Source organism: Petaurus breviceps, unplaced genomic scaffold (assembly GCF_028583685.1).
Source record: "Petaurus breviceps papuanus isolate PSGF00001 unplaced genomic scaffold, PetGlider_PUasm1.0 84, whole genome shotgun sequence".
In the NCBI taxonomy this organism is placed as follows: Eukaryota; Metazoa; Chordata; class Mammalia; order Diprotodontia; family Petauridae; genus Petaurus; species Petaurus breviceps.
In genome coordinates this window covers 9,429,704-9,532,777 of record NW_027186645.1, presented here as the reverse complement: position 1 = coordinate 9,532,777, position 103,074 = coordinate 9,429,704, and the positions used below count along the sequence as shown (strand labels likewise).

Here is a 103,074-nt window from a genome sequence, read left to right as displayed (position 1 = left end):
CTTCTTCTTCTTCTTCTTCTTCTTCTTCTTCTTCTTCTTCTTCTTCTTCTTCTTCTTCTTCTTCTTCTTCTCTACTCCTCCTCCTCTTCCTCCTTCTTTCTCTTCTTTGACATAGCAGAGTAACTTTTATTCATGAGCTTAAAATTGAGAAACTCTCAAACCAATGTATTATTTAGGTAACAAATTGCCTGGTGTACAAAATCTTAAGGTGTTCCATCTTTTATCTACATGAAATGGTTGTCTCATTGATTGTGAGTAAGACTGAGGACAAAGAGAAGCTTGAGACAAAGAAGGAATATGGGAAGATAATTCTATCCCAAAGGTGTTTTCTCCAAATTTGTTCATTGTTCAAAGCAGGGCAAATACAAAAACTCCACTTCTCCCACGGATTTGCTTTGTGCCTTGGACAAGTCACCTTACCTATATAGGTCAGTTTCCTCAGTTACAAAATGAAGTTGGGTCCCTGAGGTCCCTTCCAGCTCTCAAACTAAATTTACAGTTTGCTTTGACTGGGTACATCCATAAACTCTAAGGAATTAAGCAGATTGTGCCAAGGCCAATTCTGCAACAAACTTACTGACTCAGATTACAGTGAGGCATTATGACACCCTGCCCTGAGTGATCATGGATGACTGTTTTGTATTCATCCAATCCTGATCTAGTCCAGATTTTATTCCTAGGGGGACCAAATTGCTCAATTCTTTCTAGACTGACCTTAGCATCTCAGACTAGCAGCACTAAACATCATTTAACATCAATGAGAATCATACACGCAGGCATGTTATGCATTCTTGAACTATTGTTTGTTAAGTGGTAGAAGAATGGAGTTGGGTGGGAGGGAAGGGGTTGCAGGTTGGAAGAGGAAGCTAGGCTTGGGAAGGTTAATAAACTTTTGATGCCCAAGAGACTAGATCTTCTCCCTTGCCTTTGATGGGCATGTGAAAGGTGAAGGTTTACAAGATCAACTCTTTCATAGTCTCTAGCATTGCTGTAAACATTGTTTCTAGGAGGCCCTAGATTCAATTGTGCAGTAAAAGTAGAGGGGAGTTTTTTTTATGAGTAATTACAATATAATTAGGTGGCTGCTATGGCCCTTTCCAACTCTGCTGTTGCTGGTGTGTGTGTGTGTGTGTGTGTGTGTGTGTGTGTGTGTGTGTGGTTATTTTACAGCTCTTCAGTTGCTGTTCTGGAATTTGCTTTTCATGCTAACTATACAGAAAAACAATCACTTCTTTCTCCCTTACTTTGACCTTTCAACTCATAACCAATTAATGATGGCGTTATTTTGTTTTTTTAAGTAGGGAAAAACATTTCATGAGATGGGAAGAATATATGAGTTAGGAGATGGTGTTGAACCTCACTGTGCCTTCTTTCCTGTAGTCATTAACACTCCTAGGACTGTCTCCCATAAGATTCAATCTGTGCCCTAATATGGATATTTGTATTTCTTTTTTCAAGCTTAACAGAATTAAAGATCTCCTTCTGGACTCTTTTACTGTCTGAGATCATTGTCAGGTTCAAAATTCATCATCCAACTGAGTTTCTTTGCCTGGCATTCTATCAGTCCTTCTCTGGGGATATGTAAAGCATTCCACTGGTTTTTCAATTTGCAATACCCAGAGGCTTATTTAGGTCCTTTGATCATTCTCCAAGAAGCACTGACATAATTTGCTGACTGTATAAAATACTGAGTTGGCAGTTAAAATAGCTTCCCTAATCTAACTTAAATTATCCTATTTGGATACCACCTAGCTATTTTTAGCATAGCAAAGCTACCTGCATCACCTGAGAAATAGTTACACAATAGAGTAATGCACAACAGATAAGATGTACTTACCTCTTCCAGATATGGAATTAGATATGGAATATGAACTCCTGGTTTCTGCTGTGCATTTGAGCTTGGAGAAGTTATTATCAGGGGCCAGGAAACTAAACCTCATTTGTAGAACACAGGCACTGAAGAAGATGACTTCTAAAGTTCCTTCCAGCTCAAATTCTACAGTTCTAAATTTTTAGATGTTTATATGTCTCCTCAAACCTTATCTTTACTAATCTTTTTTTTCTCATATGTGGTACATTTAAATGGGGAGTTAGATGGCTCAGTGGACAGTACCAGGTCTAGAATCAAGAAGACCAGAGTTCAAATCTGTTCTCAGATACTTAGAAGCTGTGTGACCCTAGGCAAGTCACTTAACCCTGTTTGCCTCCGTTTCCTCATCTGTAAAATGAGTCAGAAGGAAATGGCAAAACTACTCCATATCTTTGCTGAGAAAACCCCAAAATGGGGTCACAAAGAGTTGAACATGATCAAACAACCACAACAAACACTTAAACGAATCGGTTTATCACTGTCCTTTGAGATACAGCTGAGGTATCTTTTGAGATAATAGAGATATTTTGAGATATATTGATATATAGTTAATAAAAGGCTGGTCTTAGAGTTAGTAGGACCTCTGTTCAAGTCCTGTCCCTGACATATACTAACTACTTGACCATAGGCAATTCAGTTAACCTCTCTCCAAGCCCCAGGGAACTCTCTAATTAGTTACAGAGAAAGCCATATGAATGGAGTTTCCATAGTAAAAGTTTCCTACACTGAAGAAATCAAAGAAGAAAGGAGGAAGAGAATAAATTCCAATAACTAAATAGAGTATTCCAAAACAGAATAAAGTTGAATAATATTCTGCCCTCATTTTATCATCTTAAATTTACTTAAATGACATTGGCAATTATATACCACCACGATATTAAGACTTTAAGGGGGGGCAGCAAGGTGGCACAATGAATAGAGTACCGACCTGAGTTCAAATCCAACCTCAGACATTTGTCACTTACTAGTTGTGTGGCCTTGGGCAAGTCACTTAAACCCAATTGCCCTGCCCTGCCCTCTCCAAAAAGCAAAAAAAAAAAAAAATAAAAATAAAAAAATTTAAGGGAGATTGAAATTTTTTTAATTCCTATATGATCCTCTGTCTCTGTAAGCACTAAATTAGAGTATTAATTTGCCACATCCTTTAGTTCCCAAATGAATCTCAAATAGGATTTTTCAATCATACCTAAACTTTGGTGAAGGAGAATACGTTGGTGTATCAACAATGCCATATTCACAATGCCTATAGAGATTACAAATATGCTGATATAATTATCCATCACAAAATACATCATGCTTGCCATATGGGGAAATAAACTAGAAAATTTATTAAGATACCAAAAGACTGAGTCCCAAAACCAGAAAGTGAAAGCCATCAAAGTAGTTATGATATTGGCACAGATAGATAAAGTAGAAAGCACCCACATTCTCAAGCCTTTAAAACAGAACAGGCTACCTCAGGCAAAGGTCCTCCTCTCCCCACGCACAGCAACCACCCAGCCTCCGGGAAGCGTGCTCCCAGCAGCTCCGGCCCCTGGCAGTCCTCAGCAGGAGTCCTTAGCAGAAAGTCCTTAGCAGTCCTAACTCAAAAAGGGCTTCACGCTGCCGCTGCCTCTGCTGCTGCCACTGCCGTCACAACCACCGCCAGCCACCGCAGGACCGCTAGCTTGGCTTTCGCTTTCTCTCGCTTTCCGCTTTCTCTTGCTCCGCCCCTGCCTGCTACGTCAGCACGTCCTTGGCTTTCGCTTTCTCTGGCTTTCGCTTTCTCTGGCTTTCACTTTCACTTGCTCTGCCCCTTCCTGCTATGTCAGCATGTCCAATGGGGCATGGAAGATCTTTAAATCCCATAAGCCTTACAGTTGGGGATAATTAAATTCATTTCTCCTCCTTGGAGGGGAGCTTCTCTAGATCTTTCCTAGGACTTAAACTTTGACCTAAGAGTACCTGTCATCTATGTAAATAGAAATGAAGTCAGGTTCCTGACAATACTTTAGAATCCTTAGATTATGTAATACAAATTGGAGGTGTGAAGTCTAACCTCCTCACTTAACAAATGAAGAAAGAAATCCTCACGAGGTGAAAATGTAATATAATAGAATTAGGTTTTAGACTCACTATGTAATAGGGGTGATCTTGGTTCCTTTACAAGACGTTGAGCCAAAAGTCATTTACCAACCAACACTCTGGTACTGGGAAAAGAGGGTCATGGTACACAGCAGAGAAGAGAGGATGAGCTGAATACAACAAAATTTGTGCTCTTGAAAGCCCAAGGCTTTGGTCCAAGACTCCTGAAAGGTTCTGGGTTTATACCAATCAGGTTCAATCCTGGAGAGCTTGACCCAAATTTTAGTACTGTAGTCCCCTCCATTCTGGAACTTTCACTCCAAAGAAATCTCCAAAATTACACTTGTGTCTAGATTTCCCTCAAATATAAAAAGCAAGGCCCACAAATCTCATAAAGGCACTCAGTGTACAATATAAGTATTGGGCACTAATCAGTCTTTATTTCTGATAAAGAAATAAACCCCCACAGGAAATGCATAAGATGCAAAGGGACTCACAGGAGTCTATAAACAGATGTAGAAAATATATCTAAAGCAGTCAAATAACCCATTAGACTTTTCTCCACCCAAAAGACACATATACTTTTGGGGAATGCTCAAAAAACTATCCCTTTCCTAAGGACTTGCACTGACCAAATAACTCATGGAAATAGTCAGTTTAGAAAGCTCCAGACATCTGCCCCCACTGTGCCATGACTTTAGATCTTCAGCTGCAGGGCGAAGTCTCTTAGCAATCCTTTTCCTTCCCAAGTGCATTGTAAATTGTAAATTTTTTAATGTGAGCTAACCAACAAGGAAACTCCCAAAGCCAATGCTTCCCAGGAAATCTTCATTCTCTGTCTAGAGAACTAGATTCTGGGATTGTGCTGTTTTGTTTTAGTTGTTTTCAGATGTGTCCAACTCTCTGTGACCCCATTTGGGGTTTTCTTGTCAGAGATATTGGAGTGGTTTACCATTTCCTTCTCCAACTCATTTGACAGATGAGGAAACTGAGGCAAACAGGGTTAAGTGATTTGCCCAGGGTTATACAGCAAGTAAGTGTCTGAGGCCAGATTTGAACTCAGGAAGATGAGTCTTCCCTACTTCAGGCCCAGTGCTTTACTCACTGTGCTACTTAGCTGCCCTGTCATGTTGCCTAGGGAATTCAAAATCCCTCCACTTCTACACAGGAGGTTGTGGTTTAGGAACATTATCCTTGAACTCCTGTCTCAGGGAGCATGCAAGCACATGCCTACCACTGTTATAGACTCCTGCCATCAATCTCCAACATTTGATCTGTTGAAGCAGGGAAACAGGAAGAAGAAAAATCTCCATGCCAGAACGAAAGTTCCCCTCTTCTGTGCAATCTAGAAGTCCAAGAAAAAGAAATACAGAAAAGTATGACCAGCTTCTTTTTATAGAAAGAAGTTGCAAGGGACACTTTCAACATGAGTCTGAGTTCCTGACTCCCATTTAATAATCCTCTTAAAGTCAGGCCCTGTGACTGAGAACCAGTCAAAGGAGTTGTTTGTCCACTCTGCAAGGTGCCAGGACACACAGCTAGTTCTATGGAAGGTGCCCTTAAGACAAAGGCTTATACCCTGTAAATCATCATGGAATGGGGAACTCACCAAATAAATCAGAAACGAATCCCTATTGCACAAGTATGAAAGGAGTCAGTCATCAACAAGCATGTATTAAATACCTGCTATGTGCTAGGAATACAAAGACAGGCATCCTTGCCCTAAGAAGCTTATATTCTATTAGGGAAGACAAAATTGTACATAAATAAACATATGCTGAAACCATACAGAATAATGTAATCTAGTGCTAATGCACCAATGAAGGAGAGACCAGTGAGCTATTTTCTGGGAAAATCACGATGGAACGTGAGGGAAGTACCTTGAAAAAACTGGAGAGCATATATGTGGACATCCCAAGAATGGTTCTTGTTGGGCATTCAGGTGTTAAAGAAGCTCACTGATTGGATGCAAGAGCATTCAAAGAGGGGCAGTTAGGTGGCGCAGTGAATAGAGCACTGGCCCTGAAGCCAGGAGGATCTGAGTTCAAATCCAGCCTCAGATACTTAACACAAAAACTAGCCATGTGACCTTAGGCAAATCACTTAACCCCAATTGCCCTTCAAAAAGCAAAAAACAACAAAAAAACAGCATTCAAAAAGGCCTGTTCCTCACTTCATTTCATTCAATGAGGCCTAAGGTCTTTCTCTTTTCTGGTGTCATGTGGCCCAAGAAATAGGCCTCAGTCCTTGCTCCTTACCCTTTTAAATAAAAGAAAAGTCCAACCTTGGGAATTTCAAACTGTCAGAAGAGTGAGCCACAGGAATCTGAGAATCAGCATACTGACTCTGATCAGTAATCAAGACAGATTCTTGGTATACAAGAATATATATTTGTTTTAATGCTCTATCTTTGAATTAAATACACCTTTGGAAAAGTAGCCCAATGTCAATTGGTTAAATGGAACTGGAGCATTAGTAGCTGATGCCTAACAATGGAGACATGACCCAATGACTATAGGAAAGAGATACCCCACATTTTCTTAGGGTGCTCTAGCACCCTGAGAGGCAGATATAGCAAGTTTGGCTCTGAGAGAGAGAGCCAGTGCACACTACCTATAATAATATGAACTAATTTTTGGAGAGAAAATAGTAGACGTATCTGGGAGGAGGGAAAGGTAAATGGAAGTGCTTCTTATAGAGAAGGTGGTGTTTGAACTGAGTCTTGTCAGAAACACGGGGTTCTAAGAGGAAGTGCATTCTAGGCATAAGGAAGAACTAGTGAAAGTCACAAAAATGTGAGAGGGAGTGTTGTGTGCAAGGAAAAACCAGAAAGCCACTAATGGTTGGACCATAGAGTATGGGAACTGGCGCAATATCTAAGTAGGCTGGAAAGATAGGTTAAGACCAGGCTGTGAAGGGGTTTATAGGCCAAGCAAAGCACTTTACATTTTATCCTAGAGGCAACAGGAGTTTATTGAGAGTCACTGGAATTTATTGAGTAAGGGAGTGACATGGTCAGACCTGTACCTTAGGAAAATCACTCTGGCAGCTACCATAGACATTGGCCATGCCCAGCTACAACTTCTACTAAGTCCTGGTTGCTGTACATAGAATTATAATAAGGAAATACACCAAGGGTGTGCATAATAAGAACTTAAGTAGGTGGAAGCCGGAAAACAAGATTGAAGAAGGGAGAAAGTCTAGAAAAACAAGCTTGTAAAAATAGAGGGGAAAGAGAAAGTCTAGAGGATACATGGATCCAATTCACATAAGTCCTGTTTTGGAAAATTTCTGAGTAAGTCTTGAGCTCATATGGCATGAAGCATTTTGGGGGATAAAGAAAGTAGGGGTGGGTGAGGTGATTGCTGCTTTTTTGATTTGGCAAAACCCTCACCATTTATTCACATGGGCTGTTCCTATCAGGACCTAAGATAAGACTCTAGGAGGAAGTGAGAGATATAAGGGGAACCAAGTCCAACTGCAACATCTATTGGTTTCATCTTTTCATCCTGTATCTTTAATCACTAAAGTTATTATATCCTGTGATTAAAAATAACAAAAAAAAGTCTAATTAGCACTAATATGAGTACTCACATTTTGCCCAATCAGGAATATGAAGCTGCTTGGGGTATAAAGCTTTGTGAAAGCTAATTAGAAGAGAAGAAGGGTAAGAAGAGAATAGAGACAAGGAAACCAGTTAGGAAGATAGTAAAATGGTTCTGGGAAGAGGTGACGACAGCCTGAACTGGGGTGGTGGCCTTGTAAATAGAGAGAAAGAGGATGTGACGGGATTTCTGTCACCCACACTTCCGCCTTCTCCCACCTGCATGCCTTAGACTAATGGGGATGGGGATTTGGGGGAGGGGGCAGGACTTCCTCCCCAAAAGTTATCAAAGTTGTCCCAGGACTTAACCGGACAGTGTCCCTTCACAAAACTTTCTTTTGGCCTCTGGGTATATTAAAAGCTTCCTTCTCTCCTATGTCCAAAAATAAAAGGCCCACTCAAGTGGAGAATATCCTGACTTGGAGGCTATGTTGAGGGCATGCCAAACAATGTACCTGCCCTGCTGATCAGATGAGTTTCCAAATATAAGGTATCAGGGAGTAGGACTCCTGCTCAGGCTAAGAAATATTCTTTCTATGTCATGGTTAAGAAAGTCTTCTTTGGATAACTGTTGAATGACCTATATGTTTCTCATTGCATTCTATCATCAAACTTAAACTAACAATAAATAAACCTAATTCAGGCCCACCAGTCACAAAGAAGGGATTTAAGAGATATGATAGGATTTGGCAGCTGAATGGATATATGAAATGAGGAACAATGAGAAATGACAGAACTCAAGGAGGTATTAAAAGTCCTTCGTAGAGGGAGAAAGTGAGTTGTGGAGAACACTTGGAAATCAGCATTTCTATGGATGGGTAGGCAAGAAAGGGGTTGAAGTTATTCTAGTGGTCACAGGGAAAAGTTAAAATTGGAAACATTTATAGTGTACAAAGCAGCATGAAAATATATTAGGGTTTAGCATTTATCTGTTCTATAATCTCCTCTTTGGAATAATTTCACACTTTAGGTCCTCATTACTTCCCAGCTGAATTATTCCAAAAGCCTCTTACATATTCTTCTGGTTTCTATTCTTTCTCCTCTCCATCTAACTAAAATCCAATCTTTCTGCCAATTAAAAAAATCATCTTTTTACCAATGAAAAGAGACACCTTCACACGGAAACTTGTCTATGTCAGTCCAAAACTTATCAAGGGCTCCATATTGCCTTCTGAGTAAATTGCAAACTTCTTTGCTTGCATTGAAGAACTGTATGGCCCAGCCTCACAGACCCCTGACATCTCCATGTTTATCTCATTCTATTCTACTCCCAAACCCTATACTCTTGCCAAACTGGATCCCCTTTTGTCCCTCATACACACCCTTGTAAACTACAAACCAAGAATAAAAGACAAGGAATTCTCCCCTTTGTAAACATGTGACTGATCAAAGGAAATGCCTACTTTGGGCAGTTGCTATGGTAGCAGAGAAACAAGGGCACCACAGGCGAACAGGGGAAGCCACACCTCCCCTGGAAGTAAAAGTATGCAAGGCAGGCAGCTATTAGAGAGGAAAACAGCATGTACCAACATGGCAGAAAAGGTAGAATAGCAGTGACATTGGGCCACATCTTCTTCCCACAGAATTATAGAATTTCAGGATTTCTGCTATGGAATGGAGCTAAGAGGCCACCTAGTTTAAACCATATAGGAAGAAGAATTTCTTACCTAGACTTTGCTTGAGGATCACCAGTGATGAACAAACCAGTATCTATAAGGAAGTCCATTCCATTTTTGGACAACTCAAATTGGTAGATAAATTAGAACTCATTAGCAGAGGTGATTGAATGCCAGGAGTCATTTATATTTTATTCAATAGGCAAGGGGTAGTCAGTGCAAACTTTTATATTAAAATTATATGCAAAAATCAGGAAGATTGTATGGGTTATATTAACTAGACCAGGCCCAGGAGAGCCTCCACAATGAGAACTCAGAGGTTATGTACCACTTATATGTTTTATTTATTGATATAAGTGAAGCAACTAGCAAGGATCATGGTGGTTGAAAGAAGCTTCCTGTGTCTTCCTTATTCTTCTGGTGAGGTTATACTTGGGATCCCCAATTGTCTGTGGTCTCTACAGAGCTGGGGTTCCATCAGTTTAAGAAGCCACCACCCTAGGGTTGCATCATGCTATTTTGCTCTAGTATGAGCTCTTCTTTTCCACTAAGGCAATGTGGCCTCACCCCACCATTTGGAGCTTGGCCATTGGTGTGGGGTAATCTCCCATCAGCACCTGCCAGCCTTCCTGGTTATGCTATTCCTTCCATAAACCAGGCTTAACGTGTGCCACAGTGGTGTCCACATAGATGATGGAAGAAAGAAAAGTCTAGAAACAAGGATGACAGGAGGATATTTATTGTTATTTAGAGGTAAGGGATGATGAGCATTTGAACTAGTCTGAATGGAAGGAAGAGGACAGATTCAAAAGACATAGAGGTAGCACTGATGGGACGTGGATGTTGGGACTAGGGCATAGGGAAAGAGAAGGAAAAAGAGATACTTCCAAAGTTTTGAGCCTGGATGAATGGAAGTGCGGCGGTGCTATCCACAGAAACAGGGAGGGAGAGAAGACTAGTTTGGAGGCAACAATAAGTAGTTCAATTTGGATATGTTGTTTGAGGTACCTGCAAGATAAGATAGTCAGATCTTAGAGGCAATTGTAAATATGGAATTCAGTCTTTGATGGAAAGGTTGGGAATACACACACACACATAAATGCATAAACCTGTAACATATTTATACATGTCTACATATACACATATGTAATCATACATATGCAACCACGATTCCATTAGCCCCTACTGCCTGAAGTCTATGTATGCTACATTTTACCCCTTTCCCAAGGTTCTCTAGTATCATTAAAGGGAATTGGGTTGACCATTGACTCCAGCCCCCACCAATTATGTTCCCTCAATTTTATGAGATTCTCTGTACCCAGTTATATTTAACCACTTAACAGTCGGAGTAGCTTTTATGAATATTTATTTCTAAAGTATAGCAAGAACAAATATGCAAACATCTCCATACTTCCTTATATCACTTCAGTCTCTAAGGAAGGAAGGGGAGTAGGGTCACAGTTCAGCTCAGTTCCTATACAGCATAGTTGTACTATGTTCCAAGTGAAAGCCCCCTTGGGCTCAAATGCCAGCACTCTGGCTTCTCAGAGCTTCCCTGCTAGGTTGACAGCAATATTCAGCCTGGAATGCTGGGTTCCAAGGTCACCATGGCTGCAGCTCCAGGGACTCCATCACATACCTAGAACCAAAAAGAACAAATGGAACAAAACAACATCCCAAGCCCATTTCTCAGGGCTATAGGGCTTAAAGGGAAGGAGGAGGGAAGGTAATTCTTTTTCTCTTGCACCCAGATCAGTGTATGTTGTCTAAGCTTCAGGTAAACAGGACTTGCACCTTGCAAGATGTTATAGGAAAGAGAAATATTGCCCCAGTCTGATAGTTTTAAAGATGTAGCCTGTTCTCACCATGTAGCCAATGGGAAGAGGCTGCTTCTATCCACATGTTAAGAGAATACAGAATGTCTTCTCCCAGAAGCAGACAGATCCCTGCTAGTACCCATTCCTCCATTTGAGCATGAGGGCCTCTGTGCACAGCACAGTTACACATACATAAATATAATATGCATGCATACATATGTACATACATTCTTACATGCATCCTTATGTCCAATGTACTTATATATCCTTATATACATAATATATACTTATATAATTTAAGCTATTCAAGCATAGAACTTCACTGAGACTTGAAATATAGATACACATGCATATGAGTATGTGCACATATGTATGTGTTTATGTATATGGGGATTATTAAGGTAATAATAGAAACCATGGGAATGTATAAGGTTGCATAGGTAAATTTATGTAAGAAAAACTCAGTAAGAGAGAGAGGGCAGGAATGAAGGACAGGGAGACATTAGTGGATCACAAGATCAGTAGAAGTCAACAACCAAAATATGGCAGCCAGAAATGGTCATGTATATTAAACTGCCTTAATAAAAGCAGTAAATATAATGGAATATGTGCTTGACTTGGAGTCAGGAGACCTGGATTCAAATATCACCTCTAACACATACTATTAGACCATAAGCAAAGTGTTATAAATGTCCCTAGTAGATTATAAACTTCTTGAAAACAAGAATTGTACCTTTAAAAAAAATTTTTTATTCCCAGTACCCAGCATAATACCTTAAGATACCTAGTTTGGTAAAAGAAAATTGTGGACTTCATTGTGCTGAAGCTCTGAGCCTCAGTTCTTTCATCCACAAAATATAGAGAATGTTTCTTACACTACCTACCTAAATTCATTGAGTGATTTATAAATCTTAGAACTCTCTGAAATTGAGTTATTATGATGAAGGAGGTTACAGGCCATCTGGCTAGAGCATGTCTTGAGTTCAGTTCTTGGTCCGACAATATAGAAAGGATATTTGCAAACTGAAGCGTAACAGAGGGCAACTGGGCATGATAAAGGACCTAAAGACTATGCTATAAAGTCATAGGCAACTTCCAACTTCATCAACTTTGTTGGACCAGCCAGGGCAGTGACACTCTGGCCTACAGAACCACAGGTGAGGAGAGTTAAGCATCCCTAAAACTCCTGACCAAGCAATGGCCTCATGGGGTCTGTCTTTGCATAGGGAAAGGCAGAGTTAGGCCTGCCATTAAAAGTGATCCATCTTAAGATTTGGATGGATTCTAATACATTTTAAAAATAATTGCGGGGGCGGCCAGGTAGCACAGCAAGTAAGAGCACCAGCTCCAGTGTTGAGAAGACCTGGAGATCGAATCCCGGGCTCAGACACTTAGCACCCACCCAGAAACACCTGGCTGTGTAACCTTGAGCAAGTTACTTAACCCCAATTGCTTAGGGGCGGCCAGGTGGCTTAGCGAATAAGAGCACCGGCTCCAGTGTTGGGATGACCTGGAGATCGAATCCCGGGCTCAGACACTCAGCACCACACCCAGAAATAACTGGCCGTGTAACCTTGAGCAAGTTACTTAACCCTGATTGCTTAAAAATAAAAAAAAATAATAATTGTACTGTAGTACATACTCTAGAATTACTCTTCCAACCCCCACTCAGACTAACAAGTCAGATTCCCAAAATTCTGCTGCTACATGTCTCAAGTTTCTAGGGGAAGCCCTGAAGGACTGTGATTTCTAATGCTATACAGCTCATGAGCCCCCATCTGTGTGCCTTCTCTCGGTGATTATGTTGATAGCAAGTAGTCAGCCATATTTAATTAGCTTTTTGTAAGGAGTATTTATTAAGGTAGTATAAGAAGAACAATTGGTTTAAAACCTACCCCCATAAGAATGTGACACAATAAAATATACAGAGTCCAGGGGAAAGTGGGATTAAACTGAGAGTACATGTGACAATGGAATCATTCAAAAATCCTGGTGATTTGCTCTCTTTCTGTGATATTCATGATATTTCTCTTAGGTATGGTATGGCTTCCTTGCTGTGTTCCTTGTAAGGTCTTAAATATGCCTTTACTCGGTAGAACTATCTTGTCTGTAGCTGCATCAATTTTTTCCAGGAATGCTGTTAGAAATAGGACATGAATGGGAAGTTCAGCCCTCTTAAGTTCATAAGGTTCTCTGATGTAAAGAAGCTTCCCTGTTGTAAAGATAAACTCTGCCCCCTAATAGGCTGAATGTAGTCACGTGGAACCTGTGGTGAGAGGAGTTTTGCAGAAGGGAAGCAGAGACTACAGGAAGCTGGTATTGAGAATTAGCCAGAGGGTGGGGGACAGAGGAGATCAGGCAGGGAGACAGAGAGTTTTGTGAGTAAATATTGATCTTGTATTGGTTTGTGGGAAGGCTGAAGGATGCTGTGGTTCTCCGTGTTATTATGGCTTCTGAATATCTTTGGTACTATGATGGAATCAGCTTACTGGTTTTGTGATTCGTTTTTCTGGTGTCTAAATAAATGCTTCAGTTCTGTTCTCTACCTGGAGAATATGGTATATTTTGTGATCAAACATCATGTGATACTTATAGTCATGGTCTATCGTGATTGTGGGCTCTGTAAATATTGCATTGGCACTAGACAAGCCTTCTCAATCATCTGAATATATTTCCAGTTCAATGTCATTCCAATGGATCTCATATAATGACTTTCAAGGATTAAATTAATCAAGTATCTTTCCACTTGGTCTAAAGCCTTTGATTTCATTGATCGATTGATTGAATGAGCAGAGGTATACAGACAGTACCTAGTCAACACCTCTGTATGATTGACTCAATTTAGATGTCTTATGACCTGATAAAGGAATCAGGGTTTAGTGGGATGGGCTGATTGATTGAATGGCTCAGTCAACCTCACGCATACCTTTATATCTCTATGACAAATATTTTTCTCTCTTAAAACTGCATTTCTTTGAAGTAAAGCAAGAAAATGTAAATAGCTACCTAAGTGATTTTTTCAAATCAGTTTTCCAAACTCCTTAATGTTTTCAATATAAAATACCTAAAGATATATTCATAAATCCTAATGCTATATATTATCTTTTTATATACATATGTATGTATATATGCATATATGTATATACAGCAACCTTAAAACATGAATACATTTATAAGCTACACTCTGAATATATTAGTGGCTCATTTAAGCAGGGCTCTCACTAAACAAAAGTACTATATAAATTTTGGCTTGAAGGACTCACAGTCTTCTTCCTAGTGTATGTGTGTATACATATGTATGTACATATGTATATACACATACACATATACATATGTGTGTATATTCCCTACCCCTTTAAAGTGCCCTCCTGCTGACCCTTGGTTGCTCATGGCATCCAAAAGGTAGGTTTTGTACCTTCCCTATGTCTACCACTAGCTCCCAGCTAAATTTTCTTACTTTGTGTCCCATGTACTCTGGTGACCTTCACCTGCTGGATGTTATAGGATAGTAATGTTGATAAGGTAAAATAACCCCCAACTGAATTTGAGTTAATGTTCTACCATACTTCATCTAACGAATTTAAAATGCATTCCTCCAGAAGGTCATTAAATATTGACTGTAATTGAAGGAATTTTAGGTAGGGTAGCAGATTTGCAAAAAAAAAAAAAGCATACTTTGAGGCAGGTCTGTCATAATTAAATCTTCATATCACACCACCTAAGCAGTTGGTTAATCTTCCTACCAGCAGAGTCCTTAGACTTTGAAAGACCCAAATGAGGTGGAAGCATTCTGTAGTTGCCAGGATGGGTAGAGAAAGAACAATCCAGATGTTATCATTCTGAAATTTTTCCTTTGCCATTAAATTGCTTTTTTTTCCCCTTGATATTTGATGGTTTTCTTTATAAGGTCAAGACATTATTAGTATAAAAATGGACATTAACATAATTTTAATATCCTTCTCTGCCTAATAAAGCAGACTAAGATTCATTATGAAATTAAGTCATAATCAATCATAAATATTAAATGAGATAAGGTCTTTGTGATGAATTGTTCATTTTTTAGTTAACAAAACTATCATCAGATTCAGAGTAACTGCTCTGAAAACTAAAGATGTTTACAAAGAAGGTAAACTCCATCACATTCTTCTTCTGCTGCTTTAATATCAGTTGTGCTTATACCCTGAAGTATTGCGCTTAGTTGGCACATATGATTCTATCTGATGTCAAAATAATCTTGACATTACATTTTGAAGTCTGATGAATGATGACACCATGTTCATGATTGAGATACTACATTTCATTGTCAGGAATTGCCTTTTTCAAAGACATATTAAGCACCTATTTGGCATAGAGCCCTGTTTTAGAAGCTGGGAATAGAAGATAGAGACTAGAGACCTGTGATTTCATTGAAACAGGGAACTACCAGGCAAGGAAACTCACTCTACCCAGGCAAGTCCTTCCCTGAAATTTAAAGTCTTAGGAAATTGAGTTGCCTCAAGGGACTTGCCTAGGGTCAGAAAGCCAGTATATGTCAAAGACTGGACTCTAATACATTTTTTTCTGGCTTCAAGGTCAGCTCTCTATGCACAACACCACACTGCTTCAGGTATTGTGGAAGTGTAGTGAAGCAGAAGGAGGCTAAATTTGGAGTTAGAGAATTGGAGTTAATATCCACACTGCTACTTGCTACTTGTGTGACCTTGGGTTAGACTTTCTGGACCTCATTTTCTTCAACTGTGAAATGAGAAGGTTGGACTTAATGTCCTCTAAGATCCCTTCTCATTCTAAATCTTTGATCTTATGGCTTGTTTGATAATTCCTCTAAATCATATTTCATAAATCCACTCAATAACTTAAAGTTATTCTTTCCTTTATGTAGCTTCCTTGTAGTTTCTGATTCTGTGTGGCTTCCTGGTCACCTAAGGGCATATATAACAAAGCCTACCCAAGTAGAGTCTGGGCCATTTAGACTTGGCCAACATCCTGAGGCCACATGAGTCACCATACATCTACTCTGCCCATTAGAACACTAGCTTCCATAAGGAGCTGAGGTGGGGGTTGTGTCTACCTGAGCCCAATGTCAAAGTATCCTTGTTGAATATTCTTTGTACAGTAAGACTAAATAAGCTTCCTTTTGTTGGCTGTTGAACAACTCACAAGTGCCTTGTTTCATCCCAACACTGAAACTGAACTAGCAGGGTAATAGCCTGAGTCAGGCCTATCCCTAACATCTGTCCTCTCCTCAGTGATAAAATAAGAATAAATTATCTTATAAATTCAGAATTTCTAGTTAAAGCCTAAATAGTCATTGGTGGGTGGTAAATTCCACTAACATGAGCTGTAAATGAGTAATGAAGAAGTGGAGAAATGAAAAACTTTAGGTCTTATTGGAATTACCCTGAATCATTCATTTCCCCATTTAAGGGCAAGTTAGAGATTACTGGCATAAACTGCATTGGGCCATTTGTTCAAAGGGGTTCATTTGTAACAGGGTTTATTTCAACATTCAAATGTCACTAAGACTCTACTCCCTGCCCTTTTGAGGGAAGAAAAAAACAAACTATAAGAGGGAGTTTAGCAGAACTCAGCAAATTCATAACAAAGGAAGAACTCAATCTCTGACTTCTCTAAACAAGCCCTGACATCAGTAGGTCTATACTTATCATGGACTGGGATGAATCATACATTAGAAATACAAAAACATGCCTGACAGAGGGCCATTTCTTCCTCTCCATAGACTGCATCTGTGTATATGTGTGTGCTTGAGAGAAATAGAGAAAAACTATGTAATACATATACACACATATACATGTATATATATATGTTATATCTGCATACATACATGTGTGTATATACATACATGTATATACATTTTTAGAATTAAAATGATTCAGCACTAATGGATAAGATTAGCCCATGAATACAACAATTTTGCAAAAAGAAAAATACTGTAAAGACTACAGGATATGATTAAATGCAAATATTAGGCAGAAAAGAGACCAAAAAGGAACTAGAATATTTCCCAATCTTACAAAACAGTGGTTCCTCGGGAATGTGAAATGACAAAGCCTAGACTCTGTTCCCTGTTAATAGCTAATTTGCCTTCAAGGTTCATCTTTGCTTTCTTAATGAGAGAGAACTCAAGTCAGAACTCAAAGATGTGGAATGGATCCTTAGTCCAGGGAAGAAGAACAAAGCATAATAATACTTTGTTTCTATAATTCTTTTCATTATAAAAGATTTAATGCAAGTAGTGACTCATAAAAGCTAACTCATTTGTATTAGCTGGCAACAAGGTGGCTATCCCTATTTTGGGCATTTTTTCATCTTTGAGTTTTTGGTCTGGATGAGTGATTTCATTGATGTAGGGAACTCTCCATGAGTGTATCAAAGCAAATCAGCAATCATTCTGCCTCTTATAGTTTTAGGGACTTTCCTGGGCATTGAAAGATTAAATAATCTTCTCATTAGTACACAATAGGATGAGGACTTGAATTTAGATTTTCCAGACTAGATGTCAGCTTTTTATTGGAGCAGTATTCTGGATTTACTCTCCCAGAATACAGCCAGATACATCTCTTCCAGGGGTCTAGAAATACTCCTGAAGAGAAGTCAGATGGCTTTCATGTACTGAACTCAAACTCCCATTCCAGTGTGCCCCCATTAATCTCCTGTGATTTGTTTCTGGTTCCATCAAATCAATTAATATACTTAGCTTTTACAAAGTGATATTTACTGAGAAGATAAAACAAGAATGGAAGTACAAGCATTTTCCTCAAGACCCGGGGGGACATACTATATGACTTTGGCCCCTGGGAAGAATAGGCTCAGACAATGCAGGCTATACATTGTATTGGCCCTACCAAATTTATCTCCAAATACAGCATGACTGCTGGGTAGATGGCTCTGCATCTTGGCCATTGCTTGACTGGCAGGGGAAAGACTCCTATGACTTTTACTCTTCACTCACTGGTTTCCAGCAGATCCTTACATTGATTCTGGATCAGGAGAGCAAGGTCTTATCTGACTGGGGCCTTTTGTACTCATCCCAGTTCAGCCTATATAACCAATCAACATTCTGTATCATTATCATGTGATTAGTAGACTGAATTACCTACAGCATATTTGTGCAGGCTCCAAATTGAGGCATATGGCATTATCAGCACACACATCTTTCCTTTCCAGAAACTGACATCCCAGCCTCTTTCATGTAGAGGATTGGATCACTCCCTCTGTCCCTCTCCCCTCCGTATTACACTATCCACTAATCCATGCTGCTTATCAGCCCTAGCTTAAAGGTTAAAACATAACAAAAGTAATGAGAACTATTTTATTGGAGCCTTTTCCATACAAGCATTTCGAATTATATTTTATTATTTAGCCCATAGTATTTTAACCAAAAACAATCGAAAGTGGAAAAAAAAAAAGCCTACGTCTTATTCTTCTCCATGTTTTCCAGGGGAAAAAATACCTCAGTGCTTTAATAAGTTCAATAGCTGACTCACAAACTTCTAGATTACTCCAACTCCTCCTTTCATCCTTGTTTATCTGAATATTACTTTCAAACACATCCAAATCTCTCATTTGCTAAGTTCCTACTGTGTCCCAGACCCAGAAGTACAAACACAAAAATGAGACAGTCTCTTTGCCCTCAAAGAGTTTACACTCTACTGGGGGGATACAACATGTTTGTACATATCTTGTAACCAAATATATATACAAAATAAATACATAGTACTGGCAGGGAGATTAACAAATCAGGAAAGGTCTAAAGAGGTAGGGGTTTTAAGAAGCAGAGGTGATGAGGGTGAGCATTTAAAGCATGCAGGACACCCTGTGTAAAGGCATGAAGCCAGAAGATGAAATATTCTGTATAGAGAATACTAAACATCTTCACTTCCTAGTTCACCATCACTCTAAAATCCCAAAATCTTGGGGTGGCTAGGTGGCACAGTGAGTAGAGCACTGGAGTCAGGAGGACCTGAGTTCAAATCCAACCTCAGACACTTAACACAAAATCTAGCCATGTGACCCTCAGCAAGCCACTTAACCCCAATTGCCCTCCAAAAAAGCAAAAATAAAATAAAATCCCACAATCTACATCTCCATGCTACCTCCACCACCATAGGGATGGTCACAGAGAATTTCATCATCCCCGCCAAAATCTTCTACCTCCAAGAGCTTGGATTTTGCAATTATCTGATCCAAACATACAATCCTTCCACTTCTCACATGCCTTAACTCTTCCTGAGTCTAATTTTTGTCCATCCCTCCTTAATCCCTTCTCCCATTTCATCATTCCTGTTATTGCCATTCTTTCCATTACTCAATCTTGATCCTATGGTTAATCAGTTCACCAAGATTCTATTTTCTACCTTTGAATCACTTGACTTCTTCGTTTTCTGTTCGTGTTATATTAATCCTCAACCTTGAATTAGCCCCTACCATCTACCTTTTCCATTTCTAATTCCAAGTCACTGAACAATACTAGAGGAAGTTCCAACCATATTGACAGGGTCCACTAGAAATTTATGTTATCTAATTCCAACTGGACCCTCACTGATTCACAGCAATCCTTTTATTCCTCTTTGATTTAATTTCAGTCACACTCCCCACAGTGGCTATTCCAACCTCTTCTTCTGTCCTTACCTCCCAATGGAACTATCACTTCATCTCTGCCTCTCAAGCGGTTGACTTCATAACATAATATTTTAATTATACAGACTAAGGACATTGAACAAACTGTACTATACAAATGAAATGGAAATATTATTATGCCATAAGAAATGTCAGATATGAAGAATTCAAGGAAGCTTGGAATGCTTTGTTTGAACCAATGAAGAGCAAAGTAAATATTATCAAGAAAATAACGTGCTCGATGACAACAGAAATGTGAAGGAAAACAATACTTAAAGACATCAAAATTCTGATCAATGCCATGGTCTGTCATGTTTTCAGAAGACTGATGATGAAGTATAGTTCCTGCTTCTCAGAAGAGAGGTGGTGGAATATAGCTTCAGAATGAAGCATATATTTTTAGACATAGCCAGTATGTTCATTTTAGGATGCCTAGGTTGCGCAGTGGATAGAAATGTCAGGCCTGATGTCAGGAAGTCACATCTTCTTGAGTTCAAATCTGACCTCAGACACTTACTAGCTGTGTAACCCTGTTTGCCTTAGTTTTCTCATCTGTAAATGAACTGGAGAAGGAAATGGTAAATCACTTCAGTATCTTTGTCAAGAAAACCCCAAATGGGGATGGCCAGGTAGCACAGCGAGTAAGAGCACCGGCTCCAGTGCTGAGAAGACCTGGAGATCGAATCCCGGGCTCAGACACTTAGCACCCACCCAGAAACATCTGGCCGTGTAACATTGAGCAAGTTACTTAATCCCAATTGCTTAGGGGTGGCCAGGTGGCTCAGCAAGTAAGAGCACCGGCTCCAGTGTCGGGATGACCTGGATCGAATCCGGGCTCGGATACTCAGCACCACACCCAGAAATAACTGGCCGTGTAACCTTGCGCAAGTTACTTAACCCCGATTGCTTTAAAAAAAAAATAAGAAAACCCCAAATGGGCTTATGAAGAGTTGGACACGACTGAACAACAACAGTATGTTCACTTGTTTTATGTAAGTCAGAGGTGTGAGACATATGTCCTGTAGGCTGCATGTGGCAGCAACACTACCAAGATTAAACCAGCCTGAATCAGATTAAAATGTAACCGGGAAATATTTAACAAAATAAATAAAAATACAATGAAACATAATGTTAATAAGTGATTTTCTAAGTCAATGTAAACCCTTATATAGGGTTTAGTGGTCTTAATTTCTATTTGAGTTTTACACCACGGATATAAGTATAACTGTTCTTATTTGTTACAAGGGAGTGCTCTTTTGGAGGTGGGGGCAAGTCATTGGGAAGTGATACTGATACTTGGTTTGTTCTGTTGTTTTTTTAAAAGTATCAATAAAACTTTTTTTTTGCTTTTTTTTTTTGGAGGGGGGGGCAGGGCAATTGGGGTTAAGCAACTTGCCCAAAGTCACAGGGCTAGTAAGTGTTAAGTATCTGGGGCCAAATTTGAATTCAGGTCCTCCTGACTCCAGGGCTGGTGCTCTATTCACTGCGCCACCTAGTCGCCCAATAAAACATTTTTTAAAATAGAAAACTGAAGCCATGAGTCATGAGGTTTATTACCTTCCTTATACCCATACCTCAAAAGCTCTTTTGAACTTAACCTTTACTTAAGGGTTTCAAAGGATAAGGTGGTCACTCCTCTTTTGGAGGCTATCTAACTCTATCTGTGCCCTTGATCCTATCCCCTCCAGTCAATCTCCTTTGAAATATCAATCCATATATCATATACCCTCTCTCTGACCCTCAGCTTCAATTTCTCCCTATCTACTGGCTCTTTCTCTACCATCCAAAAGATACTCAGATCTTCCTATCCTTTAAAAACAAAACCTTCCCTTGATCCTGCTATCCCTTCAAGTTTTCATACTATATTTTTCCTCACTTTTAAATTTTCAGAAATTCTATTCACAGCAGTCTTGTAATTTGATTTCTTAATCATTCAATAGAAACTACTCTCTCAGAAATCATTAATATGTTAAATCCAATGGCCTTTTCCTAGGCCTCATATTCTTGGATCTTTCTGAGATTTTTGATACTTGACTACCCTTACTTCTTGGATACTTTCTCTTCCTCTGGTTTTCTGTGATTCGCCTCCCACTCCCACTCCCACTGTGCAAAGCATTTCATCAGATAATTTTTTAAGTGAATATTTAGTGACTTCACTCATAAACAGCCTTATTTTAACTCAGTAAACTAAAAAAAAAAAAGACCTTAATTTTAAATTACATTGTATTTCTATATAACAATTTTTACTTTAAATCAAAATAAATTTGTGTGATTAAATTAAAATGCCACTTTCTGAAACATTAGAGTGAGCCTGAACATATCCTATATATAAAGGAATACGTTCATACTCTTCACATCTGACTATTCCTTCTCAATCTCCTTTGCTGGTTGATTATATAGCTCCATTCCCCTAAGCAAGGATGTCTTTTTAAGGCTTTGTCTAGGGTTCTCTTCTTCTCTCCCTATCTCTCGCTATACTTCTCCTTGATGTTCTTATCCACTGCCATGAGTTCAATTTTCACTCCTACCTAGATGACTCCCAAATCAATAAATCCAACCCTACTATCTCTTCTGAACTCTAGTCTTCATTTCTGCCTGAATGTATTATTTTAAGTTCAACACAATATGTCCAGAACTGAATTCACCATATTCATCCCTAAACCTGCATCTCTCCCAGACTTATTTCTGTTTAGAACACAGTTCCCTCAGTCACCCAGGTTTGAAACCTCAGGGCCACTTTTAAATTCTTATTTCTTTATCATTTGTCGAATCTTATTAATTCTAGGTCCACATTTTTTTAAAGATATTTATTTCCCAATAGTTCTACTCCATCCCTGTAATTTTCCAAACAAAAATACCCCTCTTTTGTCAATCTCCTCACCCTCATAGATATTGCCTCCTACTATTTATGTATAAGTTCTTTGGAGTCTTTTCTTTATATTTGAAGCCCCAAGGTTTGGTATGTAGTAAATACTTTTTTATTCATTCATCATACAAGAGAAATATATTTTCATTCATTCATTCATTATATAAAGAGAAAGTTATCTTCTCTTCAATCACATGACCATCACCCTCATCATCTCTTTTTTTCCCTTTTAAAATGTTTTATTGATATTCATTGCTTTTTAAAATCATTCTTTTCCCCAATAATTTGCTCTCCACCCCAATAGGATACTTTCTTATGATAAATAAGCAGTGTCAAAAACAAATCAACATGTTGGCCATTTTTGAAAATAATTCTTCATTCTGTACCAATAGTCTACCATCTCTCTGCTAAGAGACTTGATAAAACCAAGACATTGACCAGAGTTTCCAAGTCTTTCAGTTTTGTTTTCCTCTAAATTATAGTGAGCATCATATAAATTATTATAGTAGTTCTGTTTACCTCATTGTACACTGGTTAAAAAAATCTTTCCAAGTTTTTCAGCATTCTTCATATTTATCATTTCTTATGGCATAATAATATTCTACTACTTATCCTCTGTCTTTAACATACTACAGCCATTAGTGGCAAATCTGGGTCAAAAGGTATGTTCAGTTTATTTACTTTTTTAGTATAATCCCAAAATGTTTCCCTGAAAGGTTAGACCATTCATAGTTCTAACAACCATGCATTAGTTAATATGCCTTTCTTCCCACAACCCCTCCAACTTTACCACTTTCATTTCTTTCTTTGATAATCTCGTTGATGTGAGGTAAAAATATCAAAGCTGTTTTCATATTTCTCTTATTATTAATGTTTAAGAGCATTTAAAAAATATGGTTGTTGTTTGCTTGTATTTCCTATTTTGAAAACTGTTGATTATTCCTATGGCTTTTCCTAATGCCTAGCACAGTATCTGCCACACAGTAAGCACTTAATAAAAGCTTATTGACTAACTGTTACATACTTTCATCATTTATTTAGGGGTAGGACTCTTGTTCTAATATATTTACATCTATTTCCTATGTAGCTTGGATTTGAGAATTTATCAAGGACCTCAGGTCATAGATCTAGAACTGGAAGGGGTCTTAATAGTCATTGAGTCTAATCCCTTTATTTTGCAGATGAGGAAATGGAGGCCTCAAGAAGCTAAGTGATTTACCCAACTTCACACAGGTCATAAATAGCAGATCTAGAATTCAAACCCAGGTCTTCTAATTCTATATCCATCACTCTATTTTACCTTGCTGCTTCCTGGATGTTACTGGGAAGAATTTTCCTCTAATTAATTGCTACTCTTCTAGTTTTAGCAGCATAAACTCTGCACAAAAGCTTTTCAATGCTGTGATGAAATTTAATTTTGTATCTTTTATGATTACTTCTGTCCCTCCTTTAAGAATTTTCCCTCTAGTTGTAGTTGTGCAAGTTGTGTCCTTCTATTCTGATTATTTTAATGATGTGTCCTTTTATATTCAGGTCATATCCTCATCACTTCTTGCCTGTACTAGCCACTAGTTGGCTATTATAAGGGCTGCCATTTGGTCTTTCTGTCTTTAGTCTATCCTCCACACAGCTGCCAGAATAATCTTCCTGAAGTCCAGGTACAACTTTGTTATTGCTTCTAGAATAAAATATGAACTCCTTATCCTGGCATTTAGGGCCCTCCACAGTCTAACACCCACCTCCCACTCTTATTTCACAACACCCTTTTATCAAGATAAACTTAAAAGTATTTCTTCTTCTGCATGTCTGGGTAATTCTGCCATTACTGTCACTAGGGAAGGTCTGAATTTAGTGTTATAGCAGACTTGAAAACATGGAAAGTCAAACAACTTCACATCTTCTATGTTTCCAGCCAAACTGGATTACTTGCTATTCCCTCATGTTTATACTCTATCTCCAACTTTAGTGCCCTGAGACAAGTCATGTTGGTCCCCCTGTAAAGAACTTGATCATCAGTGACACCTTAAAGAAACCTTATCTTTATTATTTTATTTTGCTTTTTGGAGGGCATTTGGGGTTAAGTGACTTGCTCAAGGTCACATGGCTAGTTTTTGTGTTAAGTGTCTGAGGCCACATTTGAACTCAGGTCCTCCTGACTCCAGGGCTGGTGCTCTATTCACTGTGCCACCTAGTCGCCCCACCTTATTTTTCTTTAAAGCTTAACTCAGGGGCTACTTCCTTTTTGTAGGCTCCTCTGATCCTTCCTCTGAAAGTGTTCTCTCCTTCCTTACATTTTCCTACATCACTTTGTATCTTTCCCTTGTTCCCATGCCTCTCTACCTTTTGTTATATTTGTCTGTTTATAAGTCCTGTCTCTTTCAAATCTGCCCTCCAACCCTCACACAGAGAAATGTCAGTTACTTGAGGGCTAGGATTGCATGGTTTTTGTCATTGTATCCCCAGTACCTCACACTGTGCCTTGCATACAGTAGAACATAATTTTCATGGTAGGAAGGGTCTTAAAGGTCATCTAGTAAAAATCTTTATTTTATAGATGAGAAAACAGATCTAGAGAGATTAAGTAATTTACCCATTTTTGTACCATTAGGATGAAATAGAGCAAGGACCCTAACCCAGGATCCTATGATTTCATGTCTATATTCTTTATCTCATGTCACAGTACTTAATAAAAGTTTGATACACAGGTAGCAAGTAGAAGAAGAGAGAATTAAACTCAGGTCTTCTGTTTCCAATTCTAGACTTTCTGGGTCAAAAAAAAAAACCTGTTTAAATGAAGACAAACAAAAAAAAACCCTTGGGAACCTCTCCTAGAATAGCAAACACATCCATGTTAACCCTTCTATAGTGCCAATGCAATATTTACAGCACCCATGATTACGATAAAGACCATGACTATAAGTATCACATGATGTTCTATAACAAAATATACCAAACTCTCCATATAGAGGACAGAACTGAAGCATTTATTTAGACACCAGAGAACCAAATCCCAAAACCAGTAAGCTGATTCCATCATAGTACCAAAGACATTAAGAAGTCATGATAATGCTGAGTCACAGCATCCTTCAGCCTTGCCACAAACTAATACAAGATCAATATCTACTTAAGAGCCTATCTGACTCCTCGCCTAAGCATCCCCTCTCCCCCATCCTCTGGCTAGCTCTGAACTTCTTCCTGTGGGCTCTGCTTCCCTTCAGCAAAACTCCTCCCACCATAGACTCCATGTGACTGTATTCAGCCTATTCACCCTATATTCAGGGGGCAGAGTTTATCTTCACAGCAGGGAAGCTTCCTGTGGGCTCTGCTCTACCCTTTAGCAAATTCCCCCCATAACAGGCTCCATGTGATTACATTCAGCCTATTAGGAGGCAGAGTTTACTTTCAAAGCAGGGGAGGTCTTCCAGCTTCCCCCTAGGTCTATTAAGGGGCAGGGAAAATCTTCAAATTCCCATTCTTATTACACCTTCCCAAAAATATTAGGTTATACTGATTCAGTGTTGCTATGAGAAACTCTCACTCATAACCACATACACTGGCATATCCTTTTGCCAGAGTAGAAATAGACTACTAAAGCATAGGCTCCCACCTCAGAGACTAGTTTCCATATGTTAATTCTGTAATCTTTTACACTGATAGCTTAAGTGGTATTATACTTCATCTTTGTTTTCACTGATTTTCATAGTATTGTCTTTAATGATTTTTCTTCCAACATTACACCTTATTCTTCTATCCCAGCTTTCAGACACATGACCTTTTTGTCGATCTCATTAAAGCTTGCACTCATTTTCTCAAGTTTCCTATCAATCGGTGTAATTGCTTCCTACACAAAATCCAGTCTCCTATTAACTGGCTCATTACCTTAAGTTAAAAGTTCAGAAACTTCTTCAGACAGTAATCACCGTGGTGTCCTAAAAAGAAACTACTTTTGAAATTGCTGACACATCTGTAAGTTAAAAGCTTGAATGTATTGTTTTACACAGCCATTTTAGTCCTTGGGAGGTTCTCTGCCTTTCTATGTTTTAACCCTGTTACAGGAAAATCTTACCCTCCCTTGACACAGCAATACCAGAATTACACAATGTTAAGAAGAAAACAAAATTTAGTAACAGTTTAAGCTGATTTTTTAAAAAGTAGAACAGTGCCTGAAATATAAAATGCTTATCTACTGATAAAAATAATATGATCCAGAGAAGGAGACATAGTCTTTTTTCTTGAATTTGGAGAATGTTCCAATTTGAGGACATGAACAGGACTAGGGTCAATAAAGTTTTCATTGAATATTTTGTTCCACTTCTTTTGTTCCACTTCTTTGCCATTTGACTTTATCTTCATACTTCCCCACTCCTACTGATCTATTGTCTCCTAAATCTCATGTTCCATTGGCTGTAGTAATCAGAAAAAGGAAGTATAAAGTAAGGAAGGTTAGGGTCTGTACATATTTTTTCATAGACATAGGGAATTCCTAGATGAGAAAATTCCCTCTACCAATGAAGATTGGTATCTTCTAGGTAATTTATAGGCTTAGGAAGTTGCCTAGTGGACTAAAAGGTTAAGTGGATTGCCTAGTTTCACAGTCAATATATGTGAGAGGTAGGATTTGAACATGGGTCTTTGTAGATATGAGGCCAGCTCTCCATCTATTGTGTCATTCTGCCTTTCTAAGTAAGAGAGATGCCCCAAAATAATAAAATATATGGACTAAAGTAAAAATAGCAAATGTGAAATAAAAATTCATGGCCCATTGAAATATAATAATTATGCATACATATATGCAGGTAGGCCATTTTATATATACATGATAATTACAAAGAACTTCACAATTTATAATCTGATTCTCTCACAACAATCCACTAAGGCAGGTAGTATAATAATATTAGCAAACTGAGGTTTAGAGAAGCCAAATATCATGTCCACCATTACAGAGCTGATAGAACAGTGACAGAACCAGGACCCCAAATATAATTTTCAAATTCCAAGTCCATTTGTTTTTCTCCCATATCATTCTGCCTCATCCTTGGGAGAAATATAAAGGTAATTTTTTATCTCTAATAAAGATAAAAGGAGGGAGAGAAAAAAAAGGAAAAAATAAATTTACCTGATAACTACTGTATATTTAAAAGGAATGACAAGTTGTACATAATAGATTTGCAGTTTTGTGTACAGTCATCTTTTTATTACATTATGTTCTAGAAATGCTTGTTATATTCCATAAATTGAAAATACAATATCTTAATATCCAAGATCTCTATCTGTAGCTGTAGTATAATATTTGCTCTCTTCTAGGGAAATACTTCAATGTTCCAAGAGCAGCTGCAATAGCATCTGTATATAAGTGCCTACATGTACTTGACACCAGGGATACAAAGAATTACAAGACATGTTCCCAGCCTTCAAGGGGCCTAAAGTCTAGTTAGGAAGTCAAGACATATACACAAACTGATGTATAACCTTCAAGATACCAGACAGTATATGCTAAATGTTTAAGGAGTAATACAGATAGCAAGTTCACTGGGACTTAGGCATGCAGGTAAAGCTTTGGGGAAAGGCCATTAGACTTGGGTTGGGTCTTGAAGGTCAAGTAGAACTTACATAAGTGGAGAGGAAGAGAAGGCCATTCCATGCAAGGGAACTACATGAAGGAGAAGAATGCATATGATATACAAATGAGCATTACACAACTTGGGGATGGTGAGTAGGCCTGACTGTTTGGAATGTTCATATAAATAAATAGTATAAGATAAAGTTGGGGAGCAGATAGGGTCAGGTTATGAAGGACCTTTAAAAAACAGCCTGAGTTTCCTTTTTTCAGTAGGTAATGGGGAATGACATGTACCAAGCTGTCTTTAGGAAGATTTGGCAGCAACATGTATGGTGTATTGGAGGGATACAAGAGTTGGAGCAAAGAGATCAATTTGGAAGATACTGTAATAGTTACTGTATATGATGAGAAGCAGGATTTGGGTGGAGATAATGGGATTGGAAAGGGATTTCATCAGAACAAATAGATTTCTACAACCATAGCTGTAAGGACACCTTAGCCCAAACTCACCTACCTTAATGAAATGCTTAGGGAGGCCCAGTTCATTTTGAGGAAGACAGTTTGATATGATAACCTTTAACTAAGAGTTAAGAGACCCAGCTTCTGTTCCCGGTTCTGCCACTAAATAGCTTTGTGACCTTGGACAAGTCATAATTTTTCTGTTTCGATTTCTTTATAAAAGAGTGAGGATAAGTAACCACGTTTTATTCTAGCTCTAAGAATCTTTACTGTGCAAATCATAGACTTGATCATAGTCAGAACACTTGCTCTAACTAGAGAACTATTATGATTTGGAACCCAGGCCTTCCTCAAAGACTCAGAATCAAACCAGTACCCACAGGTGCTATCCTGTAAAAGCTTTGAATCTTCAGTGTGGCATCCAAACTATTCTCAGGTAGATACTACAGTAAAGATGTTCCTGAGGTTGCTTGAGCTCCTCTTGTTCTGAAAGTGTGTCCTTCTCTGGGCCAAGTATATCTTTAATTAGGAGCTTTTAAAAATGTAAAATCTGGGGTGGCTAGATGGCACAGTGAAGAGAGCACTGGCTCTGGAGTCAGGAGGACCTGAGTTCAAATCCAGCCTCAGACACTTAACACAAAAACTAGCCGTGTGACCTTGGGCAAGTCACTTAACCCCAATTGCCCTGCCTTGCCCCTTGCAAGAAAAGAAAAAGTAAAATGTTAAATCCTCTGATGTGCAAAGAAACTAATCTGTAAGTGAAATTTCATAGATGTAGAATTGGAAAAAAATTCACACATTATCTATTCTAATGGTCTCATTTTACATAGGAGGAAACGGAGGCCAACAGAGATTAAGTGATCTGTCCAAGGCCACAAAGGTAATAAATGGCAGATCTGGGTTTTCAACACAAGTCGTCTCATACCAGATCCAATGCTCTCCCCATCATGTTATATTATCTTCATAGCACTAGGCAATATATTTTGAAGGAAAGGGATCTAACTCATATCTTTCAATTTGTACCAAATAGGCAAACATCTATTCTACTTACTTCTAAAGCCTGGTATAATTTATTTTGGTCTGTTTTATATGTAGTAGTATTTGCATATATTTACTATGAGAGCTCAATAAGCTTCATATTTATTTAGATAACTATTAAATCTGGGCTTTGGATGGGGAAAGGAAGAAGAAAAAATTCATGGCATTTATGATAATAGAGCATCTCTCACCAATTCACACTTTTATCTCCAACAATTAAAATCAAATACCAGGAATTTCCTTGAATTGACTTGAAATATAAGAAAATTTAAACCTTAACTAATTGTTTTACCAATTTACATACTAATACTAATATCAGAGACTAAAAGCAACCTAGATAAAAGCCTGACAACTTTTAAAATGTTTTCCTAGCTCAATCTCCTTCTCAAAGTAGAGGATATGTATTACTTTGAAAAAAAATTCAAATGGAATTTTAAAATAATCGGTCTTCTATCAGTTATTAACAGGAAGGTCCACATTGTAATACTTCAATTAGGACTATATGCTCATTGGTGGATAAGTAAACACCTACATCACAGCACTAAATAGAAAATATTTAAATTCAAAATACCTGTTTGTGCATTTGGGAGCTATTGAACACTTTAGGGCACTCTCATCAGTTCAGAATTAGACCAAAAACACAATTTGAGAATTTAGTATTTTGCCTGTCATTTTCAACTTTTAAGTCATAGATATAGTAAGAGACTAATCTTCAGCTAATGAGCTTTTTGCTTCTTCCTTTTCTTGCACTTAACAGATGACGTGCTATTTCTGAGTCCTCATAATTCCATTACAACTATTTTAACAACAAAAATTCAATATGTTTTTGTAAAAACAATCTAAAAAAAAACTCAGCCCTAAAACTTTGACAACTTTTTTTTACTAAATTATTTTCTTTTTTTGAAATATGTTTTGCCAGATTTAAGAAATATTAGACAATTAAACATAATGTGATATAAAGGCAGTGGGTCCATGTTCCCATTTTGCTATTTAACTGACTTTAAGAAATTACTTAAACCTTTGTGAGCCTGTTTCATCATCTGCAGAATTAGGAAGTTGGAGTAAGTGATTCCTAGATAATTATAGAAGTTTCATTCAAGTCAGTTTATAAATAGCAAGTAAACGGTTGCTGTCACTGGGGGGGTTTGTTTATTTATTTTTTTAGTTTACCAAAATCAAACTATCTGATGACTTTTGTTTAGAATAAAGGACTTTCAAGGGGTGGCTAGGTGGCTCAGTGAAAAGAGCACCAGCCCTGGAGTCAGGAGGACCTCAGGTCAAATTTGACCTGAGACACTTAACACAAAACTAGTCATGTGAGAGACACTTAACACAAAACTAGCCATGTGACCTTAGGCAAGTCACAACCCCAATTGCTCTGTCTTCTCCCCTCCAAAAGAAAAGCAAAAAGAAAAAAGAATGAAGGACTTTCAGAAGCTTGAGTTTTAAGTTGGAAATAGAATTCCTTTAATTAAAATATTACTCTACTAGACCAAGGTGACTGGTATTTGATTAAGACAACATGAGTAGTTTGGTGACAGAGACTCTAGATCTGACTTTTCCAGATATTCAGCCTCTGGCGTTTCAATGGCTTGACCCAGACAGGAGTATGGTATCTAGTAAAGGAAAAAGTTTTATTATGACTTCATGTGCAATTCACACAATGCCCCTTTTTTTCTTCTTCAAAAGTATCCATTCCAGTACAAAGTATAGTATTCTAGAGTATACTCCAGCTTTAACAAAAGAGAAATTTTCAATAAGAAAAATTTAGAAATTCGGATTATGAGGCTGATACACAATGTTTCAAAAACAAAAGAGATCATTTAAGTTGATGCTCTTTCCTGGTTACATAAAGTTCTCATTCCCAGGCCCTTAAAAAGACATAAAAATAAACTGCATTCAAGCCCAGTAATAATATGCTTCACATTTGTGTAGTAGCTGTAACTTTCCCAAGAACACTAATACCTAATATCTCATTTAATTCTCAAAAAAACCCAAAAGATAGTCAGAGAGAGTCATAGTAGAATAATGTCTAGACAGCTAGCTTCAGAATTAAAAAAGACATGGATTCAAGTTCCACCTTGAGACTGTCTGAGTCACAGTGCACAAATCATTTGACCTCAGTGCCCCAGGCAATTCTACAAAACAACTTCAAAAGTTATTAGTCTGTGCTGGTATAGTGAGTTTCCTCACCGGCGAATCCCCTCCATCAATGACATCTTTGGTCTCAACAACAACAAAAAGGTAGGTAATGGCAGGCATCCATGACTCCTATTGACATATGAGGAGACTGATACATGGTAGAAGTAAATTGCTCAGGGTCATACATGAATTACTGGTTGAGTTGGTATTCAATCTCATCACCCAACTCTCTGCATGGGGTTCTTTTTCCAGGACATTTTGTGGCATGAGATTCTTTCAAAGTCTTTATGAAGTTTTCTAGTTTTACACATATACCAAGGTCTCCACTGCCTAAAGGTCAAGTGTATCTCATTTTACTCTATGCTCAAGGTTCTTCCATACCCTTCAGGGGATTGTGGGATGTCTAGACTCAGCAAATGGTTCTAATCCCCACTGACATTATTCCCTCAGTTGTAGGGGGTAGTCTCCTGCATCCCAATTCCAATTAGCCACTGATAGCTACATTAGCTTTAACACAGAAATGTTTACTTTAGAAGGTATAATCACAAATATACAGGTTTACTTTCCCAAAATGTGGGAGGCATAATCCTTCTCCCTTTACCCCTTTTCGCTCAAACCACCTCAGTTGCCATAGAGCACAATCTTCATTTCAAGTCTAAAACCCTCCACTCTGAGGCAATGTGACTTGTCAGGACTTCTCTGCCAGTGCTGGCTGCTTCATCCTGACTCCAAAAAAGTTGCCAGCTCCCTTAGAAGTAGGGGAAGGAAAGTCCTTTCCTTCCCACTGGTTTCATTCATGATGGCTCTGCTGTAGTGAATTATGATCTTCACCCTCTGGATAGCAGATAAGAGTGGCCAAAAAGAGAGTAGCAGAAAAGAGAGAACAGCTCAATCTCACCAGTTTTAAAGAGGCAAGCAGTCAGTCAAGGATGTTACCTGGTAGGAGATGCAGAGGTGTCCATCTTAGGCAATCTAGACTTGCTCCAAAAGCCCCTCAAAAGTGCCTCTATGTCAGACAAAGTGGGCATGCCAAAACATGCTGTTGTTACACTAGGAAAATATCAATTTCCTCTTTTTCCATCAGGAACTTTGTTCCTTCACCAATCCTATTAAAGATGTTTAACTTATTTCATGAAATACTTCATAGCACAAACACTATTAATTTTGCTTTTTTACTTAGTAGTAGTTTCAAATCATGATCATCACCAGTTGTAATTCACACTGACTCTAACACCTTTCTGAGTTAGTAAGAGCTTTAATTTGATTTGTATTTTGAAGTTTTCTGTGTAAGCAGATGTTGTAGCAAATGCTTCTCAATATAATAATGATAGGGTTTTAAACAACTGCAATTGTTTAGAACAAGGCTCCAATCCAACAAACATTTATTGAGCACCTACTTTTTACAACAACCAAGAGACATTGTGCTGACAAGCTACACAAAAGGAAAATAGTACCAGCCCTCCAGGAATTTACAATCTCTTTCCAACACATACTAAGTATTGTTGGTGAAGACTAAGAGTATGCTCTCGTTAAGCTCTAATCTGCCATTAATATGTGAAAACCTAATCCATGTAAAATTTTCCTCTTCCTATTTCTCAGCTATACTTGTTTCTGTTTATGTATCATTAAGAAACATTCAGTTCACTCCCCCAAAGAAGCTGCAATGGAAAACATTAGAAAGGAAAGCTTTTTGACAGTTTCTACCTAACATATATATATAACATATAACTGATGTTATAATCTAAAGTTCTTTCTATTTGCATGAATGAACTAGACTTATTAAAGTAGGTAGTTGTTTTTTATACAATTCACTCTGGGAAAGGATGCAAATATGAAGTAAATGACTTAAAAATAACTATTGACCTCCTCCTCCAATTTTATTAATTTTCATCTTTACTTCTATTCCTAAAAAAAAATCTAAATAATCATGGGTCAAAAGTCTTGGCCAACTTGGGGATAAAACTTTATCTTCAAGAATTAAAAATCTAATCAGGTCTTTCTTCCTACTGATATACACAAGTGCATACCCAATCAACATTAAATGTAAGTACCTTTATTTTCCCTTTTTCTTTTTGAAGAGCAGAGTGATGGTGAGAGTCTAAAGGGATTAGAAAAGTTATACTGAAAATCGATACATGATACAAATAAATTATTAATACTTTGGCACTTCAAAGGTATCTATAACCCCCCAAAACCTATACTATTTCATCCCCTCTACTCCATAAATATTTTGTGAAAAAAAAGGTAACCCAAGATAAAATATAAAGAATATAAAGTGTTTTAAAACCTTAGATGAAAGGTGGTTTAAAATTATTTTATTACCTGCACATTATAATTTATTATTAGAGAGATATACCAGGCCTTCACTAACAGCATTCAATATAACCATGTCTACTTTCCAACATTGACTAAAACTTCTACTCTCATTGAATGGCCTTTGAATAAAGAGAAATTACAGTACAGTTGTTGTTTGTCCTTGTTCTTGAAGAGCTGCCATCTCATCAGGAAGGAGATGTCAGGACTTGCAAGTGAGTTGGATTTAAGTGAGGCAGAGAGCTGTGCAAAGTCACCAACCTCACTCTCTCTTCTGGAGCCATCTGAGTCCAGTGGCCAGATATAGATCGGGACAACTGGATATGGCCCAGGATGCAGTGGGAGACCTTGGCCTTTTTAAGCTACTGTCTTTCTCAGCTCTCAATTTGTCTGAGGCAACACTTATTCAGTGATAAAGTCTAAGTAACAATGAGGCAAAGAATGGCCTCTTTTACCTAGTCAAAAAATAAAAAATAAAATCAATCTGAGAAGAGAAGACCCTCAGGGTTTCTAGACAAAATAGAAACAGTTGCTATTCAGCTCTTTTTGTTGTGGCAAAGAATTGGAAATTAAGGGGGTGTCCATCAATTGGGGAATGGCTGAACAAGTTGTGGTATATGCATGTTATGGAATATTATTGCGCTATAAGAAACAGGGAGCAGGCGGTCTTCATATTTACCTGGAGAGGCTTAAAAGAACTGATGCTGAGTGAGAAGAGTAGAACCAGGAGGAGTTTGTACACAATTACAGACACAACGTATGTGTGATGACCAACTTTGATAGACTGGACTCTTCTCAACAATGCAGGGATATAAGTCAATCCCAAAAGACGCATGATGGAGAAAAAAACGTGCATCCAGAGAAAGAACTAGAAAGAACTAAATTTATATCCAGGTGGAAGCAAAATACCTGATCTTTTTTGTTCTCTTATTTGATTTTATGTCCTCTTTACCATTTTTCATTCCAGCTGGTACAATCCATCCTTATAACCTGACCATTGTATAATGTGAAAGTATTTGCAGATCCCATACTTGATTATAAGACGCCATGGGGGGGAAGGGAAGGAGGGTGACAAAATGTGAAATTCAAGGAATTGTGGAATTGAATCCTGTAAACTAAAAGGAAACAAACAAATTAATAAATTAAAAATTGAATTTAAAAAAAAAAAGAAACAGTTGCTATTTATACTCACTCAAAGCCATCAGAATCCCCAAAAAATGACCAAGTGAGGTTTGGACTGGGACCTATTGTTGGCCAACCAGTGAGAGCAGTATGGTAGAGCATAAGCTGGAAACCTGTTTGATTCCTAGTTCTAGGTAATAGCTGTATGACCCTGGGCAAGTCACCTAAACTTGATTTCCACACCTAGGACTAATCCTAGCTACTTTACTGAGCTTTTGGGTGTAAAGCATTATATAAACGTGAGATAGTATTCTGACATTAGTTAAATGCTTTTCACTATCTTTAGAACTGATTTTAATGTAAGATGGAGATTTTTTCCCCTTTCACAAAGAAATTCATTTTAAAAAACAAAGATATTTCCTTCCCAAGGATATTTCCTGTATAAAGAATGGTTCTTTGAAATAGGATATGTACTTTGACAAGCTGAATGAACATGGGGGAATGTGCAGAAGCTGGTCAGGCAAGGCAAAGAATGAGGATGAGAAATCCAGTTATCAAGTGTTTGTTGAAGAGATTAGATTTGTTCCCTCTCACCAAACAGGTTTTTCCTGTTTAGTAAATGCAGGTAGGTTTGCATCCTGCCTTCTCCCCCGCCCCCAATTCTACTGACCCCCCAGGAGCAAACGATTTGGAATAAAGAACCAGATATTTACTACAGCCTTATCCACATGCTGTCTCTCTGTCCTTGTTCAAGTCACTTAACTTCTCTGGTAATCAGTTTCTTCATCTGTAAAATGAAGGGTTTGGACTAAACTGTCAAACTCTAAATCAATGATCCTATGATCCCTTTAAACAGCAAAAATAACAATAACTATAAAGATATGGCCATATTAACACCACATAAATAGTTTAACATTTAAAAGATATGCTCATCTTTTCCAGGAGATGGCAGGTACTTGCTGCATAGGGAATGAAATTATCTATATATAGCCATCCATTTGAGCATTAGAGATTCATTCCTCTTAAATGGAAAAGGCTTCTTACCACCCTCATTTCTCTCTTCTCTTGAAACTCTTTTCCAGGAATAATATCACATTGGAAAATGGGTCTAATAAACTACCCCCTTTCATTATGGAATAAGGCATGTTGCCATATTATTAATGTGTTGCAGAATGATTTCTTTAGTATTACTCGGCAGAGACACTGACAATTCCTACATGTTGATTAACTTAATCCATTTTATTTGTCATATATAAAAAATTCATTACAGGGTGGCCAATTTTTTTCGACATGACCATCTCTGAACTCAGCTAGGCTTGTCATCTGAGAAAATGGACCCATAGTCTGTTATTGGGTCCATTCTTGAAACCCTTCCCAGCTCCCTGAGAGCTATTAGAGGTGCAAGTGGTATGGCCTTTGAGAACCTGAAGTCACCTCTATGACAGAATAAGGCATCATAGGATTGTAGAATTCAAACTGAAATATAAAGCTCATCTAGTCCAACCTCCTTGCTTTATAGATAAACCATGACAAAGGGAGGTAAAAGGACTTATCTAGGGCCACATAGGAAATAAGTGGCAAAGCCCATGTCCGGTCATATGTGTGTGGCTATTCACAACAAGATAATGGAGTGATTTCCCATTTCCTTCTCCAGTTCATCTTATAGATGAGTAAATTGAGGCAAACAGAGATAAGTAACTTGCCCAGGTCACACTACTAGTAAGTGTCTAAGGCCACATTTGAATTCAGAAAGACTCATCTTCCTGGCTCTTGGCCCAGCACTCTATCCACTGTGACATATAAGCTTCCCCTGGCCATTTGAGCCCAAATTCATTCCCCTGAACTGTGCTACTTGTCAGAATATAAATTTAAGCGATAATAAATATTATATTGACCACAAAAACATTGAAAATAAGCAACCTCATACAAAATCAAGAAAGTAAACTGAACAAATAAAAAGGTTTTAAATTTTAAAAATTCTAGTCACTAGTAGTCAATGAATGACTTTCAGAACCTTAAGTTAGAAATTTAATTGCTTTAATACTGACTGGGATAAGATGCTTTGATAGTCAGGCTATTAGAGAGCTCAGTTCTATTCCCTTTTGGAGGATCAGTTCAAAGGGCACAGTTTACTTCTACAATTGGCTGGCCTGATCAATTTTTTTACAGAATACTAGAATTCTATCAATCCCTGAGGATAACCATATCTAACAAGTCCCAGACAATGAATGACCTGGGCTTTTAACAAGTCCACTAACTACCCTTTATTGCTGCTACTAAACAGAAACAGGATTCAATTGCTTTCTTTGAAGTCACTTCAATTTTTCACCTCTCTAGTTTTCAGTATCTAAACTGAGAGAAAAAGCTCCATTTATGTTGATAGTTGCCTCTAATAGCACCTGGGGCAACTGCTGGCAGTTTTCTACCATTCCCCACCTCTTCCTTGTCCCTTTCTCACCTTCCATCAACCCCTCTCCTCTCCTTTTCCTCCTTCCTTTTCTGTTCCCCTTATCTACCAGGGATTACATAAGGCATTGCTTAGTGACATTCAGGCCAAGCTAAACCAATTAGATAAAAATTTTATAAGATAAACCATAGAACCTTAGACCTGAAAGAAAACTTCAAGATCTTATATACATAAAATACATAAAAATCACTAAGAAAAATCTATTAAAATATAGAAAATAGCAAATATTTATTTACTCCTTTGCTATGAGCTAAATAAATGCTGGAAGGTAAAGGGGGAAATACTGCATATGGTGTCTGAGGGGCCAGGTTCAAATCCCACTTCTGATGTTTATTTTTTGGGGGGAAAGAGAGGCAGGGCATTTGGGGTTAAGTGACTTACCCAAGGTCATATGGCTAGTTTTTTGTGTTAAGTGTCTGAGACCGGGTTTGAATTCAGGTCCTCCTGAGTCCAGGGCCAGTGCTCTATTCACTGTACCACCTAGCCACCCCTCACTTCTGATGTTTATTAACCTCCATGACTATGCATTAACATGGTATTCCTCCTCATCTCTGCCTCCTGGCTTCCTTTAAGTCCTAGCTAAAATTCCACCTACTACTGGAAACTTTCCCAATCCCCGATTAATTCTAGTAGGGAGCTAGGTGGTGCAATAGATTAGAATGCTGGATCTGAAGTCACTCACACCTGAGTTCAAATATGGACTCAGACAACTTAACTAGCTGTGTGACCCTGGGCAAGTCACTTAATGTCACTTAACATCACTTCACATTTCCTCAATTGTTAAATGTGGATAATAACAGCACTTACCTTTAAGGGTTGTCATAAGGATCAAATGACATAATAGTTATAAAAGCACTTAGCACAGGGAATGGCATATAGGAGGTATATAAAAATACTTATTATCTCCTCTTTCCTCCATTGATTATTTTCAGTTTACCCTGTATATAACCTGATTGTACACAGTTGTTTGTGTGTTATCTCCTCCATTAGACGGTGAGCTCCAAGAAAGCAAGGGCTGTCTTTTACCTTTCTTTGTACACGCATTGTCTTGAATATAGTAGGTGTTTGATGTTTATTGACAACTGACCTTGGGTGAGTCCCTTAATGCCTTAAGGTCTCATTGTCCTTCTCTACAAACTGAGTCTTCCTCCAAATATAACTTTGAGGCCCATAGGCTGGGACACATTGGTATAGTAAGAAGATCTGTGTTCTAGTCTCAGCTTTGCCCTATACTAGCAGAAGTTTTTGATGTAGAAAGGAGACTGAAGTGGGAGTCAGAAGAGGCCCAGATTCAAATCCTGTCTCTGACACTTAATGACTTTGTGACCGTGGACAAGGTGAGTCATTTAATCTAAGACTTTTTTTCTCCCTAAAATAGAGATGATAACTGTATTATTTACCTGAATGAGTTGTGAGTTTGGCTAATCACCTTACCTCAACAGATCTCCATTTCCATCTAAAAAAAAAAATCAAACTAAATTGATGATCTCTAGAGGTTTTTAATCAGGGGTTATGTAAAGGGTTTTTAAAAATATTTTGATAATTATTACAATATAATTGGTTTTCTTTATCATCTCCATTATTCTGAGAAAGTGTCCACGGGCTTCACCAGACTGCCACAGCAGTCCATGGAACAAAAAAAAGTTAAGAACTTCTCTTAATTTCTACCATAGAAGTTAAATTCTAAGTCCTGACTCCATTACTTGCTGGCCTATGATGTTCATTTAGTAGTTTAAAGGAGACACCGTTTCTTCATCAGTCAATCAACAAACACTTTATTAAGTGTCTGCTCTATCTGGGCATGGTGCTGGGGATAAGAAGACAAAAGCGAAAGTCCCTTCCCCCAAGGAGCTTACATTCTACCGGGGAGTGAAACACCTGCTAATATAGTTATCACACCGAACGTGGAGGTGGTCACCGGGCCGGGGAGGCACTGTCAATTTCAGGGATCAGGAAAGATTTTCTACGGTTTCATGGAGGAGGTTTGCACTTGCACTGAGACTCGAAGTAAACCAGGGATCCTTATATGAGATACAAGGGGGGAGGAAGTGGATTTCAGCAGCGGGGTACAGCAAATGCAAAGTCACGAACCTCGGGGATGGAAGGTTCTGAGCCACAGAAGACCACCGCGGAATTAGTGAGATCGAGTAAAGTGTAACAGCGAATAATCGGCTGGAAAGAGACGTAGGAGCCAGATGCATCTATAAAATGGCACTGATAATGTAGAAATAATGTAGGTGAAAGTGCTTCAAGCCACTAGACTAACTACTCGGTCTGCAAAATGGGACTGCCATTTACCTGGAAAAGCTTTATAGGAACAAAGACATTTGCATAACACCGCACAGCTAAAAGAAGCCTGAGTTAATCAAGGCACATTTTGGTTAGAGTTCTGTACTGGTCATTTTGAGCCCAGTACACTGCTTCCTTTGGATGAGGGTAGTTAAAATACGGTAAAAGGACAGGCACTTCAGTGGAAAACAAACTACAAAGCAGAGAAACCCCCCCCCCCCCCCCCCCCGACCGCAGCATATCTAGGGAACCAAGAATGCGCATGCGCCCCAGATCTGGTGGGTAGGAGCGGGGCAAAGTGGGGGAGGATAGGAAAGGAGCTCGGAGCTTGGGCCTAGCGCTCCCAACCCCCAGCCCCGCCCCCTCCAGCTGCTCGCCTTCCCAAATAACCCAAGTCCGCCGCCGGGGCTGCCTGATGATTGGCCTTTGGCCCCTTCCGTTTCCGCCCAGCCCTCCAAATCTCGCCAATCACGTCGTGCGTTTCGTTCGGGTGCCGCGGGGGTGGGGGGACTGTCGTTGCTCTTGCTCCTCCTCCTCCTTCTCCCCCTTCTCCCGCTGCTGCCTCTGCTGCCTCCTCCGCTGCTCCGCTCCGCCGTGCGAGTGTCTGCTGGGGCCCGAGAAGCGGGCGGCGGCGGCGGCGGCGGCGGCGGCGGCAGTGGCAGTGGCAGGGACATGGAGCCCGGGGCCGGGGGCTGGAGCGCCGCTCGCGGGCAGGGGGCCGGGCTCCCGGGCGGCCAGCCGCCTCGAGAGCAGGAGCGGAAGCTGGAGCAGGAGAAGCTCTCCGGGTTGGTGAAGAGCGTCCACCGGCGGCTCCGCAAGAAGTACCGCGAAGGTAAACAGCTGAGGGGGGGCGGGGTTGCCCGTCGTTACCTTCCCCTTTCACCCCACCCCCCCTCAATCACTGCTTGCCTCCCCAGCCACCCCCCACCTCTGCACCCCTCGCGTTCCTGCCCCCCCCCATCTCAGGAGAACTCGGGGAGGGGGGACATTGGCAGTGGGAAAAGGGAGGTGGTTGAAAGAAAAGTGCCATCCCCAGCGCTTCCATCCCCTCCCCAAGTCGGGATCGCTGAGGTCACTGTTGGAAACCCCCCCTCCCGCATCTGGAGGTGGGGGGAGGGGCCATGAATAAAAAAGTACTTGAAAAGGTGGAGCGAAGAACGAGATTGAGGAAAAAGACCAGGTAAAAACCGTTATCGCCAGGAGGACTAAAGTTGCCCCCTCATCTCTTTCCTGTGACTGTCCTCTTTTTCCGCTTGCCCCCCCCCATTTCCCACCTCGCACCCCGAATTTATTGGGTCTCTGGCTTTTTGGGGGCTGCGAACTCGGCAGGCCTTTTTGCTGCGTGGGTGTGGTGTTCTTTAAAAGCGGATTCCAAAATCATCTCCCCCCACCTTTTACCCCAGTTCTTCCTGTATTAAAATGTGTTTGGCTCGAGGAGAGGGAAGCAGTCAGGGAAGGAGAGGGAGATGTTAAAATAATTAGTTTTTGAAACGGAGTGATCCCTTTATCGGTGTCATTAATGTCAGAATCGTTTCCACTGGTTGTGTCTGAGAGGCCACTGTCCCACACAGTGGTGGATAAGTAGCTCCTTTCAGAGTGGTGGGAGCTAGTTGGAATACCTTATTAACTTTTATTTATATTTGAGGTAAATTAGAAAAAAGAAATAAATATCATTGGAGTCTTAAAATGTAGGTGGGCAAACAAGGGAGATAGATGACTTTGTTCTTAAAATCTAGCTTTTCCTTGTAAGCAACTATTAGATATTTTCAATAACTAATAGTGCTATTATTTTTCCTTCCTATGATTAGGAAGCAATTAACTGTAAATTTAATCTCTAGAAGAATGACAGTTCCCTTCCCACTTCTATATGCCTTATTATTTTTAGTTTGTTTACAATGTAAGAAATTAGGGTGTTGGGTAGTGAATAGAGCACCGGTCCTGGAGTCAGGAGGACCTGAGTTCAAATTCGGCCTCAGACATTTAACACACATACACAAACTAGCCGTGTGACCTTGGGCAGGTCACTTAAACCCAAATGTCCTCCAAAAAGCAAAAAAAATAAAGTTAGGGCATTTGTAGTATAATACTGTGGTATAAATCATATTTAGTTGTCATATTATCATAAGTTTAATATATGCATAAACCTAGTAAAATATGGAAACTTAAAATTAAGTATTCTTGTTTGTTCCTTTTTGTGGCTATAACATTTTGTTTCTCTAATCATAAATTCATTCTTACAAATGAAACTCGACAAATTTGAAACTAGTTTCCTTTTCTTAAGAATGCAGGCCTTATAAAATATTCTGTTGTCCCAAAAGATTGTCCCACAGTGTTTTAATAGGTGGCACTGGGAAAGAGTCTTATTGGCATAGTTAAAATGTAGATTTTTTTTTGAAAGGGATGTTTTATCCCGGTCCCACAATTTATTCAATAAAAGGAACAGTTACCATAGCAACTGTTGCATCATTCTTGATCTTTAGAGAATGCACTTACATAATGGCATTTGTTGTAGATTTTTATATTGTTTGGAAAGATGAAGAACTACATGAATATGCTTTCCTTATATTTGTCTTGATAATTTATGCAAAATATTTAAGAAGTTTAAGTGAAGTGTATGTTATAGCTTCTTATGGGAAATAAATGGTAAGCATATGATTTAGAATTTCCATTTGTACCAATATTTTACTTTTCCCCTATTAAGGAATAGGTTCTACTAATTTTACAGGCTACTAATTAAACTTGTGTGATGATTTCTTAAAATATTGCTGCACTTGCTTAGTTCTTACATGTTAAAACATGTCTTTAAACCTGAATGTTAACCATGGGAACACCACTTGTTGATAATTAGAGTTCATAGTCAAAAGTTATATCCATTTGTATGTACTCAGAAAAGATCTGGTTCTGCTTTTGTCCAAATTGTAGCAGGCCTAAAAAGAGTCTAGACTTTCCTAATTATTTCTGTTGGATTCTGGATTCTGCCATTTATTTGGACTTCTGTGTCTCTGTCACTTTGTTCTAGTAATACACAAAACCTTATTAGTTAAACAGTTGTCTCTTGTCTGACAAAATTAATCCTAGTGAGCAGGATGATCTGAAAACTCACAAGTAAAAATGTTAATGACATCTATAGAAAAGTAACTGGATTTTTTTACATAATTACACATTTTAAAATGTTTTCTGTTGTATGTTAGAGCTTTCTACTAATATGGTAATCCACAACTTATGTACAGGTAGTGTGTCCCAAAGTTCATTAGTATGTTGGATTATTTGAAACACTAGGCATTTTCCTATAGAAACAGTTAACAAGTGAATTTCGGTCTCCTAAGCTAGCCCGTCAAATCTTTTTATAACTAGTAGTGTTCCAGAATTATAGTGCTCTTGTATGGGGTGAGGGTGGCAGGAGAATGTTCTGAATTCCAATTTAAGTTGCTGAGGACACATCTTCCACTACTTTTAAGTATCAGTGGCTGTGAGGACTGCCTTAGGCTATTTTCCCTGGCTCAAAGCAGAGACTCTCCATAAAAAAGGATTAGGGGGCTTGGGATAGTGGAGCCTGACCTTGGAGTTAGAGGATTGTGGGGTAAAGATGACCCAGAGTAGAGGCCTTGATGTGGACTAATGGATGACAAGGAGGATGTAGTAAGAAGACTAAAAGTACCTAGGATGGTGTGAAGGGGAGCATTTTTTTCATTGTTTCTTTTTCCTCTTACCTTCCCTGAGGACCAAAGGGAAGGAGCAGCCTTGGGGGCCTTGGGGGTTTCTGGGGTGTTCATTCATTGCTTCTTTTTCTTTCCCTTCTCCACCTCCCCCACCCCAAACCTTTTTTACTCCTTTCCTGCCCAGGATAACCACATTGTCATGGACTCAGATTCCAGATAGTGACAAGGATCTGCAGGGTCTAGAGAGGGAAAAAAGGATATTTCCAGCAGCATTGAGGAAGGTTGTTGAGTTTTTATAAAGGACATTTGTAAGTTGGGTATGTGTAAGTCATGTATATTTAGATAGTTTTTATCTTTGATATATAGAACTTTAAAATCCAGACCACCACATGAATCAGAAATCTTTTAAATGTATCACAGGAGTTATAGACATGCTTATAATAAGAAACAGCATGTTTTGCTTTGCAAACAAAGACTTCATTGTTTAATCAGATCAGCTTGATAAGTACACATCAAGCTGAGAACTGAAGTAGAGCCATGTGTTTTTTCAGGTGCCTTTGTATTATTTTTCCCACAATCCTGTTCTTTTAAAGAAGCCATGAATGATTTCCATTATATTTAACAACTCATTTTCCAAACTTATTGGGTGTCTATATCAACACTTCAAGGCTATATAAATGACAATAGCTATTGGCATTAAAACCACGGTTGCTATTTTCTATAGTTTAATTTTCTTACATGTCTTATGGTCATTTATATTTTAGTCAATATTTTAATGCTCATTCAGTACTGAATATGATGTATAATTTAGAGTGCTAATGGTGGAAAATGTTTTTCACATAAGGTTGTGGGTTAAAACAAGTGTTAAAAAAACTAAAATAGAAAAACTCAGGAGGTATATGTTACATAAACTGAGTTCAGAAAGGAAATGATGTTAACTGGTGGGACTAAGCAAGAGCAAACCACATTTTGAGTGGTAGATTGGCTAACAGTGCTAAACACATAGTAGGGACTTAATGAACACTTCCAGGTCCCCAAATTCTTCATAGCAGATGGCTAAATGAGAGTAAAGCCCTATGTGGTGGGTGTGGTGGAAAGTGCACTGAATTTGGAATTTAAGGGACTTGGGTTCAAATTCTAGATCTTCTACTTTTACTGCCTGTGAGATTGGGCAAGTTCCTTCCCCTTTTAGATCTCAGGTTTTTCATCTGTAAAATAAGGGGGTTGAGGTTGAACTGGATATTCCTAAAAGTCTTCTAAGTCTAATTCTGCAATCCTGTTATTGCATATCACTGTGAGATAAGCATAGCAATTTGTAGGTGAAGTGAAAGTAAAAAATGAAGAGAGTTCAAAGAAAAATGAAAATATTTAAGTTTCTCCAGAATTTGAAATTCCTTAAGGGAATTAAGGTAGCAAATCATCTGTTTTTAATTGAGTTTTCTGGATTTCTTTTCCCCAGGGTGTTTAAAAACCCAAAGGAAGAATATAAAGAGTTAATGTAACACTTCCCTAACCTCCTCCCCCCAACAAAATCTTAAGTAAATTATCTTTGGCTTCACATTTCTTTTAATTTCTGCTATTTTTAAAAATTTAATCATACCCACTCTAATACAAAGTCAAAAAGTACTACCTTTTGTGATAGCATCTTTGCTAAATCAGCAGAATTAAGTGAACAGTGTCCATAAAAGGACTGTGTTAGCTTTGTCCTAGGACATTTTGTTAACTGATAGACATAAAAATTGGTAGACAATTGTGCATAACAGTTCATTTTCTTACTATCTCTTTTCAATAGTAGAGTATCTAAATTTATAATTATAAATTTAAATAAAAATTAAAAACATTTTCAGAACTTAAAAATTGATTTGTCACAGTGGACTTGCCTACACATAATGCCTTTTAGGTAGTTATTTTGTTTTTTAATTTTTTTATGTTACATTTTTTCTTAATTGCCAGGACTATGTATATTTCAATTTTTAGGCAATATGGTTAGCCCTGTGTCATATATTTCTATGGGCCTGTATAAAATCTAGCACAGCTTAGCTATAACTAGGATCTGAAAATGGGTAGACAAGTGGGAACAAAGTGGGAACCAAACCTTTAGTTTGGTATTCAGGAGAGACTGTTCTTGGAACAAGGTGTCATTTCCGGGATCCACTGTGTTCTACTTTTCCAATGTCCCAGTTGATTAGCAATCTAGGTAAGGTATAATGTCAGTCTTCTTTAAAAGCTCAGCTTATCTAAACTTAAATCTTGGCTTGAAACTGGTTTCTTTGATGTTTCCAGTCTCTTCTACCTTGAATTCCTACATTGTTTCTTGAAGTTTACATAAATAAATAGCCTGAAATCTTAGTATCATCCAACAATTGCCCGTGGGTCTCATTAGCACATGATAATGTATAACATTTATTCTGATATTTAAAAACTTCATTGAGCAAGTGACAGTTTTGCTTTAATCTTGTACTTTTAGGAATAAAATCTTGAAATATTTAGATGTAAGTTATAGAATAAAGTGAGAAACCAATTAAATATCTGGAGTAAATGGATTGCAGTAAGCAGAGAGACTAGTCAAGAAGACCAGCTAGGAAGCTATAAGTACCCACATTGAGAAGTGAGAAAAACCTCAAACAGATTGGTGTCAGTGGTAAGAAGAAAATGTAAAACAGATTTGGAAGGGAAGATTAGATATAGAGTAGGAAGGAATCAGAAGGGATTCCAATATTTTTTGGTGTAGAAGATTGAATGATGAGGGTAATAACATTAGAAATAGGATAGTTAAGGAAGCATATTTTTTTTTGAGAAGAGTTTTGTGGGCTTGTTTTGTTTTTTACTTGCTGAATTTGAGATGGTAGCAGTACATCTAAGTGGAAAAGGTGTGTTTGGGGGAGGTTTTAGGTCAAAAATCAAACCTCTGATAAGGGTGACTTGGGAAGGCCCTCCATAAACTTCAAGACCGTGAGAGTAGATGCCTTCTCAGAGGACTGAGAACCAACCACCCTTAATAGATAGATATTCATGAGTGAGTATAAGTAAACCTGAATCATTGAAAGAATGGTCAAAAAACTAATAGGAGAACCAGGAAAATTTAGTATCTTGGAAACTAAGGGGGAGGATGGTGATGCTGGGCCTAGAGTCAGAAAGAATTGAGTTCAAATTTGGCTTCAGACACTTAGTAGTTATAAAACCTTCAGCAAATAGTTATATAACCTTCTCCTCAGTTTCTTCAGATGTTAAATGAAACTAATAATAGCATCTACTACAAAGAGTTGTGAGAATAAAATGAATTAATAATTTGTAAAGACTTGGCACAGTGCCTGGAACACAGTAGGTGCTATGTAAAGGCTTGCTGTCATTACTATTACTATTATGACAGATTGCAAAGAGAAGATTAGACAACCAAGGATTATGAAAAGACTATTGGATTTGGCAAGAATTCAGCACCTACCTTCTTGGTAGATCCAGCTTTGTATTCCTTTTAGCACATTATATTTTATCTGTGGCTGCTAGTTAGGTAGGATTTGGACTATTCATTTCCAGGAAATAGTTTGGAGCCTTTCCTATGTGCACCATATGTCTAATTTACTTCAAGGACTGACTCAAGTGCTAACCCCCTCAGTTTAAGTGCCATCCTGATCTACTTAAATTCTCCCTGCCTCCACTCCCATTTGTATTATTTGTGTACCTCTTCCTCTCGTTGGAATGCAAATTCCTTGAAGGCAAGAACTATTTTATTTTTGTCTTTGTACATCCAGAACCTAGTATAATGCCTGGACCTGTGATTTCATCTGTGGGGGCTCCCTGATGTGCCTCTCTTAAGCCCTAGAGAGTTGCCTGTGCCACGGTGACTTACCTGCACATGGTCATAAAGCTAAGAAGTGCCAGAGACAAGACCTGAACTCAGATTTTCCTGACTACAAGGTTGACCTGTCTGCTAATTACATTATACTGTTCCTATGTGCTAAGCATATAGTAAGAACTTAATAAATATTTGTTAAATGAATAAATGCATTAAAAAAATGAAATCTTACTGCGTAACAATTGGATCTAGGCTTGTTTCTTCCATTAGCTATCACTGTTAATCCTTAGAAAGTCATTTGACCTCTTGAATTTAAGTGTGTTTCCTAACCCAACCTGTCCTTTGTCGTGGGGGGTGGGGGGTGGGGTGGAATGTTGTATCACTTGCTTCAGAAAATTTAAGGCAGCAATTCTCAAAGTGTGGTACTGAAACCTCATTTTCCCTCAAAACTGTTTCCATAAGAAGACTAAGACATTTGCCTATTAAAATATTACTCCCTGTTCTAGCTACATGACTTTGGAAAACTGGATTGTATTCATTTACTTCAATGGAAGTAACATTATAACAGACTGAATGCAGAAGCAGATAAGAGAATCCAGCTGTCTTCTATTATGCCAGATATTAAAGAGAGATTTGCAGAGATATGTAAAACAATGCCACTCTGCTATATTTTTGATTTGCAAAAGTTTTCATAAAAATAAATTATGTTCTTATGTAATGGGCTTATTTTTAAATTAATAAATGTTTAAAACATCAGTTTTTATTTCTAATATGGTAAAAATTGATAGATATAACCTACATAAACAGAAACTCTTTGGGGGCTCTTAATTTCCAAGTGTAGAAAGGATGTTCTCAGTACTTTTTAAGTGTAAAGGGGTTCTGAGACCATAAAGGTTGGGAGCTGCTGTCATAAGGGAATAGCACTCAATCCTTGGTGAACAACTTTCTACACTGTTGTGTTCATGGGCTAGTTGGTTTTAATACAGTATCTAGGGTAAGAAGTGCTGAAAGTGCTATTGTGTGTAAGCATTTCCTATGATACTTTGATCATAATATGTTACCCTTTAACAGATTTCCATTTGCTTAAAAATCATTTTCTAAGGAGAGGAAATAACAGATATATATTGACAAATTTTGCCTTAACTATTTAGTTATAGATCCTGCCTTAACCACTTCCATTTTTAACATATTTTGCTAACTTGGAGAAAACCTAATATTTTGTTTTTACATTACCTTCAGTTCTAAATATCTCCATCTCTTCTACCCACAGAGCCATCCTCTGAACAAATATAAGAAAGGAACATTTCAGCAAACTAATTAACACATTAACCTGGTTCGTGACAATATATTCTTTGCTAATTTTAAATGTACTTAAAAGTACTCATCCCATTACGTATTTCTTCTAAAGAATACAATTTTTCATAGGGCTAGGAGTGGGACCCATCATTTCATTAGTCTAAGGAATTCTCAAGGGAACATTCTTTTCCAAAGTAAGTCAGCACATTTGGCAATTTATATTCTTAGACAGTTGCCAAGAGCACTTAAAGGTTACTTGATTTGCCCAGGGTCCAAAGACTTGAATCAGGTCTTGAATCAGGTCATCTCATTACAAGACTAGCTCTCTATTCACCATGCCATTCAATCTCTTACAGTTTTTATGTATAACTAAAATTAAATGTTAAAATTTCGATTGAGACTATTTTAAATTACATTTAGTAATTTTCAGAAGAGAAATGTTACAAAATCCTCTAAATATATAAGTACCTACTTGTCTTTGGCCTTCCTAATAGAAAAGTTTCCTGCTATGAGAAGATAAGCATAATTAATATAATATAATAATTAATATAAGCATATTAAGCCAAAATTAAGAAAAATTTTATGATTCTGAATAGCTTCTTAAAAGTTAACTTCATTAAACATTAAGTGTCTAATATATGCACAGCACCATGTTATGCATTGGAGGAGATGAAAAATTTAGACAAGACCCATTCCCTGCCATCATGAACTTTGCTTAATGGGGCTCTAAGATATAAATTAATAACTATAATGTATTACAATACAAGTGCATTATAAGAACTATGCCAATTTGGATGGAGTATACCTTGATGGAAAGGAATAATTGAGATAAAGCTCAAAATAGTACAACTCTAGATCAAGATGGTCTTGAATTCCAGGCAAAGAAATTTGAATTCCCTTGACAGTCAAGAACTGCTCAAGATTTTTGAGCAGAAAGATGTTACCAGGTCAGTGCATACAAATTATTCTGGCAGCAGTATAAAAAATGAATTGGAGGTGGCTAGAAGAGCGTAAAGGAGTGGAGAGGTGGGGGAGATAGACTTGACTTTTTAGGAAGCTATTAGAGTAGTCTACTTGGTTGATAGAATGGGAGTAGATAGAAGGAGACAAATGTGAGATGTTGCAGATATAAAGAGTCAATTGGTAGCTGATTATATGTGAAAAGTGAAGGAGAGAGAAAAGTCGTAGAAACAGTGTTCTAAAAATGGAACGTCTGGGACAAAATATACCTGATTTTATTAGGATGAATAATTTCATTTCTCTTTAAAAATTAAAATGAAAAATTTAAGTATCAGCAAAAATAATCAAACATAAGATGAACAAGACTGGCTCTGGGCACTTTCACTGTCTGTCCCCCATTGGTATATTCTTCTTCCTCATCTCTGCCTCCTGACTTCCTTCAAGTCCTGGAGAAAATCCCGCTTTCTAATGGAAGCCTTTCTGAATTTCTCTTAATTCTAGTACTCTCCCTATTTTGATTATTTCCTATTTATTGTTCATAGCTTATTTGTACAATATTTACATATTGTATCCCCCATTAAATTTTGAATTATTGAGGTTAGTCCTTTGCCTTTTTTTTCCCCTCAAATCCCCAGTGTGTAGCACAGTGCCTGGCACATAGTGGGCATTTAGTAAATACTTCTTGACTGACTGACTGACTGACTGACTATAAGACAGAGGGAAAACTTGACCTAAAACTAAAAAACAAATAAAGAAAAGTATTGTCTTGTGTCTCTCCTTCCATTCCTTCCTGAATTTCTACCGTCTTTGGGCCTCTCTCTTCTTCCTCCTTGCCCTCTCTTCTCCTCTCATATAGTCAGTATTTTTTATACACACACACACACACACACACACACACACGCTATGTAGTATATAATGCTCATAATACTATAACAAGAGCAAACATACAGATGTTTTCTCCAGAACTCTTTCCTGTACCACCTTGGTGTCTGGGAGAGTAGACTGACTCAAACTGAGATCAGTTCCTGAATTGCATTGGTCCCACCAAGGTCTGCTGTGTCTGCAACATGGTTGCTGGTCTGGGGTCCAGAAGGTCGCTTTGAAAGTTCTTCTTCCTGCATAGCTCCTGAACTGGCTGTACAACCTACCCTGGATTCCTACCTCCTGATTCCTGTGGCTCGAAGTGGAACTCCACTTCTGCTCCTAGAGCAGAAAGAGTACATAGGCCATGTAGTTTGGGCCTGTTGTCTTTTCTTTTTTTTCCGTCAGCGTGGACAGTTCTGGTTCTGCTTTTACTCTATATTTACTACACACAGGATTTCCATATTTCCTTGTAATTCTTAATATTTTACAGCATCATAATATTCCATTGTCTTATATACCATAATTTATTCAGCTTTTTTCCAACTATTGTTAATAGAAAGTAGGTATCTAGTATTTTACTTTTACAAATACAGGAATGATAAAGATTTTTGTAGGTCATTTTTGTCCATGTATAACATTTTGGAATTGGAACTCTTAATAGTGGAATTTGTGGGCTAAAAAATAATTATAGAAAAATCATACTAAGTTTTGTTAATATTATTGTATATTGGGATGCTGTTCTGCAAAATATTTGCACTAATCACATTAGAATGCCAATTTCTTCACAGCGCTGAAAACTTTGTATTTTATTATTTTAAGATATTTTTACCATTCTTGTGGGCTGTAAGTTAATGTCTTAGAGATCATTTTGGTATGTATTTCTCTAAATGATTCTTATTTCAGGTAGTTGATGTTACTTCATGCCAAAATTATATAAGTTAATGACCCCTAAATTTGAGAATTTTTTTATTTTGAGTTTGTAACTGACTTTTTCACTTGGCTATTTATTGAAAATTACGACCAGCTGAGCTTTAATCTTTAGACTATATGAGTCAGAATTAAATAATATCCTGTATTTGCCACTAATTTTGGCTGTTGGTAGATTGTTTATCTTCTCTATCTCCCCCCCATGTTTTCAAAAGGGATTTTAGAGTTATTGTGAGGGGGGAAAAGGTATGAATTATATTTTATTTATCAAATATTTGACCTTGTAAAATTTTATTAACAAGTGGGCTAAGTGAAGTATTTTATCATCATTCCCAATTTTTATATTTTTAAAAATGATAGCACTTTACAGCTGTTAGGGTTAAACATTATAAATATATATGTATGTGTATGTATATGACATACTGGGGTATATGTGACAGATGGGAAAGGGAAAAAGTAATACAATACAATAGCTGGACCAATTGCATTAATATACTTGTTTTCTCATAGCCCCTCTAATGTTTGCCATTTTCTTTGTCATTTTTTGCTGATGTGATGGGTGTAAAATGGTACTTTAGTTTGCATTTCTCTTCTTGTTAGTGGTTTGGGTCATTTTTCCATATGATTGTTGATAGTTTGCATTTCTTACTTTGAATACTACATATGACTTGTTCTTTGACCTACTAATTTTTCAATCTCCAGATAATTTTTAATTCTTTCTTTAGTTGTTCTTTACCAAATAATTTTTATTGCATTGTGGTTATTAGAGGATTCAGTTAATATTTCTGCATTTCTAAGGACATTTTATTTTAATGTTTTAATAGTCCATAACAATTTTTTAAAGATAAAAGTATCATTTAGAGCTGAGAAATATATGTATACTGTATTCCTTTTTATTCTCCATCAGTAATGATAAGAGAGCTACAGTATCATACTTTGTTAAAATTTTATCCAGGGGCTTAACTTATTTTTGTTTGTTTTTAAAATTTCAGTCTAAAAGGGGTAAGTTGAAGTTTCCCCACTATTATGGTTTTACTATTTCTTTTTAATTTTTTGGCTTTTCCTTTAATTATTTAGATGTTAGGCCATTTAATTAATACATCAACATTACCTCTCAGTAAAATCTAGTTTCTTAATTTTATGTCTTTTAATCAAGTTTTTATTTTTGTTATTGCTAATTATGTAGATTTAAGAAAATGATGGAGAAAATGTTAATAATGCAGATTAAACTTAAAAGTATGTGGTACTTTTAATTTTTTTCCCCAGAGAGCCTAGTTGTACACAAGACAGAAAGGGGAGGAGGGAGCATAAGAGAAAGGATAGATTAAGGAAGTTACTAGTCCCAAGTAAAACAAACTAACAAAGATATACAGAAATATTGATAGCAGCTCTTTATTGTAGGCTCAAAGAATTGAAAACTGAAGGAATGTTTATTCTTTAGGGAATGGCTAAACAAATTGTGATATATAAACATGATTGAATGCTATTATTCAGTAAGAAATGATGAAGAGGATTATTTCAGAGGAACTTAGACTTAAGTGAACTGATGAAGAGTAAGGTGAATAAAACCAGAAGAATGATTTATAAAGTGGTAACAATATTATAAAGAAAAAACTAAGCAGAATTTCAACAAGTTATCAGGTATTTATTATTTGCCCAGGTACTGTACTAAGTACTGTGAATTCAAATATGAACAGAAAGACAGTACCTGCCTTCAAGAAAATTATGTTCTAATGAGGGAAGAAGTTGCAATAAAGGAAGCTGAAGTAGGAGGTTAGGGGAGTGGTATCAGAGGTTGGTGAGAAATAGAAACAGTACTGACCTGGGTATCTTCCTTAAATGGAGCCATCCAGTCCAAGGGAGAGTCTGCATAGGCAAAGGGTACTTTCAGGGTGTGAATTCCAGGGCTCTAGTAAACTTTCAGGGTAAAGATGTTTCTTGGGCATGGTAAGGAACCCAGAGTGCATCTTGATGAGAAATGAAGACATACCACCAAAAAAACAGTATATTATTTGAAAGGACAGTTTTGATGAATTTTACAAACTGATAAAGAGTGAAATGAGCAGAATCATGGGAACCACAATAACAGCATTGTAAAGAAATCCAACTGTGAAAACTCTTAAGAACTCAGTAATCATCCATGGTTTCAGAGGAACAGTGATGAAACTTATTGTCCACTTTCTGACATCCAGGTGATGGACTTAGGGTGCAAAAAGAGGCATATATATTTTTGTATATATGTTATTGGGAAAGATATTGTTATGTAGGGAAAGAGGGAATTGAATGTTTTGCTTAACTATGCATATTTGTTATAAGAGATTTGCTTATCAACATGGCGGAATAGAAGCAGGACCTCCCCATGGCTCAGGCTTCTACCTTTCCCAATCCATGTAAAAAGGGGATTCTAAACAAACTTTGGAGCTGCAGAACCCACAGAATGACACAGAAAAGCTAACCTCCTGCTGAGGACAGCCCGGCACGCTGGCAGCAAGTAGCCAGCTCCCTGCCAAGGCTTAGCCCCAGGGCGGGCCTGACCAGCCTCTGGCCGGAGGGACTCCAGATCAGCAGCAGCTGTGGCCATTTCCAAATTTATCAGCAAATAGATGTGAAGGACAAAGTGAGAGGTCAGTGAAGTCTGGACTTTGGGACCCAGTAAGTGGGAGTGCGTGGCTTTTGCCCCCGAGGTGAGAAGCTGCTGAGCAACTGCACAGCCAGCCAGCTCCATGTGGCAGCCTAAGCTCCTTGCCTGAAAAGTGTAGGGGAACCAAGCACTAGTCTGAGGGTAATCGATCTTGCTTTAACCTGCTTGGATCTGGATTGCAGTCTAGGGTGTGTGTCCAGCTTGCCAGAGCATGTGCAGGCCTCAGAGAGGGCACCCATATAATACCTCCGGCAGCTGAGAAAACCCCAGCATTTGGGACAAAAGCTCCCCCGTCTGGTGGCAGAGTCCTACTGTGGCAAAAAGCCCAGGGATCAAGTGACTGAGGGGCAACATGACCAGGCAAAGGAAACAAAGCAGACAGAAGATTCCAACATTAGACTCCTATTTTGGGGACAAAAAGGAGCAAAGCATGGAACAGGAGGAAGACAGTGAAGTCAGAACTCCTGCACCAAAAGCTTCAAAGGAAAATACAAGTTGGTTACAGGCCACAGAGGACCTTAAGAAAGATTTTGAAAACCAAATAAGAGAAGTGGAGGAAAAATTGGGAAGAGAAATGAGAAAGATGCAAGAAAATTATGAAATGAGAGTCAACAGCCTGACTGAGGAAAATAACACCTTAAAAAATAGACTAACTCAAATGGTAAAAGAGGCTCAAAAAGGCAACGAGGAGAAGAATGCCTTAAAAAGCTGAATTTGCCATATGGAAAAAGAATCTCAAAAGCTCATTGAGGAGAATCATTCAGAATTAGATGGGAGCAAATGGAAGCTAATGACTTTATGAGAAATCAAGATGCTATTAAACAGATCCAAACAAATAAAAGAATAGAAGGCAATGTGAAATATCTCATGGGAAAAACCACTGACCTGGAAAATAGATACAGGAGAGATAATTTTAAAATTATAGGACTACCTGAAAGCCATGATCAAAGTAAGGACCTAGAAATCATCCTCCAGGAAGTTCTCAAAGAAAACTGCCCTGATGTTTTAGAACCAGAGGGCAAAATAGAGGTTGAAAGAATCCACTGATCACCTCATGAAAAAGATCCCAAAAAGGAAACTAGGAATATTATAGCCAGGTTCCAGAATTCCCAGATTAAGGAGAGAATATTATAAGCAGTCAGGAAGAAACAATTTGAATATTGTGGAAACAAAATCAGGATAACACAGGATCTGGCAGCTTCTACACTGAGGGATCATAGGGCTTGGAATATGATATTCTGGAGGGCAGAGGAGCTGGGATTAAAACCAAGAGTCACCTACCCAGCAAAACTGAGTATCATGTTTCAGGGGAAAATATGGTCATTCAGTGGAATAGAGGACTTTCAATCATTCTTGTTGAAAAAACCAGAGTTGAATAGAAAATTTGACATTCAGATACAAGAAGCAAGAGAAGCATGAGAAGGTAAACAGGGAAAAGAAGTCATAAGGAACTTATCATAGTTGAAGTATTAACATTCCTACATGGAAAAACAATTATTGTAACATGAAACCTTTCTCAGTAGTTGAAGGGAATATAAATATATATATATATGTGTGTGTGTATGTATGTATGTATGTCTATATATGAGGGTATATAGGCATATAAATACATGTGAATGTGTGTATATATGTTTACAGGTATACATAGATAGAGGGCACAGGACCAATTTAACAGGAAGGGATGATACTTAAAAAGTGAAATTAAGAGGTAAGAGAGGAATATAATGAGAGGAGATGGGGAGAGACAGAATGGGGTAAACTATCTCATATAGAAGAGGCAAGGGAAAGTGGTTACAATGGAGGGGAAGAATAGGAAGGTAAAAGAGAATGGGTCAACCTTATTCCCATTGAATTTGGCTTGAGGAGGGAATGAAATACACATTAAATAGGGTATCTCACCCTACAGGAGAGTAGGGGGGAAGGGAAGAAGAGGGGGGATGATAGGAGGGCAGGCTGGGAGGGAGGGAAGTTGGAAGCACCCACTTTTGAAAAGGGATGGGATCAAAGTAGAGAATAGAACAAGTGGGAGGTGGGATAGGAGGGAGGGAAATATGGGAGAGAGCAGATTAGAGGAGGGGATGTCCTGTGGGACTGCTAGTTTGGGGCGGTTGGTAGGGGAAAACTGGGGAGAAAATTTGTAACTCAGTCTGGCAGAAATGAGTGATGTAAATCAGAAGTTAATAAAGCATTTGAAAAAAAAGAGAAATTTGCTTATCATTTCTATTTTTTTTCTAGTGGGGTGGGAAATGGGAGAGAGAAAATATATTTCTGTTAAATTTTTTTTTAATTGAGGAGTGAGAGTTGGTCTGTGGAATGTTGTGTATATTTTCAAGTGAAGTCACTATATTGTTAGTTTTACTTAATTGGTTTATTTTGTTATACTAGACCTCTTTTTGAGTAGGGGCAGTCTGTAAACGTTTGCAATGTAAAAACAAAACACATCTAAGAAGACTTTTTGATTTACAATTTTACTTGAAATCCTGGATTTTATAAGTTGCTTTTAAAATGTGTACCCCTCAAGCTATATTTTAAATTAGAATCACTTAAAAATGTCTAGAGTATCACTTAAAATATAATCATTATAAATGTAATATATATTCAGTTCTTTTCTTTTTAGTTGGAGATTTTGATAAGATCTGGCGAGAACACTGTGAGGATGAAGAAACACTCTGTGAATATGCTGTTGCAATGAAAAATCTTGCAGATAATCATTGGGCAAAAACTTGTGAAGGGGAAGGTCGTATTGAATGGTGTTGCAGGTAATTTGTTTAAACTTTTAAGACAGTTTATTTTTTCCTGCTGTGTTATGCCTTTTAAATCCTAAATATTTTATTATATTTAGTACTAAGATTTAAAGTATGGTATTATTTTCCACTTTTCTGGTGTTTTAGCTTTTGCTGCTGACAATTATACTTTCATTCAATTATAATTTTTTATATAGAATTCATTGTACTGAAAAAGGACCCTGGTCTTGTTTTATAGAATTCAGATTTCGACCTCAAACAGATCCTTAAAAGATGGTCCCTCTGAGGTACTTAAGTGCCTAAGTGATAAAGATTCTTGAGACTCAGAAGGGTTAAGTAACTTGGAAGAGGTTGGGTGTTCTCAGGATCATGGGCTGTCATTTTTCTTCTTTCTGTGCCCAAGGCCTAGCATTGGGCTTTGCCTATATACAGTCTTTTAAAATTTTTTTTGGAGGGCATTTGGGGTCAAGTGACTTCCCCAAAGTCACACAGCTAATAAGTGTGTCAAGTGTCTGAGGCCGATTTTGAACTCAGGTCCTCCTGACTCCAGGGCTGGTGATCTATTCACTGTACCACCTAGCTGCCCCATGAAATCCATTACTTTAAATTTTAAACTTATATATGACAAAAATTCTTGGTATCTACTTTATTGTTGTTCATTTATTTCAGTCATGTCCAACTCTTCATGACCCTGTTTGGGGTTTCCTTGGCAAAGATGCTAGGGTGGTTTGCCATTTCTTTCTCCTGCTTATTTTATAGAAGAGGAACTGAAGTAACAGGGTTAAGTGACTTACCTAGGGTCACACAGCTAGTAAGTGTCTGAGGCCACATTTGAACTCAGAAAGATGAGTCTTCCTGACTTTAGGCCCAGTATTCTGTTTCACTGCTCTACCTACCTGTCCTGGTATCTACTTAGGAAGTTCATCTTTGTTATCACTAGTTTCTGGGAAATGCTTTACTGCCTAAAGATATTCTGAAGGAGCAATGTCAGTTATCTTTATTAAAAATTTATGGGATTTTCATTGTTTAGTAAACATCAATGTCTTGCTGTTGTACTACTAAGTGTTGATTTTCTGATTAAAAGAAATAGAGATTGTTTCAATTTTGATTTACTAGTTCAAATACTCTATTGAATTATTGTTAAATTATATTAACCCCATATATGTTAAAATGCATTACATATGTAATTCAATGTAATATATAGTCTTGTATGTATTAGTCCCATTTGAGAACATATTTCAAATGTATAGCTGAAAAAATACCTTTTTTAAAGATGATGACTAGAGAATGCCTTTAATCCCTGCTACTACTGAAGTTGGTATATGGAATAAGTCTAAGGGCCACCAGGCTTCCCAAGTTGGGGTGAGCTGACCCAGGTCTGAAAAACAGAACCAGTTAAAATTTCTGTGTTGATCAGTATTGATAGACTGTGAAGAAATACCTGCTGCACATTTAACTTGGGCAAAATAGGGAGACCTAGTCTTTTTTCTTTCCTCCTCTGCCGCCAGTAAAGAACCAATTCTAGAAGATGAAGTTTATTTTTAAATGTTGAGTACCTGCTATGTTTATGGCATTGTACTAGAATTTGAGGACAACATAAAAGATGAATAAGGTATAGTCTCCTGTGAATAAGGTATATTCTCCTGTCTTCCAAGAGCCTTTTTCAAGAAAGAGATATAACAAGAATGCCCTTTTTCAAGGGGACCAGACTTGATTTCATAAGCATTTGAAGGTCCTATGTGTGCAGATTAACTGTTTTCTTTTTTTTTTTTTTTTTTAAGCAATCAGGGGTAAGTAACTTGCTCAAGGTTACATGGCCAGTTATTTCTGGGTGTGGTGCTAAGTGTCTGAGCCCAGATTTGATCCCCAGGTCATCCCAACACTGGAGCCGGTGCTCTTACTTGCTGTGCTACCTGGCCGCCCCCAGATTAACTATTTTCAATTTTTAGAGAGTTGCCTAGGCTGCTAAGGCTTAAGTGACTTGCCCAAGGCCACACTATCAGTAATTGGCAGAGGTAGGGTTTGAATGTCCCTAAGGTTTTCTTTGTTTATTTCCCTTTGTTTTTATGATCTTGGTAGATGCAATTATGTTTTCAGTATGCTGATTATTGACTAATTTAGTATTCACCCACCTTATAATAATAGGACAGTATATATTTTTGTGATCTACAACATATAGAGTTACCTTGGGAAAGGGATTATTCTGCAACAGCAGTTTGGAAAATAATACGTTTGACTATAAACTAAAATTTTCTGCCCATTCTTTTTTTGAAGTTGTGCTTGTGAACGTTATAAAAGTACATCATAAAATGACTTAGTATAAAAAATTGCTCTGTAGAATTAATGACATAGGCATAGTGATGATCCTTATAAGTATACATATTTATTAAAATTACAAAATAAGATTTTTGGTAGTAATTCCTCTTATTGGCAGGCCTAAGATTTAAGATAAAATTTCCACTTAATGAGATATTTAACATAGTTTATACTAATGTAAATTATTGATATAAAACTATCAATTCAGTGGAGGAATTAGTAACTGAGAGTTGTAATTAAAACAATTAACTTTAAAAAAATTTTTTTCTCTTGTGGAGGGGGAAGGCAAGGCAATTAATTGGGGTTAAGTGACTTGCCCCCAAGGTCACACAGCTATTAAGTGTTGAGTGTCGGAAGCTGGATTTGAACTCAGGTCCTCCTGACTGCAGAGCCGGTGCTCTGTTCACTATGCCACCTAGCTGCCCTGAAGCAATTCATTCTTTATTATGTTTGCCAATTTAAAGGATATTCTGTTAAAGATTTCCACCAGAATGACTTAGTTTAGTTTTTTCTATTATGTGGTATAATACTATTTTATGTTGTATGTTTGACAAATAAGAGTTTGGTTCTCTCCTAGTTAGTTATATAGCTTCCTAAATTAAGGTTGTGATGTTCTACCTCATCAGGTAATTATTTTACACACTAGGATGTGGATGAATCTAGCTGCCAAAAAACAATTTGGAAAGGAACGTTAAATCACACTTGAGCTTTTTTTGGCATTCCTGTTGTCATTGAAATCAGTGTCTTCCTGCTTGAAATCTTAGAAGTTAAATCATTTCAACTCAATTGAAATCACTCAAATTGAATAGAACAGAGATACAGATACCAGGGAAAATATTATGAACAAGAAATTGGCATAATTTAGGTTTAGAATTTTAGTTCACAGAATCCAGGAGTTATAAGAAACCTCAATGGCCATCTAATTCAATCCATAGCTTAATAAGACTCCCTTTGCAGCATCTCCAGTAAGTGATTATCTTCCTTTGAAGACAGGGAAATGACCTCCCAAGACAACACTTGTCACTATTGGTTATCTCTAATTGTTAGGAAGCTGGTGTTTTACATTGAGGCTGTTGTGAGCCAAGATATTGGTGGAAATGAGAAAGGTGAGTTAATCCTCTACATTCCCACTTTTCAAGCTAGGAACATCACAAGCAAGGAAGATAAAGTGTAGACTTATAGTAGTTGGGGTTAACTTTTACCCTGAAGTAGATTGATTTGGGACTCAGTTGTTAACCCTTTGGGCAAAAAAAAGGAAAAGCAGTTTTTAAGATTTTTTTTAAAAATTCAAGTATAGAACTTAACATTTATACCTGTTTAATTTCATCTTTACTACCTATTAGAATCTTTTTGGATGATGACCGTATCATCTAGTTAGTTAACTATTCCTCCTTACTTCATGTCCATCTTCAGATTTTGCAAGATACTGTCTATGATTACATCTGAATCATTAATAAAAATGTTGAAAAGAGTAAGGACAGACTTGAGGCTTCCCTCCAAATTGAAATGGGTCCATTAATGACTTTGTGGGTCCTCTGTTTCAGTCAGTTTGACTTCTATCTAGGAGCTCTGCTTTCATCTAGCCCAGTGGTCTTCAGACTTTCTTGATGCTCTTTTTAAAAAACAGAACACAAAATTGTGGAATTGAATCCTGTAAACCAAAAGGAAACAAACAAATTAATAAATTAAAGAATTAAAAAAAAAAACAGAACACAAATATTTATATAGCTCTTACTATGTGCCAGGCACTGTGCTAAGCACTTTACAGTTGTTATCTCATTTAATTCTCACAAATATCTCTGTTATATATGAGGAAACAGGCATACAGTAGTTAATTGACTTGTCTGGGGTCACACCACCAGTAAGTGTCTGAGGCCAAATTTGAGCTCAAGTCTTCCTGAACACCTAGCTGCCTCTTTCAGTAAACAGATTTTTGACACATATCCCAATATGTATGTATTCACATATTTAAAATTACATAAAATACTTTCGCACTAATGATTATATATATAAATGAATGTCTTCATTACTCCATTCCTCTCTTGGTTCTACTACTGATTCTCTGGACCTTTTCCAACATGCCACAACAGCCTTCTCACTCAGCCCCTGCACATTCTCACCCTGAAAGTTCATTCTGCCCTGTGACTCCTTCTTCTAATTGATTTGTTCCTCCTCAAACCTCATATTCTCAGTGATTAACAGTGTCTGACACATAATAATAAATGCTTGCTGATTTGACTTTTGATACATGTTTTAACACAAAAATAGAAATTAAAGGATAATATTCTAAAGGTGAGAAAGAGCCACCTAAGATTTTTGCATGGAGAGTTACATGATTGTACCTACCCTTTAAGAAATTGACAGCTGTGGAGAGAGGATGGATTAGAGGAGAGAGAGTTGATACAGAGAGACCAATTAGAAGACAGTTGCAATAGTCTCGGTGAGAGATGATAAGATTCTGAACTATGATGATGGCTTTGAGGAGAGTGAAGGGAGCAGATGTGGGAGATATGGAGGTAAAACCACAAGATTGGGTGATAAGGCTGATATGGATTTGGTTGAGGGAAACTGTTGTTAAAATTGACAATGAAGTTATAAGAACCTGGGTGACTAATAGGATTGTGATGATGTTCACAGTAATAGGGAGGTTTGGAAGATGAGTGGAGTTGAGATGAGGTGAGGGGGAAGATAACATGGTTATACTTATGATTCATGCATACCTGCTCTTCCTGTATGGCTCATTCTGGAAAAATCAAAAAGGGGGGGAGGGGAGGGGAGCTTTTCTTCCTCATTGACAGTTGCCACTAAACTCAGCTCACAATCCAAGGGGATGGGAGCAAGGAAGAGAGGTGCTTTGGACAGAAAGAGGGAAGGGGTGGAGTGGAGAAGAACTTATTGATAAGTTGGTAGGATTTGGGGTAAGTACTAATGGATAAAAGAGTAGGTGTAGTTATGTTGGAAACAAACTCCATGATTGGCTGTAGCAAGGTGGGTGGGATACAACCTCTACTCTTGGGAATGGACCTTTGGCCTCTACTTTGGAGGCTGCTATTCTAGCTAATGTCATTCTATTTTATATCCAAGCATAACATTAGAATACTGTTAAATGTTTCACTGAAATCTTGGGATTCGGCATCTAATTATAGCATTCCCTTGGTTTGCTAGTTATAGTTATTGTATCAAAAGAGGGAATTTGGTTGGTCTGTCATGACCAATCATGCTCCATTAATTTAGCTGTTTTCTTAATCTCAAGCACATTGAACCATAATGGGGAAAATACTATTGTGATAACTAATTTGAACCTTCTCTGTGCTTTTGGCTATTTTTAGATAGTAAAGAAGACCAAAGTAATTTAGATCAGTTTATTGCTGCTATGTGTAATACTTTTGAGTTACGGTGAATTGTTCTTGTTCCATTTACTTAGTACCAGCGGGTCTGATATTTGCAGTTTATACTATGAATTATATTTTGCATCTGTATTTATATGCTTATAACTGTTTATTAATATAAGGTACTGTCATTTGAATGTTTTATTATGTTCTTACAAATCATCTGTAATATGAGGTATTCATAAAGTCATGCTGAGTTTTGACCAAAACAATAACCAAATTCTTACTTATGCCCTATACTGCCATTGCCTTTTACGTCTGACCCATCCTCCAAGGATTACTCATCAATACAGCATTCTTTTGTAGCTATTCATGAGCTGAATCATTGCATTTTATGAAATCACTAACTTGGGAATATTTTCAGTGTGGTAGAAAATCAGATTGATGATTATGTTGAAATCTGTAAATTATAGAAATGGTTAAATTCACCTATTTGTCTGTCTTTCCAAAACACTTTATGTTGCCTTACATAGTTGTATCTAGTTATATTGGCAAGAAGGTATTCATATTTGGTTATAATTGGTAGATTGGTAATACATTTCTATTGTAGTTTCCCTTTTGATATATCAAAGGTTATGCCTTTGATATATTTTCATTAAAATTCATATTTCTTAAATTATGCTGTTTTGACAAATAATAGGAATTATTTTATCATTTTACAAAACTATTATTTTATAGATGACAATGAATAATATAACCTATGTCTTCCCACAAGGAATTTAACTTCTGCTTAAGAAAGTCCAAAAAAATATATAAATGACCTTATACATATAGGTATCTTTTTTGGTACCAAGTAATAAAGGCTTTATTTTTGTCATCACTGTTTTTTTTAATACCCTTCATTCTTTCTGGATGCTTAATAAACTTTTGGTTTGATTATAATATCCAACTGATTCTTTAATCTTAAATTCATTAAATTTATACTTTTACCATAATTTTCTCTTTTTTCTATTTATATGCTAATGTATGTAACTTTATTTTACTTTTAGTGTATGCAGAGAATATTTCCAAAATGGTGGAAAAAGGAAAGCCCTTGAAAAAGATGAAAAAAGAGCTGTGCTTGCTGCTAAGAGTGCACCAGCCTTAAGTGTTAACGATTCATCTAAGTTTGAAGATCATTTAACCAACTTCAGCTTTACAAATCCTGAATATATAACTGAGTAAGTTTTCTAATTTTTTTGTTTTATTAAATAGTGTTATAATATGAGAAATGTAAATATATGCATGATAAATCAATGAAATAATTTTTGTTTGCAAATAATTATGAAGTTGTATATTCATTTAATGCTTTGATGAGCAGATTTTTATTCACTTTCAGAATGTAAAATTAAAGCTTGCCAAATCTATCTTAATTCAATTTAATCTGAATGTAATAAGCATCTTTACTTTTAGTAGTATAGTAAATTCCCATTTATTGATAATTCATATTAGCCCAAAAACGGAGTAACAATATTTTAATGTTCTATATTACTCATAGAATCACAGATTTAGAACCCAAAGGAGTTATAGTGGTCATCTAGCCCACCTCTCTCACTTTTGTAGTTGAGAAAACCAAGACCCAGAGAATTTAAGTAACTTGCTCAGAGTCACACAGGTAATAATGACTTGAGGCTGGATTTGAATCTTAGTCATCTAACTCCAAGAGAGCTCACTTTCCTCCTGGGGCTCCTTGTCTGTCTCTATACTTTTGGCTACATTTCAAAGACAATTTCATTTAGTTGCTAATAATGTCTTCACATTTGCTTGTCTCCATTTTAACAAAGGCTTTGTACTTTGGTAGTGGCAGAATGAGAGGTAGAAAATAATGCCCTAACTGCTTGAGGGAATTAGGAGCATTTAATCTGTCCATATCCATGGACAAAAAAGAAATATTTATTAGTGTAAGGCATCCTGTGGAATGTGTATCATTATTACATTCTGAGTGTTTGAAAATTCATATTCCATTACCCATAGTGGCATTACCCATGCTTGGAATGAGTAACATCTATCAGAAACGTTACTTATTTACTATCCATTCTGGATCATATAAAAATCTACTTTATAAAAAAAGCACTTTTAGATTTAAAATTATAAATTAAATGTTATCTTCCCGATTATACAACCTGAATGCTAAGAAAGGATATGAGGAAAGCTGATTATGATTAAATTTATTCTATTGTTTTTAGATCTTAGTTAAGGAAGTAATGTTAAGAGGATTAAATAAACCACATTAAAAATCAGGCAAATCCAGAAGCGTTTTCCCCTCTATCTTTTTGGTGATCAGTGACTTAAAATACCTAGATTTTTAGTGGCTTTGGATTTTTTAAAATTTACTTTATATAAGTTAGAATTTTGAACATTCAATATAGCTGAGTCATGTAAGGACAGAATTACATATTAAAAATCCTAATTTACATAAAAGATAAATCCAGTCATCAAATACTGTTGCTTTCATAATGTTTCTCTCAGCCAGCACCCTAGCATAAGCCCTTATTTTGTTTTGTTAGTGTCTTAATTGGTCTCTCTAGTTTTACCCTTCCTCATTCTATCACAATGGCCAGATAAATCTTCTAAAACCCTTCCAAAAACAGTATTTTGACCACATTAGTCCCTTGCTAAAAATAACTTGAATAGCTCCCTACTAAATACAGAATCAGATCTACACTTAAATTTGTAATCAGTTCCTGATCTTCGACTTGCCTTTCTTCCTGCTATTTATTCCCTTCTACATATTCTTTGTTCCAACTGGAGAATATAGTCTGCTTAGTATCTTCCACAGAAGTCTACAGAATTTTTACCTCTTTGCTTTTATTCATATTATTTCTTTGTCTAGAATGCTTCTGTCCTCACTCCCCATGCACACTTCCAGACTTGTCTGTCTAGCTTCTGAACCCCTTTAGAATTTAATTTTATTAATGTCTCATTTACTTAAAGAGGCAGAATGGCACAGTGGGTAGAGTAATGTGGAACTGGTTTTCAGTCCTTCCTCTTGACACTTAATATCCTTCTATAAGGCAACTTCCCCTCTGGGGCTTCAGCGTCTCCCTAAAATGAATCTGTTGGACCTAAAACTAAACAATCTTACAGTTTTAAATCTATGATTACCGGAATTTCTTTTCTGATGTTTGGCATGTTGACCACTTATTTGGTATTTCTGTCCTTGCTGTATATATTTTTATATATGTCTATCTTGCCTTTCCCAGGTAGCTTCTCCAGGAGAAGAAAAACATGTTACCCTTTTTTTTTTCTACTCTGTAGTACCAAGCACAGTGGCCTGCACATAATAGGCATTTAATAAATTGCATATTTTTATATCCTTTGCAGTATCTAAAGGTCTTTCAAAAGATTTAGTTCTGTAGACTAAAGAACAGTGCAAAATCAGATTAGAAACTGGGGATCAGCCATGCTTTGTGTGTGTTTGTGAAATTTTTTTAGCTGTTCTTCCAGTCCAAATATTTATTAATTCCTATTATGTGAATTAAATTAGTCACTCTTCTCAAGGTGCCTATCGTTCAGTAAAGAAGATATGTGCAAAGATAACTTTGATGCAAGACTAGAAATAGTAAGTGCCATAACAGAGGTATAACAAAGTGTTAGAAGGCTTAGAGAAGGGGTAAAGTTACCCATTTGTAATCAGGGGGAGTTTCACAGAATTGTGAATTGTGAACCTCTGGTGTAAATTTGCCTCTTTACAACATTACCCCATTGTTTCTTGTTCTGCCTTCTGTGGCCTTCCAGAATAGTCCGATTCATTTTCCTTATTATTATCCCTTCAAGGCTTAGAATACCATTATCATCCATAAAAAGTCTCCGGTGGGCTAAATTGTCTCCATTTCTTTCACTTAGTTCGTATGTGGCATTATCTCATGATTGACCATCTTGATCACCCTCCTTTAGCTGCTATGTGCTTTAACAGTTCTCTTCTTGATCTCTCTGCAACCTAAGCCACTATTGATCATCATCTCTTCGATACACTTTCCTCTCTAGTTCTTTTATGATACTTACTTCTCCTGATTGTTCTACTTATTTGACCACTCTTGGTCCCCATGTTGGATCTTCTTTCAAGTTATATTCCCTATCTATATACTCCCCTTGAGACAATTCATAATTAAATTACACTGACCTATTTGCTCTTCCTCAGACATGCCACTCAGTCTTTGTTGCTTGTTAGTATTTGTGTTCTTAGTGCCTGGCCCATAATAAACACTTAATAAATGTTTGTTGACTAACTTTCTAAAATGTGGTACACAGTGAATTGTGAAAGACAGGTACAAGCAATCACGTTGCCAGTTCTTACATGCACCCTGAATTATAATTCATGTAGACCTGGTAATTTACATTTATCAAGAGCTAGATGCTATTTTGTTATACCATGACATATTTTGCTATGTCCCTGTGATTTAGGGAAAGATCTTTGGATTTAGAGTCAGAGGACCTGAATTTGAATCTAGATATAGTCACTTTTACTTCCTGTGTAATCATGGGCATATTACTTTCAGAGCCACAGTTTGCTGATCTATAAAATGAATGAGTTGAACTAGATGGACTCAAAGACTTCTATTAGCTTTAAAACAATGACCCTATGTCATTGGGTATCAGCTTGGTATTAGCCAATTCTGTTCTCTGCCTTTTTCACATTCAAGGATCATTCTCTTTTGCCAAGAAAAGTAAAATAAGACTTGAATAAGTCTACTTTTCTGTCTTATCATCTTATCGTCCCTGAACTAGTTGGCCTGTCCTTTATTTTATCCTCTTCTTTTTCTCAATATAGGTTTTAAAAACCCTTTTGTCCATAGCATTTCCTGCCTTTTAACTCAGGTTTATTGTTCCATGGATATTTTCTTCAGAGCAATTCCATGTTTTTATTTTCATTCTCTGTTACTTTCCTTTGTCTCCAACCTCTGTCTTTTATAACACTATTAATAGATCAATGAGTTTACCATGTACCCATGTTTGTTTTTTGAAGTCATTCCTCTTTTTCCTTTTTATCAGAATAGGTGATTCTGTGAGGTAAATCCATCTCATGGATAGCAAAATTCTTCTAAGCCACTTTACAGTTTTCCCAGCAGTTATCAAATAGGGAGCTCTTTCCGAGGTTATTTATATTTTCTGGTTTTACTAAACACTGGATTCTTGGGTTCTTTTATTATTCACTTCCATATCTAATCTATTCCATTGGTCTAGTTTCCTATTTTTTAACAAGTAAAAAGTATTTTGGGTAATTGCTGCTTTATAGCATAATTTGAGGCCCAAAAGTACTACTCTCACTTTATTTCTATTTTTTTGTTCATTTTTTTCCTTCAGCAAAATTTGGTTGTTTTCTTAAACCCTTTGGTAGCTTGGTTATATAGTATCAAATCTGTTGATAAACTTTGGCAGTACAGTAATTTTTATTTTATTGGCATGGCCAAAATATGAACACTGAATATTCCTCCAGCTATTTAGGTCATTCATCATTCCTTTAAGCAACATTGCTTTTGAATGTGAACAACACAAAAGAGCTTTTTCATATATACAGCGTAACACAAAAAGAAGGAAACCATGTATCTCTGCTTTATACCACTTGCTTTTTAAAAATCATATAATAAACTCCATGTTATTTACATAATTCTCCCATTTGGCCCAAATTTTTCTCTTCTGTGCATTTAAAAAAAGTTTTTGTGGCCCCCCTTTTTTTTTTCATTCTTATGACTTTGCCCCATCCTAATCCATGTCCCTACACAAAAAAACAGGAGAACAAGTTTTTTTTTTCTTTGCTTGCTTTTTTGGGAGGGCAATTGGGGTTCAGTGACTTGCCCAAGATCACACGGCTAGTTCTGTGTGTGTGTGTTGTGTCTGAGGTCGGATCTGAACTCAGGTCCTCCTGACTCCAGGGCCAGTGCTCTACTCATTGCACCACCTAGCCGCCCCCAGGAGAACAAGTTTTTAAGATTCACTTGTAACAAATAGCATTGTCAAGCAAAATGAATCCACACAGTAGCTGTATTAAAAAATGTATACCTCTTTCTTTTTTTAAAATAAATTTTATCTTTTATAGTTAACAAACATTTTTTTCTCTCTCCTCTCAAAGAACAATAAAAACTTTGCAACTAATATGTAGTCAAGCAAAACAGTATCCCACATTATCTTTGTCCAAAAATGTATGCCTTTACACTTTGTGCCCATTGCCTCTCTGTTGAGAGGTACCCAGTGTATGCTTCATCATTGGTCCTTTGGAGGCATGGCATGATTAGTCATTTCTTTGATGAGAGTTCTTAAGTTTTTTAAAGTTGGGTTGTTGGTGGGGTTTTTTTTTTTTGCAGTGTTGTCCTTTCATAATATTATATATGATATGTCATATATTGCATAATATACATGTACCATTTAATATTATATTATTTTAATATTATATATTATGCCATCTTATCTTCTAAGCTATTCTTTCCAATTCTTTTCTCCAAAGATTTTCTTTTATCTTTTGCTTTGTTTCTTCTAGGTATTACTCATTAAGTCCTTCTAAAATCTACTTTTGCTTGAGTTTGTTCTTATATCTGTTATAGAGTTAACTTTCTCCTTCTTTGGGGGTATCTCTGTATCTACAGTAATTTTTATATGGGTTGATCAAGGTGTAGCAGCAAGCACCCCAGCTTCCCCAGGTTGGCTGCCAATACAGGTTCTTAGATCTGCTTTTCTAAAAGGAAAGCAACTCAAAATGGGTTAACAATCTTGCTTTAATCAATCAAACTTATCATTTACCTAGTTTGGGGGAAAAAGTCAGTACCCCAAACTTCAGAGTATACAGAGGTTACAAGCAGAAGTTACAAGACAGAGAAACAAACAGATCAAGCAGACAGGCCTCCAACTGTCCAGCCATTACATCCATACCTCATCATTTACCAGAGAGGGAAGCATCAACATCTGGGTTTTTCAAAGCTGAGGGGCTCTCAACGGCTGCCCAGAGTATCCTCTGGTAAAGTCACACATTTCTCAAAGTGAGCCCCAAAACAGAGCCTCACATCAGAGCTTATGTAGCCTTCTCCTGGCTCAGAGAATATAACAACTCCCTTGACCCCAATTACAAAGTATCTCCTGAAAAACAAGCCCCCCACTACAGGCTCCAGGTGCACTTAAGCTTATCAAATGGCCTAGGGGCAGGAAAGATTTTACACAATACAATCTACAATCTTAGAAAGATGGCAACAACATAAATTTACATTCCCATTACATAAGGTCTTAGGTTTACTCAGCAGTAGGAAACTGAACTAGGACTTTGTGCCAGGTCCAAGATCCTCTCCCTTTTGAACTTTTGAATGGGGTGGTCAGTCCTCCTTAGTTATACCCTCAGTCACCTGGATTTCCTGAACTGACTTCTCACACCCTCGGGTCAGGCCCCACATGAATCTTTGAGGTTGATAATCCTGCATTTTCAGGGCCTTCTGTGGCATTCCAGGACATCTTGGAGTCACTTGGCACCTGAGCTGACCTGATTTGAATACAGGATACTTGGTCCCTGCTTTTTTTGTATCCCTGTTACTATGCCCCCTCCTAACTCACCTCCCTAGTAAAAAAAAAACAGGAGAACAGATTTTTTAAAATTGCTTTGTAACAAATGGCATGGTCAAACTTCCAAGGTCTAGTTTCCAGTCCCTCTGTGACTTTCTTATGAAATCTATCTTCCTTGGTATTGCTGAGAGATGCTGGCTTGTTTACCTGAGACGGCACTGACTTTGCGGATGTTCTTCTTTTCTTGTGCCTTTGAGTTCTTCTATGACTGTGTAATTCTGAGGTAGAAAAAATCATTGAATATAGCTTCTCATTGGATTTCATGATCATTATTCAGGTTTTTGTTAGATGCAAAGTATATTACCAGCCTTCTTGACTGGGAATATAATATAGTTGTTCGTAATTTGCAGTTCTTTGGATGATTGTTTATGTCTTTTGAATACTTATTGGGAAATGGCTTTGTTCATATACTTGCCCATATATTTTAGATATCAGACCCTCAGTGGAGATAAATTTTCCCCCCTCTTCCCCTACGTTGAATTAATTTTGTTCATGTTAAAGCTTTTTACTTACATGGAATCAAAGGAAATGTTTAGTTTAAGTTTTTCTTAAGAAAAACTTAAGAAATTTGGATCTCAAGGGATTATGAAACTGAATGTTCTAAACTAAAAGTAGATAAATTTAATAAAATACAATTGAAGGGAAAAAAAGATTGCTGCCAGCTGTAGAAGTTGAAAATAAGACAGAGTTGTGATTCTGAACAATAATGGGGGAGTCATCTACCTTTTTTTTTTTTTACAGTCTTTGCTTATTAACATTCATAAGTAGTAAAGAGCCAAACCACTGACTTTTCTCTCGTGTGAATAAATCCTTAGCCCTCAGATGGAATATAGGTTGTTTTTTTTTTTATGGATGAGTTCATCAGTCACTGTTTATATCCAGTTTCACATACTGACTCTTTTACAGAAGGAATACAATCATACTTCTTCAATACAGCCTTTATAAGATTGCTAAAAATGGATGCATTAAATAATTAACAAAATTTCAATTTAAATCATATAGTCTCACATTAGGCAAATCTCTTAAACTAAAATAAGTCAGCTGTGGATATCATGTCATATTTTACTTGGTTCAAATCCTCAGATGTGAAAAAGACTGGATATGTGAACCATTTGAGCCTCTTTTCTAATCTATAAAATGAGAATGTTCTCCTTTTCTGTGAGGAACTTAAAAGAAGAGATAGGCCAGAATTACACAAGTGAAGGTAGGCTGTATGTATTGTTCTCACATTGAGAAATTACCTATCAGTTGGAGAATTGGAATATTTGAATGTTAAAAGGTGAAGTTAGATTAAGGTCCCTTTTCAGTCTAAATTTCTTTGGCTCTGTGAATCATAAGGGATCAATCTATGGTATTTTGTCTTTGAAGTTCTCCAAAGATACCTATAATTAAAGAGAAATTCCAAGTAAGGCAATACAAATTCAGAGAAAACTTAAAAAAAGAAAGAAAAAAAGAACTTTTAAAATAGTAAAAAACAATGTATTTTCTATAAATTTTATAAAAATACTTTCTTTTCACTTGCTATTTTGCTTGTCTGGCTTAAAATTAAGGTTATTAGAATTTCAGTTTATTTTTAACTAAATCCCTTTTTGTAGAACTTGAAGTTTTTTACATAAAAGTACAGTGATCCTATGTAAGGAAGTACTTTGAATGGGGGTGTTGAGTTCAGACAGATCAGCCTTATGGTAGTATCATGCGTTTTCAGTTCATTCTTGAATAATTTATATTGAGAATAGAGGGAAAAAATGAGAAGCTTCAACTTCATTGTGTATTTATTTCCCTTATAAACTAATTAAGTGTGCTCCATAAAGTATTACCAGCATAATAAATGCTTAGGAATTGTCAGCATGGCACATTTAGTATAGCAAATATTCCTTAAGTGCCTACTATGTGTCTAGCACATGATAATAGAAGATAGCATATAATTAGATGCTCAGAATGGCCAGTTGAAGAGTATACAATTCAATTTCATTCATTTGTTTGAGATTAATTGGTTGAATTAAAATATAGACATTCTTTGGCAGGCCAAATTTGTTTTGTAGGTTATATGAAATTCATAGGGTACCAGCTTACTATTTTTGCTTAAATTTGGGTATCAGTCATAAGGAATATAATCATTGTGGATAAGTAGGAGGGTATGCTGAGCTTTGTAATTTTAAAATCAGAGGCCTTTTTAATGTAGTACATGTTTTAGACTATTCCATTTGTAGCCATTTAAATATTCCTTAAAAATATCTATACCCATTTAACCAATGTTGATGAAATCTGACTCTTCTTATCTAACTACAGATCAGCAGTACAAAAATCACTGCTGCATTCAGAGTATGGAATATTCAGAAATGCATTTCACAGCCAAATTATTTGCACTGACACTGTACCCCACAGAGTAAATATGTAATATATCATCCCCAATCTTTTATCTAATATAGTCTTTTAAAAAATTTTTTAAATTCTATCTTTTGTTTTTACATCAACTACATTTCCCAGTGTATCGCTTTCTCTTCCTACCTTCTCTACCTTCCCTTCCTAGAAACCAAAGGGTCATGATAAGTTTTCATTCAGTTAAAATACAGTACTAATTTCATCTGGATTATAACCATTTTATTTATTTATTTAGCTTTTTGGAAGGCAATTGGGGTTAAGTAACTTGCCCAAGGTTACACGGCTAGTTCTTTTATGTGTGGGTGTGAAGTGTCTGAGGCCAGAACCAAACTTGGGTGCTCCTGACTCTGGGGCCGGCGCTTTACTCACTGTGCCACCTAGCCGCCCTTGATTATAACCATTTAAAAAATCCCCTCCCACTCTGCACTCCCTCAGTTAGTTTCCTTTGTTTTATTCCATAGGAACCCTGTGAAGTTAGACTAAATTTAGTTACCAACTTTACAACTGCTTCACAGGATGACCTTGAGGAAGCTGCTTAACATTCCTTTGCCATATTTTTCTCTTCCATAAATTTGAGGCTTTGGGCCTTTACTGCTTGACGGAAATGAAGTCTGTAAAGTCCTAAGATTCTTAATTATAGTACCATGCTTCTACAAGGTGAACATCTACAATAAAGGAGGTCCTTACAATGAATTCAGCAAATTCTTGAGTTCTTGGCATTTGTGTGAAGCATGCAAAGATAAAATCTGAAAATGCTTGTTATCACCTAGGAAACAAATTGAAGTGAAAGTAAATCTAATTTCATTTAACTTTAACATTTAGCTTATGTGTATTTTAAGGCAGCTATTCTTCAATATAGGTTGAGTGTTCCACAGTGTGCTAAATACTCGCATAAACAAATCAGAATCCAGAAGCAGTTTGTGTTTTTATTGATCCTATTTGGGAAAAAATTGGATCAATGAATATGTTAATATATATTCATGTATGTTATTCCAGATCCCAAGGGTTTTTCATAGTTTATAATTTTGTAGTAATTCTTTAAATGCGTGATATGGTTGAAAACTATTAGTAACCTGGGCTTTAGTCTCCACTCTGCTATTAGCTACTAGTTATATTACTTTGTCAGCAAGCAAACAGAATCTCAGTTTCCTCATCTGTAAAATGAAAGGATTGAACTAGATTACAGAATTGTAAATAGACTGCATAATGTGTTATTTATCTGTTCTCTTCCACTAATTTTAATCCAGGGACAGATAGTTTTCATAATCCCTGCTTTGTAGTAGTGTACAAGTCTTCCCCTTCCTAAATTTTTTCCCTCAATATTCTTGGCCTTTTATTCCTCTCAATAAATAAAAGATTCTTCTGTTAATTTGGTTCCTATAGCATTGAATTTATAGGGCAATTCGTGTAATGTAGTCACTTTTACTGTATTGGGATGGCTTGGTAATAAAAATTGAATAGTTCTCAAATTATTTAAATCATTTTTTATTTCTGCAAAATTTCCTTTGTAGTTATAAATTTCTAAATGCATTATATATTAAATGGAATTTCTTTTTTACCATTTCTTCTCTTGGGTTTTGTTCACTATAGATTTTTATGTCATACTTTTGTGAAGGTATAATCTTAAAGTGTTGTTTATTTGTTTGTTTTACTAGATTCTTTGGAATTTTCTAAATAAGCTATCCTTGACAGCAAAAGAGATAATTTTGCTTCCTCTTTGCCTTTTTTTTTAGTCCTCCAATTTTTTTTCTTGTCTTTTTTGCAGTAGAAGTTGATATAAAGGGTATCCTGCTTTACTCTCAACCAAATTGGGAAAAGTTCCTAATGTTTCTCCATTACAAAATAATGCTAGCTGTTTTTTATGTGCATATTTTAAAAAATCATGCCTTTTTTATTATGATTCATTATCTTTATACTTTTTCAAATGTTGAGCCATTGCATTCACGGCATATATCCATCTTGAACATAGTGAATGAATTTTTGGAACATATTGGAACATGTAGTATAACTTTTTTGTTAGTATTTTGCTTGCTTTTGTATCAATATTCATTAGTGCTATTTGCCTTATTTGATTTGGTTTAAGATCATAGTGGTATCAGGACCGTAAGTGCCTCAAAGAAGTTTAGTAGAATGCCTTTAATTTTGTGAATACTTTACATAATAGGGATTATACTTTCTTTAAATAGTTTACTTCTATATCCAGTATACCAGGGGATGTCTCCATTTTCTTTTTTCGTTCATTTGGGCATTTTATATTTCTGTAAATATTTGTTTATAAATTTTGTTTTATTGGCATATAATTTGATGTGGTAGTTAATAACAGTTTTCTTTTACTTTCTATTTTTTTGTTCTTCCTTTTTAAAAATCTTGTCTGTTTAGTTTTCTTCTTATTAAATGCAAAATAAATTAGTGAATGATCTATTTTATTGTTCTTTTTCAAAAATAACTCCTAGTTTTGTCAGCTCAGTAGTCTTTATATTTTCAGTTTTGTTGCTATCACTGATTTTTCAGAATTTATGTGTTTATTGCAATTGTCTGGTATTCAGATTTTTTTTTGCATGCTCAATTAATTGGTCTTTTTACCCTCAACATAAATATTCTGTGTGTATACACGTATGTATGTAAAAAATGTGTTTTTACACACATGAACACATGAACATATTGACCCTTTTTCCCCAGGAACTAGTTTAGCTATTTTCATAAATTTTGTGATGTTAGTTTATTTATTTTTTTCTCTAATTTGTTCTTTGGCATCTCTTTAAGATAAAATTATCTAGTCTCCATTTAAGAGCTCTTCCTTTGTTTGGTTTCTTTCCAAATTATAAATTCTTTAAACCCCAGCACATTATCAGTTCTTGTAAAGGTTTGCTACATGTTGGGGCGGCCAGGTAGCACAGCGAGTAAGAGCACGGGCTCCAGTGTTGAGAAGACCTGGAGATCAAATCCCAGGCTCAGACACTTAGCACCCACCCAGAAACACCTGGCCGTGTAACCTTGAGCAAGTTACTTAACCCCAATTGCTTAGGGGCGGCCAGGTGGCTCAGTGAGTAAGAGCACCGGCTCCAGTGTCAGGATGACCTGGATCAAATCCGGGCTCAGATACTCAGCACCACACCCAGAAATAATAACTGGCCGTGTAACCTTGAGCAAGTTACTTAACCCCGATTGCTTTAAAAAAAAAAAAAAAGGTTTGCTACATGTTGCCAGAAATAGGTATTCTTGAAGTTTTCTATTTAATAATTACCATAGGTCTTTCATAGATAGTCATGTCACTTCCCTACTCACTGAACTCCAGTGGCTTCCTGTTGCCTCCAGGAGCAAATACAAAATGCTCTATTTGACATTCAAAACTCGTCATAACCTAGTCCCCTCCTATCTTTCCAGTTCTTTTACACCTTATTCCCTAACATGTACTCTTCAGTCCAGTGACACTGACATCCTAGCAGTTTTATGAACAAGACCATTTCTTGACTCTAGACTTTCTTTTAAAAGAAACATTTTCCCTCTTCCACTCCACTTACTGACCTCCCTGGCTTCCTTTAAAGTCCTGCTCTCTATAGGACGCCTTTCCTAACCCCTCAATTCATTTGACTTCCCTTTGTTAATTATTTCCTTTTTATTCTGTATATAGATTGCTTTATATACATTTATTTCCATGTCATGCCCCTTCTTTCCCTCTAGTTGAAAGCAGGGTCTGTCTTTTGCCTCTTTTATCTTCAGCTCTTAGCATAGTGCCTAGCACATAGTAGGTATTTAATAAATGTTTATTGATTGATTTCTGATAGTCTCAAATACTTTTTTTTATCTTTTTGTCTCATTCTGGTAGCAGTATATTGAAGGATCCAACAATTACTATCTTGCTATATAGGCCTTAGTTTTTCCTTTTAAAGCTTAAATATTGTACTGGGGGGGGGAGAGGCAAGTGTACATACACTTAATATTTGCCTTTAAGCATAATTCCGTTTCCCTGCTTTATTTCTCAACTTTATTTTTTTTAAACTTGTCTTGGTGGAGGTTATATAAGATTGCTTTCCATTTTTTTATTGATCTGAAGCATAATTAATTCTAATCCAAGCCATCTAACTTGAATGAATCTTTGAAAATTTTTATTACTCTTGATTTTTCTTCTAAGTTCTTGAAAGTAACAAATTCTATTAAAATTACTCTCCCTATCTCCGTTATGCTCATTTTTAAAAGATAACTTGGGATTGTTCATTCTCTTTTGCTGATTTGGAATATCATTTTCCAGATTTGTTTGGTTTTTCCCCCACAAACATCTGGAGTTACCTGATTCTAATGTGGTTCTGTGGTTTTTATTTTCTCTCCCACTTGGAACATTTTTTCTCTGACTTGGAAGTCCTTATGCTTGAGTGTTACACACATTTCTGGGTGTGTTATACCTATTTTTTTCTTTGCTTGCTCATTTCCTCTATAAAGTCTTTAATTCCTGCCAAGGGAAGACCCCATGAGAGTATTGGTAGATGCTGGTTTGGCTGCTGAATGTAGTTGGTGAAGGTCTACCCACCTACTGTTAATCCCAGTAGGCTTCTGTCTCTGTTGCAGCAATGTCCATGCATGGTAGGTATCCTAGGAAATCAGAAGAAAAAAACAAGGATAGTTTGATGAAGGCCTGTAGTATGGGTCCACCCAAACTACTGTTAGTCTCAGGTCATCTTTTGTCTCTAGCATTGCCAAATGAAATGGCATTTGCAAAAGACCATATGCGACAGTAAGCCAGTATCTTTTCTGCTATGGGCATTTTCTTGTAGAAGCTTATTTTTTCCTCTTATTTAATGAATGATTGCTGTTTTTATCTTTTGCTTCATTGGCACATTTCTAATTTTTTGGAGACACAATTCACTCAACCATCTTGCTGCCCTATTAAATTTAATCTTACTATATTTGATCTTTCATTATAGCCTGCCAAAATATTTTTGGATCTTGATTGCTATGCTGCTGTTCAGTGGTCCTTGAATAATCATGGAGAGTAGCAGAGGTGCAACAGCACTAAAGACAGGCAAATGTGTCACATTTTGTCACCTGCAGATTTGATGGCCTCTGTGCCTTCACCCGAATTACAGATAAATGTTAAATAACTTAGGGCCTAGAGCACACTCTTAGGACTCACCAATTGAAGAAGTCTTCTGTCAGATTGATTTGGATCTTTCATGTTTTGTTTTGGTAGGTTCAGTTCATCCACCTAACTTTGAATCCTCTGATTATATTAAAATCCCACCCATATCTTTCCATCTTGTCTATTAGGAACTCCATGTTCTTTTACCAAATAAAAGACTTGGTTATGATTTTTTGTTTAAACCCAGGCATATTCCTAATTGCTGCAGAGACACTTGGACTTCTCAGGACACCATGTGGGGAAAATAGAACCCTGTGTGCTCTAGCTTATTCTCGTCTGAGAGAGTGAAGCACACATCTTATCTTTCTTTTTACCAGCATCCTATAAGGTCTTTCTTTGAATTTTTCACTTGTCCAGGTCAAAGAGATCTAGGTTAGATTCAAGTTTTGCTTCTGGTACATTGACTGCATGACCCTAGACTAGTCACTTAACCTCTCAGTGCCCTTAGACAACTCCCTAAGACTATTCTATAAAGCAGCATGTTCTGTAAATGGAGGGAGTTGTATCCTCACTGGAGTTCCAGTTTAAAAAGAAACAAAAAACAAAACAAAACCCAAAATTCAGCTTGTGCCATGCTATAGTATTTTCAGAAACTTTCTTGTTTGGATGACTCCTATCCTGCCCCAGAAATGTATGCATTGACATCTCAGTTATCCAGAGGTCATTTATCCAAAACACAGTCAAGATCCTGAAGGAAAATAAAAGCTTTTGGATTTTTAAAGTAAGTCAGATTCTAAACACTCAAGCTTAAGTAATGATGGTGATGATGATGGCATTTATATTGTGTCAAATCTTTGCAAGGTGCTCTATAAGTATTATTTCATTTTTATCCCAATAACCCTGTGAGGCAGGTGCTATTATTCGTATTCCCTTTTTACAGATGAGGAAACCAAGGCAAACAAAGATCAAAGTGACTTGCCCAGGATCACATGCCTAGTAAGTGTCTAAGACAGGATTGTAACTCAGTTCTTCCTGACTCCAGTTGCAGTATTCCACCTACTGCACCACCTAGTTGCTTTGATAATTTTTTAAGAACTTTTGTATTCTTTTATATATGTAATAAGCTTAGTTTTCTAACCCAGGGTAAATTAAAAGGTGGACAGGTGCACAGATACAATCAAGACGTAAAAGCAATGGGCATGTTGAAAGAAAACCCTGAAAAAGGAGAGACTTCTGAACTCAAAAAACAAGTCAAGACTGAGGCCATTTAGTCTGAGGGCAAACAGCCTTGCCCACTTTTTTCATCCCCCCAGGGCATCATTATTCAATATAATGACATAGTTAATCTTTCTAGTAATAATTAAGAAAGATTACTTTATGTTCACCATAGCCTTCTCAAGAAGGCATGAAAATATGTTACAAATTATGTTACATATAGAAAGATTACCATCCAAAATGCTTTTGTTTTTTCCAGATTTTTTAACTTTTAAAGAGGCAGGCTTATTACTTAAAAATCACTTAATATGGATCCAAAACTACATGCAGGAAAGTTATATCAAAAGAGGTCAGTACCCAAAATACAGAAATTAATGGCTTAGAGGATGAGATATTTTTAAAGCTTTAAAAAAATAGAAATTAGACAAATCAGAGAGACCATCTGGAATGTTTTGCATAACATATTGATGTTTAAAGCTAATAAAGTAATGCTTAATTTATTCAGCATTATTAAAGATTTCATTTTTTAGATCATTAGCCTTTATTCTCCACTTTATCATCTCTTCATTGTTCTTTTTTTTTTTAAAGGTTGCTGCTTTGTAGTTTTGGCTTTGCTTCTATCTTTTTACTCCCACAGTATTAGTGTTCTTTTCCTCTTAAAATTGCCTCATTTTGTCTCTGAGCATATTTATTTTTGCCCCTGTTGGAACATAAAGGCACTTCACTTGTTTTGTATCTCAGCCCCTGCCATAGTCCATTGCATATAGTAGATGTGTAATATATGTTGGATTAAATTGAATAGAAAATCTTTATCTTCTTCAATATTTCTTGTCCATGTTGAAAGACTTTTGAGATAATGAAATGTGAAGTTTGCCCCTCTATTATTGTCTCTTTTAAACTTGAAGATGTGTTAACTTGTAAAACAGTTACGCATTGGCTAAGCCTAGCCACACATCCTCCAGTGTCAGATAAATGAGCTGTCCAAGAGGGTCTGTCACCAGGACTACAGACCCAGTAGGTGAGAGCTATATGTTATTAAAGTATTAGGAACATTGATACTGATTATCTATAACATAACATATATGGGAACATTGATATTCATTGTATATATCACCCTGGTTTACTCAATGATTTCCTATATCTTTCTAAGTTCTCACAAAGTATCACTCTAATCTAATCTGGCAAGTATTCAAAATTTATATATATTAGGGATATAAATAACAAAAAGAAAAACATGAACTTATATCTTACTTTGGGGTATTGGTACAGGATCATAGAGTTAAGTATGACATTTACTAGTTGTGTGATCTGGGCAAATCATCTAAATTCCCTGGGCCTCTGTTTCTTTTTTTTTTTTTTTTTAAGCAATCGGGGTTAAGTAACTTGCTCAAGGTTACACGGCCAGTTATTTCTAGGTGTGGTGCTGAGTATCTGAGCCCGGGTTTGATCCAGGTCATCCCAACACTGGAGCCAGTGCTCTTACTCGCTGAGCCACCTGGCTGCCCCTAAGCAATTGGGGTTAAGTAACTTGCTCAAGGTTACACGGCCAGGTGTTTCTGGGTGGGTGCTAAGTGTCTGAGCCTGGGATTTGATCTCCAGGTCTTCTCAACACTGGAGCCAGTGCTCTTACTCGCTGTGCTACCTGGCCGCCCCAGCCTCTGTTTCTTTTAAGAAGAGAGGGTTAGACTAGATATCCTCTTGATATCCCTCCCTGGTCTTGATCTATGATTCTGTGAAGTAAACAGATGAATACATAGTGTTTGAATGAGGAGAGAGTACTAACAACTAGGTGTGTGACAAGAAAGGTTTTCTGCAGAAGTGTCATTAATCTTAATATGACCTTAACTTTAAGGGAAGCTAAGGTGTCTTAAAAAGCCCATAGTGAAGAAGTAGTACACTTGTCCCCTTTTTGAAAATCAAGACAGTGTTTGGCAGTCTCCATTCTAGTGGCACATCTACTGGTTACCAAAGTTTCTCTGAAGTTTTCTAAAAAATTATTCCAATTCCCTAACGGGGCAGTCCCATAACAGGAATCATCCTAGCTGCTTCCAAGGGCTATTATTACTCTCCCCACCCTCTCCTTATTGAGAACCTTTAGAAAGTACTTTGTTTTGTTTTGTTTTGTCTTGCTCTCTTCCCTATACATAGAATATCTTACACCTCTACCCCTTTTAACTATTGAATTACTACCCAACTTGTCTAAGTCCAACTCAAATTCCACTTTATAGAAAATTTTACCTTTGTCTCCCCAACCTTCAGCAACCACATTCCCCTTAGACCTCATGCAATTATTTGCTCACTTACACTTAATATTATTTTGTACAATCTTTTGTGTATTGTATAAGGTTTCTTGCTAGAGAGCAAACGCAGGAAGGGCAAGGAATCAAGATGTGTTCACCCTTTTCTGTGGGGGAAAAAGAGTTTTTGTTCAGCAGATGAATAGTGTAAAGATAAGAAAAAGAATCATTACCTATCAAGAGAAAAGCAATTTAGAACTATCACTTAAAAGTAAGAAATGTATTTGCTATGTAAGAAAAGGTCAATATTGTTTACACTGAAGCTCTGGTATGCTAATGACCATATTTTAACCTTCCAGAAGTCAGGGTTCCCGATTTTATTCATCTTGTACTTCCCAGTCACCACCAGTTCAATAACTTTGTGGAATGAATGATTACAATTCAAATTCTTATCTACTCATTTAAGCAGTAACCTTTGCTCCTCAGCATTTACCTAGCTAGTTCCATAGAGTGTGAATTTGAAATAAAGTTGCCCTCAGTTGTAATTCAGGATTTATTAATTCAAAGTGCATATATTGCTATTGAGGCATAAGGGTGCTGGGAACCCCAAAATGCAAGAAATAGGGTACGGGTCTGCCCAAAAGAATTCAACTACTCAAGCCTTCCAGTCAAAATAGCAAGTTTATTTGTGATACCTGTACAAGGGGACCAGATGTCTAGTGAGTCTTCATTTGATAGGGACAGAACTGATATTTTCATAGGGAAAAAGATTGTGAGAAGATTTGGATGGGATGAAGTGGTGGGAAGTAACCTGGAATTGTCCAGAGGTAACAGAGAAAGGGGATTTGGACGAGATTCAGGAGTGGGAAGTAGCCTGGAGTGGTCAGGAGGTAACTGAGAATGGAGGGTTGGGCTGGGTTTGGGGCCCACAGTGAAAGGACAGTTGAAAGGATTATACTGGGATGAACCTGCTCAGGCTAATACCAAGGATCTGGGTTCAGGGGCTGGGTTGCTAAAATTCCTTGGAAAGTTCAAGGGGGATGGGGAGTCTGGATCCCATACTCTGTCATTGTCAAATACAATATAATGTAGTTGGTTTGGTCAGGGAATAATGAGGTATTTTTTACTAACTCAGTTTAGTCAGCATAGCATTAAATTTATTTATGCCCAAGGTTGCAAAAATGCCACATTATCTTTTAAAAATTTTAGTAGAAACATCCTAAAAGCTCATCACATGAAAATTGTTTGCTTGAAAAAGCCACATTTCTAGAACCGTCTTTCAGAGCAAAACAACATTTTCTCTCTAATGGGAATCAGGTCAACAAACATTTATTTAAGTGCCTGTTGAACAAAAGAAATGATTTGATGAAAGCTTATGTTTGGTGGGTTTTTCCCCCCTTCCTGAGGAAGGTAAGTGGTGCAGTGAACTGCACTGGCTTGGAGTTCAAATCCTGTTTCAGATGCTTCCTAGCTATGTTTAGTTTCTTCACTTATGAAATGGAGATAATGATAGTGCTTACCTCTTAGGGTTGCTGTGAGAATATTGAAATAATAATTGTAAGGTGTTCAGTAGTACAGTGGCTGGCACTTAGTAAATAAGCCTATGGAACTGTTAGCTATCATTATTATTAACTGTAAAATAGAGATGTCTATCTCACAGGGTTCTTATGACAATCAAATGAGATAATATTTGTAAGAGGGCTTAGTATAGGGCCTGACACAGAATAGGTACTTAATAAATGTTTGTTCTTTTCCCTCCAAAGAAATAATAGATTATTAATTTTAAGTCCAGCATTTTATAGCCTTTGGTAGGTTGTAAAATTTATACTTTGGCTTTTTTTATCATGTATAATAGTCTCTCAGAATTTTTTTGTAGCAAAGTGGTATAGTAACAAAAGGACATTAAGTGCTGAAATAAGTGATTTCTCAGGACACTTCAAGCCCTAAATCTAGATGGCTTTTTGTTTTAAACAGGAAGGGAAGGGCACAAGTTTGGGAAGTTGGAAGGGTTTTGAAACTTTTATGGGTCTTTTGACTTTTTTTGGCAATATTTTTCATCTTTGAAAAAGTGCCAATTACTTGAGGCTTTCTGATACCTGGAAAGTTTGTAACTTAGTCTGAGACAGAATGTATAATCATGGGAAGCATAAGTCACTTATTCTCTATGCTTCATTTCTCCCATTTTAAGAATGACTCTGGCAGATGGAATTAGTTTTTAGTGTTTTGTTAGAGAGGAGACTCCTGGAATGTAAAAGTACTTTAAAAATGAAAGCAAATATTAAAAATTAAGTTTTCTCTTAGTAGGTTAGAAAACTCCTTAGGAGCAAGGTTTACATTATCTCTGTTTTGATGGTCTGCCAAATAGTTTTTGAGACTCAAATTTAAGGATTTCTTAAATCTCTGAAGACTTTGGTTCTTTGGAGAAAGGGTGGAGGAATTTCACAAAATGGCAAAAAAAAAAAGTAGACTAAAAATGTGTTTAAGTTTAAAATCTCACAAAATATGGAAAAATTTGCCAATATACCTACAGTATAATTATTTTGCAATAAGAGACACTTTAATTTGTCTTAAATTTAGTTTCCAAAAAAAATGCTTTAAAAAAAAACCACTAGAAAATAATGCATTTGCCATAAATTCAGACTATGTGAGAGCAACGTATCTTCTGTGTGGATTGTTTTGAACATACTTTAATATTTAATATTTCATTAATCTGTCATTTAATTGTTATGGTTGCTCCCTCCACAAATCTAAATAGAAGCCCCTTTAAAAGTTCACTAGACCATTTATGAAAAACTGAAAGATGAGGAGTAGCTAGGTGGTGCAGTGAATAGAGCACTGGCCCTGGAGTCAGGAGGACCTGAGTTCAAATGTGACTTTAGACATTTAACTCTTACTAGCTGTGTGGCCTTGGGCAAGTCATTTAACCCCAATTGCCCCCTGCCTTCCCCCTTCAAAAAAGACCAAAAATAAAGAAAATTGAAAGATCAGTCAATAAATAGGGTAAATATTATCTGAATTTATTCAGACATGCTAAAAATCCTATTTAGAGGTTGTAACTGTTATTCATATTGTACCTTCAGACTTCAGAGGTTCAAAATTGCTTCATGTTGACCATTATAAACCATTTGGGGAGGAAACTTTTTTGAAGAAAAATAATATATTGCATTTCTTTTTCAGACTTGGTGTAGGGTAAAACAAAATCTTCCACACAGCTGACAGAGTAATTGCTATTACTGTTGATAATTAAACTCCAGTGATTCCCAGTTACTTTTAGGATCAAACAAAAACTTCTTTTTGGCATTTAAAATCCTAAGAACCTGGTTCTTTCCAGCCTATCATATATGACCCCCCCTCAATACTTTATAAGCCAGCCAAACTAGACTTTTTTCTCTTCCTCACATATGCCATTCCTTCATTTCTCTGTACAAGCTCTCCCTCATGCCTGGAGTACATTTTCTCCTTACCAAATAGAATTCCTAGATTCCTTCAAAGTATGCCTCAGCTGTCACTTTCTGTATGAGGCCTCCTGATTTCCCCAGCCTCCCTGCTGTTCATACCTCTCCTGCCTTCCCCAAATTACCTTCTATTTATTTTATAAAATCTCTGTACATGTTGTCCTAAAAGACTGTTTATACTCTTTTAGGGTAGAAACTGTTTAGAAAGTAGAATATATGAAAAATGTTAGACTATTTACACAATCCTTTCAGAAAAATAAGCAGGATATATTCACATAAAACAATAAGCAGGCAATGATTACCTCTTAAATGTTTATCCAGGGTCAGGGAAAGTTGAGGGCATTTTGGGGGGAAAAGGGAAATTAAGCCTGATTACATATATAAGTATTTTATAATTCCTTCATAATTGTTTTAGAAAGAGGAGATTTCACTTATCAATATTTCATTTTTAGAAAACCTAAGTTATATCACCAGAACTTTTTGGAACAAAGTTTGGGGATACTTAAGAGGGAAGTCAGATAATTGAAAGACCCTGCACAGTGAAGGGATTATATTTTCTGAATTCTTGCTTCAAGGTACTGCTTATTCCTGCTTCATCTTGCAATTCAAGATCTTCTATACAATTTGACCCAGTAAAACTAATGGGAAAACTGACAAGTGCAAAATGAATATTTCAGAGAGGTGTTTAAATGTAGCCAACAGTATCACAGGAAGAATTTTTATCCAGGTTTTAGGTTTTTATTCAGTACTATTTTTGTGTATTAAGAATGTAGAAATTGGCAATATTTGCAGTATGCTTTATCAGAGAAAGATGTAAATTAATAGGGATATAGGATTGCACATTGCAAATAGAAAACACTATGATATTTTAGTTATCCTTTACAAAGTTATTTACTCAGTTTCCCTCGCATCTGAAATCATACTTTTTTTAGTTAATAGATAGTTTTTTGTGAGGGATAACTAAATCTATTGACTAAAGTAAAATTTTAAAGTATTTGTATGCCACTGTTCATGAAGTTAATCATATTCAGTATGTTATGATCTAGAATTCCAGTACTGACAGATTGACAGATATGCATTATAGAATGGAATTCAGCCTTTTAATTTAAAGAAAAAAATGCCTTTTTTAGTAAGCATTTATTTATTTTTAAAATTTAAATTTATTTGTTTACTTTTAGTTTGCAACATTGAGTTCCACAATCCCTTGAGTTTCAAATTTTCTCCCTTTCCCTCTCCCTCCCCCATTCCCCATGCATGCAGTCAAATATCAGATCTACAAATACCTTTACATTAAACGTTAGTCAAGTTGTAAAGAAGGATTATAACCAGTGGAGTGAACAGTGAAAAAGAAGAAACAAAACAAAATTTAAAAAAGAGAGCATGTAAGCATTTATTAAGAGCTTACTGTATGCCAAACACTGTGCTAAGTGCTGGAGATAACAAAGACAAAAGTGAGCCTCCTGGACTCAAGGAGTTCACAGTCTGATGGGGCAGATAACCATCAAACACATATGTAAAAACAATATACAGGATAAAAAAGGAAATAATTAATGGAGGGAGAACAAAGAGGGATGGAGAAAGGCTTCCTGTAGAAGGTAGAATTTTAGTTAGGACTTGAAATATATAATTGCCTTAGTGTCTCAAATGAGAAAGTGACATCCAAATAAGTGGAGTTTTGGGAGGAAGGAATCTTCTCTTTAGCAAAATTGTACTTGTGCCTTCTAGTACATTGTTTTGAATAGTCTTGGTGGTTTTAATAGCAGCAAGTATTTGACCCTTGAAGGTGTATTTAATATTTGGAAATAACATAATTTGATTCCAGTCTGATAAGTTGGTGAGTAATGGGGCTGAATTCAATATGCAGAATAAGATATAGCATTTTTGGATATGCTTCGTGTAGGGGATTTGTTTTGCTTGACCATGCATATTTGCTACAAGGATTTGTTACCTGCTTTGCTTTTTTAAAATTTTAAATGGATGGGGGGAAGGGCAGAATAGGTTGGCTGTTTCCTTTTGAATATCCTGTTCTCTTTTTTCTAATATTTCATTTACTATATAATTTTTTTTGTTTTTGTACCACTATCACAACTCCTCCCACCAAAAAAAAAAAATTTGCTACCAGTAATAACACTGTCAAGCAAAAGAATTGGCCCTTATCGATAATATATCACCTGTGAGGAGGTAGGAAACATTTTTCATCATTGATCCTCTAGTTACAGTGGTTCCTTGCATTTATCAGTTCTTAAGTCTTTGAAAAGATGTTGTTCTTAATGATGGTGTAATCTCATATGAATTTTCTGAGGTAAGAGAGCTGGAGCTGTTGTAAACATGAAACTCACTCATCTGATCTAACCAAAGACAGATTAAACATAAACATAGTTCATAGTAAACATTGAACTCAAACAGGTAGGGACAAGGAAATGAGAGAGAAGGATTTATAGAGGAAGGATGAATTGGAATGAATAGTCACAAACAAAGCAAACTTTATATTTATATATTTATATTTGGAGACTGGATCATAAGGGAGGATTAAACAGGAAAAAAGTATAAGCACTAGGAATCGGTCTGGGCAAGCGTGGAAGAAAGGCAGTGGAGTGGAAACAGATCACATCAATTGCAGATCACTAGTATAATCTCATTTTCTTAACCTTCTGTAAATTGGGGACAACAAGACAAAAGAAGAAAAAGTTTTAGGGCAAATAATGGAAAGAAACAATTAACAATTAAAACTGATTAGGATGAACTCACCCATAAAACAGAGAGCATAGCAGAATGGATTAAACAACAGAATCCAACAATATTTTGTGTATAAGAAACACAGTTATAATCTTTACACAGTTTAAAAATGAGGGGCTAGAGCAGAATTTATTATACTTCAAGTAAACTAAAAAAATCCAGGAGTAATGTTTATGATTTTCAATGAGACAACAGCAAAAAGACATGGTTAAAAAATTAGGAAACTATCATTCTTAAAAGCACTATAGACGGATAAATTAGAGCAAAGGCTTATTTCTGCTTTTCTGAAATTACAATTGAATTCAAACAATCAATAAAGACCTTTCAGGAAAGGTTTCAAACTTAAATGAAGACTAAATAATATTAAAAAGCAATTCATAGAAACAGTTTCATTAGATGCCATTAAAATACATATACAGCTCTATAGATGTTTAAAATTTGGAGTCCTTTGAAATCAGTTAATCAGTTCACAAGAATTTTTTATATTTAGAACTGCAAAAAAAATTTTCCCCAAAAGCTTTATAAATGAATTTATTAGAAAATATAGTACATCTATCTAATGTGTAAAATAAATCTGAACGTATTATTTCTGCGTACATTAAAGCTGTCATTTATCTCAGTTTGGGTTTCCTAGGCCAATTTTTAAGGTTTTTGCTGCAGTTAAGAAATTTTATTAGTTTTTCCATGCCACTATATATTGTTGACCTTATTTGCAACTACTTTCATTTAGCCAAGAAATTCTAGGAATGTGTAAGTTAAATGAAACCGACATTTTAGGTTTGTTAGTTAGAAACTAAAAGCTACTTTTTCAAAGTGAACAATTCATTTCTATCATGAGATACCTTGAATATATAAATGACTAAAAGAATTTCCTAGGAAATTTTCTTATATAGTTAAAACAGAAATTGTAGATGATCAGATCTTTTGCCTTACTAAGTTATTTTGTCATATCCCATCTACTATGTAAAAGATTTTGTTTTCCTTATGATAGCTGACATTTGAATGAACATTTTTGTGTTTACAAAGCATTTTCTATACATTATCTTATCTGATCCTCACAACAACCCAGTGAGTTAGGTACTGTCAGTATTATTGTTTCCATTTTGCAGAGGAGGAAAATGGTAAAGTGATTTCTCTATAATCACACAGGTAGTAAATAATAAAGTCCCACATTTGCCTTACTCTACATTCAGCCCTATTCTTTGTGTCATTTTGCCTCTTCAAAATTTGTATTACTTATGTAAAGTTCCTGTAGAGTCAGTTGGGTCATTTACTTTTTCCCTTATCTTTGTCTCTTCCTTTTGAATTACTTCATAGTCTCTACAGTATTTTTGATTTGTTGCCAAGTAACTGCATTTGCTTCTACTTTGTGTGTAATAATCATTATTAAAATGGACATTTGTGTACTAAAGCATATAAAGAATTTTACTTATGTGATCTTATTTGAATCTCTGAACAACTCTATTGAAGAGTAAATATTGCATGAAGAAACATAGTTCTTTACAGAGAAATCCAAATAATTTCCACTGTATGAGTTTTTAGGCAACTTGAAAGTAAGAGGATATGGTCCAAGTATATAATTAAGATTTCATAACCATTTAGGATAGAAAGACCACTGGGCTGAGTTGTTTTAGTCCTTTGCCAAAGTCCTTTAACCTCTCTGAGACTATGTGACTGTAATGAAGGGCCAGAGGGATGATATCAGTTACATTGCATATAATTGGTCCTTAATATTTATTGCATTAGAGGTAGAATATTAGTTCCATTATATTATGCCCTGATCAGGGTGCATCAGAGTATATGAAATTCAATTCTGGGTACCATGTTTTAGGAATGTCAGACAAAACTATAACATACTCAAAAGGGCAGTCAGAATGGTGAAAGGGTTCTAAAACATGCCATGTAAGAATAGGTGGAAGGAACTGGCAGGGGCAGGGCTGGGAATATTTATCCTAGACAAGGGAAGATTTGTAATGTTAAGTCCTCAACAACTTAAAGGATTGTTGTGTGGAAGAGTGATTAGAGTTATTCTGCTTGTACCTAGATGGGGCCTTACCAAGAGCAGTAGTGCCCATTTTATGTTCCTAATAATGAAAACAAGTAACTTCCTCCTCAGTAGAGGTCTTCAGAAGTAGACTGGATAACCATTTGGTTAAATACTGTAGAAAGGATTCTTAGATTGATCTTGACTCAAGAAGTAGCTTCCATCTCTTGGATTCTGTGAACCTCATTTTCTTTATATGTAAAATGTAGATTATATATCTACCCCATCTGCCTCAAGACCTGTGAAGATAAATAAGATAATAACTGTTAAAGAATATTATCAATCATGTAAACCATATTGTGATTCCATTCTCATTCTTAGAATTCAACTGACTACTATAAAAGTTTTAAAACATGAAAATAATGCTTAAATCTAAAATTCTTAATTTTATGTGGACCACAGTATTTCAGATCTTAATAGAATTAAGGAAGATCTTTGCATCCAAGGTTTGAAAGAAGACAGCAATATTTACAAACTTGTGCTTTGTAACTTTTATATGGTTTGAAAAGAAATCCCAAGACATTAAATATGCCTCATTCACATATAAGTGAATATAAGGTCTATGGAATGAAGGAAAGAAACAATCATTTATTAAATGCCTACTATGTGCCAGATACTTTACTAATAAGTGCTTTATAGATAGCTCATTTGATCTTCACAACTCTGGATTGTTGGTGGAGGAAACTGAGGAAACCAGGTTATAATTTATCCTTGGTCACACAGCTAATAAGTGCCTGAGGCAGAATTTGAACTTAAATTTTCCTGACTCTATGACTAGAGTTTTATCCACTGTACCAGCTAGCTGTGTCTTAATGAGCACTGGAGTTGAAAGACTTGTGTTTGGATTATAGTTCTAGCACATTTAAGTTATGTGGCTGGTGCAAGTCAGTCTATTTGAGCCTCAGTTTTCTTATTTTTAAGATGAGATAGTTAACTCAGAAGTTAATTTAGTATATTCATGTCTGAATCTGATGATTCTCTGTTGCTTTCCATTATTGCATATTATCAAGATTTTAAGATTTATTTATCCAAAATAACTCAGTTGCTGAATCATGAGTGCTTTTTTGGACATGCCGTTATTTTTTTTTATCATTGGGAGTCTTTCTCAGCCAACTGGTGGCAGAATTTTACTATGAACTCTTCACACTACTTTAGTGAATATATCCATTTATATTTTTTTAAGTTATTGGTTACCAAGAAGTTTTGACACTGTCTTAATAGATGAGAATATTTTTAGATTATTAAATCAGATCTGTGCTGCTCCATATCAAAATAGTTTTTTTTTTTACCTTGAATATGAGGGGTTACTTCTCTTTGTCTTGGATGTAAACACTTTAACCTAAAAATATAATTCATTTTCTTAACCATTCTCCCTGATAGTGAACAGAAAAATCATGAAAGTCATGGAACTATGTTTTCAAGACTTTTGCTTTGGAAATTTCCAGCTTTGGAAATGAATCAACTTCTTTAAATGTTCTGGAAACACAAGAGATAGTGCTTTCTAGCTGGTAATTTCTGTCTGTACCAGTGATATACATATTTAAACATCATGGAGACAAATATATAGCAGCTCTTTACTTGTCCATAATTTATCATTGAGTCATCAGTTTTCATGCCTGTTTTATCTTAGAAATAATTTAGAGGTCAACCTAATAAAAATTAACCTTTCCTTTTAATAATAGCCATGTATTAGTTTTTTGTCATCAGTCACTCCTACTTTATGGCTTTTGTGCTCACCATTGTCATGAAATTGCTTTTTCAGGGGTCATTGATCACCTAATTGCCAAATTCAATAGCTTTTTCTTAGTCTATAGCCTTTTGCTCTCTAGGGCACTTAGCTGTTGACAGCCTTTTCTTCCTTGATATTTTCTAGTTATGTTGGTTTCTGTAACATAGTCCTCCTAGTTTTCTCACCTCTTTAACCTTTCTTTTCTTCTTTTAGTGGTTTCTATTTCTTTTCCCACCTCTTTGGCATAAAGCTTTCCCAAAAGTCTGTCTCCATGCTGATTCTCTTCCATTATTTCTCCCACACTGATCTTTTGTATTCTTAACAATTTCAGCTTAGTATCTGTCCTAAGGTTTCCTCCAGTTAAGTACTTTACTTATTTTTTTAAATAAAATTTATTAAATTTAAAACAGTTTCCAAGTTAAGATAATTTTGTAGGAAGTTGACAATACTATTCATAGGCATAGTTATCTTGTAGCTTTATAAAATACTCATGTGATTCCCCAGAACTATTTTTAAGTAGTTAAGTGCTTAGCATTTTTCAACTACTATCCTTGTGAGGATGCCCCCCCCCCCAGATCTCTGTATCCATTCTAGCTTCTCCAAGATAAAAATTCCCCAATTCCATCTACCTACCTGTATCTCCACCTAGTAGTCTGTCTGGTACCAAAAGCTCAGAAAATCAGAACTGAAACAGGTTTCTCCTGAAATTGGTTTCTTTTCATGAAATATATATATATATATATATATACACACACACACATACACATACATATATATATATATATTGATATCTATTTAGTAATACGGTCATGATCACCTCTGCATGATCTTTGACTTTCTCCCTCTCCTTACTATTATTTACTAAAACCTTTTGCACTTACCTTTATAAGCGGTGTACCCACCTTAATATTGATGAGGATAATAATAAGCCACATTGATAGCTTATTCACTCTAAACATGTGAAATAGATATTCTGGCATAATGAGAATGCTAGAGTATGTGATATTCACATTTAAAAATTGTTCTCTTTTTAAAATATAACACCAACACTGTATCAAGAATAATTCATATAAAACAGTATCATTTTTCAGAGAGATTGTTAAAACCCATTGTGATTTTGTCTAGCCTTAAACCCATTATCATCTCCTAAGTGGATCTAAGTGTGACCTGCAGATTAAAAGGGGGAGGAACCAAAACATCTTATTAATCATTTACTGTACATGGCTAGGTATCAAGCTACAAGCTTTATGGCACTGCTGAAAAATTAATCAAATAGCTCTTTCATCTTGTGGAATCTTTCTCCAATGATTACTTACGATTCCATTGTAAAATTTTTACACCAGGAAAATACTGAGACTGAAGGTTTTTAAACCTGAATCTAGAAGTCACACTGAATCAGTGGATGAAGGCAATACCTTTAAATACTTAGGTATCCTTTAGGCAAGACATAAAGAGAAGGCTGTATCTTAATACCTTAGAACACCTAACTGGCTAATTAAACAACAACCAACAAAACAATGTTTTCCCCACTGTCAAATGATTCAACAGGTGTGGTTTATCAGTGGCAGTTACATTAAAAGAAGATGTATTACCATCTGCTTCACCACTGATTGCCAGATACCAATGTGCCTTTATGATTTGTAGCAGAAACCCTCCTATATATATGCTTTCTCACCAGGTTTAGAATATGAGCTACCTGAGAGTAGGGACTCATTTATTTTACTATATTCATCTCCTGCATGTAACACAGAGCTTGGCATATAGCAAGGACTTAATACTTTTTCCTTTCATTCCTCCTGAAGCAAAAGCTGAATGTGAAGAACATGCTTAAAATAATTAACAGCTGCATGAACTCTTTTTTTTTAAATAAGGCTTTAAAAAACTTATTTATGACTTACTTTCAACATTCTTTTCTTTTTAAATTTTGGGTTCCAGATTCTTTCCCTCCCCCACCCAATGAGAAGACAGACAATATATCGATTATATATGTGAAATTATGCAGAACATTTCCGTGTTAGCCATATTTGCAAAACAAAGCCAAAGAGAAGTGAAAAATTTATGTTTCAATTTGTGATCAAAGTTCATCAGTTCTCTCTCGAGGTGGGATAGTTTTTTTATCATGAGTCCTTTGGAATTGTCTTGGATCATTGTATTGAATAGAGTTGTCAAAGTCTTTCACAGTTGATCATTATTACAACTTTGCTCTTATTTGAACAATGATCTTGCAGTTCTTCTCACTTTACTTTATATCAGTTCGATAGGACTTGCCATGTTTCTCTAAAACCAGCCCCCTCCACATTTCAGTGACATAGTAATACTCCATCATAATCATATGCCACAACTTATTCAGCCATTCTTCAATCTATGAGCATCTCCTTGATGTCCAATTGTTTGCCACTACAAAAAACTGCGATAAATATTTTTCCACATATAGGCCCTTTTCCTTTTTCTTAGATCTCATTAGGGTACAGATCTATTGCTGGAAAAGGTATGCACAGTTTTACACCCTTTGAGGATATTTCCCAATGGTTGAACCAGTTCACTACTCCACCAGCAATGCATTCATATACCTATTTTCCCTCATCTCCATCAGCATATGTCATTTCTGATAGGTGTGAGGTACTTCAGAGTTGTTTTATTTTGCATTTCTCCAATCAGTAGTGATTTAGAGCATATTTCTTCAAATAGCTTTGATTCCTTTTTTTGAAAACTGTTCATATCATTTGACCATTTATCAATTGAGGAATGGCTATTATTTTTTAAATGTGTCTCCATTCCCTATATATTTGAGAAATGAGGTCTTTATCAGAGAAACTACAAAATTTTTTCTTATTACTTGGCTGTGTGTGGTACCTTTTAGCAAAATGTAGTTTCCCTGATTATTTCTTTTAATTTGGTCTATTTGCTTTTTGTCTTAGACCATGACTGCTACCTTTTATATTTCAGCTGAAGATTAATAGATTCTGCTGCAGAAACAGCATCTAAAGCAGCTGTTTCTTTTAAAATGTATCTCTTGTATACAACATACCATTGGATTCTGGTTTCTAATCCGTTCTCCTCTCAGATTCCATTTTATGGGTTAGCTCATCCCATTCACATTCATTGTTGTTTACTGTGTATTTTCTGTTTCTCTCTTCATCCTGTCCCTCCTCAGAAACCTCTTTTGCTTCTGATCACTAATGTGATCAGAATATGCCCTCCCTTTTATCATTTTTCTTTCTCTCTTCCCCTTATCCCCATTTTTCTTATCTCATTTCCCTACTGGGTAAGATAGATTTCTATGCCCAACTGAGTATGTGTATAAATAGTCTTCCCTCCGAACTAATTTCAGTGAGAAAAAGGTTCAGGCATTGCCTGCTACTCCACCGTTTATGTCCCTTCACTATTAAAGCTTCCTTATGTGCCTCTTTTATGTTAAAAACATTTCCCCATTCTGCCTCTCCCTTCTCTCTTCTCCCAGTGCATTCCTCTTTGTCAGCGCTACATTTTTTTTTATCATCCCAACAGAACTGACTTACAATGGTGTCCTTTTTCTATGTAGACTCCTTCTAACAACTCTAATAGTGATAAAGTTCTTAGGAGTTATGTGTGGCATCTTCTCATATAGGAATGTAAACACTTTAACTTCATTGAATCCCTTATGATTACTCTTTTCATGTTTACCTTTTTATGATTTTCTTGAGTCTTCTGTTTGAATGCCATATTTTCCATTCGGTTATGATATTTTCATCAGGAATGCTTAGGAGTTCTCCATTTCATTAAATATCATTTTTTCCCCTGAAAGATTGTACTTGGTTTTTCTGGACAGATTATTCTTGGTTGTAATCCTAGTTCATAAGCCCTCTGCTCCTTTAACATCGAAGCTACTAAATCTTTTGTGAACCTGAGTTGCTGCATGATATTTGAATTGTTTCTCTGTGGCTGCTTGTAATAGTTTCTCCTTGATCTGGAAGCTATAATATTCCTGGGAGTTTTCATTTTGGGATAGTGAATTCTTTCAATTTCTGTATTACCCTCTGTATCTAAGATAATTGGACAGTTTTCCTTTGTAATTAATTGAAATAGGATGTCTAGGCTCTTTTTTTGATCATGGCTTTTACATAGTCCAATAATTCTTAAATTATCTCTTATTGATCTCTTTTCTAGGTCATTTGTTTTTCCAGTGAGATATTTCACATTTTCTTCAATTTTTTCATTCTTTTGACTTTGTTTTATTGTTTCTTAAAGTCTCATGGAATCATTAGCTTCCACTTGCCAAATTCTAATTTTTAAGGAATCATTTTCTTCATTTACATTTTGTACCTGTTTTTTCATTTGACCAACTCTTCTTTTTAAGGAGTTATTTTCTCCAGTGAATTTTTGTGACTCTTTTACCATTAGACCATTTCTATTTTTTAAGATTTTGGGGGGCAGCTAGGTGGCACAGTGAATAGAGCACCGGCCCTGGAGTCAAGAGGACCTGAGTTCAAATGTGACCTCAGACACTTGACATTTAACTAGCTGTGTGATGTTGGGCAAGTCACTTAATCCCAATTGCCTTATCTTCCCCCCTCCAGAAAACAGTTTTTTTGTACCTCTTTTATCAACAATATGTTGACAGAAAGAAGGAAGCATTACACAGATTGTTGAGTCATGAGAATTTATACTTGGCCTGCATAGTAGCCATGAATCTTCTTTCATGATTAGAAATGGCAGCCTAAGTTTGGTATAACTTGCTTTGAGGGGGAACTCAACCATTCAGCTTTTAGCTAATGTATATGTGGTTATGACTATAACACTATACTGGTATCTTCAAGTTCACTGTCAGGTGTTTGTTATATAACATAAAACACATATGGCCATTAACAACAGAAGCATTTGATCGAGATAACCGGAAAAGCGCATCATAAGCCTTCCACTACCAGATTTCACGGTTGATTTTTTTTACATATTTAAGTATTTGGCATGTTCGTTACAAACTTGAAATGGAGTCATTCTTTTCAAAAATGTTTCTGTGACACTCCTTCTAGCTAACATTTCGGTTACAGGTAGTATTTGAACCCAGGTCTTACCGTACTTTCTTCACCCTACTGTCCTGACTTTTTTTTCACATAACCAACACTGTTATTAAGGAAATTACATATCATATTATCAGCCCCATAGAATAGAAGATATGCTCTAGCAACAGCATGCCTCCAAAGTTAAACTTAGGCTCTCCCAGACAAAGTTTAAACAAAATCATTAAGTGTACCATATTTTCCCCCAATTTTTATCTCATTTTATGTGCACTTAAGTTTTTTGCAAAAACAAAAAAAATCACAAAAGGAATAATTGTGTGCATCTGTACCAGTGTTTTTATTTTTGTTGTCTTTAAGCATTCATCTTTCTGATTTGGGATAACATCTCTGTATTTTCATTAAAGTAGATTTCCATTTGTGAATTTAGCTAAGTTTGGTTACCTTTTAAAATGGTAACGTGTGTGATCTTTTTGGTCTTTTTAAGAGTTTTTCCTGTTCCTTAGGTATCTTGTGACTTCCTACATATATCATAGACTAGAAAATGAGATAGTAGAGAAAAATTCTAAAAGAAATTGAGAAAGAAATGGATAACTCTGGTCTTTTTGTATCACCAAAACAACTTACAGTAAAAGATGCATGCACTGCATACATTTTGTCAAATATAAATGGTCAAAGAATGGACTGGCCACCTTCTCATATCATTTGGGCCACATTTATTTACATGTTTTCCTTTTTTATTTGCAGATAATTGTCAAAATGTTATGTGTAAGCAACAATTCATAATTTTTATCATCTCTGTTTTCAGGTTGCTACAACCCTCAGGAAAGATCAGATTACTTGATGTTGGCAGTTGCTTTAATCCATTTTTAAAATTTGAAGAATTTCTGACTGTTGGCATAGACATTGTACCTGCTGTGGAGGTATCAGTTATTTTGTATGTTTTTGCACTTACATATTTCATAAATATATTTTAAAATGTACTACTTCCTAAACATGTAAGTACACTTCCTGTGCAACAAAAGCAAGTAGCATATTGGCTATATATCTAACTGGCAATATTTTTAAAACTAAATTTATAGTATTGAATATTAGCTTTTGCTAACCTCCTTGGGTTTCTGTCTTCTTAGCAGGGAAGCCATTGGACTAGATGGTGTCAGAGGTCCTTTCCAACACAAGATCTGTGATCCTATGACCCAAGGTCTAAATTACCTCCATCCTCAGTCTCCCCCCCCCCAAAAAAAAATCCTTTTATTTTATCTGTAGTTCTAGTGGTGACCCCTGTAATCCTAGACCTTTTTGTTTTTCTAGAGAATTCCATCTTGATTTTTTTTTTTGAAGGGCAACTTCAAGCGACTTGCCCAAGGTCACACGGCTAGTAAGTGTGTCAAGTGTCTGAGGCCAGATTTGAATTCAGGTCCTCTTGACTCCAGGGCCGGTGCTCTATTCACTGTGCCACGTAGCTGCCCCATGTCTTGACTTTTTTGCTCATTTCTTTCTCAGGTGGAAAGACATATCATTCTAGGCAATATAAATAAGTGGTTGGCTTTTTTACATAATTAATGAAGTAATAAAAGGCTGAAGCAGTTTGTTCTTTAAATGGGTGTGTGTTTATTTAGCTCTCCAGAAATCAATCTATTATTTAATAACTATCAGAAAGTTAGCAGGTTTTGTGCCTATATTTACTGCTCTACAACTTTTAACATTGATTCCAGTTTTTCCTATTTGTTCCCCCAAACCAAATATTATCCTTTTCCCACATAAACCTTTTAGATTTTTAAAGACAACTATCACATGCCTCCCATTCTATCTCCATGTTGTTTTTCTCCTTCTTCCAAGTGATCCTCACATGATGTAATTTCAAGTCCCTTTACCATCATAGATGCCCTTCTGGATATACCCCAAGGTGTAACACCTAGTTATAAATATAGCATTTTAGTTGTTATCTGACTAAAGTAGACAACAATGGGACTCTCACCTCCCAAAGTCTTGACACTATTCCCACAAATGAAATCTTACTGTTTTGGTAGCCCTGTTCACTACTGACTCTCTGAACACAATCAGCTGAAACCTCTTAAGTAATTCTACCCTAATCACATCTTCCCCCACTACTTCTATTTGGGTGTTTGATTTTTTTAAATCCAAGTTCAATACTTTGTCCCTATTAAGTTGTTAGATTTGATTCAATATTCCAGGCTGTTAAGTTCTTTTTTGAATTTTAAAAGGTATGATTTGTTTTCTAGAGAAATTTTAAATAAATTGTTTCTAAGCCTTTAAAGAAATTATTAAATGACCCCAAATAATTTATTCTACTTTATGACCTGATAATACAAGCTTAAGTAAAAGTAAACCTAGCTGTTTCTGGCAATTTTCTTACCTTTTCATATTCTTACCCAAGAGTGTATAGCAGAGTGTGGTTGAGATATGTAAAGAAAATTAAAAGTCACACAGATTCACATAATATTTAGGGAATGTTCAGAGATTTGGTATAATACCTTTTCTGAATGTATGACAATTTGGGGTAAGGAGTGGGTAAAAGTATGCTTTAATATGGAGTATGAAAACTGTATTTCCATGATTGTTCTAATTTCTGAGAAAACAGTCATTTTCAAAGTCTTAATTTGTTCTACTTTTCTTCTTCCCAGAGTGTCTATAAATGCGATTTCCTGAACCTGCAGCTTCAGCAGCCGCTCCAACTTGCACAAGATACAATAGATGCCTTTTTGAAACAGCTAAAAAACCCAATTGATTCTCTTCCTGGAGAGCTTTTTCATGTAGTTGTTTTTTCTCTCCTTCTTTCTTATTTCCCATCACCTTATCAGCGGTGGATATGTTGCAAAAAAGCCCATGAACTTTTAGTATTAAATGGCCTGTTACTCATCATCACTCCTGACTCCTCCCATCAGAACCGACATGCTATGATGATGAAAAGCTGGAAGATTGCTATAGAGTCTCTAGGCTTTAAACGTTTCAAGTATTCAAAATTTTCTCATATGCATCTAATGGCATTTAGGAAAATCTCTCTAAAAACTACCATTGACTTGGTTAGCAGGAACTATCCAGGAATGTTATATATTCCACAAGATTTCAACAGTGTAGAAGATGAGGAATACTCTAATCCTTCCTCTTATGTCCGATCTGATATAGAAGATGAACAGCTGGCTTATAGTTTCACAGAGCTTCCTGATGCTCCATATGACTCAGATTCTGGAGAAAGTCAAGCAAGCTCCATTCCTTTCTATGAGCTAGAAGATCCCATATTACTTTTAAGTTAATATAAATGCAAAAAAGCCCTTTTCAGTCAAGACTCCTTTCTTGCCTAAACTAATTTGAGATATTAACATGGGCTCAGTACTTAAAAACACGGTTTGCATAGAAAAATTGCAAAGGTTTACAGAGTTTGCTATTTTTTTCTACTTCTAAATTTTAAAATTTATTCTTATACAAAAAGCTTAAAATTTCATGCAAAATGACTCCTGGTGTAGCAGAAACTACTGTTACAGTCTTTAGGATTTGTAGCACTAAAATATAGAAAGGTACATTTTTCTCTTCAGTGCTGTTGTGTGAAATGAAGCATCATTTTGCTGTTTTCCTTTTTTGTTTTTTAATTTTAAATACTGTTGGAATTTAAGACGAAGTGGGGAAATTTGAGGTATTTGCATAGAAAGCTGTAGTTTGCACTTTGACTCACAAGTTAAATTTGATGTGAAGTAAAAGATTGGGTTGTTTGGGGGGGGGGTTTTGGACGCACTTATCAATTTTTTTTTCTTTTTTGGTAGCAAAAATATCGTCTGTAGCAGAAAGCTGTTTTCCGTTCAATTTTGGCTGATGAACCAATATTGCCTGTGCTTTATGGATATTAGTAATAATAATTATTGTGGTTTCTTTTCTTCTGCTGTTATAAAAAGCTCAACCAGAATTTGGTAGGGATGAGGAATGTGTGGCATAGTATCACATTCAAGCAAGAATATCATACATTGTATCCTTTTGTAGATTTTGACAAAATTATTTTTTACTCCAAAGTGAAACCTTTGGGGGAGAAAGCTTTGTAAATGAATTCCATTAACCTAATTACCCAATTAGTATTTTCATCTCATATTGATTTGTACATAAATATTCTAGTAATTACTTGTGGGTGGCTCGTAGTTCACTATATACAGAATTTTAAAATTAGGCAGTGATATGCTGCTCCCCACTGACCCAAAGCAACTATGTTAACATTTGAACTTGTTAAAAGAACTGTGATTTCTCAATCACCTTTCTTACAGTCTTCATCTTTTTATTTAAGTGATGAAATTCAGTTCTGGAATCTTAGAGAAAAAATGGAAAGTACTCCACCTGACAATATCACAAAATTGTTTTTTGATAGTCTGGTATTTTTATTCATCTGTATTCTAGCAGAGGAGCTTCTTATCTTGGAGTTAGATGGCAGTGGACTTATATATTTTCTTCATTTTAAAAATACCTTTTTTTTTTCCAGAAAATAGATGAAGAAGGGAAAAATTGTCTAGGTGATGACAAGCTAGTTTTAACAACTGGAATATTTAGTCCATCTTACCTTATTTTCATCAGCCAGAAACTGTCTCATAACCTACCATTTTTAAGAGTGCCACTATGTGGATTTTTTTTCAAGTGGTTATTGCATTTTAAAAATGCCTCATACTGAGGTTTTGCACTGAAATATCAAAATTTCAGATTTCATGGTTGCTTTAAAAGAAAAAGACTGCATTTTCTATAAGTTGACCCTAAGATTCATAAACTGCACTTCTATACTCTGATATGAACTGTTTTGTGCTTATTGTGACTTGCTGTAGTTAAGATTGAATGTCAAATTTTATTTAGAAATACAAAGTTTATCCTTTAAGAGGTAAGCAGTTGATTGTTTACACCTATTATTTCAAATTAGATTTTACGCTAAATTACTGAAAATTAGATTTTAATTAACCTAAAATGTCATTTCTCTAAAATGTATACTGTAGGTTGAAATTTGTAGAATATCATTTGAAATAATTCACTTTTTTAGGTAACATAATATTACTCAAATTAAGACTGACTTTTCTTTATAAGTAAAGCTCTGTGTGGTCATCTCTTCTAACCAAAAGGAGTGCTGAATTTAGGATAATTGCAAAACTACGTTGTGGTCAGAGTGCCTACACTGCCATATTCATTTTCTTTGATTTCGCTCAACTCAGTTACAAGAGCAAAGAAAACAAAGTAACACGTTTTAAAGTGCTTTGAAAGTACATAAAATATCATGGGGGAGAGGGATGCTCATGTCAGCATGGCCTTAGAGTCAGCAGTTATGTTACAGCTAAAATGTTGGTGCTATACATTCTTTAAATTGTTTACACATGTTGCTGATTTTGCTTATGCTCCAAAGTGTGCATGGTGTATTTTAATTAGTACTTTAAAGTTGTCTACAAACCTATTACCATCTAGTGTAAATGTGTTTGAATTCATGAATATCACTTGGTACTCTGAATTTACTGTTTATTCAGAGATGGCACAGAATTCAAACCAATACATGCTCCACAAAAGCCATGTAAGTGTTTTAAGTGTTGAAATTAATCCATTCCTATGGCTTGGTGGTCAGGATATATGTTATGCTATATAGGAGCCTTTGAAAAAAGTTAATAGTTTTATTATATAGGTACTTTGCAGAATGATTTCATTTGGGTGTGAAAAATTCAAGGGGGGGGGAGTCATGCCTTCTAGGCATGGTTAACTAGTGCAGGATTGTCTGAATAATTGGGTTTTAAAAGCAAGTGATGATCTTTTGGTTGAATTCTTCAGGATCATGACTAGATCAGGTGTGGTTATACCATGGTTGCCAAGGAGTGGGAGGGTAGCACACCAGATAATGTATGTTTGAGTTGATGTTGTCCTTTTTTCACTTTTTTTGTGAACAAAGCACATTTATTAAAAAAAAAAAAATTTAATCTTCCCATCTCCCTGTCTGTTACTTATAAACTGAAAGCTTTGCAAACTTTTATTTAGATGTTTCAGTAAATAATGTCATGGTCAGCTGGTGATTATGGTACAATTTGGTACTTACCTGCCACTTATACAAGGTATAACTAATAGAAAATTCAAAATTTTTATCTGTAAAAGGTGTTAGTATCTCATTCAACCCTTTCATTTTACATATGAAGAATCAGTGGACCACAGAATTTTAAGTGCTTTCCCCCCCCCTTTTTTATGTAATTATTGCAAGAATCTATGATTTTACTGGTTTACATATTCTTTTGAGTAGACAGACTTTAAGTTTAGTAGGAAAATTAATTATAGAGATGTGCATCTCTACAAGATGCATCTTTATAGATAGCCTTGCATGAAAAATTCATTGCTTATTCGCCAACCTATTCAGAAGTTAAATCCAAATTTAGGCTAGCCCTTGGACAGAAAACACATAGTAGTCTGCTAGGCAGATAATCAGATACCCCTTCCTGCTTACTGGGACCTGCCAGAGCTTAGGAAACACTTACAGAACCTTTAAGTGCAAAACCATGATCTCCACTCCATGATGAGGCATTAGACTAAGTATCTAATTGGTAGATTCCACTACTACAAGATTAGTTGAAGGAATTGATAATTAGCTCTAGTGGGAACGTGATCATTGACTTCAACCACTGAAATTTACTATGTGGAAGAAGGATTACATTTAATCTAAGAAGAACCAGATCTAGTACAGACAGATATTAGCTGAAAAGAAGGAAGAACTTCCTAATGTAAAGGATCTCTAAAAATGAATCTGCCTAGAGATCAAAATAGAGACCAGTTAACTGCCTTTTAGAAAGGACAAACCTGATTCTGATGTGCAGTTACTTAACTTTAACTTGCTTATACCAAAGTTTGGACTAGAATTGGGTTTCTTAACCTTTTTTTGTGTGTCATGTACCTCAAGGGCAAGCTGGTAGAACCAATAGACTTCTTTACAAAAAATGTTATTAAATAAGTCGGGGAAATGCTAAAATTTCTGTTAGAAGTTAGGAAAAATAAAGAGATAAATTTTCCCATTCCAGTTCATGAGCCCTCTGAAATCTGAACACAAACCTTTTAGGGGTTCTATAGATCTCAGTAAGACCCCCTAAATTAGAGCCAAGACCTCATCATGCCTTCAACTCACTGTTCTCTTCAGTATATTCTGCACTTGTTTTTAATTTGTGGGATACTCTTAATCTGAAGCCTCTGATGCTTACTTTCTGTAACCTTGGGCAAGCCATTTAACCTCCCA

The 103,074-nt window shown here is 36.4% G+C and overlaps 1 protein-coding gene across 1 annotated transcript; it reads left to right on the top strand.

The window, feature by feature from the left end:
- Positions 1-40,521: 40,521 nt before the first annotated feature.
- On the top strand, positions 40,522-100,711 carry SAMTOR (S-adenosylmethionine sensor upstream of mTORC1). Its single transcript, XM_069107047.1, has 5 exons — positions 40,522-40,696; positions 56,622-56,763; positions 63,443-63,613; positions 96,649-96,763; positions 98,486-100,711. Exons 1-5 carry the CDS (start codon positions 40,537-40,539, stop codon positions 99,113-99,115), a joined length of 1,218 nt encoding a protein of 405 aa, XP_068963148.1. The 5' UTR covers positions 40,522-40,536; the 3' UTR covers positions 99,116-100,711.
- The last annotated feature ends 2,363 nt before the right edge of the window (positions 100,712-103,074 follow it).

Coding starts and splice junctions, on each gene's coding strand:
- SAMTOR (XM_069107047.1), top strand. CDS start 40,537: ATGGAGCCCGGGGCCGGGGGCTGGAGCGCCGCTCGCGGGCAGGGGGCC. Junction 40,697..56,621: donor CCGCAAGAAGTACCGCGAAG/GTAAACAGCTGA, acceptor TTTTCTTTTTAG/TTGGAGATTTTGATAAGATC. Junction 96,764..98,485: donor ACATTGTACCTGCTGTGGAG/GTATCAGTTATT, acceptor TCTTCTTCCCAG/AGTGTCTATAAATGCGATTT.